This window comes from Miniopterus schreibersii (genome assembly GCF_964146895.1).
Source record: "Miniopterus schreibersii genome assembly, chromosome: 6".
In the NCBI taxonomy this organism is placed as follows: domain Eukaryota; kingdom Metazoa; phylum Chordata; class Mammalia; order Chiroptera; family Miniopteridae; genus Miniopterus; species Miniopterus schreibersii.
The window spans coordinates 84,056,268-84,188,832 of NC_138107.1; the positions used below are offsets into that span (position 1 = coordinate 84,056,268).

The window sequence follows — 132,565 nt, forward strand, 5'->3', positions numbered from 1 at the left end:
TCTCTAAAAGACACCCAATAGCAAAGACCTTCAAAATAAAATGAATTACTGGTAGAGCTCAGGAGACACATTAGTAGTAAATCAATGTCCTATCCTCTAAAAGTTTTTTTTAAAAAAATCAAAATTGATCATGACATTGAAGATGTTCAACTCCAGTGTCACGGGCCTCACTTTTTCATTTCACATTTCTAGCTCATGTAAACATTCATGGAGGATTTTTTATTCTCGATTTTGTTCCAACATCATTGCCTAAACGTAGAATCTCTGATGAGTAAGCACCTACCCCGAGTTTACTCCTAACAATCCCACGTTCCCTTTTCACCCTTAACGTTGAAGTTGCGTAATGTGTTCATTGTATTCCTTGCCTAACCAAATAGAAACATTTTTAAACTAGAAAGTTTGTTCTTCATCAATACTTTTAAAATATATATATATATATATATATATATATCTTTTTTATTGATTTCAAAGAGAGGAAGGGAGAGGGAGAGAGAGAGAGAGAAACATCAATGATGAGAGAGTCATTGATCGGCTGCCTCCTGCCGGCCCCCGACTGGGGATCGAGCCCGCAACGCGGGCATGTGCCCCGACCGGGAATCGAACCTCGATCTCCTGGATCCTAGGTTGACTCTCAACTGCTGAGCCACACCCGTCCGGGCCTTCATAAACACTTTCATTAGGGACCAATGTTGTAAGTCACATTTTTAAAAAGTTTGCCTAGGCAAAATTTTTACCAGATGATCCATTTATGTAGCGCAATATATCCGTTTCCTATACTTTCCTGGCTAAAGCATCCCTTGAAGGAGATTAGGTCTGGGAAGGAATCAAGGTATTTGAATTTACAAGAGCCAGGTGTTGATTATTACTAAGAAAAAAGCAAAAGCAAAGTAAGCTGGCGTGCCCAAGGAGTATTTCACTAAGAAAGTCAGCAACGAGCCAAACGAACAGAGTAGAAAGGATTCAGAGAGATTTGAGAGCGGGAAGAAGGCTGTGTGTGTGTGTGCACGTGCATGTGTGTGTTTAAGAGCATGCTAAATGATGTGTTTGTCTGAGGCCAGAGAACTCATTTTAGAAATAGCAAGAATTAAAATTAATACAAGACTTTATTCAGGCCGAGAAAATTCTCACTTTGTAGACAATGCAAAGATTAGAGCTGAGGGATGACACTATAAAATCAGCCTTTTAGCAATATTCATCCAGCAGAGGCCTTTAGGATAAATGCGTGAGGAAAGCCAGGCGACCTAGCCTACTCATGTATTCATTTGCTTAGCAAGTAGGCGCTGAGTGCCCAGACGATGTGAAATGCCCTCGGAAGTGGGAAGCCTGCACAGCTGTAAAACCAACAGCCAGGAGGTCTAGAACCCTAGTCCTGGGAGTTATCCGTGTTGAATCTTTTTTGGTCACTTACATTTCTTCTTGTAGCCTGCCTTCATTTAGGACTATCCTAACAGCTTGCAGTTCTGTATTTATGCTAATTTGCCTAGCTATTTGGAGTTACTGCATTTGCAATTAAAATGTTCTATGCAATTGTTAGAAAACTACTCTGTAACTGAGATGAAAAACAATTTTGTTCCATGCAAAATATATTTAAAAGCCTCTGGGAGAGAAAAAAAGACTAAAACCCTATCGGTGGGTGGGTAGCTAGATCTTGAAATGTAGAAGATGGTTAAGGAAACTGGTTTAATGTTAATATGTTTATCAGAACAGAACGGAAGCAATCTATAGACATAATAATGAATACTGAAAAGTTTATTCTTGCGCTAGCTGGTTTGGCTCAGTGGTTAGAGCACCGGCCCTTGGACTGAAGGGTCCCCGGTTCTATTCCAGCCAGGGGCACGTCCCTCGGTTGCAAGCTCCATCCCCAGCCTTGGTTGGGACTCATGCAGGAGGCAACCAATCTATGTGTCACTTTCACATCAATGTTTCTCTCTCTCTCTCTCCCCTTTCTACTCTCTCTGAAGAGCAATGGAAAAAAATATCCTCAGGTGAGGAGTGAAAAAAAAAGTTTATTCTTGTATTATGATTTACTAATTATTGTATTATTTGTTCGTATGAAAACTTGGGACTTGAATGTTTAAATTCAGTTGCTCTTTAGTATTCAAGGTATGGCAGAACAATTACATGACCAAGATGTGGCAGACGGTGACGTCTGGCTGACTCATTTTCATTCCCAGCACGCTTTCTCCCTTGCTGCCTGACCAACAGGGGCTGGTAAATCCCAGTGCTTGTTTATAAGCTTTGTACAGCTAGGAGGGGCTGTTACCCACAGGTCTGGTCAGTGAGATGTGCACAAAAGTCGGCTGAGAGTGTTTCTGGGGAATTTTTCTCCAAATTTCATGTGTGCTGCAAAAGAATTTTTGTTTTTTGGTTGGTTGGTTGGTTATGTAGCCATTTGTGTGAGTTTATTAATAATGTTACTTACAACATCTGTATTTTTACTTATTTTTAGTATGCATAGAAGAGAAGTTTTATATCTGTCTCTTCCAAGTTCCTTTGTAGTTGTCCTAACGTTTACTCTCTGAAAAATTTTAGGATTTTTATATTTACTTATATTCTTATGTTCTGAAGTTGAGTGTGACTGTATCTAGGTGTGGGTCTTTCTAAAATTCTTCCTATTCAGCCTCAGGGAGTCCTTTTAATCTGAAGACTTGAATTTAATTCTAGAAGTTTTCTTCTATTCTTTCTTTGACAATGCTTTCTCCATTTTGTTGAGACTTCAATTAGTGGCATATGTTGGTTCTCCTGGGTTGTCTTTCTCTCCTATTTTCTGCTTTATAATTTTAGATTCTCTTTTCCGCCCCTTCTATATCAATGGCCTTCCTACTCACAGTTTGTTTGTGGCCCAGCAGCCCTGGCCTCACCTGGGAGCTCGTTAGGAATGTAGAACTTCGGGCCTTACCTCAAAACAACTGAATTAGAATTTTCATTAATAAGATCCCCAGGTGATTCTTGTGCACATTAAAGTTTGAAAGGTATTGTGGGAATTTTTTTCCAACTTTATCTCTCAGTTCTATTGAAATATTTTTGTTGTGGCATTTATATGACTAGTTTATAGTAGCCCTTTCTTATACTGTTTCATTTTTGAAGTTTTATAATGTATAAAATATTTTCTTTTTTTAAAAAAAAAAGATTGATTTTAGGGAGAGAGTGGAAGGGAGAGAAAGAGAGAGAAACATCACTATTGTTCCACTTATTTATGCATTCATTGGTTGACTCCTGTATGTGCTTGACCAGGAATCAAAGCCCTAACCTTGGTATATCAGGATGACTCTAACCAACTGAGCTGCCTGGCCGGGACCTACAATATTTTCTTAAAACTAATTTTATTTTAAACCCTCTTCTGTTTCTTAAATTATCTGTTGACTCTGGGATTTTTTCTTTGCATGTGTATCTTAGTTTAGCTCTTTCATGTTGCTCGTCCCCCCACCCCCACCACCAATACATATATTAATCCTTAATAGTTCCTTTCTATTTAAGAATAAAGAAGTGATAAATTTTTTCATGTAGTTGAAATGAATTTTTCCTGCTCCTGCCTGATAACCTCTTTTCCTAAATGGGGAGTTGTTACATGTTATACGGACATGTTAATGGTGATGCTGAATTTCATCATTAGCAGCCATGGATTCAAGCCCAGTACTCACCTTGGAAAACTTAGGCCTTCAAACTGTTAAATTCTCTTAGGAATCAGGCTTTCTTCTCATTTGTGGTGCAGCCTCGGGTGAGGTAAGAAAGTTGGGAGTGGCCCTGGCCCGTCTGGCTCAGTTGTTCTGTGGACCGAAGGGTCCCGGGTTTGATTCCCAGTCAAGGGCACTCACCTGGGTTGCAGGTTCCCTGCCCGTCGGGGTGCATGCAGGAGGCAGGCAATCAATGTGTCCCTCTCACATTGGTGTTTCTCTCTCTCTCTAGAAGTTGATGGAGAAAATGTCCTCAGTTGAGGAGTAAAAAAAAAAGAAACTTGGGAATGGACTAACCCAACTCCTCTATTTCTCAGCCTGTTTTCACTCCCACGCTCTGATTTTAGATTCCAGATGGTCTCCCAACTGCACTGCTACCCTATTGAACTGCAGTTTGAGTTCCATCTTATCCGTCAACACACATCTGTCCCACTTTGTCTTCCAGAATTTGAAATATCTTATCGGCTGATAAATCCCCTTGTTACCCACCCTGTTTATGTTGCCTTTTCTTTTTATAGGGGAGTCACAGAAGGGAAGTGAGGCAAGTTCACGTGCTCTGCTTGGTTCGTTCTCTGGAGCCAGAGGCGTCTAAAGCATGTTTGTGGTGCCGTATCAAAAGCATGAAAAAGTGCGGGCCTTAACCGTAGCCTTAGAGCTAAGATTCCCACCATGGAGTTGTACTTACAGAGGATTTATGATGGGAATACTATAGCATTTGGACGGAATGCAACTGCGTGGCAGGATGCTTTTGTAGACGAGACGACGTAATGTGGCTGGATTTGTATTCAACAGAGTCAACAGAAAAGACTGAAACTGCTCTTTGGTGTCAAGTCGGGAAAGGGCTTTAAAGCTGAAGAGTAGTCTCCTTAATAACCAGAATTTTTTATAGCTATTGACATCATGACATTGAGAGTGTGCTGATTAAAAAGTCTTCCAATGAGGTAAACATAGAAAATGAATAGACTGGACAGAATCAGGACTAAAAATAAATAAATAAAAGGTAGTAGATTGGAATGATGGGCCTAATCTAAGAGAACAAAGTTTAATGTAGACAAGAGTAATGCTTGGTCCAAGAAAGCAAGCACACGGGAGGATAGCCTAAGAGCAACAGATGTGATGTGACATCGGAGCTAAAAATAGCCAATGGAATTTTAAGTTATCCAAACAGAAGTACAGTAGAGGCCTTAATAGGTCTGGTGCTCCCTGAGCTGGGCGGCCCTTACTTGTCGCATAGTGTTCAGCGTGGAGAGCGCAGATCTGAAGACCATGGTTTGGCTGGTGAGGTGATCCTATGACGACCGACTAGAAGTATAGTTGTTTGTGTCAAGTAGAAAACATGGTAGGTTTTTTTAAAAGATTTTTTTGAAAGATTACACAGCGCAAGAGGAGTCAGACCTACGCAGTGTGGCTCCGGGATACAGGCCCGAGCACATGCTGGCTCAGTGTGAGATGCAGCTTACTAGCAAACAGAGCTGAAACAAATCGGGTAATAAACTGGACTTCCCATCACTGGTATCGCAAAAGCCGAAACCGAATGACCACCTGCCAGATTTCACATGGGGCTAAGCACTGGCGTATGCTTACATTCTTTCAACTCTGAACGTTTATCAAATATGGGTGAGGGAGGACATGTAGGTTCGATGCTTCATTAAGTTAGAAATGAAAAAAGTCAGCTTAGCTATTTCTGGGCAATTTATCAGTGCTCTACAAGCCATGGCCTTGTTTTCAGCACAACCTGGATATGTCCTATAGCCTTATATATTTATATCTATTCTATAGCTATATATCAAATGTACAGGTGTATAGCTATGGAATAGATATACTTTGTATCTTTAAATGCTCTTCTTGTTTGTAGCTTAACTGTTACTTTGTTGATAGCATGTGATTTGTTTCTACTAATATAAATAATGCATCAATGAGCAAATTTAAAGATAATACTTTTAGTAGAAGATTCCATTCTATCCTCAACAAATGTGTGTGTGTATATATATATATAAAATATCATATATACATGTATGTATAGTACACACAGGCACTAGGAAACACAGGTATCAACATGGATGAATCATAATAATGAAAAATTGAAAAATACATGATTCCACTTACATGAAGTTCAAAACATTGCAAAAGCAACAGTAAATTATATAGGCACACATACATATATAACAAATCTGTAGGAAAAAAGCAAGAGACTAATAAATATTGCCTTAGTGGGGTGGTTGCTTGGTGGCTCCAGGGGACGTGTTTGGGATGCAGAGCGACGGGTCTGTGATGCGCCTGAACGGGAAGCGGGAGGCAGAGGAGACCAGCAGCAGGCCCGGGGCTGCTATCCTTAGAGAGGCCTCCAAGCTCAGCCCTTGGCTGGTGTCTGCGAGCTTGGGTTGCATCCTGGGAGGGTTCCACCGCTGCCTGATAAGACTGGCTCGCTGGGCCTAAACTGTCTGGACAGCGTGGTTTGTGCCAAACACCTGCTTTCCTTCCGGAAGCCTTGACTTTCCGCTCGCGCCAGGCAAAGGGAGCCCGTGTCCAGGCCCGCGAAACCCTGGGCGCCGCGCCCGAGGGAGCTTCCGAGAGGCAACATTTCCTAGTGCGGGTGCTGTCACAGCCCCCTGCGGGGAGAATTAGCACGGCCCCTGGGCTCCCGAGGGAGGGAACTCTTGGGAGCCTGCCCCTGGCTTCCTTGTGCCTTTTCCCTTTGCCGGTTCTGCTTTGTGTCATTTCTGTAATAAATCATACTGTGAATGTGACTATTTTCTGAGTTGGTGAGTCCTCCAGTTCTTATGAATCCCTATCAGAGTGAACTGCACAGGTACTCATTTTAAAATATTTATATCATTCATATATCATAAATATTGTGTATATTTATCAGTTAACTAAAAAGAACACAAAAGGAAAAATGAATATGAGTCATCCAAATAAAAACAAGATGCTGCTGATGTAGAAAGCATTCCAGTAACATGACATAGCACAGCAATGTCTAGAATCAAACCACAGAACACTGCACTCAAGCAACTGAAATTATGCACAGGGGGGTCGGAGGGAACGGTGAAACAGAAGAGGCGCTCAGAAGCGGCCGTGGCTGTGACCTCATGACGTGGTCTTCTCCGTTGCCCCAGCCCCCTCCAGGTAGGCTCCTCCTCGCTGTTGTCTATGGGGTGCTGTCAGGGTTGAGAACTTCCCCCTGCCCAGTGAATCCTCCTTTTTTTCTGTTGCCATTATTGAAGAGACTAAGAAGTACCTTGGCACCTTTGTTGAAAATGAATAAACAATATATGTGTGGGGATATCTATCATCTATCGTCTATCTATCTACCATCCACCTATATTCCCGGATTTTCTAGTCTCTTCTATTGACATATAAATTTATTTACACTCCAAAATTGCATTGCCTTGAAGCTGTAGCTTTACAATACTTTTAAAAATAAGGTAGTATATGTAAGTCCTTCCAATTTTGTTCAAAATTGTTTTAGGTATTCTAAATCCCTTTAATCTTCATATAAAATTTGGAATGGGCCTGTTTATTTTCTAAGGGGAAAGAAACCCTGCATATAAAAAAATTTTCATTGAATATACATATATGCACAACTCAAGGAGACGGACAATGGTGGGGAGAGAGGGACTGGGGAGTGGGGGTGGGATGGGGTGGAGTGGGTCATTGGGGGAAAAAAGGACATCTGTAATATTTTAAATAAAAATAAAATTTAAAAAAAGAAAAAAGAAAAAGAAAAAAATTTTTCATTGAGCCTTTCAGTCACTTTGAGAATTGACATCTTAACCATATTGTCTTCCCTTCATCAATGTGTTTATCACTCTTGGTTGGATTATAATTCAATACAAACAAAAACAAATACCATATCATCTCTCTTCTATTTGGAATAAAAAACAAACAAGCAAACACAAAACAAACTCACAGATACAGAGAACGGGCTGCTGGTTGCCAGCGGTAAGGGTTGGGGATTGGGAGAAATGGGTGAGGGAGGTCAAAGGGTCAAAAGAGAAAAGTAACACAAATAAAACAGGGCTTTTTGAACCCTGGGAAACATATGAGCACTAATATAGGCAACATTATAACTATTTATAATGTTACAAATAGTGCACAAGGAGTAATTCACTGCAGTATCCACTTGGTTCATTACTTAGGGTTCTTGCTAAGGTGGTTTACCTTCTTTGTGACTCATTTTCATAATCTGTAAAGGGGTGATAAGACATTTAATTTTCTTGGCTGTTTGCTGTATGCTAGAAACACTGTTTGTTGTTATTGTTGTTTTACATGTTAACAGGTACGAATTGGTACCATACTTATGGAAAATAATTGCTATATTTCTTTCGTTTTCTTTCTTTTTTTGATGAAAGACTTTAATTCTTCAAGAATCTGAAAACAGACCACTTAGTAGAGACAAAGTAAGGAGAGGATTGGGGTTGAAAGAAAGGAAGACAGAATCAACACAGGGAGGGAAGGGTAAGGAATTCTGTGGAACGTCCAAATTCTCTCCATTAAGAAAGGAGCAGACTGAGATCCATACAGGGAGTTGGCAGGAGCTGTGTTTGTTTTCTCTCCCCCGTGATAGGTTTCTGCTGAGGGGTTGCTGCTAGGTCCCACTTGCTCCCGTCCCTTTGGCCTGAGTTTATTTTCTAAATCAAATCAAATCTAGCTTGATCCCCACTTGTCAGGGTTTGAGGGGGGAAAAAAAGTGCTCTTAGTATCTCAATAATTTTTTTTCATGCCTGTCTCCTAGAACAAAATAAATACCTAACAGTTCTATTATTACGTGGTTCCATCCAAATAACTTAATAAGTACTTGTGTCCTAACAACTTAGTATCAGTTGGAAAAAAAAAAAACATAATAACTTGAAGGGAAACATTTTTTTCACTCTCAAATGGCATAATTACTTACCACCCAATGTGTGTGCCTTTGGGGCATTGCACAACTTCCCAGCTCTTGCAATCAGATTGGGCGAGTCCACCCTTATTCCCTGTTCCACCCTGATTTTCACAGTTACTTCCTTTTTATCCCAGCAACTTCACAAACCCAGCCTCACAAAGGCACAACCTGATAGAAAGGAATGCAGTACTGTCTAATGCTGAAACTGAATTCTCTTGAGCTCGTAGGCCCTCTGGTGTGCCAAGCATCGACGTCTCCTGTGTCCACCCTCCGACACCCTGCTGAGCTTGTTGCTGTGTCCAGGGCACCTTGGTGCATCGTCTAGGACTCACGGCCATAATCCCTCGTCCTCTCTAATTCTTATTTTACATTTCTGCTCTCTGTACAGTAAACCTCTTGGAAAAAGTTGTTTATAAATCCCTCCCCATCCCATTGCCCCTGCCCCTACGCTGAAGCTGTTCTCACCACAGTCACCAATGAAACCTATTTACTAAATCTAATGGAAACACCTAAGACTTCCAACTACCTAATTTTAGGGCAACAGTTGATACTTTTTTTTTTTTTTTAAATAAATCTTTATTGATTTCAGAGAGAGGAAGGGAGAGGGAGAGAGAGAGATATATAGAAACATCAATGATGAGAGTCATTGATCGGCTGCTTAGGCCGCAACCAGGGCATGTGCCCTGACCGGGAATTGAACCCCGATCGCCTGGATCCTAGGTCGATGCTCAACCACTGAGCCACGCCCAGCCGGGCAACAGTTGATCCTTTTGACTGCCATCTCCTTAGCATGCTTTTCTTGTAAAAACTTCACACTTGGCCCTTCTCTCATTGCTGTTGCTACTTTTCCTTTTAAAGTCACTGTTGCCATGACTTATTCACCGTTGCACGTCCACTAGAATGGTGGAAATACAAAAGTAAGAAGGCAGGAAACACTGGGCAGTCTGTAGGAGCCGAAAGAAAATCCTAGGGAAGCCATAGAGACATAATGCATGCATCTGGGGGGAATGGCCTGAGTCACTGATGGACATAAAAGGCTAACTCAGACACTAAGCAATGAGTAAGGCCAGTGCGGTGGGGAGGACCTAATGTCCAGTGAGCACCGTGTCTCTTAAGGCAGAAATAACATTAGTCTTCTCCTCCACGGGCTTGCCTCTAAAACTCTTTCAGGTGCCAAGCTATTTGAATGGCAAGAAAATTCTACAGGTTCTCCCACTTATTACTACACTGCAGGACTCAGGTTAGCTCTAGGAAATGGAAGTCCCTCCGACAGTCTCTTCCCTGGGCCTTCAAGTCTCCCTGGGCCCAGCCCGAAAGAGAAAACCCACTTTCTCCTTCTGCCAAAGCTCAGTCCCAACTCCAGGTCAGTTTATTAGCTTTGTCAACAGTGAAGAACATTTCACGTGACCACGCTGAGCAGCAAAACATGCTTCATTCGCGGAATGAAACTGCGAACTTACTTTTTAAACAAAAAGTGTTTCCCTGCTGTGTCTCCCTCTCCAATGAAGAGCAATTCACTATCTAAAAGGGATCCAAATCTCTTCCCCCCCAAATGAAAATGGTTGGCAGCTTTCCCCACTACTTTTAGCTTGCAAGCTTTAACAAATATTGGGGGCCCGGTCTCAGAGTGTTATATATGTACCACCTGTGTTAGTTTGCTAGGGCTGTCATAACAGAGCGCTCCAGGCCGGCAGCTTCCACAACAGGAATGCATGTCCTCAGGTTCGGGAGGCGAGGTCCAGTTCCTCGGGGCTCTCTCCTTGGCCTGTAGATGGCTGCCTTTCCCTTGTATCTTCATATGGGTCCTTCTTTTGTGTGTGTGTGTGTCCTAATCTCCTCTTCTTATAGGGACACCAGTCATATTGGATTAGATCCCATCCTAATGAATTCATTTTTTTGAATTGTCTCTAAGTTTAAAGACTTTATCTCCAGATGAGAGCCCAGCATTCCTGACTTTGGGTTCCAGGAGAAAAACCTAATGGTGAATTCTTTTATGCTTCCACTAGCTCAAATGGGTTTGCTGTGCTGGAACTAGGGGTCCTAATTAATATATACATACATATACAATAGATACAGGTAGTGACATGTTCACATTGTGGAGGTGCGTACTTGCGCATGAACTCTTCATGTTACCGGTGCTCTGGCCTCCGGCCTCTGAGCCCCTCTAACCTTTGTCTACTTCTCACCTTGCTTCATTTCTCACCTTGCCAGCACAGAGGCCGTCCTCTGCTTTTCCTCTTTGCCTTTCCCTGATCAAAGTATGCCCTCTGCTATCTTTCTTGGTGTGGAAGCTTTATTAAATCAAGTTGAGTAACATGTTAATACCTGATTTTATTCTTTAGCTTGAATTGCATGTGAATCTCCGAGGCCTGAGTAATTCCATCAACACTCATTAATGAATGACTGAATAATCTCTCATCCGCCAGAGCGGTGAATGCGGAGAACCTGGTATGGGTAGAACTGGGGTGGGGTGGACTTGTGTAAGCCCCAGCACACTGCCTTAGGTGGAGGGATCAGGGCAGACCTCTCACAGGAGGGCGACAGGATGAGTCAGCCATGAAAAGAACTGTCAACAGCACCCGCCGAGGGAAGAGGCACGGGCTGGCATCCTCCCGGCAGGGAAACAGTGCTGTCCAGGAACCTAGGAGGTCATGAGGCCGGGATGAACACGGTCATTCGGCCGGGGAAGGCAGTGTGAGCTGAGGTGACTGGGCCGTGGTCAGAGGTTATGATCATATCTGAAGTGCAAAGCGAAAGTTTGACAGAGATTTAAGCAAGGGAGTAACCTGATCTGATTTGTATCTAAAACAAACCTCAAAACACTCTGGCTACAAGTCTGGAGAATGAACTAGTCACAAACCACTTACTGACAAGATGAGATAGGTTCTGAGAAACGCATTAGGATATTTTGTGGTTGTGGGAACATCGTGGAGGTACTTACACAAACCTGGACGCTTTAGCCTACTACACGTCTAGGCTCCATGAGGCTAAATCAAGCACAAGTGAAATGATTCATTCAACATGTGGTAAACAGGAGACGTATGAAGCTGCTGCTGGCAGAACAGGGCACACTATTTTACAGCAATTTTTCTTTTTATAAGTAGAAAGAGCACACCCTAAAATAATGATAGAAAAATATAGCCTAGTAAATACACAAGCCAGTAACATGGTCTTTTATTACCAAGTATTACTTACTGTACATAATTGTATGCGCTCTAGTTTTATATGACGGGCTGGGTGGTGGGTTTGTTTACACCGGCATCACCATACACACATGGGTGACTCACTGTGCTACAAGGTTAAATTGGGCTATGATGTCACCAGGCGATGGGGATTTTTCAGCTCCACTACAATCTTATGGGGCTGCTGCGTTACAAGCTCTCCTTCCTTGACCAGTCGTTGTGTGGGTCTTGACTCTATAGGCAGACAAGCAGGGGACCCGTTAGGAAGCTGCTGCGATTCTCGGCAAAATATCCTAAGGGCTTGGCCTGTGAGGATTGGGGGCAGATGGAGATGGAGACCTCGGTGACAGCCTTTGAGATGTGAAGGCAGAATTACAAGCTCTTACTGATGAAGTTACCCCTTAAGTAGCCAGTCGCTGTTATTAAAGCTGTCAATGATGTAGGCTCGACCCTAAAATGTGAAGAGGCCCGTGTTTCTTAGTTTCATGGGGCCCAGGGATCCAGCTCTTACCAAAGGAACTGGATTGCAAGAATCCTGCAAGGACACAGCCAGCCTCACCCGCCTTGGGGTGAACCCAGCACTCCTGAGTGCTGAGGCGCCCTCTCAGCAAGAGGGCAGTGGGGTTTGGGTTCAATGATGCACCCCTAACTTTTCACTGTAAATAAATGCTCACTGTTAACTTGGCATTCGTTATTTTACGTCGCACAAAGTGAGGGGCGCATTGTGCTAGCAGCTTTTCCCGTGGCATCTGCGACTATTGCATTCGCCCTCCTACTCCAAACACCCTAGGGCAACACGCCTTTAGAGTAACTCACCTCCCGCAAAAGATGGGCTTCCTTTCCCCTGTGCAAACCTCGTGCGCCCGAGGGCGCGCTTCCCCGTGCGCACCCCGCACCGCCCCCTCGATCCGAGGCTTTTGTTCCCAACCTTTCCTCCCCGCGCTATGAAAACGCTGGGGCGCCTCGTTACCAAACAAACGAACGGCTCGGAGCTTCGCCTTCGTCGGCTAACCTTGAGGCCACCGTCCGCCCAAGTTCTGAAGTCAGCTAAACCCAGCCTCCCGTGGGAAGGGGCCAACCCACGTGGAAACAACAAAAACGTGACAGTGTTGTTTCCTAAACTTGCAGCTTTGCGGGGACGTTTGGCATATTTCGAGCAATGCTTTTTGCACCGCCTTTTGCACGGCCCCAGGGCGGGCGGAGGCGCGGCTCGGGGTGGCCGCGCTCGCGCCCGCGTCCGCCGGGCGCCGGAGGGAGCCCAGCGCGGGCGCTCCCAGGGCCGGAGCTGCCGGGCCTCCGGGCGGCGACGCTCTGGCCGGGACTCCTCGATGGTTTCCGCGCGGCCGCCGGAGCCGCGCGGCCCAGTCGCCAGGGGGCGCGCTGGCGGGCGCCGCGGCTCTCGGAGCTACGCTGCCGGACTCGTTTCCGCCATATTGGATGCCGCAGCCGCTGCTGCCAGCGCTTCCTCCTCCGTCTTCGCCGTGCGCGCCTGGTTCCCGCGGCCCGAGCGGCGGGGAGGTGAAACAGGAGCCCGTCGGAGGAAGAGGAGGAAGGGGGTGGAGAGCGGAGGGGACGGGGCTCCCGGGGGGAAGACCGAGACGGAGCGGGGCGGAGAAGAGAAGGTGCCGCGGCCCAGCCCCTCCCCCGCCCGCCCGCCGCGACCCGCCCAGGCAGCGCCTGTGTCCCCAGAACGGCGCTCCGCCCGCCCCAGCGGCCATGCCCGCGCCGCGCTGCCCCTGAGGGAGCCCGCCCCCGCCAGCGCTTGCCCTTCTCCTGCGGCGCCGGGGTCGCGGCGGCCCGCTCTCCCGCCGGCGCCCCTGCTCGCGGCGGCGCCGCCGCCTCCGTCTCGCTCTCCCCACCCAGTGCAGTGGCCGCCGCCTCTTCCGCCGCCGGGCTCCGGGCCTCCGCGCCGACAACATGGAGGCCGTGAAAACCTTCAATAGCGAGGTTGGTATTGCAGTCTAGCCTCCGCTTCTTGCCCGCGCGCTCCCCCGCCCGGGGCGAGGCCGGGGTGGGCCCGGGCCTGCGAGGCTTTTCGGGAAGGGGCGAGCGGCGGCCTAGCTGGGGCCCCGTGGGGGGAGGGGTATTTCTCCACCCCGGCGCCCCTCCCCCGGGCCCGGGGGGAGGGCTGGGGGAGGGCCGTCCCCGGGCGGAGGGAGGTGCCGGCGTCTCCGGCGCCCCGTGAGTGGCTGCGGGTGTGGAGGCGAGGCCCCCGGCGGGCCCTCCCCCGAGCCTCCGGGCTCGTCTCTCGGGGTCAGTTCCTCTGAGGCCTGGCCCTCCCACCCCTCTCCTGGGCCCGTAGGGTTTTGAACTGGACACTGGACATCACTGTCCAGACCTCCCCGGGGCCCGTAATGAGGCGGCCTCCGAGTGGGGGCATTGCAGGGAGAGCGCTTGCAGGGCTGCTGGTCTCTGATCACAGCGCACGTCGCGTGTGCAGTCGAGATATTGTTGGCTGGGTCACCTGCCAGCTAGGAACTTAGGCTAAGAGGTGGTTGGTCGGGAGGCGAGGTAATTCTGTGATTTCTTCTGTTCTTACCCCCGCCCGCCACCGCCCCCCCCCCCCCCCCCCCGTCATCTCGACATAAAGACGAATGGTAGGAAGAGGTGTGTGCGTGGAGACAGGGAAGGTGCCCGAGAGGATTTCCCATCGGCTCATTCACATGTCAGGGCTAACACTAGATTTTTACAAAGCAGGCGCCCAGTTTTCACTGTTTAGTTGATTTGCGAGCCAGCTTTTGATATCGTGTATTTTAAAAAGGGATAAAACTCCGACTCAAATAGACGTTAATGCAAACATTCAGTAAACGTAACAAGTGAGTGCCTACACAACCAGAATTATCCTTAACCTGTATGCCTTACAAAATAACATTTTAATGTGATGTTAACTAAATTTGCATGAATTTTATGAACTTTTGATGTGAAAGTGCTAATAATAATCTCTTCAATAGTATGATTACAAAGTCTTATTTACCTCCTAAAATACTAGACCCGCCACGACAATACCAAGAGGACAATGCTTTAAAAAGCTAATTTACAATTTTGTTTCTTTCCTTTTATTCATGTTTTTTTTTTCACACCCCCCCCCCCGTTGGCATTTGGGAAGCTTAGCAAGGAGGCTAAAAGTTAAATAACTCTTGTGAATTGGACTCTCCATGTGAGTAGATAGCAGTGAAAGAGTAAATGAAAACAAGCATTTTTTTTTTTTTTTTTGTAAAGGATTTTTTTTTCTTTTTAAAAAAATCATTCCTTGATAAATAACTAGAGCAATAGACTTGAGAATCTTTTTCATTTTATTTATGGATTTATAGCTGATAATTTGGGGCAAATTATAAAATTTGGTTCCACCCCCACAGCACTCTATAGTGCTTAAAACCTAGAATAGTAAATATCTAATGATACTATGTTCTAATTTGTTAATAGTTTCACATCTGTGCAGAAAACCTCCCCGCCCCCAGCTCTATATAGTCTTTTTGATTTGCTACATAGAGTGCTACAGCACTAATACAATGTTAAGCTTTTTTATTTAAAAAAAATCCATTATCCCACTGCAATTATTTGATTTAACCAACTCCACTCCTTTTTGATGGGTGTCTCTCTTGTTTGTCTAGGGGGTTCTTAACAGGTATACTCTGAAAAACGGGACCCCTTATTTAGTAGATAGAAACAAGCACGCTGTGGTTGGTCACAGTAGAACACAGTGGAGTACAAATGTTACAGTTTTGTCATTTTAATATTGACATTAAGTATCAGGGGCCTAACACTGACATGGCTTTCACCTCTTCTAATCTTTACCGGAACAAGTAAGTAGTATTCCTATTTTAGTGTATGTAGCACTCACCCCTCTCCCCCTGTGGGTTTCAGATAATTTTTAAAAATCTTTTAACTCCCTTATTTCCTAATATGCTCAGATTTCACCATGTTTGAAAGTGGGGTTAGCTTAAAAGTAGTAGCAATACAGTCACCAACAGGCTGAGGAAGGAAAATACATTTGAAGATTCACAAGAAGAATATGCTTAAAAAAACCTATTTTTGGTTTAAACAAAAAATACATAATCTTGATAGTTGTTTTTTTCTGATTTTGAATATAGTTTCTGTGAATGTGATGCTTGCTGATGTAGAATTTTGTTGCAAGTAAGCATATAGCGGAAATAGTTCAGTAATAAGTATTTTCCATTAAATCGTGTTGCAAAGTGCAAAAATAAAAAAATCTAAGTCATAGGATTAGGAGAAAAGGTTGGTTTAGGTTTACTTAGTGAATTTGGTTTTTAAAGGCATTTGTCCTTGGGCTGAGCCCTTCAGCGCCTTCTCTGCTACATTTAAAGGTATCTTTGAAGCACTGAATTGTGAAGGAATTCCATTTGCTTTATCAGGCACCAAAAACTAGCCCTAAACATAATTATTGCTTACCAGTGAGATATTTTGATACTTAAAATGTGTAAAATACAAAATGCTTAGCTTTTATGGCTTGCTACCTCTCAGGTTTTTCAAGGCTGCCCCCTTCCCCAATTGGTTTGAAAACAAGATCATGCCAGAAGTTTTAGTTAAGAATATAGATTTTATAGCCCTCGCTGGTGTGGCTCAGTTGGTTGGAGCCTCATCGGTGCATCAAAGGGTCATCACGTGTTTGATTCCAGGTCAGGGCACATATCCAGGTTTCCGGTTTGATCCCCAGTCCTGGCAGTTATGGGAGGCAGCTGATCGATGTTTTTCTCACTCCTTCCCCCTCCCCCTCTCCCTCCCTCTCCCTCCTTCTCCCCCTTTCTCTCCCCCTCTCCCTCTATCTCTCTTCCTCTCCCCTCCTCTCTCTCTCAAAAAACAAAAACAAAAACAAAGTCAATTAAAAAAAGAATATAGGTTTTTAATCTGCAAACAGCTGATGTTTCAGTCTGAAAATCCCTGATCTTATGCACAATATGTATGAGTCAGGATTGTCATGCCCTCCCCCCAATAATTTCTCAAAGGCTTCTGTAGCCTCCCCACCCGTGTCTTCAAAATTCCTGTCATAAGATCCTTCATGCGGTAAATTCCTCTTAATTATCATGAGTTAAATGAGATTTAGGCTTAGGAATTGATATTTAGGTGCCCACTGTGCTAGTTTTGTGGGAAAACTTTAATTTCTATGTGTCATTGTGATGAGATAGTTAATTCCATCACCACTAATGTCAATTTGGAAATGAAAGAAAATGTAAAACTTCCTGAGTCAGTGTTTGAGCAGTTAACTCTAGAATTGTTGTCATTACAAGATACTGTGATTGTTGCTGCTCTAAGATAGTGGCCCTTGCTTATTATGGTTTAGTCTTCTCACCTCAGCGGAAAGGGTCTCATTGGTCCTCTTACATCCGTGGACTGCTTTAGTACCACAGTTGATTACTTGATTGCAGCAGTTTTGTGAGAGCAATATATCTATACTCTGTCCTTAAGGATGCCTTTGTGTGGAGGTTCATTTGGCAGGGTTTGCTTTTGAAAAGAGGGAAAAGAGAATAGCAATGCATGACCCTTTGTTTAGAAAGTTATAACTTAGAGGGCGCATTTCCGTAACATAGGAACTCCTCTAATACATGGAACATAGACTATGTTAAGCATTGGTTATGCTTAGATAAGAAAGTGAGTGGTGGTGGTGGATTTTGCTTTTATGTATTGGATATTTTTAATATTTAAGGACTTTAAGAACACAGCCCCAATTCCATTATTATACTTCCAAAAATTAATAAATCTTTAGCATAATCAAATACCAGTCAGTGATCAATTTACTTTTAGGTTCTTTGTGTAGCTAGTTGTATTACTGTGGTGGTTTCCCCCCACGACATTCTCTTGCTGCTCTCAGTAGGCTGCATGGGGAGATCCGGGACCAGATATGTAGGCATGGATGTGTCAGGAAAGTTAGAGCAATTCAGTTTTTGGATTTGCCTTGGTTCATCAATTCTGAGAGGATTCTAGTACCGTCCATCATATTCAGGATACCTCAGTGCTTTGTGTTTTTGTCCTTAGGATCCTTTTGTTAGTCAGATAACTTACTGTTTAAACTGTTCCAGGATGCAGACTTTCCAGGGTCGTCATAACACCGTCTGTGCCATGCCTTTCACATCAAAAGTGAAGACCCATCTCCGTTTTACTCTATTTCCAATTTTGTATCAAGAATGTTCATTTGCTTAACTATAGGACTTTTTACACTCTTTCCGCCAATGTTTAGGCGCAGACATGGGTTGATAGAAAACAGTGGGAAAGGTAGAATAAGGAATAAAACGTGAAATTTTAAAATTTGTGTATTTTCCCTTTGTTTATGGTTCAGGAAAGGGAATTTATGTGAAGCAGCTATAAATCTTTCATCTTCATCTACTAGGGAATGTTTCTCCTTTTTCTTTCCTATTTTAACTTTCCAGTGGGAGTTTTGGATAATTGTATCAATCAGGCCATCTTTCTTGTTTCTTCCACCCTGTGAAAATTCCTTAAAGATGTAGCATACTAAGTGTTATAAAGGAAGGAAGCCTTCATTAATGGTTTAAATCAGGGTTGCTCTACCTCAGCACTGTTGATGTTTTGGGCTGGATACTTGTTGCCAGGAGCTGTCCTGTGCATTGTAGGGTTGTTAAGCAGCAGCCCTGGCTTCTACCCAATATTGTGACAATCAGAGATGTCTCCAGGCATTACCAGATGTCACTTGGAGGGCAAAATTGATCATGGTTGAGAATCACTGATTTAGCTCCCCTGTTAAACAGCCTTAAAGCACATTGTACTTTCCCTTCGAGTGATTACTACAGTTTTAAGTAATTAGTATTTGTCTTTCCCATCAGACTGTAAGTTCCATGAGGACAGTGACCATATATTATTGCTTCATATCCTTGGTACATAGCACAGTGCCTTAATACACAGTATACACTAAATACAGATTTCTTGAATGAATGGATGGATGACATACTAGGTAGATGAGTGACCCTGGACCAAGCGTAGTTAACACTTCTGGACATTTTGTTTTCTCCTCTGTAAAATAAATGACCAATTTGAGATTATATTTAGATTTCCTGTTGGAAGATTCTTAGACTATAAAATTAATATTTTGAAGGACTTAGTATATATAAACATTATTTTGAAGGTCATTTTATGGCACTGTAGGAGTATAGGAGATTAGATGGAAAATTTTAAATAAAAACTGATGTGTTTATAATTTCTTACTAAGGGGGAGAGTCATGAGGGGACTTGGCTTAGAATGAGTCATTATATTACTACTTGTACATGGAATTTCAGATATTTCTTTCTAGGGCCAGTTTTGCTGATATTGGACAACTTCTAACTCATAATGGTGTGAGAGAATGTAATCAACCTTGACCTTGAACACTGGCTGAGCTCCTAAGCTCTTAAATGAACTCATTTATTCTGGTTTTGTTTTCTCAACATCTTTCTCTACTCCTCTCTCTCAGGATTGTGCCTCTACTCCTGCTTGTACAGACTGCTTTTCCAGCAGCATGGACACAAGAAGCATAGTAAGATGATTATAACCCACGTAAGGCAGGCCCTTTGGAAAATATTAGGTTTAAATTGGTATTGAAATGGTGTCTTGATTATATGGGCAGTACTTGGGAAGCAGAATAAAGCTCATCACTTAGAATATATTAGTGACTTAAAGAGAACGTGCAGGGAATAAGTTGAATTTCTTCACACAAAAAATAGGTTAAGTGAAATAGAAGTTATTTGCTTAATAGTGAGCATAAATCATATATACTCTGGTTGCATTTACTTGCATTCTGCTCCACATAATTTTACTGCATGTTTTGTAAAAGAAATACAGTATTACCTATTTAATATGAGTAAATTGCAATTTGGTGGTTGGAAATAAAATACATCTTATATTTTGAGGAAGTTCTTCAAACTATAAGATGACAAATCATTTACAGATATGCTGTAGGAATGGAGAAACAAACCACAAATTTTTGATTTTTTAATTATAGAAGAGCAGATTTTGGTAGAGGTGCTGTTGTGAGAAGTAAATGCTGGTCAATGTTTCTTGTAGCCTGTGTTTCTTACCTAAGTTAATGCTATCTCAAGTGTGATTGCAAACATGATACATTTGCTCTAATTTTGATTTTATGCATTTATTTTGTCCTAATTCTTCTTTATGAGAGTTTCTGATAACACCGTATTTTAAACTCAGGGAAGGGTATGTAAATGTGTTACAGTATCTGCTGTAGGTCAAGAGATATCTTACAAACTTTGACATTATTTAGTCAGAATGGGTAATACTGATTATTCATGTTTTTAAAAGACAGTACAGCTACTCAGTTAATGTATGCCAAGTTTGTTTTTAAATAATCCTGCAACTTAATATAGGTTGACTTGAAAGACCTGGGATTTAATTTTTTTTGTTCATTTGTTCATTGATTTAACCAATGTTTAATGGATGCTTACCGTGTACCACACATTTTCCTGTCTGCTGGGATAGTGATAAAACAAATGAAAAGCTTACCCTATTGGAGCTTATGTTCTTATAATCCTTTGTGTGCAGTGACCTTGCTGCAGAGCTTGTGAGGCTGGGTAGGCATTACTGACTGGTTGGTTCTTTGCTAGGGATTGCTTTGTCTGGGACATCTCTCTTCAGGCTCAGGTCTGCCTGATCTGTTCTCAACATTTTCCCTACAGAGTCCACATTGCTCATCTATTCAAAATAGAGATCGAGAAAGCAGACTTATTTAAACAATATGATACTATGTTTTCAACAATGGTCTAACGTATTTAAAAATAGATTTGGTATTTTGGAATAACTCTTATAAAACATAGCCAATAAGGATGTTTTCTTTTATCAGTGAGATATTAATTAGTCTCCACATGCAAATGATTAAAAAAATGCTTTCTTAAGTGGTGACCAAACCTTCATGAATTTAGAAGAATAAATTGATATTTTGATTTTTAAAACAAACTTTCCCTTGATTTAAGTACACATGAAAGAGTTTGGCATGTGCACCTTCCCCCCTCCCCCCTCTCCCCTCTCCCCTCTCCCCTCTCCCCTCTCCCCTCTCCCCCTTCCCTGTTCTCTCTCATAAACACTTTCTGAATTTGACTTGATTCTTCAGGGCTCATTTGAGTAGCTCGTAAGTGAAGGATGGAACAGTTTGGATGATGTATTGTACTGTGCAGAACCTGGGAACTGTTATGAAAATCTTTTTGTACTGGGTCACAGTACAGTGGTACCTTGGTTTTCGAATGTACTCCATTCCGGAAGATGGTTCGAGCTCTGAAATGTTTGAAAACCAAGGGATCAACAGCCAACAGCTGGGCCTCAGGATCTTGTGCTCCAGCGGAAGCAGTGTGGCATGTTCGACTTCCAAGGCGTGTTCGAAAACTGAAGCATTTGCTTCTGAGTTTATGGCCTTTGTAAACTGAAATGTTCATCAACGGAGACGTTTGAAAACCGAGGTACCACTGTATCTAAAAGGTTGACCAGTACAGTACACCTGAAACAAATACAATGTTATATGTCACTTATGTCTTAATTTTTAAAAAAGGTTGACCAAATTGTAGTTAATAGCTTTCTTTAATTTAGAAATGTTTTGGCACTGTAAGGTTTTAGGGCAAAAAAGAACAGATACAGGTATTTGAATTTATTGAAATATTTGAAATTATATGGGTAAAAAGAATGTTGAATAAGTTAAAATTTTTGCAAACCAAAACATCTGATATAGCAAGTGTCTAGTTTCTGTAACAGCTGCTCGCTGTGATAAAAAATAACCTGGCTTACGTATTTTTGAAGTACTTTTTATTTATCAAACATTGTTAAAAGTGAGCCACTGTAACATATAGAGCTTTATAGTCTGCTCCTCTTTTCCCCAACCATCATTATACTTCAGTGAGTCTTTAGGGCAACCTTGTGAGAAAAGTAGGATAATTTGTTCCCCTTTTTACAAATGAAACTGAGGCCCACCATTGTGGTTTTACCCAGGAAATGCAGCTTTGTGAGTATTTGAGCTCAGACTAGAGGGGCCCACGTCTCAAACTCTGGTTGAGATGTTTTTCTTACCCTTCTGTGTAACTGAGAACCATCACTTGGTTTTCCACAATTCCTTTCTTTAAAAAAAATATATATTTCAGAGAGAGGAAGGGAGAGGGAGAGAGAGAGAAACATCATGATGAGAGAGTCATTGGTTGGCTGCCTCCGGCACGCCCCCAACTAGGGATCGAGCCCACAGCCCGGGCAGGCTCCCTCGCTGGGACTCAGCCGTGCCATTGCCTGGATCTAGGTCTACGCTCAGCTGCTGAGCCACGCCCGGCAGGGCCTCAGTTCCTTTTTACTGGCAGTGTCCAAATACAAGTTAACTTCATTGCTTCTCAGTTTTTAAACTTTATTTTTACAACTTCAGATTTACAGGAAAGTTGCAGCAATGATACACTAACTTTAATCCTTTTTATTAGCTTCAGCATGATAACCACTTACACTCTGGTCACAAAATTTTTCCCCTTAACATTCTTTAAATCAAATAACAATGCAAAAATTCAGAGGTTTAGATGGAGAAAAAAAATCTTAGATCTGTTTCTAATAGCACAGGTTCAGTTCATAGATGGAAGAAAGTATGTATTGAAAAGCTCTCGTTCTCTTGTGGGCCCTTCATTCATAAGAGTCAGTAGGCCTTTTCTGTAGAGGACCGGATAGTAAATATTTTAGGTTTTGTGGGCCATTTAAGGTCTTTTTTGCATATTTTTGTCAGTTTTTCACAATTTTTTTAAAACACGAAAACCATTTTTGGCTTGAGGGCCTCCAGAAATAGGGCGTGGGTCATACTTGGCTGGCCCCTGCTGCAAACTTTGAAACCTGAGAACTCGAGTTTATAGCACTCTACTTATAAATCAGAATTAAAATGGAGAAGGAAGTTATATTCTTTGTAGGCCTTATAAGGCTTATTTTAACATTAGAAACAAAACAAAAAGGCTGCATTGATTGGTTGCCTCCCGAATGTTCCCTCAATGCGCTGGGGATCGAACCTGCAACCCAGGTACGTGCCCTTGACTGGGAATCGAACCCAGGACCCTTTGGTGCACAGGCTGACACTAATCCCTGAGCAACATTGGCAGGGCCAAAAAGTTTTTTAATGCAGTAGCAATTAGTGATTGGGAAGAATGCTAGGAAGTATTTGCTGGTTGAGTTTGTCTATGCGTATTTGCCACCTGTCGTGCACTGTATCCTGTGGAGTGGCTGACAGTACTAATTAGATACCTGCCTGCTTCTCCGCAGACAGCGAGTACTCTAGTAGGGGTGGGGTTGGCCGTGGATTACCACAGAGTTAGGAGGTAGTGTGATGAGTGTTGTCATACAGAGAGTAGTGGTGTAGCCGTTGTACCTGCTGGGTGTATACTCTGTGTGCATCGTGTGAAGGAGGAGACGTGTGTAAGGCAAAGGAGGAAGGTCACTTTCAAGCAGATGCCAGCTTTGGGGAGGGGACAGGGTTGGGAGGAGTGACAGAATTAGGCAAGGACTTTCTGATGGGAGGGTCTTTGTGCACTATGTGTAAGACCTCATTTCTAATCAGAACTGAGTAGAGATTCTGTATGGTTTTAAATAAAAGCACAAGTTTTAAATTTGTGTTTTAGAAAGGTGATTAGTATCTTTGTAGAGCAGTATAGAGCAGTGGAGGGGTGAGGTTGGGGGGAGAAGGAAGGTTAGTGTAGAGATGAGGGGTCAGCAGGAATAGTAATGGGGAGGAGGGAGGAATGCAAGAGAAATGCAGTAGTAATAGCTGGACGTGAGGAAGAAGAGGGTGGCGCCGGGGCTTGGCTAGGTGACCGGGTAGATAAAGTGGTGTAGCACCAGTTACTGAGATGGGCAGGTCAGGAGCAGCAAAAAAAACTTGAGGAGAAAGAATTTGGTGGGTTGGGTTGGATGGGGGATAATTTTTTCCCCTAGAATAAAAGAAAGATCTTAAGTATGGAAGGGGAGTTAAACTTGCCCATATCTCAACCACCCAGAGACACTCTTTGTTGAGTACAGTAGTAGTTTTGTGCCTCTTGAAGATGTGGTATCTGCGGGACATTAAGGTGGGGCTACCCAGCTGGATATAGAGGTCAGGCACCTGGGAAAATAGGCGGGAGATGAAGATTTAGGAGAGGGCACAGTTGTCTAGGGAGGGAATGTAGAGGAAGAAGAGAGGGAAGCTTAGGGTAAAATCTTGTAGACTTTTGTGTCTTCCTCAGTTTTCCCCCCCAGAAATCTTTGGCCCCTTTTCCCTATCATTGTGTTTGTGAATACAAGGACATTTAAAAGTAACCCCACGAATATGCTTGCTTTAAATTCTGCTTATGCAACCAGATGTTCTTGTGTGTAATTAAAATTTAAGTAGTAAATTGAATGATCTATGAGTAAAAGTAAATATTTAAATTTTGTTTAATGAGATTTTAGTAGAATTTTTTAACATTAAGCCTGCTCATATCATTCAGCATTTTATTAGCTCCTCATAGTCACATAATGCTTTACCTTAAATCTGTCTACAGTAACCGTTTTATTGTGAACATGGAATTGTGAATTTAAAGGCTATGTTATTAGAAATAGAACCCATGTTTATTTGAGAAATTCCAGCTAATATGGTTTGTGAGGATTTGTCATGAAGAGGATTTATAAACTAATTATTCTTCCTTTTGTTCTTATTTGATCATTTCACAGTTAACTAGTGTTTCTAAAATTAAGAGGAGGTAAATTTCACATCTTTTCATTTTGATGTTTACAAAAGACATAGGAAAGAACTGAAATTAAATGAGGATTAATTGTTCGGATCCCAGGGAAAATTTAACAAAGTCATTTTTATATGTGTGTGTGTGTATGTATATATTTTGTTTTCTCATGGAGAATCATTTCTGTTCCCTTTTATTTTAGAATAGGGTAGCTAAATACCATTATAGTCATGTTATGCATTGTAGCTATAGACATAACTTGTTTGTGGTTCTGAGGCTGGGTTTCCTTGTTTATTTCCATGCTTAAACTTGCTTCCCAGAAGTTACAGATTTTAGACTTGAAAGACTTGTGATAGTATATCATTGAACAGACTCATTTTATGGATCAAGAATCAAGTTTCTGATAAAATGTGTAGAATCACAGCTTATCAGAGGCATGTATTTAGCGGTCAAATTAGAAGAAACTTCTGCTATGTGTCTCAGTTGAGTCTCATTTTCATTTTCTCCATATGGATTTTTTGGAATGAAATTTTGGTAGTTTTTGTGTGCTGGAGGTGGAGGAGGAGTGAGATTTGGTGATTTGTAGTGGATTATTATCATTTCATCCTGATACTGGCCAGGATAAGAAACTACATTACTGCCACTCTTGTTCATAAAATAGGTTGCCATAGGACAACGTGTATTCCTTGGCAGAGAGGTATTGTACAGTAACATCTACTTAGCCAGCAGTTTTCTAGCAACTCACTAAAAACAGCTTTTGAATACAAAGCTCATGTACCTTGATCTTTTTTGTAGGAACACAGTTACTTTATAAGCCTGTATCCTAAGCACATTTCTAATATTCACATTGTAATAATGGTGCCTACTTTATAACTACATCCTTTAGATTTTCAGATTACTGTTTTGAAGGCTACTGGTACAGGTATATTAAAGCATGACAAGGCTACAAAATTGATGTGGTTACTGTCAAAGTAAGATGTGATAGATTACAGTTGGCAAGAAAAAGGATAGTTTTATCTTTTAAATAATGGAATTAGACAAGATAAGCTCTAGGATCTCTTAAATGTTGACCCTAATGAACAGGTTTTCCAATTTTTCTTAGCTTTAGTTTCTTCATTTTAAAGATAGGGATAATGATGCCTTCCCTGACTACCACTCAGATTTAATTTAAATATTTAAAATACTGGCTGGTTTTAAAATATTTTTAAAAATTGGTTTGAATATATAAAATTATAAAATAATCTCATGAAGTATTTGGAAAGTTAAAGAATAGTAGTTCTAATATTCTTAGTTTTCAAAAATGTATTTTTTCTAAAATAGTTTTTTTAGAGAAAACTAATGAATGCGAAGGAAAGGTAGCTTTTAAAAAAAGGCTGCAACTGGGAACTTTTGGTGTCATTGTGAATATCTCTTGTTGCCCTGGAAAATATCTCCATATTATAGCATACTTTAATACTGGATAAAAGTTATGGAGATTATAAAGAGTATAAAGAGCTAGACTATGTTCAGCATATTTTCCAAGTTGGAGAAATAGTTGTACAAAACTTTTGAGCAGCAGAAAGTAACAAAATACAAACATCATGTATTTTGTACCAGTAATATTACTGGTTGACATTTATAAGGGTTTCATTGTTCTACTAAGTCCAGCAAGACTTTTTAAAAATCAATTTTAAACACTTATGAAGAGGATAATTTTGCTCCAAAATACACATTTAAAGTATCTGTTTCAAATACATGCATATACATATCTGTGTTATTTGTATATACATAGTTGCATATAGAAATGCTTGATGGCAGCCTTACCAGCCTTTTAACCCTGCTTGCTGCTTATGAGAGCAGTACGTGGGGAGGGTGCAGCGAATGAGAGCTTTTAATATTTAGAATTTTTCACAGTCAGCATTTATTACCGTACTACTTTTGTTATATTTCCCCCAAACCCGAAATACCATGTGTCTTAGCTTTTGGGAGAAGGATGGTGTTGGCCTCTTTTAATATTATTTGAATTAAATCCTTTAGAGAAAGTGAGTTTCCTTGTTAAAGGTTGGAAGACTGTGAAACTTGGTTGAGGATTGCTTAAAACTTATATTTAAGTGGAATTCATTTAGCTGTGACTTGATTAGTAGATATATTAAGCTTCATAATCTGATGTCTTTTGCTTATAGTTTTCTTGGTTATTAGTTAGGTTGATGCTATTAAATGGTCTATCATCTTAGTGGCTCAGTTGTGTCTGTTTATGTTTAGTCTGTTTATGTTTAGTGGGTTGCTAGCTAGTGGACTTTTCTTTATTTTTGGAAAATGTGTGCCTTGGTAGCCAGAAGAACTGGGCTTGAGACATGGATTTGTAGCTAATTACCAATTTGAATTAAGTCACTTAGCCTAAGTTTATATACCTATAAAATGAGAATAATATTAATCTTATTGGGCCATTCTGAAGGAAAAGTGATGTAGCATTTGTGAATAGTGCTTAATAATTGACGTAGTGCCATAGGGATGAAAAATAGTATTTATTATTGCTATGATGTGTCTCTTTTTAGCCTTTGTATGTGTTGCTCTTATTTCTGAAATGATTTTACCCTAAGGCCTAGTAGGCTCTTCTTGTTCTACTTGTATTCTCTCTGATATTTGGTCTTTAGTATTTTTTTCTATGTCTCTTAAACTAGTGTCTCTTCAGAAATGACTTGTACTTAGTTTTTTCTTTTCTGGGATTCAGTCTCATGTCTTCTAGGTATTTTGTATACATGTGCTCATGAAATAGGATTCCAATTGTCTTGTCTTTCTTCCGCAAACTTCTTTTAGACTTTCTTTTTATGTCAGTAGAAAATCATGTCCCCCAACACTCACACTTGAAAACTTGGAGTTTTCTTGGGTACCTCTCTATTGTCTATATCTTTTCAGTCACAAAATTCAATACATTATTTTTTAAAAATATGTTTTGCATCCTTCCTTTCCTTTTTATTCTCAATATTAAATAATAAAAATAGTTCTCATCACTCTCCCTTGGTTTAAATATGTTTATCACATACATTGTGTATATGCAGCACTGTTAAACTGGGAGGCTTACCATATGCAAAGCTCTGCACTGTGTACCCCCATCTGTGTGTCCTGTTTTGGGGACTCTGACAGCATTCTGTTGAGATTCTGTTGCTTTCCCACTCAGAAATAGCCACTTCTCCGATCCTTTTTGAGAATTACTGTTCTTAAAGAGATTTCCTGATGAGTATGTTACAGATTTACATAGTGTGGAAGTAGAATCACAGCTGTAACAGTAATGCTTTCTTTTTCCAGTCAGTCCATTTTACTTCCATTCTCTTTATTACGCCTTTTCCCTGTTGTTTCCAACTAGATGTACATTTCGTTTTTCTGAATATCTTCCCCCAGGAGCATTTTTAATTTTGGCACTAAATTATGACGTGTTCTTGTTTTCATGAGGCAAAATCTTAAAGTCCTCATGGATCCCCCACTGTTTAAATACCACTTCAGTATAGTATTCCTGTTAAATGCCCTGTGGGAATGTGTGGGGAGAAAAGCAAAGATGCTAACTGATAGTTAAAGTAAATTGTTTTCCCATACATCAGTTTTTTTAATATACACACTTCAAATCAGTGTCTCCATAAAATTACCTGTGGTGGCATTTTGGGCACCTTTGGGATCAGTAGTGAATTGTCAAAGCTGAGAATGGTAGTTCTCATAATGCTGAGACTACTCTCTCACAATAGTGGTATGTTTATGGCTGTCCCCTTCCACTTCAGGAGATTGTTAGATATTTGAGGTGTCATTTTTTGTTTTCTGAAGGGCTTAATTTGTGCATATGTACAATAGTTAGTCAAAGAATGTTAGTTTGTTACGTCACCGCTTAGCTTTGACCTATTAATCAGTTGAATTTGACTCTGTATTTTCCAATTTTTCATTTGTTTTTAGTTAATTTTGCCTTGATGATAAAACTTTATTTATCGGATTAAGAATATTGTGAGTGTTTACAATTGATTAACTGTCAAAGTAAATTTGAAAATAGTATTCAAGGGTGATTATTATACAACATTATAAATGGAATTGGGGATTATTTTGGAGTGAGACGTTCTGCTGCTTGAAGTAGTTCTTTATTTCTGTGAATATTGGCATAGGATTTATAGATTTGCAAAGATTACTAAAAGTTCAGGGGAAGAAAATAAGAAATATATATCATTACCTATGGCTTTGGAATTCTAATTCTTGGAGAAAAATTGATTTATTACATTGAAATGAATTTAGATATCAAGAGATTGGCTAAATTTATTTTGCTAGCTTATTTTTGGTTACCTGATTACCTTTGGAGCCCAGTAAACTACTTTATCAAGGTTAAAGCAGCCTGTGTTTGAGCACCTACTATGTCCAAGGAACAGTTTTGTGGAGGGTATGAAAAAACTGACGTAAGGTCATTGTTTTCCAGAGTGGATGGGTGGGTGGGTGGAAGGAGAAGTAGGCTAAACAGAAAATAAATTTTAAGCAAAATAATTTTACATCGTGATTAGATTGCTATGAAGGTAATAAGCAGGGTGAATAAGTTGCAGGAGGAGGGTCTATATGTGAAGCACAAATATATATACACCTACTTAAATACACACACACACACCCATCCCCTATTGGTGGCAGGATATGATTTCAGGTGTGAACATTAATCCCCTTTCCCATTCTTCTGATTACAGCAGGAATAAATCTTCAGTTTCATACCACTGTGTCTTTTGCATCTCTAGGTATCTACTAACATTCTTTAAAAAAAAACAAAGATTGCACTTTAGATGCAGGCTTTGGCGAGCACAATTGTCCAGAGAGAATTTAATCATGTTGTATTCTCCTTGTAATTAATTTTAGTATCACTTTCTACTGACTGGTTAGAGCAGTGTCTCAAGATTTTATTTTTTACCACAACCCACAATAAGAATAGTTTGTGTCATGAGCTAATAGTCACATATATAAATATTGTAACAGGAACAACACTTTCGCCCAAGATTAGTGTCCTTTTTTATTTTCTGTTCTGTTCTACTTTACTTTAATTGGGCTAGAATTACCTTAAGAAAGTTCTCATCTAGTGGGTTAGATTATGGTTTGAAGAAAAGTAAAAGACCATTCTAGGTGGAAAGAATAGCATGAAATAGAAAAGGTGTATGGTAGCTCTTTTGTTCTTTTTAATTTTATGGAAGTTGTCTATGCCTGAAAAATTTTATGCAGTTGTTATAACGTTTTTCTGAATATTTTTCATGTTCTTAGTTTTGCATTTAATTTTTACATATATAAAGTTGTAATTACTGCAGATATTTCATATTTGTCATGTAACATATTAAACATTTTCTTTTTTGTACATTAATAATTTTATCTCTTACTATACCTTAAAAAAATCTCTCTGGACTTTTTTCTTAAAAAAACTGTCATATAGTAAATAATGTAAGAGTAATCATGATTATCGCCATTTACTTAAAATATGTAAAGTCAGTAGTAAAATTTTTATACTTCTTGTGGTTAGCAATCTGCTAAATTTTTTGTCCATATACTGTTATTTTTTTAGTTCTAAAATTTCCATAGTTTTTCTTTGTCTGCTGAAAACTAATTTGCATCTATTTCAAGAGTTTTACCCATTTCCCTTACCGAGGATGGTTAGAACTTTAAGGTCCGAGAATTCCAACATCAGTGTTATCTTGAGGTTGACATTTGTTATCTTTTCCCTAGAAGCAGTATGGACAGATTTTCCTGGGGGTGGGTGGGTGGGTGTGTGTGTGTGTGTGTGTGTGTGTGTGTGTGTGAAGCAGGTTTGGCTTGTCTACTGGATATTTTTAGTATTGTGGAACTTCATTAAGTCCTCTGAAGGATGTTGATGTTTGTTTAGCAGGCATTCAGCTTGGTAAGGTTCAAGATGCAAGTTCTGTCTTGCCTTTTTGTGGTTGTTCCAATGTCATTTCAATTTTCAAAGCATTTATTTTGCTATTTAGATGTACCCAGCACACGTGCCGCTCAGGAATTTATCCCAAGGCATTGGGTTTACACAGGTTTTAGTTCTCAGAGCCTTTGCTGGGCTTCTTTGGGTCTGTTTCATGAAGGCACCATTCTGGAGATGAGCCCAGGATTTAAATTTGTTCATGCACAGACTTAGGGGAGCTTCTCCAGCTCTCTCTGGGTTCCCCCATACTGTGTCCAGATCCCAGGGCTTCCTTTTCCATGTTCCTCTGGCCAAAAAGTCTGGTTTCTCTCCAGGTTTAGCCTTCAGAGTGCAGTGGCAAGAGAGAAGAAAGGAAAAAAAGGCAGATTCAGGGTCCCTTTTCCTGGTTCCTCTTTTGGGAGATGGCTCTTTTCTTGGGGTTTTAGGTGCTGGTGTGGCAACAGTGGCTGCCCTCTAGTGCTTCCAAGGGCCAGGGGAGAAAAGGGAGAGTGGGGAATGAAGGAGAGCCCCCTTCCCCAAAGCATAGATGAGTCCCTTTGGCTAGACAAAGGGGGTTTCCCCTGGTGGTTTTGCTTCTAGTATTGGCCAAACTGATTCTGCCAGCTCTGGGATCAAAGCCCAGAGATAATACAGGAACACAAAACACTATGAAATTTACCTTAACGCCCCCACACAGCCCCCTCCCCTGCTGTCAGTCATTATTCAAGTTTGACTCTTGTCTCCAGTTGGCTTGCTGTTTTACTTTTCAGAAGCCTCAGGTAATTGGTTTTTGTAGTCTGGCATTATAGTTGTAATCAGTGTGTGAGAGAGGCTGTAGTTGGCTTACTCCATCTTGGCTCATTGTAACTCATATGTAATTTTCTTAAAGAGTACTTTTTAACCCCCTTTATTCCAAGGATTTGGAAAAGATATAAATTTGTGCATTGAATTAAAGGACCATGCAAATAAGTTTTTGTGGCCTAAATTTAGTTTTTTAAATGGTGTTTTTTGGGGGGAGTGGAGGAGGGGGAGTTGATTATAGTTTTTCTTTGTTATTAACAGTTTTAAACTATAACTTAGATTCTAAAATAAATAGCTTCCTTTATAACAATATTAAAAACTGTAATATTAACCTTAGACACCTGCCATGCTTGAGAAATAGGATATTCTGCTTAATAATAGAAAAGATTAATTATTTATGTGAAAATGCTTATAGCCCACAGGAAAGGATAATTGGTTATAAAGCATATAAACATTTAATTTGTCATAATCTTGTTAGCACTTATATATATCTCTTTCTCAAATTATGGCCTTATTTTTTTTCTTTTTTTTTTAAACTAGAGGATTTCTTTTTCTTCCCTCAAAGCTTAGTATATAGATTTGATCTTACTAGACAGATGTTTGCTTACTTCAGATTTATAATTTTAAGGAAATAGACATAGTTTCCTCTCATGTACTTGTAGTTTTAAAAAAGGGATTCTGGATTTGAGATTCTGAGGAAGATGTACAATTTTGTGCTCTCTTCACCAAATAACCTTGCTTATTACCTTCATTGTGCACTTAACTACATACTCTACAAACTGTGTCTGTTTGTTTATTAGAATATCTACTGTCTCCAGAAGCACCCCATATGTTCCATGAGGACAGAGACCTTGTCTGCCTATTCTATTGGGTCTGTAGTGCTGGCACTAATGGGTATATTTGGAATGAGTGGTGAATTGTTCGGCTATAGATAATTTGCATTTTCTATCATTTGTGCTTTGTTATTTTTTCCAATTTTTCTGTACTAGAGTATTTTTATAATGAGAAAAAAGTATAAGTTTTTTTCAAAAAAGACAGTTATTTCTATGTTCATTCATTCACTGGTTTGTAGGCATTATAACATTTCAGATTTTATGTGCTTTGGTGTTGCAATTACATATGGTCTATTTTTTTTTTCAAATATACATTTGAAACTTTGTTCTAAAGTTTTCATACTAACACAACACATTACTTAAGCTGTGCCTTTGTTCAGAGCCTGATTGGGGGGCCATCCTTGCAGAATATCTGTAACATATTCTTTTGGCCTTTGCTCTTTAAAAAATTCTGATTGCTCCAGAATATTGCTACTTCAGTAGTACTTCAGTAGAAGTAAACACACTTTTAGAGTTTTATTTCAAACATTTTTTACAAAGAAATTTACTTTAAAAACCTCAGGCGGAAGTCACTATTGGTCTCATTGTTTTAGAGTATGCTTTTCTTAATGTTGAATCTGGTACAGTTAATTCTAATGTTATTTTCTGGTTACATTTTATGTCAAAGGCATCTGATTTTGTATGTTATTTTGTTACCTGCTTATATTGTCTAATATTTTATGTTGTATCTCATATCAAAAATAATATGGAAGATGGTGTTCTATGAGAAAGGAGAATTTGTATGTTAGGAAAAGTGAGAACTTTTGGATATAGAGAATACCCAGTTTTTGACTTGTTGAAGTAAAATTTGTAATAAGGTGTATTGGTTCTCAGGTATTAAAATTGGTAAATAATGTACTCTTTTAAAAGTTAAATTTATTGGGGTAACATTGGTTAATAACAGTTTTCAGGTGCACAACATTATAATTTGATATTGCATACTTGATTGTGTGCTCTCCATCCTATGACCATCTACTTGACCCTTTACCCTTCCCCTCCATCCCCTTTGTCTCTGGTCACCACCATTCTGTTGTCTGCATGAGTTTTTGTTGTTAGTTTGTTTCTTTTTGTTTGATACTCCACATGGGAGTGACCTCATGCAGTGTTGTCCTTTTCCGCTGACTGACTTTGCTTAGCATAACACTATCAGGACCCACCCATGGTATTGCAAGTGGCAATTGTTTTTAATGTTTTTTATGGCCAAACTATTCCATTGTGTAGATATACCATCCAGTCATCTGTTGAACGTGTAGGTTGTTTCCATGTCTTGGCTATTTTAACTTGTATTGTAATGAACATAGGGCTGCTGCATGTATCTTTATGAATAAGTGTTTTGTTTTAATATTTTTTGGGTAAATATGCTCTTTAAAATTACTTTATCTGTGAAACTAGTCTGATTTCTTATTTCTGTATGCAAAATACTGAACTTCTATTTTTTAATTTTTTAGTTACTTATGAAAAAGCAGAGAAATGTTTTATCTTAAAAATTCAATTTCTACTTTGAGTTATAAAAATAATTTTCACAAAAATACGAAAGTTTAGAAATCTATATAGTCAGGTTTGAAAGTGAAAAATCAGTCACAACTTTGTTCTGTATTTTCTGTTGCTGTGTAATACATCGCCACAGACTTAGCTTGTGGCTTAAAACACCATATATTTATTTCACCATTTTGGTGGGTCAGGACCCAGACAGTGGTTAGCTGGTTCCTCTGCTGATGGTCTCACCAGGCAGCAGAGAGTAAACCTAGGTAGTACTCTCATTTAAGACATGGGTTCCTCTTCCAAGCTCATTTAGGTTGTTTGCTGAATATAGTTCCTTGCTGTTGCAGGTCTGAGATCTCTAGTTTGTTGGCTGTGGGTAGGGGTTCCTCTCAGTTCCTAGCAGCCACCCTCAGGTTGTAGTAGCCATGTGAGTCTCCCAAATGAGTCCTCACATAGCAGTGGGAGAGCGTATTTTCTGGTGCCTCTTCTTAAAAGGAAACTATTCCACACCCAGCCGGGCGTGGCTCAGCGGTTTCGCGTTGACCTAGGATCCAGGTGATTGGGGTTCGATTCCCAGTCAGGGCAGATGCCTGGGTTGCGGGCTTGATCAGTGACTCTCTCATCATTGATGTTTCTCTCTCTCTCTTCCTCTCCTTTCCTCTCTCTGAAATCAGTAAGGATATATTAAAAAAAAAAAAAAAAAAAAAAGACACTAGTCCTGTGGATTTCTAAGTCTTACGACTTCATTTAACCTTAATTACCTCCATAAAGGCCTTGTTTCCAAATATAGTCACATTAGGGGTTGGGACTTCCAACATATGACTTTTGTTGGGGAGAGAGATATTGTGGAGGGCCACTGTTGGCAAGTGCAGTTAGAACAAGATTGTATTAAAATATTATAGTTATATTTTTCAAGGTAACATATGCATGGAACATATAAAATTTAAAAAGTGTTTTCATTGATTCTTTTTTTTTAGAGAGAGGGGAAGGGAGGGGGAGAGAGAGAGATGTGAGAGCGAAACATCCATTAGCTACCTTCTCCATGCCCCCTACAGGGGAGTGAGCCCACAACCTGGGCACGTGCCTTGATGGGAAATCAAACTGGCAACCTTTCCTTGCACAGGACAACGCCTGTCCAACTGAACCATACCAGCTGGGGCTGCATGTAAAATTTTCTTAAGTACAAAAGATGTTTTTATTGGAAGTTCTTCCTTCTCACTGTTTGCTGGATCCCCTAAAGAGAATAGTGTTTCAGTTCTTAACACTTCAGTTATTCAGATGATTGCCTTCATATTACTAAGCAGTGTTTTTATGCCACTGTTTCCTGAATGGTCAGTTTTAGACGTTATTTATTGACTTTCTGCAAGAATAGATGAAGCATTAGTTCTCTTGTGCTGATCATGTCCTCTGTAGTCCCTTGATTTTGAGTGGTGGGCATTGGAATTTTGAAGGACAGATTATTTTTTTCTTCGGTTACATCTTTTTTGTGTACTGTGGCTTGAGTACTCCTCGTTTCATCAGTCCACATTTCCATTTTCTGGAAATTTGTGACATCTTTTCTGCTGATTTTTCTCCCCTCCCCATTCTGCTTTTCATTGTGAGTTGTTACTCCTCCTAAGTTTTTTATTGTCCTCTCAGTAGGAAGAAGACAAGACAAATGTCTGTAGTCAGCATGCTGTCTTGAATTGAAAGTGTCAAGATTGTATTGGTTCCAGGAACTTTTGTGATTTCTGATTTTCTGATTTCTTTGGAGATTTGAGGGATCCTAACTAGTACCCTCAAGCCCCTAAAAAACCATAGTTGAAAAAATGGATTGAGTTGATTATTGTTTCAGTTATTTTAGGTTCACACTTAAGGTTAATTCCATTGGTCATAGAACCAACAACTTTGTAGGTATAAGATTAGTCTGTAAATTAGCAAGGTTTTACCCAAATTTGATGGTTCTTTAGGGCATGTCAGATATTAAGTTCTTTGTTGGGCTCATCTAAGGTGATAATGGTTTTTATTTAATAGTGCTCAAATTGGAAAAGGCACTGGTTTTTGAACTGAAGAGTGCTTGAAGTAACAAGCAATAGAGCACAACATTTTGTTAAGTTGGGGTAATGAGCCTTATTCAGTGTGTAGATGAGGGAGGGCATGAATGTGCTTTCCAAGGACATGACCTTGCAGTGTTTATCCCCCCTAAATAGTGCACATTCGTAGAATTGAGAAATATTGTCCAAATTCAGGGGTTGGCCTGCTTTTGTAAAACCGTTCTGTTGGAATGCGCCCTGCCTATTTGCATGGATTGTCTGTGGCAGCTTTCTTGCTTTGGGGGCTGAGCTAAGTAGTGTGATAATGGTCATGTGGCCTGCAAAGCTGAAATATTTGCTGTGCTGATGTGATTAGCAATCAACCAGCATGTAAGGTATCTCAGTCTAGGTGAAAGAGTCCTCAGACCTTGATTTGATTTGAAGTTGTTTTTCAGATATAAAAATATGTACTTGATGTGGTGCCTACAAATGATAGTATAGAAAATTTAAAATATTACTAATTCAAAGAGCATGTTCCCTGTACCTGAGGGGAGGGGAGTTGAAACATAAATAATGAATTAATTAAACCCAGGCTATTGTTTACTACCTTTACATTAAATTAATAAGTCTTTAGTAGCCAAAGGAAGGGGCAGGTCAAAACTGGGACTTCATTTCAATCACCGGGTCAGATGGATAGAGTTTGTATAAGGAAAGAATTGTTCATGTGGTATTAGATAACATTAGAACATGGCACCAGAGGGGAAAAGCTTGAATTTGGAAAGCAGAGTGTAGAAACAGCAGGCATCAGTAGCCCTAGAGAAGTTAAAATAGTCTAAACTGAGGGAATAATTTGATGGAACAAACTAGCAAGAACAGCAGCCACTTTAGACTTTGGAAAACATGGTAGTAGAGAGTCAGACTCCAAGGAATAGATGGTGAGGTTAAAACCTATATATGAGAACACTGGGTATGCAGAGAGCCCAGGAAGCGCCATGGTCTCCTGACTCAAACATAGAGATGAGAATCATCAGGCTAAGGAAAAGAAAGGCCCCAGAATCAACTTGTATTCTTCCCCAACACCTTCCATTGTAAAACCGTTGTGTGTTTTCTGTCCTGGACCAAATTTTGAGAATACAAGAATTACATTCGCAATTTTTTGTGGCAGGCTGATAGGCAGGGTTCCCCCCCCCTCCCAAATGTATACATACTAACAGCTGATAGCTCAAATGATGTTTCTTCTTTTCAGGTTTAACCTAATGGAATTATTACAATTATTCAGAGTGTATATACATTTTTGGGGGAGGCACCCTGTGTTTGACTAGAATGAGGATTTAAAATACTGAATGGTTATAGTGACATTCATAAAAATTCTCAAGTCTTTGATGGAGGCAGGTCCTAGATGGTTGAGTTTGATGCAGCGGTAGAATATATAGAACACTTAAATTTGGAGTTGGAAAAAAATAGATGGAAAACTAGCTGTCTCTGAGGTCATGTGCTAGGTTCACACTAGTTCATTAAATGTGTTAATTTATACTCCACCTACTTCAAAAAGAACTTTGAAGCATCCTAGCAAAGTTCATCACTGTTGAAAATAGATTTTATTTTGTTATACAACAAAACTAGTTAAATACAGCAGAGAAGTAGAGACTAATAGATATTTGAGGTGTGTGTTCATACTAGTAAGCCTCAGCAAGGTCCCTAGAACTCAACACACGGGAAGGGGGAACCTATCAATCATCCTTTTTCAATAAATAAACACAAGGGAATTAGCTGAGTCATTCTTCCGTTTCTGAATTCAAAGAAAATATATTTTGTGCAGTCTTACATAAGGGATGTTTTGGTAGAGGTAATTATTTAACAGGTTGGTAGTCCTAGGGGAAATTTTCATCAGTCTTTATAAGTTAAGACTTCCTGTAATTCTAGTACAGGATTTTGCTGAGGAATTAGATGAAATGATCTATTCCTGTTTCCTGATGATCAGATTTAATAAAGAAATGAGATTTTAGAGAATCTAGAGAAATAGTTGGAAGAATTATTATTCAGTGATCCTTTGAAAAGTACTAAATTACTCAGTATTTCTTTTGAGCAGTACCTTAAATTTCTGCAGTAGATGCATTTTTGAAAGGAGTTCTCAGATGGGAACTGACTTTTTAGACTGTTGAAAATGTTTGACAAGTCTAAATTATATTTCCCTACCTCATCCCACCACGCCCTGCCTTTCTCACTGGCCCCCCCCCCCCCAAAAACAAACAAACATGCAAAGCTTTGGTCTGCTAGAGTATGGACTAATAATGCTTGATTGCAGCTTCAGGGCCTACCAAATAAAATGAAAAGTAATGCATTGTCAACCATAGGTAGAACTCGATACATTTTCATTGCTTTAGTAATATAAATTACTGTAGAAAGGACCTTCAGGTAGCTTAGTAAGTGTTCAATGGATCTTTAATGTTACTCATTTAAATGGAGAGGACCAAAGAGGAGGCTTTTAGTTCTAATAATGTTAATAACCTTGTTGGGTTATTTTGTCGTGTTCTAAAGGGTTATATGTAGCGTTTCTGTGAAACGAGCATTGTTTTTATTTTGTTAATGAGAAAACTAAGCTTCAGAGGTTTAGCAACTTGTAGTAAAATGACTTAGTTGGAATTCATACCCAAGGTCTTTCTGTGTAAAGCTTGTGCAGTGCTATGTCTTGTATGTATTTGTTCATTTTAATTTATTATTAATAAAAATCTGTTTTCTACTGGACACAGAGGATACAGTTTGAAGCAAAGGAAATAAATTTGAACAGAGTCAGGGTTTCATTCCTAGAGCATACTCTCCGTAGGAGAGGGCAGTGATGGGTCTCAGATGGCGGCAGCCTGGGCCTGCCAAGAAATTCTCTGCTTTACATGACTTGCTGTAAGCACTACAGAATATGTTGATGTTTTTCTGCACCTGGTGAATAGACTGGCATAGCGGTAGAAATTAAGGCTACAAATACATTAAAGTTCCCTTGACAGAGGTATCTTCTTAAAGGATCTGATGATATCCTAACCCTGGGTGGGCATTATTATTAACAGATGGGCACCTTTATGGGGACTTAATGTGCTTCTCCCAGGATTGATTTCAGCTTGGACAGCTTTTGGTGTACAGTTAACCCCTTATTAACTGCATTAAGGAACTTACATCCTTTGTCTTTTATTAATACTCAGGTATTAAGTAATCATACAAGTAAATGCCAGATTACTGCAGTGAGTGCTTCAAAGATGACTATCAATAGAATGAGCACTTGGGAGGAGGTTTTGATTGGGTTGGGGAGGGTAGGGAAGGCTTTCCTCACTAGGCGATGCTTTAAGACGGACGAGTGTGTACATTAGCTAGTGGGAGGCCCTGTGTAGAGTATTACAAACAGGATAAAACAAACCCATTTTAAAGGCTCTGTGTTAGGAAACTGAAAAAGATCCTTGTGCCTGGAGCAAAGGGCTACGGAGGGAATCGGGGTGAGATGAATCTGGGAAGGTGGGGAGGAGTTAGGTTTTTGTTTCTCCAAAGATTGGGAAGTCGTTGCTCTTCTTAAGGGGCAGAGAGAGTGGGTGGTGAGTATTAATCACCTAATCAGATTAGGTTTTGTGAAGATAGACATGCCACAAACACATCCATTTAGGCATTCTCTGTATGAGAGATGAAAGTAATTTGACTGTGGTTGTGGTTGTGGTTGGAGGAAAGGAAACAAATACGGGGAAAACTGGGTAAATGAATAGAATGCAGCGATGAATTTCTAGTTGATTAACCAACAAACTCGGTTTACATTGCTTTTATCGTCTGTACAAGTTGTTTTTGCTGTGTTGTAATGGCCAAAGGTTAGTTTCCAGACTTGTACATAGTATTGTGCAGCATTATTTAAATCTTAGCATCACTGAGTGCAATGCAAATTTCAATCACTGTTCATTTAAGCTTAGTTATTTCTCTGTTAACTAATTCCTCACTTGTCTCTGTTTTCTAAGTAGTATTATCCTTTGCTTAAAATGGAAATTTCAAAACAAAAGTGTTTCTTTTTGGAGGGAGGAGATTATTGCTAAACATTCTATCCCTTGATTTCTAAAAAGTTTTATTGAGATATAATTAACATACCATATAGTTAACCAATTTAAAGTGTATAAGTCAGTGGTTTTTAGTATGGTTGTACAACCATCACCACATTCAATGTTGGAATATTTTCATTACCCCTAAAAGAAACACAGTACTCATTAGTACTCACCCCTTATTTTTCCCCACCTGCTCCCCCCTTCTCAGCCCGTTGTAGAAAATCACCAATAGATTTGTCTTTTCTGGACATTTCATATAAATACAATCCTATAATTTTTTAATATGTTTTTTTTAAAACTGAGCATAGTATTTTTAAAATTCATCTATTTTATAGCATGTACTCCATTGTTTTTTTTCATGGCTAGTATTTCATTGAATGGTTATAATGCATTTTGTTTATTCTGTTTTCATCAGTTGATGGACATTGGGTGGTTTTCACTTTTTAAATGAGTTTTTTTAATGAATAATGTTGAGGTGACCATTTGTGTACAAGTTTTTATGTGAGCATATATTTTAAACTCTCCTAGGTATATGTAGCTGGGAGTGGAATTTCTGGCCATATTATATATTACTGTGTTTCATTTTTTAAGAAACTGCCCAGCTGTCTTCCAAAGCTGTTAATACCATTTTGCATTCTCACTAGCAGGGTATAAGGGTCCCGGTTGCTCCACATTCTTACTAACGCTTATCATTTTCTGTGTTTTTGACTATAAGCAAGTATGATGTAATACCTCACTGTGGTTTTGATTTGCATTTCCCAGATGGCTAATAATGTTGAACTTGATTTTTCAAAGAAAGGCAGTACTTTGATTTCATTGAGAATATAACATTGGAAATGTTTGGCAATTTCATGTAATTGCTTAGAGACAGTTAGTTTTACTGAATTTAAAATTTGTTGGTTGCTCTGGTTGGTGCGGCTCAGTTGGTTGGAGCGTCGTCCTGTCCCGTAAACCAAAAAGGCTGTGGGTTCGATTCCCATTCAGGGCATGTACCTAGGTTTGTATTTGAACCCTGGTGTGGGCTTGCGTGGCAAGGCACCTGATGGATGTTTCTCTCGCACGTCGATGTTTCCCTCTCTCTCCCTTCTCCTCTCTCTAAAATCAAAAAGCACGTCCTTGGGCGAGGATTACAATTTGTTGTTATTTTCTTTATCAGCTGTATTCCCTGAATGACTACAAACCACCAATTTCTAAAGCAAAGATGACCCAAATTACTAAGGCAGCCATCAAAGCTATTAAGGTGAGTAATAAATTTTATTCTTGTTTTTAAAAAGAAATTAGTACACTAATATTTTGGAGCTGGGATAATTTTTACAGATTATATATGTTCTTCCTCCTTACAGAGTTAATACATATTCATGGGGAAAAACACAAAAATGAAAATCTATCACTGTAAACTCTCCCACCTAGAGATAAACACAACATTTTGATAAATGTTCTTCCACAAACTTTGAAGCAATCGTTTTTTTTTTTTACTTTTCTTAGGCAGGTAAGATTTTAGATATAGACACATTTTGGAGAATGTGTTAACACTTATTTGGCACTGACTTTACAGAATCTTGAAATCTTGAATTTAGTAAAATTTTTCTATTAGTAGAAGTTTTCTAAAAAAATTTATTGATTTTTTTCTTATTTATTGTATTATAGATTTGAAAATGAGCCATTATGGAAAATATTTGAGCCTCATTGTACAGAGGACATTTGGACTGTGGGAAGAGGCCACAGACATTTAGCTATTGCTCTGATAACAGTGGTTTTGAACATACTGACTCATGGATACTTCTGAAAATCTCAGAAACAGATTGGACCCTCTCTAGAGAAGTATACATATGCACAAAATTTCTTGGCTTTGAGGACCTTTTGAAGCTCAGCCATAGACATCTCTCCAAGAGGTTCCTGTCCCCAAAGCTAAGATTCCCTGCTTAGTAGGGCTGTTAAAATTGAGAATGAGTGCTTATTTCTAACTAGGTAGGTATTAACCTATGGATATTTGGTGATATATTTTCTTACTCTGAATAAGAACATCAGCCATAACCTGAAGCACCAGGTTATATTAATTTATTTTCATAAATTATCTTTGAATAACAGCATTATCAATTAGATTTAACAAATTCCTATTTACAGAGAATTGCCACTAGGAGAAAATTTGTATAATTAGATGATTTTTCAGTGTTCTAATGGCCAAATCTTAGTTTTCAGACTGAAATCTGTAGTTAATATCGTACAGCGTTATGGTTAATATCCCTGTATTTATATACTGAAAATCGAAGGAGGGATGAGGACAGTTGCCAGTGAACATATTTAAACCAGAGCATTCTTCAAAGAAGTGATTTTTCAGAGTATCTGTGATGGGCTTAGTATAGAATGTTTAGTCTCTTGTGCTTTCTTTATCTGTGATATTCTACATTGTGATCTGATTTTTATGGTCGTGATCCTGAGTGTGCTCAAACATGTATATTATCATCATTTTTATTCTGTGAAAATTAGTAATTGGTGCATTTTACATAACTTGTTTAGCAGAATACTTTTTGATTAGAAGACTCTGTAAGGCATAGGTATTAACATTATTTCCATTTTTTTAGATATTTGAAGGTCTAAGAGAAATTAAGTAATTTGCAATTGTTAGAATAAATCTAGGTTTCTTTCAATCAAGAGTCTAAATATTATGGTACACTGTACTATTTTTTATTATTACTGTTTTAATTCTTTTTAATTTTGGAAAAAATTCAACAGATGTGAAATATTATTTTCTATACACGTGTACTTTCGTTTGGCTGGATCATTTGAGTTTCACATTTCATTTATAATAATACTTAATCTCTAAATACTTAAATTTGAATCTCCTAAGAATAAAGACATTTTCTAAGTAATCACAACACGCTGTGCAAGAAATTTTACTGTAATATACTTTTATCTAATATACAGTCCACACTTATATTTACTAGTTGTCTCAACATTCACTTTAGTAGTAGCTATCCCCTGCACCTCTGCTCTTCAGGATTCAGCCAAGATCACACATTACATTTATTTGTCCAGTTACCCAGCCTTTTTGTTTTTTTTTGTCATTGATATTTTTGAAGAGTTCAGACTAACTGTTTTGCATACTGTATTATTTTAAAACTGCATTTAGTACATATATAAATTGAAATTTGAGCTGTTTTGAAATCAGATTTAAATAAAGTGTTTAATATTGAGGTGTAAGTGGTTTTTTTGTTTGTTTTTTTTTTGAAATCAGCATTTAGAGGATGGTTATTTTCATGGGTGCTTGTTAACATTGAACAGTCAACAAAACCTCACAGATAAGTATTGTGGAAGAAGGCTCATGTGAATTAATAATCTTTGAATTAAAGTTTAGTAAGCAATTTACTCTGAATTATGTAGAGTACATAAAGTAATGAGACAGAAGAAGCACTCACTGTTAAGATGTTTTCTAGAATTATTACTTAATATTACTTAGTAATTATTTAATATTTTATATATTGATTTTAAATGTTTAGGTACTTAACAGTGAGTAGTAGTTGTCTTAGCTTTTTTTACTTAAACTGTTGCATAAACTGTTCTAGTGGGGAAATTTTAGCCACGCTTAAACTTATTGTAGATTTTGATTTGTTGAATATGAGTAATGAGGTATTCCTTTACTTTTGAGTTTATATAAATACTGAATTTTATGATGCAGTTCATTGAATGTTCTTGTCTGTTCAGCCTAATGGGATATACCTTAAAAGCATAATTTGTGAGATCAGAAGTATAAGCAGAAGCACAATTCAAGTTAGTTCTTTTAACACAAATATGTTAATTATGAAGTTGCCGTTGAGGTATTAAAATTTATTAAGCACACCCAGGCCACGTGTGGCTCAGCAGTTGAGCATGGACCTAGGATTCAGGAGATTGTGGCTCGATTCCTGGTCAGGGCACATGCCCGGGTTGCGGGCTTGATCCCCAGTTTGGGGCATGCAGGAGGCAGCCGATGAATGACTCATTATTGATGTTTCTTTCTTTCTCCCTCTCTCCCTTCCTCCCCTCTCCCCCCCCCCTCTCTCTCTCTCCCCCCTTCCTCTCTCCAAAATCAATAAAGATATATTTAAAATAAATAAAATAAAATTTATTAAGCATAAATTCTAGATGTTTTTTGTTTGATCTATAATTTCCATTTTTTAATTTTCAGGTTTATTCATGTGTTGGTTATAAAACTTAAATCTAAGTTTTCTCATAATCGATAATAACGCATTACTAATTTTTAATCTGCGTGCTCACTTCACTTCTGATTCATTCTGGCTGATCGGGTGGAACCTTGCACATCTAATTTTATGTACTTGCAGTTTCATTGTCCAGGAGATGCAGAGGAGATAAGTTGAAAACCACTCCCCTGCATACCTTTATTAATGCTATTTGCTGACAGTTATTTGATTTTTCTAGTACTACCCTAATTTAGCTGAAAAAAATACTATAGAAAATCCTTTCCTTCCATGAAAATAAAGAAATATATATCTGCTAGTGTGCTCATCACAAATGTTTTGCTGTCATCTTTACTCGTTGTGAAAATATGCTTTCATAAAGACTTGACAATTCTGTGTATCTGTGGTAACATAAGACACTTCGAATATACTGGCCATATGCTTACTTCAGAAATTCCTTACTAGACATCATAGGTAGTTGCAAAGGTGAGTTACATGAATGGTTGTCTCAACATTCATGTTTAATATTCATTGTTTTGATAGACCTTTGAAACTGTATTAAATCCTATGTTTAGCAGGAAAATCTTAATCTAAGCAAACATGTTTTAAAACCATGCTTTCTTTTTCTTTTTTAGTTCTATAAACATGTGGTACAGAGTGTTGAGAAATTCATTCAGAAAGTAAGTATATAATTTTTCATATATACGCTAAATGTATTATAATTATAGATTAATGCCTTGTGCTCTTATTTAAATCAAATACCGACGTTTAGGTTGTTTTAATGGACTGATCAAAAGTGATTGAATTTGTTTTATTTTCTAGTTAAGAAGTGAAATGAAAGTGCTTTTTAGATAATTCTAGAAACAGTTTTCAGGTAGATGTTTTTGTTCATTTGCATTCCCATGGAGAACATCTGTTCCTTGGGGGGAAAAATGGCGTCAGTATGACTGGTTTTTAATGAAATTATAAATTCATTGCCTTTATAGCCTTTAAAGAAATTCTCATTTGTCATTTTAATCTGAATGCTTAGAGGGCAGCTCTCCTTTTAGGTAAGGTGCGAATAAAATTCTTGCCTACCAGTCACTTCTCTGCTGGTGCAGCTTGTCTCATCCATTAGGATATTATACATCTCAACATGTTGATATGTAGATCTGAAGTTCCATTTTCCAGGGTAAGCAGAGGGGGATGAAGTTGAAAGCCACTGTCTTTCGCATATTTAATAATGCCTTTTGTAGCCTGGGTCTGAGGTGACGAGATTATATAGTTTTTGCCTTCTTTGTGATCAGTGCACTGTTGGTGTCACAGTTTGGGGCAGGAGTACATAAGACTTAAAACATAAAATGATATGATAGGAAATCTGTACTGTAATTGAACTTGTTTTCTTCTCTGTCCATGTTCACTTGCCTAATTAGAAGTAGAAGCAGTTCTGAGCATCAGAGGTATATGGCATTAGGATTCAGCAAGCTTGCAGTCAATGACTTTCTTGAACAAATACAGGAAAAAGGGTGCATGGATCAGAGTGAGATTACTGTCACTAAACTAGCTAGATAACCTTGAGTAAATCAGTTAACCTTTATGGGAGTCAGTTTTTGAGAGTATGATCCAACTGACCTAGAGGATCTTTTGTCAGAAATCCAACTCATGATGGTATTCAGATAACAATTTGGATAATGTCAGAATGAAAATCACACAAATATGTTTAAAGGTGCATTCTCTCAATCTGATAGTGCCTTCCTCCCCACAAAAGGGTAGAAATACTGTAACACAAGAAATTGGAAATTACTTGTAATTTGAAGATTGTATTGTGTAGCTGAAAATTTAATATGACTTAGATTTTTAAAAAAATTGTTCAAAGAGTGAGAAGTAACCTCATGACATTGGAAAATCTTAAGAATTCTCATGTTTCGATACTGAAAGAACTTGAGGAATTGAAAAAGCATTTCAGGTTTTTCTTTTCTCAGATGTATTATTTTTGCCTGGCGGTAGGTATTTCTTTGAATATGTGGTAGTCAAAGGAAAGTAGCCTCGGCTAGATATATGAACTGAAAGACAAATATGCTAGGTTTTGGGGGAACTTGAGGGAAAACTATTTCAGACTTCAAAAAATGACACCTTTCAAACAGAGCACATATTTCCCAACCTTTAGGTGGGTTAAACCTAAAACTTTAATATCCAAACACCAACATTGTTGTCCTTCATAAAATACTTCAGATCCTTAACAGCCAGAATCTTGCAGTAGGTGCTTGTGAATTGGTGCTAAAGTTCTCTTTGTTTCTTCACTTAATAAAGATGTTAAAGACTAGGTTCTTAAAAAGGGGTTGAAGGAACATATGAAATACCACCTTATTTTTTTGTTGTGTGTGTGTGTGTTTTGTGGAGTGAAATCACTCGTTCTGCCATTTAAAAGTCCCCATGGAAATGTGTGTTTGTGTTGAGGTGGCTGAACTTCCTTTTCTCACTGGTACTTGAGTTTCCAAGAAGAACTTTTCAAGAACACAATTTTGATTTGGTGCCATATATGATTTCCAGGAAATTACTTTGGGTGAAACACTTACCTAATTAGATACAAAAGTTGAACCTGCTTTTTGCAGCCATAATTCCATTTTAATCAACAGTATGTTTGGGAAGCGTGTTTTATTATGCTTTGGATATGAAAACATTAAAAGCAGTGAACTTGTTAGTAAAAGGATTCTTTATTGTGCTTACCTAACTAGACAGGCTAGAAAAGCTATGTTCTTCAATTTGGGTAATGGATAAGAAGGTTGAGAAACAGTTATCCTCGGAAAACTAAAAAATGTTTTTGTAGGATAGATTGTTGGAATCATAACGGGAGTGTCATCTTTCTTACAGGTGTGGTATTTGAGAAAAGTTTTGAAACTTTGAGCTCAGTATATTTAGAATGTTATAATTTGGTGTTTGTTCCTACGTTAGTACAGAAACCCTTTTGTTAAATTATTTAAACCCCGATGCCCCTTGGCAATGCTTTATCCAGAGCCCTCCTCTCCTGGATTTGCTTCTTCCTTCCATGTGGCTTTGCAAAGTCATTAAGCGTAATTTTTAATTGTAGCAATACCTAATTCATTCTTTTGTTTTTTGTTGTTCAAGACAGTTATGCAGTCCTATTTTGGAACTTAGGTGATTGGCAGTTGAACTGAGTGTGTAGAGTAGCCCAAATAGATTCTTTAAAATGCCATTCCAGACAAAGATGGCATGGAATAGTAAACGTCTCACTATTCATCACCTCAAATGAACAGTGTTCTTGTGTTCTGTAGGATTTGTGATGATTAGTCTGTCAGGAATTTTACCTTCTCACTTCCTTCCCTTTCTACTATTCTTTTTCCATCAGTGTAAACCAGAATACAAGGTACCTGGACTTTATGTTATTGACTCCATTGTACGACAATCTCGACATCAGTTTGGTCAAGAAAAGGATGTGTTTGCACCCAGATTTAGTAATAACATCATTAGTACTTTCCAGAATTTATATCGTTGCCCTGGAGATGACAAGGTATGCCTTTTTTTTTAGTAGATAACATTACCCTTTTGGTCTTAATGAGACTCTTTAGATTATCTTAATTTGTGATTTTCTGTTATCCTTCACTCTTAGTTAATTCCTAATTTGAATATTTAGTTATTACACTAGCCATGTTCCTTTTTGTTCTTAGAATCTTAAGTGGAAAGTTGTAGTTGATTTTGCTACTTTTTGATTTATCGAAACAATTGGTGCTAAAGAAACTTGCTATCGTAAGCTTTTGGAATTATACTAAAAGTTTATTCACATGCACAACCAATTCAGAATTTTGATTATTTGACCTCATTTACTGATTTAGTGTCTGTGAAAAACAGATTTGGGAAGCAATCAGTAGAAAATAACTAGCTGCGTATCAGAATTCTTTTGTAATGGTAGAGTTTTATTGGTGCTGGAAACCACACTGCTAGGTTTGCTTGATCTGAATGAGTAAATATTCTGTGCCACATTAAAAAGGCATTAAACCCAGAGGGAGAACAGCAAGGGGTTGGTTATCTTCATATGTGCTCAAAGATACTGGAAGGTTACTTATTTGGGGTATTGATTTTGGAAATTTAGTGTGTTCTTCTAACAGGGTTGATTGCAATATTGATTATGTAGGAAAAGATAAGAATGATGAAGATTAATGGTTGCTTTAAAGAAGAACCACAAAACTTCAAAGCTCACCAGAAATCTTTTACCCTGTGTTAAGTACAGAAGATTAGGTAGTTTTTATTTTTAGTAATTACAGTCTTTAATCAAGGAAAGTATCTTGTTATAATGGATATATTTGGAGATATTATTGTATCAATTTTTGTAAACTATTCTTGGATATGCCTCTTGACAAAATTTTTTAGAAATAATTTACTTGGGTACTTTGATAATTCTATGCAGGCAGAAAGAATACTTCTAATTTTAAGTGACCTCTCATTAGTGATTCTTAAAATAGACACCTTAGAATCCCACCTAAAATAACTCAGTTAAAATTTTATTATGTGTACATTTTTGGAAGTTAAATACTTTTAGACATTTCACTAGTTTAGATTTGGATTTCTATCATTTACAATAAACAACAAATCAGTGTTGGATTTGTGGATTCATAATAATAATGTTTCTCAGTTATAATAGAGTATAAGATACAGAGTTGTTTCAATCATAGTAGGAAAGATTACATTGATACTGTAATCTCAATTATAAATTTGAGGCATTGTTTGTATGTAGGTAGATACATAGAATGATACTTTTCAGAGACTGGCTAATTTTGAATTACAGGATGAGTGTCTTGCGAACTGGAAGGTTTTTTTCTGTAAAGCAAAAAACTGTAAGGTACTTTCTAAGTGCTCACATCATAGAAAGGAGAGTCAAATCAGAAGGTATGAAGCATTCTTTGTGTAATTTTCTATGCTTCATTTGAAATACAAAAGTTTTCTTATTAATCTAGTTTGGACATAGTTTGAAATTCATCACTATAATATTATAAGGGATTTAAAGATGAACCAGATCTTTATTCTTAAGGTTGCTTCTTTTACTATTACGGATTATATACATTTAACAGAAGTCTCTTTTTAATACTTAAGCTCAGCCTGTCATTTAAATTATTTTCCTTGTCGAGTAAGTAACGTTACAGTAGTAACTAATACTTAGTGCCGAACAGTTGTGAAAGAATGTAAATTTGGTTAAATTCTTGTTTGAGGAAGTAACCTCCCCTATCCTTAGATAGTTTTAAAATGAAAATTTTAAAAAGTCACATCTGCTAAGGACTTTGTCTTGATTTTACTTAATTGTTTAAAAGATAAAGTTAAAATCAACTATAAATATAACTTTAGTACTGACGTGAATCCTGACCTGCCACAGTAGCCTAACACAGTTCTCCAGCCAGCCATACCGTGATCTCAGGAGACTTCACATGGAAGCTGAAACCTAGTTGTTCCTGCCTTCTGCTAAATACAGCTTTCGTTTACCTTGTATATCTGTCAGAATGAACCTGTGTGGGGTTTTTTCCAGGTGAGTTAAGGTTACCAAATGCAAAATTATAGAAGCAGTTTCAGGGATGGAAAGTCCTGTAGTAATTATTTTAATCCGTTCTTCCCACCCACTACCCAAATAGTCTATTAATTGTGCTAAGGTTTGAAAGCAAAAAATAAAAGTGTTATTTTTCTTTTTTCTTCTAGAGTAAAATAGTGAGAGTATTGAATTTATGGCAGAAGAACAATGTATTTAAGAGTGAGATTATTCAGCCTCTTTTGGATATGGCAGCAGGGATTCCTCCTCCAGTTGTCACACCTGTTCTGGCCAGTACTACCGCTGCTATGAGCAATACCCCGGGTATGTTGCTTTGACAGAGACTTGTTTTCCACATATTGTACCCATACTTTTCAGGTGATAATTCATATGTAAAATAATGATTTTACAGTGCAAGAGAATTTGTCTAGCATTAGGTAATTGGAAAAAAAATAATTTGAAGGAAAAATAAAATCAGAAATTATATTTGTATATAATTCATTTCCAAAAATTAGGGAGCTGAATATTTTTAGTCCCTAGATACATAAATATAAAAAACTTTGGGAAATTGGTGTGTCAGTTAGGTTTTCTTCTGATTTAACTGCCTATAATCTTTTAAACTTGCATGCAAATCAACTTGATATTCACAGTATACTAGAGAAACTTAATATTATAAGAAACCATGAAAAAATTATTTAATGGAGCCAAGAATACTTCAGTAATCATCTCAAAATTGTTTCTTGAGGTATTTCATTGACATCTATACTTTTTTATCATCATCCAAGAATTACATTTGTTAACATTTTGGTATATATTTAGATTTGTGTGTGTGTGTGTGTGTGTATTTTTGAACAAAAATAGTTTTATATATACTAGTTTATAATTTTTTATCACAGAAGGCATTTTGAATATTTTCTTATGTAATTGAACTTTCAGCTGTAGCAAGATTTTTATTTTTTTTTACATGTGTTTTAATTGATTTTAGAGAGAGAGGAAGAGGGCTAGAGAGAGAGAAACTGAGAGAAACCTTGATTGGCTGTCTCCTGCACGCCCCCTGCTGGGGAATCAAGCTGAAAACCCAGGCATGTGCCCTGACCAGGAATCAAACTGGTGACCTCTTGGTTCATGGGTCAGTGCTCAACCACTGAGCAACACTAGTCAGGCTATAGTAAGATTTTTAATGACTGCTAAGTATTGCAGGCTCCTTTGAAGTAGTTAATTGAAGACAAGTATGGACGATCCTTTTGGTACTTTAACCTATCTAATTTTGTAATGGTTTTTCAAAATGGAGACAATAAAATAAAAACATATAAATTTGTATGTATTTTATTGAAGTAACAGCACATTTTCCTACCTTTTCAAGTTTTATTTATTTACTTACATATTTATTGGGGTGGGTGTGATGTCTTTTTTAAAGGAACTCCTGTGACACCTGTTACTCCCGCCAATGTCGTCCAAGGTTTACCTGATCCATGGGTATCCCAGATAGCAAATACAGATACACTTACAGCTGTAGCTCAGATCTTACAAAGTCCTCAAGGACAGCAGGTGAGCAGCTTTTTTATGTTGACTGATACAGAACTAATTCTTCCCTAATGGATTGTTTCATAATGTACCACCTAAAGAGCATGTCTTTTCCTCAGTACTTACCATCTTTTGTTACGTTGTATAACTTATTTTGTTTATTACCTGTCTTCCCACTGAAATGTATGCTATACAAGGGCAAAAGGATTTTTGTCTGTTTTGTTCTCTGCTGTATGTCCAGTTTCTAGGTTCTAGCAGGTGTTTAAAGTCTTTTAGTAGAATGAATAATGGATATTGGGTATGCAAAAGGTGTTTTAGAGTTGAGTTGTCTGGAGGATAAGGTGGCCTGTGCCTGTACGTTACTAGTGACAAAGTTGAAGTGGTAGACTTCACTGTGGGGCCTGGGTTTTACTTATACATAAGTGGTGGGCTGAGAAGTGAGCAGTGGGGAATTTCCAGAGGTTTTTATGTGGAAGTCACAGTACTTTAATGGGTGGGAGAAGAGAGGTGGCCCGGAGATGGGAGCCTCTTTATTTTGGTACCCTATAACAGAAGGGATAATGAATGTGAAAAACGGTCGGGCGATAGGCTCTAAAGGGACAGTCTCAGAAAAAGGTGGGGGCTGTTCTAAGAGAGTTATAAAAATACAAAAACCAATTCAGTTATACTCATAGTTTGGACCCAATTTCTATATTGTTGGGACAGTTGGGAAACTGAATTGATAGTACATAAAATTACTGAGTTATTAATTTTATTTTGTGATACATTTTGAAAATAATTCATAAAGTAAATGTTTCCATTTTTTAAAATATTTATGAAAAGAAATACTTTTGGCAGGAGACGGGATTTTCCAGGAAAAATAGTACATAGAGTGTCAAGAAGACATAGTAATTGATAGAATATGAAGTTCAGAGTAGAGGAAAAAGTAGGATCTTGCAGTGGTTTGAACCTGGGTGACTGGAAAAATAACAGTGCTATTGGGGAAAATGGGGTCAAAACGGTCAGTTAAAACATGTAAGGACAGATAAGGCATTTCCTTCCTCCTCACTCACCCCCTTTCCTCTCCCTCCTTCCTCACTGTCCCCTCGATGCCCTTCCCCCTCTCTTTCTTCCTCTCCCTCCCTCCATTCTGTCTGTCCTATAGCTTCCACAGTGCAGAAACTCAAGTATCATGTATTTTTAATTATTTTCTTTGGTATTATATTAGCAGTTTGTGGCAAATGTTTATTTGATAGCTAATGTTGCTATTTTAGATAGGCATGAAATTATTTGACTTTATGTCATTTTGAGTAGCGGTTGCTATTTTTATTTTTATTTTATTCTAAACTGATAATTTTCAGATTTAACTTGGCTTTACATCTTGATTAGAAAAGTATTAATTACTTCTAGGATTGAGAAGTACAGAGAGTTTACTTAACTATGAAATATCTTCAGGATCTTGCTATTTCTTTTTTTTAAGAGGGTGGGTGAAAAGGGGGATGAGGGTTACTTTCAACTCTTGTTGCACTGTTCACCTTTATTTTCCTTAGTTTTGGACTCTGCTCCAAGGGACAGATTTCTCTGCTTTCCAGCTTTGAGGAAACATTTTATCAGATGACAGATCTGAGAGGCAGTAAAGGCAGTTGTAGCCAGTGCTTGTCCTTGAACAGAGATTAAATAGTTGAAGAAGGGATGAAAAGCTTAGTGAAAACATCAGCCTGCTTGTGATGAGTTCGTTATCTGGTTATCATTGAATGAATTCTTTGTTTTGTTTAAAATTTTCTGATTTTCCAGAAGGAAGACAAATTTATTAAGGGATATATCTGGCATACAAAAGCTATTTTTTTAAAAATGCTCTTGTTTTGAGTTAGTTTATATTTTTTCTTGATCTCTAATGACTAGAACGAATTTTATTGACTATAAGTTTTAGATGGACATTTTCGTAGATAAAACCCAGCACCTGTTTATATTAATTTTCCTTTTTTTCCCCTTCCAGTTTCAGCAGTTAATACAAACTTTACAGATACAGCAGCAGAAGCCCCAGCCTTCCATTCTGCAGGCCCTGGATGCGGGTCTTGTTGTTCAGTTGCAGGCTCTGACTGCACAGCTTACAGCTGCAGCTGCAGCAGCCAACACCCTCAATCCCTTAGAACAGGGAGTGTCTTTTAACAAGGTAGAAATTAAGATCTCAAGTTTGTTCTGTGTGAATTACGGGATTTTATATACTCTCTTGTGGGTTCTAATTGCATTTTATCATAGAACTATCTCAATAGCCACTGTACAATACGTTACCAGTTTTACAAAAGGCTCAGATTTCTGAAAGAAATTAAGTACTTTCATAATTCTGCTTGAAACATTTAGAATATTTTCCTTTGCACAAAGATAAAGAGATTTATAGACCAGTAAAATTGTGAATTTAGCATTGAGGCAAATGGTTATTTTCTGAACTATTAAATTTCTGTTTTGGATGTTACAAATATATTCATTATAGTGTTCTATAATTTTAACCTGCTAAAATTAAAACTGTTCAGTGTGTAAGTTCAAAGAACAACTTTTCTACAACTTGTCACTATATTATTTTGATAAATTGAGGTCTAACTATAGTGTTTTTAAAGTTGAAAATCTTTCACCTATAGTTTATTGTGTGGTATCCTCAGTATTATTAATTATGGGAATATTAAAATACTTTTGAAGTGTGACCCATACTACTTTTGTTTTTGCTGCTGTTATTTTTAATAGGAAATATTGATTTATTGAGTTATTAGATTTTTTTAGCTAGCAGCTTCCAAATGTAATTTAGTCTGACTCTAAATAGCTAGCCCACATAAGATCCTTTAAATTGATCATTTAGAAAACAGTGGAGCATTCTAAGAAAACTGTGCTAGAAATAGATCATTGATTATAGCCCTAGGTATTTTATCAAGCTTTAAGCCACTTAATTTTAATCCTAATTTTTTCTTCTGTAGAGTAATTAGTATTTATCCTGTGTGTCATGATTTGTTCTGATACATAAGGCAACGTATGTCAGAGTATTTTAAAGAAAAGATCCACTCAAAATGTTTCATTATAGTATAACTTACAAGGATATGAAACAGTTTCATATTAACTGTTGAGTGATACAGATAAATTAGTGGGATGTCATTGACCTTTAAGTAAAATAGCATTTCTAACAAATTTGTGAGAAACACTTTTTAATCTGTCTCTTTCCCCCCCCCCTTGCCTGCCCTGCCCCCCAGAAGTTGATGGATAGGTTTGATTTTGGGGAAGATTCTGAGCATAGTGAAGAACCCAAAAAAGAAAATCCAACGTCTCAACTGTAAGAATCATTATGTTTTTCTTTATAACCATAGATTTTTTTAATGTTATTTTTGGAAACATTGGATGGGATGTTGCAGTCTGAACTACTAGGTATACTTTGAGTAAGTTAGGCTGCTATTTCAGGCTTTGTGCTCTGACATGACAGAGGATGATAGGGTTGCTTTTTTGTTGCCTCACTATATTATTTTGACTCATATCTTTGCAAATAATTAGCTATATCAAAAGTCTTTATGAGAATGTTGATAAGTGTTGATAAATCTAGTTGTGATATTTTCTACATCTGTCTTAGGCTTTAAGTTATTTAACTCATTTGTAAGAATATTTGAAATAATAGGAAAGAAGCTTGCTTCTAGTGCCAGTGGCCACTTCTGATAAGTATATTAAATTCTGGGAGTATATGACACTAACCAGAAGTAAGGATTAGGGTTGTAGGGATTTTGTTTTTTATTTTTTTAAATTTTTATTATTATTTTTTAAAATATATCTTTATTGATTTCAGAGAGAGGAAGGAGAGAGAGAGAGAGATAGAAACATTAATGATGAGAGAGTCATTGATCAGCTGCCTCCTGCATGTCCCTGACTGGGGATCGAGCCCGCAACCTGGGCATGTGCCCTGACCGGGAATCGAACCCCGATCGCCTGGATCCTAGGTCGATGCTCAACTGGTGAGCCATGCCAAGCTGGGCGGGATTTTGTTTTTTAAAGAAATTATTGTATGTTTTTATTTAGGTCAGCCCCCGTCCTCCTTCCCCCAACAGTTCTGCAGAGCCCTAAGTTTTGTGAATGTTCTTGAAAGCAACACTGGGAAGACAGTCTTGGGTGTGATTTGGAAGGTGGGAGAATGGAAGGGGGATGACGAATGGGCAGAGCCTACGGGAATCTTGTTTCAGACAAGTTATTAGTTTTATATATTGGGATAATATATTTAAATATTTATATAATATAAAATACAAATATGTTCTTTGATAAAGGGATTCTACTTGAAAAAATTAAAAACTAATGTTTTAGATTATGAATTGTGAAGTTAGAAGCATTCGAAATTATGTAGATGAGTTTCCTGAACACTGTAAGAATCATCTCTCTCTAATAGCCCTGACTACAGGGTATTTATCCAGTGTGGCAGTGCCTTCCATTGTGAGAACTTCAGTGATTGCTATTGTTGTATGTTGTTTTGTTACTGAATCCTGTTTTGATTTGCCTTCTGCATGCTCTTCCCCTTTACTTTCTGAAGCAAGGAAACGTGTTCGCTCCATTATCTTTTGAGACATAGCCCTTCAGTGTCTGAAGATAGGTACATTCTTCTCCTTAGCTTACTGGCTCTCGACGACATGCTCTTTTTCCAACTGTTTCAGCACTCCTCACTATCCTGATTGCCCCCTTTGGGATGCCCTCTTTTTTGTTCCTTTTACCTTGTGGCACCCAGAATTCCAGGTGTGGATCTCCCAGAGTATAGTGAAAGTATTTCCTCTTATCTAAACATTGTTTCTGTTAACATACCTAATAATGTGAATGCTTTTCTGAAAAGCAGATTAATTTTATGGTCAGTTATAATTGTAGATTTCATATGTACTGATAGAACATTTCCCCACTGTTTCATAGTTAGAGAACTTAAAGTGACAATGTTGAAATATTTTTAAACAGTTTTTAGAAATTTTACTGAGCTTTTCTTAAAATGTTCTATTGTAAAAAGTACTAATTTATATAACAGCGTGAGGTAGTAAGATCAGATCTTTATCAGAGTATCTGACGTCATCAATCGAAACACTATTGAAGAGTATATTTCTGTTTAAACATACTGATATTCTGAGGTATTCCATTTTCTTTGTTAATATTCAAAAAGTCAACATCGTAGTAGAACATGTTTCATTTGGCATGGGGGGTAAGGCTGAATACTCAGTTATTTTTATATTCTCTTTACTGGGTTTTAAAATACATGTCTACCTGTTTTTCTTTTCCTTTTAGTTCTCATGTTTCAGAATCTGTGAACAACTCCATTTTTCATCAGATAGCAGAGCAGCTACAGCAGCAAAACCTTGACCATCTCAGGCAGCAACTCCTGGAACAGCAGCAGCCTCAAAAGGTTTGTAACTCCATCTTGTGGCCTTTAGAGTTACTGCTGTCTGCATTCTATAAATTGGTGTTTAAGTATGGTGATTTTCCTTCAGCTATTACTAGGATGATTACTATTTTTAGGATCTTAACGATATTTTCTGTAATCAAAATGTACTCTAGCAACTTCTGAAAGTACTTGCACCTTATGAATGGATTGCAAACATGGTAGACATTAATTTCAGTATACTGGGAGTGGGGAACAGAAGACAGGTGCTTCAGTACTACAGCTCAGTTCCTCTCCACTCTACCAGCTCCCTGTCAGGCAAGGTAATGATGATTTTGCTGTTGTTGATGGTGGTGGTGACAGAATAGATTGCTATCTTTACTTAGGCTATTAACATGTGGCAGGAACTTCATTAGGGTGATTACATTTAATGCTGATGGGATAGGCCTTTCGACTCCCACTTTATACCTTAGGAAATTGAAGTTCAGTGAAATGAAACATCTAATCTTTCTAATATTCAAAACTTTTTGGTGAAAATGAATTTAATAAATCACAAACATTTTAAAATAAGCATTGTTAGACAAATGATATACACAGAGGTGAACAGAAAAGCAAGACCTCAAGTAACCTCTTTAATGGAGCACATACATTCTTGTGGACATAGGCAGAATTCTAGTTTCTGTAACAGGTACAGTTGAAGGACTAGAAATATGGAAGAGGGGAAGAGTTACTTCAGATCAAAATGGGGCTAATCCTTAGACACTACTGGGGCCTGAACTTGTCCTTTTAATGCAAATAGTAAATGTGAAATGAATGTTAATGATATTTGCTGGAATTATGAAAATGAAATTCCATACCTTATTTTGAAGAAATCTGATAGAAGTGTTTGGAGTAGGTGCAGCGTTTATGTCAAACAAATACATATCTGCCTGAGATTTCAAGAACTTGAAGATAGAGCCCAATGAAGAACATTTGGATCACAAGTTGTAATTCAAGGAAAAGAAACAGGTTGTCAGTGATATAATGAAATCACAGAGCTGTTACAGAGGCAAGAAGTAGTAGTGATGGAAGAGTTTATCCAAGCAACATATTTGTTCATCTATCTATGTGATACTTTTGAATTGCCTTCGTTCTAGTTTTATTTCACAGGATTTAGTAGAAGCAGTAAAATCAAGGTAGTACTCTTGACCAGCTTGTAATTAACACCAAGGTATTGAAGTCAAAGGTGCAAACTAATACGAACTTACGAGAGTGATTCTGTCTTAAGAATCTCACCCCTTGCCCCTTCCTCCCTTGGCTTAGTTAATTGCTCTATACATTATCTCCGTAATTTTAGAAGATAAAGTAATACCCCTTTGAAAGGAGTAGATGTTCTTAAAAGCTTTGTTGTTCGGAAATGAGAGATGAAGCAAAGGGAGTGGTGAAGAAAAACAACTTTCCTAATGCATAAGGTAGATACTGTTTAAAACAAATTTAGAATCTGAAAGTATATAAACAGTGTAGCAAACTGAATAAATTGTGTAATTGGCTCTACCAATTCAGTTGCTTTACTGTATTTAAGATAGGGTGAAATAAGCAGGAACATTAAGCATTTTTATATACCAGTAAGCTCAGTAAGGCTGTCTAAAAGTTGCTACAGTGTCATAGAGAAAAGGCTAGGATTACTAGTGCCACTCTAAACATTGTAGCCTTGCCATTATATATCATTCATGATATAATCCCTTTATTAATTTGTGATAGTTTGCATTTTCCACAATTTAAAATTTATTTGAAGACGTACTTGATTTTATTATTCTATTCTAATATTATAGTCTTTCCCCCCTTTTATGATGTTCTATGCTTTTAAGTAAACTTGGATTTATACAAAAGTGTAAGTTTAGATCAATTATAAAAGATTAAACATGGAATTTTTTAATATATTGGGCTCTTTTTAAAAAATTGTTGTGTTTGTGTGTTTAAATTTTCATTTGTAATATTGACTACTTCTCAGTGTTTGTGTATTTATGACCGTTCTCAATAGGCAACGCCTCAGGACAGTCAGGAAGGAACATTTGGATCAGAGCATTCCGCCTCACCCTCACAAGGGAGCAGTCAGCAGCATTTCCTTGAGCCAGAAGCAAATTTGGATGATTCCATAGATATTCAGCAACAGGTAAACAGTAAATGCTTTTCTGGGTCATGAATTTATAAGTTAATTAGAGGAAAATATTATAAAAGATGGTAATTTTTATTTTAGGTAGAATATTACTTATTTTGTGTAAAACAATAGTGATGTCCTACATGTTTTTTCTCCCCACCTAAGCTCTGCAGTCTAAGCATTTTACTATTAGACATAAATTCTACTGTGGGGAAAATTTTGTAAGGCAGAATTGTCCACATGTACTGAATCTAAACTAGGCATTTTGTTTGTTTGCTCTTCTTTCGACTTTTAAGGACATGGATATAGATGAAGGGCAGGATGGAGTGGAAGAGGAGATCTTTGAACAAGAAGCAAAGAAAGTGGCTGTTCGCTCGAGATCGAGAACACATTCACGCTCTCGTTCAAGGTTCTACATAATACTTAAAAATAATTGGGTGTAAACTTTTGAAATGTTGGCTTTAGTTCATTACATCAAGATGAAAAGAAGTGCTTTTCTTAGAAAAACATCTTATATTGTCTCAGAAAGAAATAATTTAGAATTTGAAAAAACGAAAATACTTTGTTCTGTTTTTAATTGGATATATTTGTGGCCATTTATTTGAATAATATACATGAAACGCAGCCATTTCATGAGACCTTGAGTTTGGATTATATCTGATTATAGTTAATAATATTTTGATGACATCCAGCTTTTAGGATATTGATGCCTCAGAACAACAGTTAAATCAGGCTGTAGAGCAGGGGTGGGGAACTTTTGGCCCATGGGCTGTATACTGCTGTGAAATCATTTGGTCTGGCCCTGGCAAGGCCTCACCAGAGAGAAGCAGTTCCAGCCATCACATTAGGGATGAGTTAATTAAATGTTTGACGAAATATAGCAGGCTAATTTTTAAGTAGATCATTTTGTAAGACCCATGAATGATGTTATAAATAGCCAAATGGCCCTTGGCAGAAAAAAGGTTGCCCACCCCTGCTGTAGAAGAAGTGTTAAAAGTTCTGTTGTCTTTCTCGAATTCCATTTCATCTCACAATACCAAAAATGATCATAAAAATAACACTACAAAAATTCTTTTTATAAACAGTAAGCATAATATCAAACTATTATAAAATATCCTGTAAATGTTTTTTTGGTGAGCTTTTCAACATGGCACATTAATGTACATGCTCATTCAAATTTGAGTTGAAGATGCCTTATCTTGACCTGGTAAATTTTTATGTAGCATTCGTACATTGTTTTTACTATAAATGATATTAAAACCGAAAGTCACTAGTCTTTAACATTTTTTATACCCTGTTTTCTGTACATGAAAACCTGAACAATATATGCTAGAAGAGGGAACAGTCTCTTTGATCACTTTTTCAGTCATTTCTTGTTTGTTTCATGAAGTTATGTGTATTTACGTTTCCTAAATGAGAGGCTGTCCTTTCAGCTTTCTCTAAATCCACCTCATGTCACTGAATTACCTGGCTAAATAGTGCTGAAAACTTTGCTCTAGCAAAGCAGCCTCTTCATTGGTCTTGAGGCGCCTCCTTAATAAGTGTGTGGAGAAGTTGAAAGATTTTAAGCAGAATTATAAGGTGGCCTGATGCTCTGTTGGAAACATTCTTTGATTCCTAATTTTAAGAATGTAACATCCACGTCACCTAAAGGATCTTTTTATTTTCTTATTTTTTCATACCTGTTTGTGACTCTGACAAATGAATTGGCAACACTAAAAGAAAGTGAGGCCCTTACTAGGACCTCTTCTCCTGTTGTTCACGGTGTGACTAACGACCGGACTCCGTGAGAACTAAGTGAAAACAAGTCTTGTGACTTGTGTGGACCTATGTAGTACACAGATTTAGAAAATGCATGTTTGTTACTTGACTATACTTAACTGTTTTAAAGAGGTAGACAAATATAAGACATGTTTCTCTTAAAAGAAACTTGATAGAATAACATTGTCATTTGTAGTAAAATAAAATTTTTTTTAGATCACCAAGAAAACGGAGATCTAGGTCCCGGTCTGGATCTCGAAAGCGTAAACACAGAAAGCGGTCACGCTCGCGCTCAAGAGAAAGAAAGAGGAAGTCATCACGCTCATACTCCAGTGAAAGGAGAGCTAGAGAAAGGGAGAAGGAGCGGCAGAAGAAGGGGCTGCCTCCTATTAGGTCTAAAACATTAAGTGGTAAGTGACAGGCACACTTCGACAAACTTCGGTGTCTACAGGTCTGAGAAAATAGTTATCTGCTACAGAGCCTATAGATCTTTCTTTAAGACTGAGAATTTGAAAAGTGGTTTGGTAAATGAATAATTTTATCCTTGGTTTTTGTAATGTAATAGGGGAGAAAAGGAAAGGGAAGAGCAGTTTCCACTCAAATACTAAGGTCATTGGGAGTTGATTGATTGATTTTAATGCAAGTTACAAAATATAAGACTTGACTAATGATACATAAAGTGGGCAGGCATAGGTTGACTTGGCATAGATGGGAACAGATACCTAGGATTTTAGTTGATTTTAAATAGAACAGATGAAAATTTCAACATGTATTTTAAATTTGTTGTCTTAAATTTTAATTTTACTGTAGTAAAGCTTTCTCCTCAGCTCCTTGAAAAAAGTAACCGTCTCTGTAATTACGTCTTGACAGTGTGCAGTACTACTCTCTGGGTTGGTCAGGTGGACAAGAAGGCTACACAGCAGGATTTAACCAACCTATTCGAAGAGTTTGGACAAATTGAATCCATTAATGTAAGTATCAGTTGTTGAACAATAGTTTAAGGTTAAAAAAAGAATAGGGTTTTCACTCATACAAAGAGTCATTTTATTATTTTATTTTATATTTTATTATATTTTCAAAGAATCACTTTAGTCCCTAATTAGCCCAATTGTATCTGCCCTTACGGATCTTTACAAGGATTGTTGGACTTTCATCGTTTCTGTGTACATTGTTCTGCTGTTTATCACCTTAATAATTTTCAAAGTGGTATTCTGACAAAAATTCTCTAGGGTTTTACAGCAATGTGACACTTGATTCCTAAAGACATTGAATATTTGAGTTAGCAGGAGGTAGTGTGATCTAGTTTAATTTCTTCTTATAAAAAAGAAAATGAGCCCCACAGAGTTGTAATCAGCTGCACGTGAGCACATAGTGGTGTGGAGACACAGCTGGACTTGGGGTTCTGGTCTCTTGCCAGCCTCTTCTCTCCTTCCTTTTCCCTCAGTTTCTTCCTCTCAAAGCCAACCTTAGATGAAAAAGCCTGTGTGGCCAGGGCATCTCCAGTCACTTGAGCTGAACTCTTTCACTCCTCCACTTGATTCTTCCAGTGGTTTTGCCCCGCCCAGTTTCCTCTTCCATGAAGAGCTGTTGTTGTTTTTTTCCGTGGAGCCAGATCTAAGGAAGGAAATGTTTTATATTTAAGGACACCTATGATTTTAATAAAACCCTATGATTTTATTTGCTGTTGTTATACTACGTCTATTGGACCTTTCATCATTATTTACTGGGAAATTGGCTGATTTTCCTTTCTAGTGTTAGATTCCAATATTCCGTATATGCCCAAACTTAACTTTTCTGTATTAATAATAGTATTCTTCATTTGAATTGAATTTGATCATTTAATATTTTACTCTCAAGTATGTAGGATCTAATTGGAGCCTTTCAAGAAGCTGGTTAAGTAATTCAAATATCTTTATTTTACCAGTGAAGAAATTAAGTGATTTGCCTGAGTTACATAGATAATAAATTGGTGATTGGTTGTAGGTGATTAGTTGAGTGTTTCAACTTAGTTATTTCAAATTTCTCTTTCTACATCATGAGAGTGCTGTAGCCTTTTTAAATTTCACCTGTCAAAACTACCATTCAGAATCCATGATCATATAATCTCTAGTTGTTTTTTTCTGATTTTCCCCTATCCTTAACTGGTGGTTCTCAGCCCTAGCTGCGTATCAGAAATGTGTTGACCTTTGAAAAAATAGGGTGCCCATGACTAGTATTTTTTAGAATCTTATCAAAGTACTACAAAGCCTGGTGTCAGTGCTCTGAACAGATCCTGAATCCAAGTAGCATTTTGGGCTTCACCTGCTCTTTGGCATTTACAGTCTTTCTTACACTACAGCCATTGGCACTAGTTTGCCTTGTCCCCATCCTTTCCTTGTATTACCTTTTAAAAGCACAGTATTGAGATCACCGTGAGATGAAGCCTGGGCTAGTCTTCTGGAGGTTACGAGACTCATGGAGGGCGGGACAAGCTGTGTAGCTGAGGGCCCTGGAACCCACCAGTCTGCCAACCAACCCCACTCAAATGAGAGCTCCAGCTGACCCCCCCTGCTGACCACAGGATGAACCAGCTGGCCCAGGAGAACTGCCCACTTGAACTGTAGAATTGTAATTGAAATAAAGTGGGCCAAGATTCCAGTGAGAGAATGAAGAATCTTAGATAATAAACATGAGCTTCATGGAAAAACGCATCATGTCCACTTGATGCCAGGGAGAGCAACTGGACCCTCTGCCTTGGTGTGTCTTCCTATAATGAGCCCAGAAAAAAGTTTACTTCTAAGGAGCCTTCCTTAACTACCGTAATGGCTGGGGACCCTTCCTCCTCTGGAATCCACTAGATTCATCGTCTTTACACTTTACTTTGCACATCAAGTACCAGCTGGGACTTGCCCAGTGGCTTTATGTGTACCTTTTGTCTTTCCCAGACTGGAACCTGCAGGAAGTCAGGGCCCTGTCGTCTTTTATTTGTGTTTCCCACAGTGTCAAGAACAAGGCTTTGCATATCGTAGAGACAAAATAAATATTTGTGGATCTACTTTATTGTGCATATAAATAATAAAATATTTTACGTAAACAGAAAAAAAGCATAGTACTTACAAATAATGGGCACTAAGTTATTTTGTGAACTGAAGTATACTAGTGATAAAATCCAGGATTTGAAAAATTGATGTAAGATTTAGAGGAGTTTGAGGACTGAGAAAAGTCTGTTAGATTTAGCATTTAGTAGGTCATTAGAGAGTTTGAAGAAAATATTTTCAGCGGGTTGTTAACGGAGTTGGTTCTACATCATAAGAGTTGAAGTACGTAAGGGGTTAGGTAGACTTCTCTTTTGAAAGGTTTGGTATTAAAGTGACAGTAGCTTGAAGTGTTAGCAAGACCCAGGGAAAGATTTTTATTTTGACAATAGAGCTTAAGAGATATTGAAGAAGAATAAAGTAATAGAATGCCTTTTGAGTTCTTAAGAAGAAACTGAACTGCTCTGTGTATTTTTCTGAATTAATACATTAAGGATAATTTTATGATCCCCGGTAGTCTGTTGAATAGTTAAATGCTTTGTAAGTAAAACTCTCAGATCCCTCCTTACACTGAGGCTATTTCCCTATTCATTTTAAGACCCATTTCCAGAAGTACTTGGCCAAAATTAAGTTTTATAAAATTCAAAAGCTTTAGTTTTATCATTTATTGTAGTTTATAAATTTTGTATTAAGGATATTTACCCAAAACAAATAGTCTTCACACATTACTCAGTATAATTTGGAAAAATTGAAATAATAATGTGAAAAAGTTGTATGCCTTCAAATATGTTGGCCATACAATATTATTTTCCTTTTATCTGGTGGTATTATATTCATGTTTGTGTATTTTAAAAATAGTTCTTTATTGTGTATTAGAAAAACTTGAATTGATATGATCATTTAAGATTTCACGTACATCGTGGCTTAGAGTGAGACCCAAATAGGCTTTGAAATTTTTTTTTAAACTAATTAGTTGTACATGAATTGAAGCAATAAACAGCTGGAGGAAGAAAAGGGAAATGATTAAGTATTTGTCAGTAGCCAATGTTCTGTTTCATTAAAACCATAGAATGCCAGAATGAATTGCCCTCCTTATACCCCTACTAAAGAAAACTTTTTTTTTTTTTTAATAGATGATTCCTCCCAGGGGCTGTGCTTATGTCTGCATGGTTCATCGACAAGATGCATTTCGGGCTCTTCAGAAACTTAGTTCTGGATCATATAAAATTGGGTCCAAGGTCATTAAGGTGAGATTGGGGGAGGAACACATGCTTTTGTTGTATTGGATTACTAGAATGTTCCTGTATTTAATTCATCTTTTTAAAATGTTAATGGGCAAACCATGACAGAAATTTATTATTTCAGTATTTCTGAGGTACAGAATTAGATATAGGTAAAATAATACCAAAACTTCAGTCATGAACAGCCAGTTCACCATTTTATGAGTAGACCTTTTCATTTATACAAGTTTGTCTTCCCTTTACTTCTTCCTGGTTCTTCCTATTCATGCCCCTTAATTATATATTATTATTTTCTCCTTTTTAACTTCTTGTCTTAAACAACCCAGGCCCTTGTGAATGGTTTATTTTTATTTTTGTTTTCCTCTTAGTCTTTAAACTATTTATTGTCTATTTTTCCAATTTTACTTATGACTAATTTACACTTCATTTCTTCTAGTAGTATTTGGAGATAATTTATTCCATCAGTTTCTACAACTGAATTAAAAACATTAACATAACTGATTTCAAGGGAGTTAATGTGCCCATACTTTGTCATTTTATGGCAGAGAGTTTCCCTGTAAATTCGTGTCACTGGTCTCTTTTCTGGAGTACCAAGGTTTTGTTTAAATTATAATAACTATTCTGATTATCGGTAATGTAGCTTGACATCTTTTATATTGTTTTAAAGTTACAGTAAGAAGTGGATATAAACACCATCACTATCTAATGCAGGTTTTATTTTACAAACAAAAACAGAACATAGAGAAATTTTCATGGCTACTGTTCTTTCAGTATTGATGCTGTGCGTGTCCAACTGATTTTGAAAACTAGTTGTACTTACATTGTCTACATGTTTTTGAATGTTTTTACAGTATTTCTAAGCTTTCTTTTTCCTTTCCTCTCATTCCTGATAGATTGCTTGGGCTTTAAACAAAGGTGTAAAAACAGAATACAAACAATTCTGGGATGTGGATCTTGGAGTTACATATATACCATGGGAAAAAGTTAAAGTGGATGACTTGGAAGGTTTTGCAGAGGGAGGCATGATTGATCAGGAAACTGTAAATACTGGTAAGAACCGTAAGGGTAGTTTTATTTTTAAAAAAGTACACTTAAAAGTTTGTAATTGATAAGAGTTTTTCATGACAGGGTGAGTTTATTCTATTTCCTGGCTTCTTCCCCTTCTCAAAAGAAAAAATATGAAACACTCCTGTGTTCAGTGTGTATGTTTGATGGGTTCTATTTCCTTTAAAAATATATCTTTATTGATTTCATAGAGAGGAAAGGAGAGGGAGAGAGAGACAGAAACATCAACGATGAGAGAGTCATTGATCGAGCCCGCAACCCGGGCATGTGCCCCGACCGGGAATCGAACCCCGATTGCCTGGATCCTAGGTTGACGCTCAACCGCTGAGCCACGCCCGGCCGGGCTGATAGGTTCTATTTCATAAGTGTCAGAGTGTAGTGTTTTAGAAGTTTATCAGTGTAACATTTTTTATGTATGTCTTGAACAAAATTTTAACTTTTTGAGAGAGTTATATATTGTATATATGGAGGCTTTTTTAAACTAAATATTTCAATTCCTTGAGTTTAAATGGGAACTGGAGACTTCAGAAGCTTCTTTGAAAAACTTCCCAGATTATTTTTATTAGCATCCATGTTGAGAATGGCAGTAATAGAATCTTAGTTTAGAGAGCTGTGGTTCATATTCATGTAAAATGAGAATGCTTATAACCAAATGATCTTTAGGCTTACTCTTTTAAAAACGTGTCTTTTTTTATTTTTAAAAATGATTAGCAATTATAACCAGTAAGAAATCACAAAAGAATTGAAATATGATATATATATGTTATTACTTCACATCTGTTTAGCATAATTAGCTAATTTTTAGAATATTTTTGTTCTCGGGCCAAAGCATATATTCAGACTCTTTTTTCAGTTGTTTTCTTCTTGTCAGTTTCTCCTTTTATTTCTTGATGGATGTTCCTCTAGAACATTTATTCATTTATTAAATATTTTAGTTCTTGCTGTGTGCCAGGCATAATTTTAGTAACTGGGATTACAGCAGTAAGACAGACAGACAGACAAAAATCTTTACTTTCATGCAATGCACCTTGTAGTATAGGGGCTGACAGCCTATTATAGCCCTGGGCCACATCTTGCCGACAGCCTATTCTGTGAATAAAAGTTTTATTGAAACAGCCATGATCACTTGTGTTTATCTATTTTATATGGCTTTCTTTTTTTCAACAGCAGTTGAGTAGTTGCAACAGAGAACATATGGCCCACAAAGTCTAAACTACTTTAGTATAGGAAAAGTTTGCCATCCATGCTTTGGTGGAGAGAAATAAATCACGAATAAAAGAGATAAACTGTACAGTATTTTTCTGTTTCTAAGTTTTTAGAAGAAAAATCAAAGAAAGGGGATAGGCAGTTTGGGTGTGGAGCTAATGCAGTTTTAATTGGTTGAAGAAGGTCTAACAGAGTGGGTGATATTTGAAGGGGTGAGATGTACAGCTCTGGGGAAAGAGCATTTTATATAGAGGAACAGCAAGTGCAAAGTCTATTCAGAAATCATGAGACCCGTATGGCTTGAGCAAAGTGAGTGAGGAGTGCATAGTAGGAGATGAAGTCAGAGAGATAACGAGGGGTGATGTCATGTAAAGTCTTATCAGTCATTATAATGACTTTGATCCTTACTTTGAGGGAGGTGGAGAACTGTTGGAGGAGCCATTTGATTTCCTTTGTTCTATTTTTGCATAGCTGTATTTTCAGTAAGATATTTTTGTATTAGTACTTGTTGGTCTTCTCTTGTGAGAAAATAGAGAATAAGGTTGGTTCCTCTTACGTCGTACAGCCTTTGCGATACATACCTATTACATCTCTTCTAAGTGTTCTCTAGACCAGATGTTTTAGTGTCTTTCATTTGTGTCTTGTGTCATGCTACTTTGGACTCCTTTGTGTCCTAATCAGATTTATCTGGGCAAAACCTAGATTGGCACCAATAGCAGTGGACACATCTTAAAAATAGATGTGCCCAGATAGGTGAAGGACTTAGACAAGCATGAAATAAATGTATACATAGACATAAAATGAAAAGTTGCATTTATCTAGAGGAAATCACTTCCAAATATTTTGTTTAGAGTGGGAAACTGTGAAAAGCTCAGAACCTGTTAAAGAGACGGTCCAGACAACTCAGAGCCCACCTCCAGTTGAAAAGGAGACAGTGGTCACAACCCAGGCAGAGGTTTTTCCTCCACCTGTTGCTATGTTACAGGTTAGTGCTGGGTATTTTTGTTGTTGAATGTGTTGTTTTACATTTCTGTTTTTACTCATGTATTTACTTTATAAAACTGGGAGGAAATTGTCCAAAATGGAATAAATATGAGTTTAATCAAATTTTTTTTGAAAAAAAATTTTTAGAAATGGTCTAATTCATACTTAAATATTTACTTATTGAACAGATAATTACTGATTGCCTACTCTGTGACATTTACTGTTTTAGGCACCTGAGGTTGGGATACATCAGGGAAAAAAACCCAAACACAAATCCTTGCCCTTATAGAGCTTTTGTTCTCAAAAAGGGAGACAGAAAATATAAAATAAATAAGTTTATGAGATACTATGGAAGGGAATAGGTAGTATAAGGCTGATCAGCCTGGGTAGGTGCTACAATCTTAAATAACATGGTCAGGGTAGACTTAATTGAGAATGAGACATTTGAGCAACAACTGAAGTTCCAGAGGGAACTAACCATTTTGCTATCCAAGGAAGAGGCTCCAGGCCAGGAGCATGTTCAGTGTGTTTCAGGACTAGCAAGTGGGCACAAGACTAGTAGAAAGCAGACCTCTAGAAGGACTTTGTTTTTCAATCTGGGATGTGGAAACTTTGGAGGATTTTGAAGGAAGAAGTGACTTGATCCGGCTTCAAGTTTTAAAGGATTGCACTGGCTACTATTTTAAGAATAGACTATTGAACATTAATAAAAGCAGCAGACCAGTAAAAAGACAGTTGGAGCAATCCGGATTAGAGATGATGATGGCTTAGACTAGACTGATAGCAGTGGAGGGAATGAGAAGTGGTCAGATACTCACTGTATTTTGATGGTATGACCAATGGGACCTCATAGCATGGTTGGATTTGAGTTGTAAGAAAGAGCAGAGGCTACGTTTTTGGTCTGAGAAACTGAAAAGATGGAGCTACTATTATCTGAGAGTGGGAAAGACTGTGGAAAGTTATTCTGGGAAGGACGATTGGAAGTTCAGTTCTGTGCAATGAAGTATCTTTCAGACAACGAAGTTAAGGTGTTAAATAGACCATTGATATAGGAATTTTAGAAGAGAGATACAGCCATAGTGCAGATAAATATTTGGGAATTATTGTACCTGGGATGAGTACAAGGTATTTATGCTAGGAGTAGAAAATAAATTTATGAGACATTGTAGTCATTTTAAAGCTGTTACTGACATGCTTCCTAGTGGTAGGTTGTATAACAGAGCTAGGTACTGTAAACTTAGTGGGAGATGGCAATTTAAAATTGAGCCTGATACTCACTTTTCAAGTTGGTGCCCATTACTTGACATCACTTGAATGTAAGATCGGTTTCACAATTTCCACGTATACAATCTGTTGAAAAAATAGTGCCTTGCTTTTACCCCAAGTATGCTTACTTCCGAGTATACGAAAAGGAAAGAAACAAAGCAGCTTAATATAATGGTATTTGTTACCTTCCTAAACAAGAAATAGAAATAATTTACCTGTAGATGTTGCAAGATGTAATCATTGCAGATGGATAAAATGATTTATGGACGTTTTATTTTCTATCCACAAAGATTCCAGTAGCACCAGCTGTGCCTACAGTTAGTTTAGTCCCACCAGCATTTCCCGTGTCGATGCCAGTTCCTCCTCCTGGATTCAGTCCAATCCCTCCACCTCCTTTTCTGCGGGCAAGTTTTAACCCTTCACAACCACCTCCTGGTAAGGAATTTTTGTCTTATTAATGGAACTCTATTTAGAATATCACTTTAACTGTTCTTTTTCCAGGTTAAAACGATATAGAGCAGTGATTTTCAAGCATTAGCATATGTTGGAATCACTTGGAGGGTGTGTTACAGCAGAGATTGCTGGGCTGGCCTCTTTTTCCTTTCAGGGACTGAGAGGGGACAGGACATTGAAAGTTGCCAGAGGACTGCACTTGAAAAAGCATTGACAGAGAAGAAATGGGATCCTTTAAAATCATTGAAATGCTCTTAAAATAACTTAAAATTTATGTTGAAATTTTTATATATTAGTTCTCTATAGTTAACCATTCATCAGAAAACGTGCATTAAATTGTATAGATTGTCTCTCCTAAAAATCATTAGGATTTCCATTTGACATTAGAAATAATATCTTAAATTGCTAATTGAATCTGTAATACATTTTTGACCTAATTGTTGATACTACAAACGTTCTTGAATCAGTGTTTCTAGGTAGAAACTATAGATTACTTAAATAACACATATCAAATATAAATAATTGCTTATGTAGGATTATTTGCCTATTATAAGAAACAAAGTACTATACTTTGATTTTTGTAATTTAAGTTCTTAGCCATTGAATAGAGTTCCTAACAAATATCAACAAGGCCAAAAAGTGAATTCATTTTCTGAGAATGTTTGTAATTTATTTGTCTTGTAACATAAAATTTTAAAATTACAGTTGAATACATAATTTGAAATTGATGCAGATTTTAATAAGAATTTTATTTCTGTATATTTTGAATATTTGAAAATTACTTTGTGATTTGAAAATTAAAATCTTTTCAGAAGATATTTTAAAATTATTATTTCAAAAACCATACTATGTAGACTTTTATAAAGTCATTGTCCAGCATTCATTTGTTGAAAATTACATATCTTTATTTTTTCTTCTTTTTAGCCACTGTTTTCTAATTGAATTTAATGGTAGCTTGGTATTTTAAAAATGCAAGGAAATAGGTTTATAGTTTGATCATTTAATATTGAAAATCATCAAACAGCCAGTATTAAATTGAATATTTATTTCAGTGCTCAAAACATAGTATAGTGACATCCAAGGTTAATGAAAATATCTGACCTAGTGGGTAAACAGCATATATATCAAAGAAATACAATAGCACCTTCTGCAGATGACATTATTGCATATAATGTTATCAGCAGCTTGAAATGCAGTGTTTAACTCCCCAGGTAGTCAGTCACCATGCTAACATATAAACAGGTGACCTGGCTTGTATTAATCTTTAATTTTATAGCATTGTGGAGAGTGCCACAGGACTTCAACAAATGAGTAAATAAATGAGGATTGCTCATGATGAGGATCTCTGTGCATTACTTAGCTTACTCTATACTTTTCTAAGGACCAAATAAGGTAGTATATATAAAAGTAATTTTTAAAATGGAAAATAGATTCACAAATATGAGGTTGTAGTAATGAAAGATTTATTTAAGAATGTAGAATTTCATTTTTAGTTATTGAAATCTTTGATTTAAAAGAAGTAGCTTTTCGTGTGCTATTTTATTTTGGGCCTTTTTCCCCCATGTAGGTTTCATGCCACCTCCAGTTCCACCACCTGTTGTACCACCGCCTACTATTCCACCAGTAGTGCCAACACGTGAGTTTTCAATTTTAGAATTTTCATAATTCACGGTAGTGTTAATGTGTCGTTTCTCATTCTTGTGAATTTATTGTTTTTTTATTATTATTAAAGTTTTCAGATGTGCATTTGTTTTTTGTTAAATGATTTCTAAAAAATTAACATTATATAACAGTCCACGTTCAGATTGGCTTTCTTGTATCAAAATGTCTTTATAATCGGTTTATTTTAGTTAAAATTCAAAGAAGGGTCTCCATAATCATATTTGTGTGTGTATTAAATATCTTAATCTAGAGTCGTACTGCCCAGACCTTCCTTTCCTTTTTAATTTTTCATATTTTTGATTCATTGAAGAAACAGTCACTTCTATATGCAAGATTCCAAATAATAGATTTGGTTTTTTGCTTCTTTGTGGTATTAAATTTGTTCCTCTATCTCCTTGAATTTCCTGTAAATAGGAAGTTTTTAGCACCAAAGGCTTGCTTCGATTTCACTTCAACTTTTTTGGCAAGAATCCTTAAAGTTGAGGTGCTGTAGACCTGATATTGCATCACATCAGGAGCCACGCAGTGCCTTTCTTTCCCACTTTAAATGATGTTGAGATGTATCAGAGAATTTAGGTAGGGGAACCTGGTGATCAAAAAAGTTTCCCGTCAAGTTTGCATCTTAACTGGTTTCATCCATTGTTTATTATTACTTAAATCTACTTTCATTCGTATCCAAGTGGTCTTTTGAATTTTATAATTCCTTGCATATTTCTTAATTAGAATTTTTCTGTAAAGAAAAAGTTTTTCTTATCAATCAATAGTATCTAGTTACCTTGACATACAGTTGTGCAGGTAGATGGTAAATTCTTTCCTGTAAATGCCATTTTTCAGAGTAATGAGTTCTGTAGTATTTCTGGAGATATTCAGTGGCTGAAGCTGGAGAGGGTTTCTTTTCTTTCTCCCCCTCTTCCTTTCCCTTTCCCTCCAGTTCTTTCTCCTCATTTTCTTTAGTGTTTATGGACACTTGCTTCCAAGCAGTTGCATTCACTTTTCTCTTTGCATTTTAATTTGTTCCATCTTTGACAGTGAGAGACTGTTCGTGTTGCCTCTGTATCTTTTGAGATGACTACATCAGTTTCTGAGAGCGTCTTAGTTTTGGGGCCCAGTGTTGACCGAGTGGACTTTAATTGTGAAGAGAACGTATATGGTAGAGAACTTCCCTTTTGATAATATCCATTTTCCTTATGTTTTTAAACTCTTAACACTCCTTTAGTGTTTAGACAGTATTAGGTTCTTCCTTTTTGTTATTGTTGGTTAATTAGGAAGAATTGTTTATTCTTTCTGAAAATTAGAAGGTGTTCAGAATCCATTTCTGAATTCACTATTTACAGAGACTCAGCCTAGAGCTGACCTTCTAATGATTTCTTACTCATTTTGGAAAGTCCAGGATAAAAATAATGGAGAAAGAGAAACACCAGTGTTCCAGACACTCTCCTATTTGCTCACCTGATCTAACTTAAATAATTTAATTCTCATAATTTTCATACATGGTCCCAGGTGATTTTTTCCCTGTTTTACAGCTCTCTTATGTGCGGACAGTTTGTCCAAATAATTTAGAGCTAAATGTGAGGATAGTACAGTTCCTAAAATCCCCAAGTAAAAGATTTAACGGTGTTATGATATAAATTGGACTAAAAATTCTTAATTTAATTATGATTTTATATTCCTCTAAGTTATGTTTTTTAACATATAAATGATATATACACTTGGGCTTTTCTATGCATTCTTCTATTTTATTTTTTAATTTTATTCATTTTTTTAATCCTTACCCAAGGATATGCTTTTCAGAGAGAGTGGAAGGGAGGAGGGGGGGAGAGAGAAACATTGATGTGAGAGAGAGACATCGATTGGTTGTCTCCCGCATGCGCCCTGACCAGGGCCGGGGATCGAGCCTGCAACTGAGGTATGTGCCCTTGGCCAAAATTGAACCCGGGACCCTTTAGTCTGAGGGCCAACACTCTAACCATTGACTCAAACCAGCTAGGGTTCTACGCATTCTTTTAAATGGAATGTTTATACTTTTTTATTTGTAGTCCACTTTATCTCCTCTCATCTGATGAGCTCCTAACCTCCTTTGACAAAAAGTTGTGAATATAAGAATCCTATTCCATTGTACTTTCAAGGGGATTGGGCAGATATTCATTCTCATACATATTTGTCAGTCTGGCACTAATCATTTCTTTATATTCAGATACGTACATACTGGAATCCTTGGGAAAATTATGATTCTTTTTGTATTGCTGGGATTTCCTTAAGTTACTGGGCCTTATTTTAAAAATGTTATTAAACATTTTTGTGCAAATGTTATTAAACATTTTTGTGCAAATATTTCTAAAAAAATTTTTATAAAAAAAATAAAGTTATCCTCTTCATGGTGACTCATTTGTCATATTGAGCATCAGTTATTACATAACTTGGTAGGTTATTACAGAGATGCTATGCAATGAAGCACTCAAGCTGCCAAAAGTTAGTTTTCATTACAAATAAAATAGAGGGACCAGAAGAGAATTCCTATAAGGCAGGTTGTTTCATTCAATGTTGTTTGGCTACTATGTTTATAAGATGCCTTAGGAACTTAACTCTTGTTTATATCAACTAGCCTATGGTAAAATTGATTTTGTTAGAACATTTTAAAGTCACAGAACCTATGGACAACCGTAAGTGAGGACTCACTGTGTCATGTTAATTGAGCAGTCTTACCAAACAATTGAGAGAAGTTAGGAAGTCACTTAAAACTTTGGCAAGGTCATTATTATTCATGGTTAATATTTTAACTTAGCACATGAATGATGAGATGATTAAGTCTGAAATATAGTCTCTCACTCTTTAAACAGCTTTGGTACAGCCGCCATTATCCATGACTCCAGAAACTGTGAAAGAGGTTGGATTTGGTAGCCTTGTTCTACCCGGTGGTTCTGTTGCCAGCAGTCTTGCTACTTCCACTCTGCCAGCTGGAAATGTTTTTAATCCTCCCCCTAAACAAGCAGAGCCTGAAGAAAAAGTACCTCACCTTATAGAACACCAGATTTCTTCTGGTGAAAGCACCAGACCAGGTAAACTGAAATAAGAACTCCCAGAAACACACAGTTAAATCATAAGCACTGCTTCTCTATAGTAGTGTTTAATTCTGAGGTGCCAAGTATTTGTAACCAGTTTAATGCACAAATGTTGAAATGTTAGTTTTTAAAAAGAGGTCACTGTCCTCTAAAATTTCTATTAAAAACAAGTTTGGCATTCTGTTCAGGATAGTAGAGATTTTGACACCTTTCCATTGAGACCTGTCTCCCTCTTTTTTCTTTTCTTACTGGTACTGTGAAATTGCACAAAATATGAATACTTACAAAACAATAAAAATGAAGTACTGCGCATAAATAACTTCTAACAGGTATTATCTAGCCAGTTCTAGAGATAAATATGGTGTTTTGAGAGCAAAGCTGTGTGGGGTTTTTTTGTGGTTTTTTTTTTGGCACCACTGTTTGTACATTAAGAATTGTTGTTTAAAGGTGGAGAATCAGTATAAAACCTGGCATTTTTGTCAACTTAAAGATTGTGTTTTAATATATTAAATTCACTGGAAATGGTATTAATTTTAGCTATAATTTTTACTTCGTATTTAGTATACTTTGGATTTTAGAGGAAACAAGTCGCTGATTAACTATAAGCTAACTGCTGGAAAGTATAGCATTACTTTCCTTTTCATGCCAGAATAATTTTTGTTTTTGTCTCCCTCTTTCCATTTTAGTGATTCCAAATGATATTCCAAGTAGCTCTGCAATTTTAGGAGGACAGCCACCAAATGTGACAAGCAATTCTGGAATTCTTGGAGTTCAAAGACCAAATGCATCAAGTAATTCTGAAATTCTTGGAGTCCGGCCCTCTAACATTTCCAGTGGTTCTGGGATTATTGGAGCCCAGCCACCAAATATTCTAAATAACTCTGGAATTTTGGGAATACAGCCACCAAGTGTTTCGAGTAATTCTGGACTTTTGGGAGTGCTACCTCCCAATATCCCTAACAATTCTGGACTTATAGGAGTACAGCCACCAAATGTTCCAAATACATCTGGACTTTTGGGAACACAGCCACCAGCTGGGCCTCAAAACTTACCCCCTTTAAATCTCTCTAATCAAAGGATGCCTGTAATGCCAATGTTAGACCTTCGTCCAGGACTAATACCACAGACACCTGGACCAAGATTTCCTTTGCTACAGCCTGGAATTCCACCCCAACGAGGAATCCCTCCTCCATCAATACTTGATTCAGCTCTTCATCCACCGCCTCGTGGTCCTTTTCCTCCAGGAGATATTTTTAGTCAGCCAGAAAGACCTTTTCTAATTCCTGGAAGGCAAAGTATAGACAATATTACTAATCCAGAAAAAAGGATACCACTTGGGAATGATAACATTCAACAGGAAGGAGATAGAGATTACCGGTTTCCGCCTATAGAAACCAGGGAAAGCATGAGTAGACCTCCCCCAGTGGATGTTAGGGATGTGGTTGGACGGCCTGTAGATCCAAGAGAAGGTCCTGGAAGGCCTCCATTAGATGGTCGGGATCATTTTGGAAGACCTCCTGTAGATATTAGAGAGAATCTTGTGAGGCCAGGTATGGATCATCTTGGTCGAAGAGACCACTTTGGCTTTAATCCAGAGAAGCCGTGGGGGCATAGAGATTTTGATGAAAGAGAGCATCGGGTTCTACCTGTCTTTGCTGGTCCAAAAGGCTTACACGAAGAAAGAGGTAGATTTCGGCCTGGAAACTATCGATTTGATCCTAGAAGTGGTCCTTGGAACAGAGGATTTGGACAAGAAGTTCACAGAGATTTTGATGACCGCAGAAGACACTGGGAGAGGCAGAGGGATAGGGATGACAGAGATTTTGATTTCTGCAGAGAAATTAATGGAAATCGTCTTGGACGAGATAGAATTCAAAACACTTGGGTCCCCCCTCCTCATGCTCGGGTTTTTGATTTCTTTGAAGGGGCCACTTCTCAACGAAAAGGGGATAATGTGCCTCAGGTTAATGGTGAAAATGCTGAGAGACATGCTCCACCACCCCCCTTACCAGTACAGAGTGATCCCGAACTTTATGAAAAACTGACATCTTCAAGTGAAATAAACAAGGAGAAGAGTGACACAGTTGCTGATGTAGAAAGTGAACCAGTGGTAGAAAACACAGAAACTGAGGGGACATAATCATCACTCAGTAGGTAAAAAGATACCTTTTGTAAAGTTGTCATCTCTGTAATAGATTAATGGCTGACTGGACCATAGGTGTTCACTTTTGTCTGCCAGAATTAAGTTAACCTGATGTTCATGTTCACTTTTCTCTTAAAATAATTGTACAACTGACTTGTATAGACATTGTTCTTAATATGAACATGGTAGGTAAACATTTTTTATTTTTCTGATAAAATATAAATGTTGCCCCCAGATTCTTTTAACTTCAAGGAAATGAATAACAGCTTGTCAGAGACTTCCTATGGAAGAAAGGATTTTTTAGATACTACCATTAGGTTGGCTATGGTAATAGATATATTTCAGAATAGCAAGCCGTGGTATATCTTATCCATATCTTTAGGCTGCTGCAGAATTTTAAGATAATAGACAAAGCTGTGATATTTTATGCAAAGACTGGCTCTAGGTATTTGAGGAGCACAATACAGAGATTTTAAAAAGTGATTTTGTAAAATCTACACTATGGTCTCTGTTTCTCCAAAGTAAGTGTTTGTGATTTGTTCCTCATACTGCAGTGAGTAAAAAGAAAACAGAAAACAACAACATAAATATGAAAGTACGTTTCAATGTTGAGTGAATTTTGTTTTTAGATGCCAATAAAACTTATTTGTTTGATAACAGTGTTCTAGGAATTGTATTTTTTTAACCTACAAATTCTTAAAACCCTGAATCATTAGCAGCATGTGCTTAGTTGCAAAAGTTTCCTATTATTAACAACAACAATGAAGAACTGTGTGGTGGAACAAGCATGTACTCTAATATAAAAATCATGCAGTCTCATTAGTTTGTATGTAAAATCTGTGTATATTTATTGTGTAAATCATGTAGGTTATTTTGTTTCTCTGTATGTCTGTATTCATGCACATACAGAGAAAAACAGAAGTTGATAGTTTAGATAATAAAATATTTTTTAAAATGATAGAATTAGAGAAATTTGGCTACTTGACATTGCTCATAGTTAACAGCTCTTAGCCTTTATGAAGGGAAAATAAGAAATACTGTAAAGAATACATTGGACATTTGGTAATTTTTTAAAAATATAGTTAAGCATGAAGCCAAATTTAGCATGGACCCAGATTTCATGTAAATGCTTGCATTGCTTTGTGGCACACCGTATTGACCATTCTGTAGAGGTAGTGCTAGTACTAAAGTACTGGCTGGTCACTTGCCTGAAGTGAGTATCTTAATGGCACAAAATGTATAGTGGTGTTGATGGATTTAAAAACACTAATTTGTATACCAGGAACAAAGTGTCCATCATGTGTTTTGTAGGCTCTGGGTAACACTGTGCAGATTAATCTCCAAGGTAAACTGAGTAGCAGAAGAATTTGGTCTTGGTTTTCTGTTATTTATTTTTTGTTTTAATACTCATTCATTTGCTGTTTGTGTCTCCTTTGGATTTTACGTTTATATACACATATATATAGAACCATTGGTGTTTTTTCATTTCTAATGATGGCTTTCGTTTGGTCCTGTGAATAGTCCTTTAGTGTCCTGTGCATTTTCAACAGTTCATCATTTGCTGTATTTATCTAGAATTCCTAAGTTAGGTTTGTCAACAAACCGCCCTTCTCCCCCACCTCCCCATCATAAGATCTTGCCAGCTATTTAAAATTGGATGTTTTTGCTTACCTTATCTGATGATCTAGAGAGCTATAGAGTTTTAAGATTCCTGGCCAAAAATAAAGTCTTTTCTTCTTACAGGTTCTGAAATAGAAATAGTACATTATTTAATTTGTTATTTGGAAAAGTGAGTGAGGAGGAAGTCGGTGTTTATTTTTAAGGTAATTCAGTTCAATAATTTGAGTTGATTTCGGATCTTTTCCTTAGGGTAATGGGAAAAACTGTGACAATGGTACAAAGTTTATGTTTGGAAAAGATCTGCCTTGTCTTCAAGGAAATTATATTCCTGGGATGTCTCTCAGACTCCTTCAGTTGCATTTACTATTATTAAAACTAAGTGACATTCACTTGGATTAGGTAATAGGAAAGAACGTGAGGCTTTTCAGTGACTTTAATCCCAGGCTTTTTAATCACTGTTGGGCCTTTATGTGCAAACTTAAAAACAAACTGTGTGCAGGTATTGCACTGGCTGAAAGATTGTGGTGGTGCAAATTTCCTAGTCAGTTGTCAATACAGAATCTAGAAGCCCGTCTTGGAAATGTGTGATGCTTCTGACATAGCGGGGGAAAAATTATGTGTACTTATTCTCTCGTTGACCTTGTTTTGTTGTGTAGTATTTAAGTGAAAGGATTTTAGTCATTCTCATACTGAATTTTCAAAATTGATATTTACGTTCACCATTTTTTAAGACGATGGACAGAAGAGTTACTTTTCTTTGATAAGTTTGACATAGGACCTATCACATTTTTGATGCTTTGATCACAGTGCTGTCACTAGAACACTGGCAACTAGAAATATGCAAGGAGTAAGTAGCCTAACCACTTTAATAAAATGATTTGAAGTGCTACAGGCAGTATCTACATTAGATACCAAATCATAGTGTTTTGGTATGTGATTTGTTAGAGAATGATACGACTTTCTGAAATACCAGTAGACTTCAGTGTTAATAGACATTAATATTTAAGTTGCTTTTATGTCTTTAAACGTTTCATTAAACATTGGTTTCTGTTCTTAGCATAAATGCATATACTGTACTTTGATCATTTATATTGTAGATAGAAACTTATTTTACAGCAAAGTAGTCTTTACCTGCAGCATATTATTGGTGGAATGTTCCTTTATTCTAATTTTATATTGATACATAGGGTGGACAAATACTTAGAAAGCATAGGAAGATGGAATAGTATAAAATTATTTGCTTAAAACTCTGGAAATTATATGATAATTAATTGGTAAAATTTGTTACATAAGTTACTACATTCTTACCAGAGTCGTTTCTTTTGTCCTGTTAATTGCTTCATTAAATTTATTGGCTGTTTTTTATTCGTATAAAAGATTATAGTTTATGGAGATACACATTTAGGGTTGTTTGGGGCATGGGACAATTGTGTTACATTTAAAAAGAAAAAGCTCTTTTAATTGGAAAAAGTATTTTTTTTTTTTTTTTTTTTTTAATCATCAGATCTAAGGTGCCATTGACTGTATGAAGCACCATTTGGAATTTAAAAACATTGCTTCCAATATGACATGCCAGTGGTTATAAAACCCATCCTTAATTCAGAAATGTCAAAATATAAAAAGTCTCTTAGGGTCAAAGATAAATGGTATTCATTATTGAACTTTAACATGTATTTTAGATGGGCACAACCTTTCATGAAAAAGAAAAATTTAATATTCAATTAAAATTTTATTATACCTTATGTGCCTTCATCATCATTACTTTATTTGGTGCTATGTTAATAAAATGTTTTAAGGGCTTTTAACTCTTTCAAAGAAAGAAAACATTTTTCTTTTTGAATATTTTACATAACATAGAAGAGAAAAGCAGTATATATTTTTAAGATAAGCAAAATAAAAACTACGTTATTGTAAGTAATCAAATACTGCAGTGTGGCAGGGAATTATAAATGTTTTAATTGATACTGTGGTGTTATATAAAACATCTTTTAAATTTCAACTTAAGTTGATTTATATTTTCCACTTTTGAAGAAAAAATCAGGTTACTATAGTTTATAATAGGAAATTTTAAAGCAAGGTACCTTGATCCAGCAAAACTTTCTGGAGCTAGAATTTAAAATTAGTGGCCCACATATTTTTCTTTTGGGGTTTGGGGGGCATACTTCAAATAGGGGCATGCGTATTGGAAGCAATTTGAAGTACACTGTTTCTATGATTTTCAGGCAGGAAATGTATAATAAATAGAATCACCTGTGGAGCTCTTTGAAAATTTGGGGGTTTGCGGGGGGTCACCACAAACTTAACTAGTGCAGAATTTCCTGGGGCAGTACATATTTACACACACACACACCCCTACCTTCCTGGGTGTTGTGTGTGTGTGTGTGTGTATATATATATATATATATTTAAACCGCCACAGACCACCACTTTAGCTATATTAAAATATGTAAACATTTAATATACCATATACTTGAGATTCTTAAAGTATTTTAAAAAGTAAAATACTTGAGTGTTACACAATTATTTTTGGTGTTTCACTAAAGTAGATAATTGTGGCAACTGGTGTTGGAGGCTGAATAAAAATTAGAGAAGTCCATTATCACAGATGTTTTAAACTCAAGCATTAATTTTAAAATGATTTGTAACAGGAAAGGATAGAAGGAAGCATATGAGATTGTTTTGTAGGAAGAATTTTTGACTCAAGTGAAACTTTGTTTAGGATACCTCAAAGAAAAATTTACTTGATATCACGTAATTAAATGCTTTGATCATAGAAAGAGCCGTTTGGGACAAAGCAGCAAGCATTAACTTTATCAGGGACTGCAAGTAGTGTTCCTAGTGGGACTGCTGCAGTATGGGTTGCACATCAAAAACGAATGAAATCAATATTGTATTTTGGCATGAGCTTTGCTCAGACATTTTCTTCCCCTCTACTTAATTCTCTGTCTCAGAGGACTCTTCATCCTGTGTGCACACCTAGAGTTACTCTGTCTTGTTGTAATCAAGCTACAGAACAAATTTCCTAAGTAATTTGTGAAATACATATAGTATATCAAGGAGTAGAATCATGCTAATGGGCTGACTTTATATTGTATGAGAAGTGTGGGACAGGAGGATGGCCTGTAATGAAGGAAGCTGAGAGAGTGCCTATGCACCGAGCTCAGTGTGTGGTAGGGAGGGAACTTGGAACTTGTGACTTTGAGCCCTGAGAACTAGATGAGCTGAATGAGCATAGTACACTTGCATAGCAATGGTAGATACGGGACACTGGGCTGACCTGTGTTGTACCTCCCCCCCCCCCAATCAACTCGCCCTGCCTTGGGCAGCTGTCACTGTTTTGTCTTGTTTTTTTTTCTTCCCTTCTCAGAATCTTCAAATCCTTCTCGTCATAGCACTGCAGCCTCCTTTTTGACCCATCATTCCAGGCAAGAACTATCAGCTGGGATTTGTCTGTGTTGAAAGCAGTTTGCCTACCCCTTGGCTTGATGATTTCTAAGGTCATTTCCAGCATTTAAATACCTTGTGTCTATGAAATAAGTTTCTCTTCTGTAAAAGACCAGTTGAAGAAGCAGAAGGAACAGAGGGAAAGACTAACAACATTGAAATGCTTTTTAGGAGAGCACAGGTGTTGCTGCCTTTGGGTTTTCAAAACTGGCTTTAACATTTGCTAAATGTATATGTCTTTGAACAAAATCACTACACCTATAAGCTCATTTCTTAATAGCTAATCTGCAAGGTTATACTTTATTATTATTGATATTAATATTTAATGGACATGTATTATGTGACAAGAGCTAGAATAATTTTATTACCTGCATAATATAATCCTCATGACAATCCTGTGAGGTAGCTATTTTAATACCTATTTTACTAAGGAGAAACCTAAGTCACAAATGACTTCCCAAGGTCTCATAACTTGTAAATATTTGAGCAAAGATTGAAACCCAGATCTATTAAAGTAAAAAATTAGTCTGTACCACCTAATACAGGGCGCATAATAAAGTGCCAGACACACATCACAGAGGCTCACCAGTTCTTTTTCTTCTCTTTAGAAGAGGTAATTTGTGCAGAAAAACAAACTTGAGCAACCCCACCAGCCTTACTCTTATAGCGTAACGCTGCAGTTAAACACTAAACTTGAGTTGTGTGTTCATGGTTACAAGTGTACATGGGGCTGTCGTCTTTTGCTGTAAACTATTACTGCAGTTTCATTTTCTTAGATTCTGTGTTCAGGATTTGTTTTTTCTTAAGGTTATACCATGGCATAATATAACTCACTATTTTTTTAAGGTGTTTTTGTTGATTTGGGGTGGGGGGGGCGCGACATCAGTTTGGTGCTCCATTTATTTATGCATCTTTCATCGATTGCTGCTTGTATGCGCCCTGACCAGGGATCAGACCCACAACCTTGGTGTTCTGGGACAGTGCTCTGACCAGCTGAGCTCCTTGGCCAGGGCATAACTCGCTATTTTGGAGGCAGGTTGCATTGATTTTAAATAAGATTTCTTTTTGAAAACACCTTTTTCCACAAATTAAATGAAATTTCAAAACATTTCATCCTTTAAAGTGACCTAACGCATGTAAAGTAGTTGGTGCTTGGCTGCTGATTTACGTTTTAGATGTGGCTTTGACAGCTCCTGTCTGAAATTTGGCATTTATACACTGTATGGGTAGCCAAAACTTAGTCCCTGTTTTTCTTGTGTATAAAACTCCTATATTAAGAATACTCTGTGACTTGAATTAAATGAGATATGAAAGTTACACACAGTAAACAGTCAGTGTTAGTCTTTAGTCACCACTTTATTCAGAGTTTGGAGACTAGCCTTTGTGGTGGTGGCGACGGCGGTGGTTAATTTGCAGTTGTTTTACTTTATTAGAATATATAACCTGATTCCGGGTTTTCTTTCTTTTCGAGTCCTTCTGTTGAGCTCACTGAACTTAGGTTTGTGTAAGGTTCGATTCACCGCATGTCATGGTGTTGCCCTTTCATCACCTTTTCCAGAGTCTTTGGACATATGACTCTAGACGTTGTGTCCATATTACTGCCTAATCCACACATCAGGGGAACATGCTTATCATGTTTGTGAGTTATATTTCTATTTCTACTAATCTTGCCAAAGGTAGCTCTTATTTTTCTTATGTTGTGCTTATTACATGAAATAAAATGTTCTTGTATTTAAACAATCTTTTTTAATAACATGACTCTTGTGTTTATTACTGAGCTCGGGTCAGTTTACACATTAGTAAGACTAGTAAAATCAGAAGACTTGTATTAAATAAATAACCTTTGAAAGTATAACAGGAAACTCTTGTTTAAAAATCGATCTTTCCTTCTGTGGTGATGGATATTACTTAGAGCCTTTTCATTAGGGGAGGGCAGCACTTTGTATCTCAGGATGTTCTGAAAAACATCACATCTTGAATCACTGTGGTCATACCCAGGGTAAGGATTTAGAGGTTTCTAAGTACTAAAGCCATTAGGACTTCATTTAGGACTGTGTGCTCTTTTTAAAGGATAAAATATATTTAATACATATTTTTAAAAAGTTTTTAAATTTTTTTTTTTTTTTTTTTCTGAGAGACGAAGGGAGAGGGACAGAGAGAGAAACATCCATGATGAGAGAGTCATTGATTGGCTGCCTCCTGAATGCCCTTTGCTGGGGATCAAGCCCGAACCCCCGGCATGTGCCCTGACTGGGAATCGAACTGAGATCTCGTGGATCCCAGGTTGATGCTCAACCACTGAGCTACACTGGCCAGGCAATTTAATATTATTTTAATTACAGCCCTCTGGTTTCATCGTATTACTTTCTGAATTGTTAGATGGTTTATGACCACAGGTTAAAATGCAGTCTCATTACAGGAGAGAGGGTTTGGGGGTGGAGCGACTTAATACTTTCAACTTCTGAGTTGTATACTTTCTATATAATTTATATTCAGAAATACACTGACAGGATTTGTTATTCCTTCTATACAAATAAAGAAACAAACTTGAAGTCCGTGGTCACATAGCTTTTGGTTCATATAGGTGTTTGAACCCAGGTTTTGCTGACTTCAAAGCTATGCTCTACCTTAAAGGTTGGGATGATTAGTTTCCTAGGGCTACTATATAAACACCAAAAATCGGGTTGCTTAAAACAACTGAAACTCATTCTCTTGAAGTTCCAAGGGCTAGAAGTCTGAAATCAAGGTGTTGGCAGGGCCATGCTTTCTGTTAAGGCTCTAGAGGAGAATTCTTCTAGCAGTTCTCAGCAACCTGTGGTGTTCCCTGGCTTCTAGATGGATCACTGCCGTCATCACATGGCCATCCTCCATCATGTGTTTCCATCATCTCCCTTCTGTTTGTGTCTGTGTCTAAATTTCCTCTTATAAGGACACCAGTTATATTTGATTAGCAGTTCACCCCACTTCAGTATAACCTCATCCTAATTACACCTGCAATGTCCGTATTTCCAAATAAGGCCACATTCCGAGGTACTGGGAGGTAGGGCTTCAACATATTTTTGGAGGACACAGTTCATAACAACCTGTGACCTTAAGTTCTATAACTAAGATCTAAGTAAATAGACCTTTTATATTTGAAAACACACGGGGAAGGTAGTTCATTTCAGAGTGACAAAACATCTTTATAGAATTCCATTTTCAAATTTAGATATTACAATAATCAAATTTGAATCCCTAATACAAGTATTGCAAACTGTTACATACAGTAGCACTGCCTAACTTCTCAGATGAATTAATAATGCCCATACTTACATGTTTCTTAAGTAATACTTGAACTAAAGGAATTTTCAAACAAAACCCGATATTATTATTACATAGCAAAGAATATATTTACTGTGAGTTATCCTTGCATTAAAAAAATTAATGCTGACTTTTAAAAAGTGGAAGTCTTTTTAGACCTCATTGCATACAGCTAACCTGAAAATGTGCAACGTGTCTTTCCATTTCATTTCTATTGTTTGTCTTTTAAAAATAGTATTAGCATCTTGTTTTGTCTACCCATTAAAATTCCCTCTTGAGTAAGTGATATGACTGTCACTTTGCCATTTCAGTGGTTTATTAGAAGTATGTTTTTTATTTACCAAATAAATTACTAGTTCACAACTTATCTAGTAGTATAACCTTAATACATTTCTCTGTTTTATAGAATTAGCTAGCAATATCTTTATTTGATCAAGTATAAAACAGCTTTGCATCTGACAGAAATTCAAGTTACATGGCTGTATAAGTCTTTACTAAGTAGGTGTTCTCACAAGGCCCTGTATATCTTTTACAGAAAATTGAATGGAGAATTTTTATTTTTATTTGAAGAGTACCAAGGCACGCACTTAGAGCACTGCCTGGCATGTAGTCCTACATAGGTTTCACTTGTTACAATTGTCAGCAGTGGGTAATAGAGAGTTTGGGGACATGCAAATCAGTGTTGTATATTAAGTGCAAATACTGCAGGGATTATTTGTACATATGTGAATATTACAACCCAAACTGGAGAGGGGAAAGAATGGAGTTGTGTCGCTCTTGGAGCTTTATAGGTCTTCTAAAGCTTTTCTCCTCGAGTGCATCAACTGTTTGAGCTATAGTTGTGTTTCTGGTCCTATTACACACATTTAAGCACAACTGTCAGATTCATTAGACTAGTGGCAAGCATCCTGCTGGCCCAAGTGCTTGCCTGTCATGGAGAGAGGGCTGTGATCTAATTTCAGGAAGAACAAATAGAAAGCTTCCTTTGTTAATTGTCTATGTCCAGATAGTAGCAATTTGGTTGTTAAAAATATTCCTGATTTTCTTACATAGTTTAGTAGGATCTCAAGTTTTCAGAGTAGATTTCGCACCCCATGGGACTTTTAAAAAGGCTGATAGGATATACACTTTACCCATGAGTATATTCATGCTAAAAAAAGTTGTTAATCACCAAAATAAACTACTTTCGTAAATGTGTCTCAAGCCACTATATGCGAAACCACATTTAGAAAAATTATTTAAACATATTTTTATTAGACCTTCCTATGTGATACTGAGTTTGCGAAGCATATTCAGAGCCATTTTATCCCAAAGTAAGCCTGTCAAATAAAATTTGAGATTTCAAGAAATTATTTGGGGGAGAGAAGTGAAGTTGCTCGACTACTGGTGATTCTGAAATATCTAGTTACTTGTAGCCAGTTTAGGAACACATAATAGGGATACTTGTTCCATTGGAAAACACAAAGTGCTCCAATAACCATAGTTACCTGTACTTTCAAATGTAAAGCAGTAATTTAATTTCTTATCAGATTTAAAAAGTAACAGCTAGATTCTTTAGTGGATAATGTAAAATTCAACTACTACCTTGATAGAGAAAGCTTAATGTGGAAGGAGGGCTGTCTTAAACTGTGTTAAAACTTGGATCTTTCTTTGACACATTGGTTATTTTAAATTTATTTGTGGGACTTAAATGGAGAAATCTAAGTGCTTGGTATACCTGCCCCTAAACTCACAATTCAGAGCCTTTGTTTTCATTTAAGCCGTGTGCTTATAGTTTCCCTCATGACTTGTATATTCTGGGCAAGTAAAATCAGTAGTCCACATTTTAAGCAATGGCAGACTAAGGTTTATTTCTAAACTAATACCAGTTTTCAGAGGGTCAATAAAGGCTTCCCCTCACCCCAAAGCAATTCCACTAAACGAATGGTAAAAGTAGGGAATGTGGGAATGTTCACGGATGAACAAATTCTGATGGAGTGCGCCCGTGAGAAACTGGGCCTAAGACCCTAGCCTTGCATCTCATGAGCCCTGACGATGTGATTGTTGCTCTAGCTGTCCCAAAGTTGTGGACAAGGGGATGGCCTGGATTCTCTTCTACACCACTAAACATCAGATGAAAATGATTTTAAGAGGTTGTAGAATAGCATAACCAGGTCTTAAAAACAGTCACGGTATGTTGGTTCAGAGAACGGAGTGAGGCTGACACTTTGTGGTCAGTCCTTTCAGGTGTAATTTTCCCAAAGGAGCTCTTTACTACTTTTCCCTGAGCTCTTAGCGGTTTAGTTCTTCATTCCTTTTTGTAGTGCTAGGTGGTTGGTCTAGTGGGAAAAGAAAGTGGTTATAGAGCAGTCCTTTTTTTGGGTTTCTTGTCAAATTACCTACTCAGGCACATTAAACAGAGCACCTGTTCTGGCTGGGAGTGGTTAAGCCAGGTCGATTTTTCATGTAAATATTTTTTCAGTTGCTCAGTAGTGATCTGACTTCACTCTTGTTTCTCTCTCAGCTGTTTACATTTTGAATTTAACTAAATTAAACTGTTTCAAAATAGTTTCTAATCTAATTCACTTAATTGGAAATACATATAGTATGTATGTGTGTGCATATGCGCACACATATATCAGAGACCTTCCTGAAGAACCTTCAGCAAATCTTGTAGATTTTCTTTTGACCTTTTTATGATGGCACTTAACTGTTCGCGGGAATTAGACAGCTTAAAACCAGTATTTTTCCCCCCTCTATTTGAGTCTCATATCTGCTTACCAGACTTGTACTTGGTAATTAGATCTTTAAAGCCTGATATTTTCTCATCAGGGCCAATGCAATCTTCACTAGAAAAATGACTCCTCTAAACACTCTAATAAACAGAAATTAACACACAGCATATACACAGTACTAAATGCATTCCCAAGAGCATGAGAGTGGGCAAGAGAGCTGCCTATAATTTTTTAAAAATATGTTTTTATTGATTTTAGAGAGAGGAAGGGAGAGGGAAAGAGAGAAAGAAACATCAATGATGAGAGAGTCATTGATCAGCTGCCTCCTGCATGCACCCCACTAGGGATTGAGCCCACAACCTGGGCATCAAACTGTGATCTCCTGGTTCATAGGCCGGCATTCAACCACTGAGGCATGCCAGCCGGGCCCGCCTATACTTTTTATTTTATTTTAATTTTTAAAAAAATATCTTTATTGATTTCAGAGAGAGGAAAGGAGAGGGAGAGAGAGAGATAGAAACGTCAGTGATGAGAGAGTCACTGATTGGCTGCCTAGCCCGCAACCCGGGCATGTGTCCCGACCAGGAATCGAACCCTGATCACCTGGATCCCAGGTCGACGCTCAACCGCTGAGCCATGCCTGGCCGGGCGCGCCTATAATTTTTAAAGCAGTAATGTTTCTGATAGTTGGCTAACAAAAAGTACTAGCTTTGAATAATTTCAAGTCATTGCTTCATCTGATTAATTATAGCCTAGCAGCACTCTTTACAGTTACTATCCATTGCTCTTAATGTAATAGCATCAGTACCATGGGTCACTTTGTGGATTTGCTTCAGCTACTTTCTCTAAACCAGCTAGGTCCAAAGCTGCCAAAAGTTAATTGAGGCTGAACAAGACTTCAGAGAGGAGCCAGATGTGCAACCTTGGCTGAGAGGTGCAGTGGGCAGGCATGTGCCCCTTGTTGACCCTTGACCACCTTATAGTCAGTGTTCAAATAAGACGAAACCTTCTGTTTCTCCTTTTGTGACTTTTTAAAAAGGCTATTTTTTGGGCATACTCTTGGATGTTCTAATTTGTGAAACGCAACTCTAAACTCCTTATCAAACTGTTCATTTCAGAGTAACATACTTTGTTCCACTGAGCCAGTGTGCATAGGATTGATTCATTGGAATGAAAATAGTATATTGGACTCACCGTGTATTAAGAGTACATAGTATTTGAAATCCCAGATTTGGCATGATGATATAAAACAAAAAAACAGGACTTTTATCTGATTTTGGAATTTAGCCTAGGAAGGAAAGTCTCTTGGGTGCTCCTGCTCAGATATACACCCTTGGGCCCGCCCTCTTTATTATGACAGCTTATCCTAGTAAATGAGAGTTAGTAGCGTTCTCAATGCCTCTGTGACCCTCATTATCCCTACACCCCTCTGCTCTCTGAGCATAATACAATGTGGAATTTACCTCTGTAACAACTGCTGAGACCCTAGTACCTGCTTCTGACTTCCCCATATCTTCCTGATCTTACAGCTTTCATCTAATTAAAAATCTCTGAAGCCCTAGGAGAGGGAGTCACATGTTATAGGGCTTGTTTTCTCTACAACTTGCACAACGGAAAGAACCTCGAGCCTGAGGAAAGTCAGCATTGTAATACCCGTCAGTAATGCAATTTGTTACCTTGTGCTGGAGCACTCTGGTTTTTCTCTAGAGCAAGGTGTAAAAATGGGAAGATGTACCACCGGTTTCCTCCCTCCCCCAAGAGACACACACTTTACCTCCACAGCTATGACAGGTACCATTAATCTACCCCAGACTCTCCTGCTAAGCCCCAAACTTCCCACGTTTCTCCAGGCAGCCACTTGCTGGTCACGGCTGTTAGCATTAGATATGAAACCTCTTCACCTAGAGCTGGAAGGATTTTATCACTGAAAAGTGCATGTCTTTCTTTGACATTTGCTCCAGTGTTGTCCTGTTTGCATGTACAGTTTCTTAGTTCTTAAGGTAATGCTGTGCAGTGTTACTCTCCATGGCTTAACACTGTGCTGATGTTCTGTCTTTGCCTTCACTTGCCTTAAGATGCAGTCACATAATTCAACCTACCCAAGTGTCTGTTTCTGAATTCTTGCATTTTTCAGAATAGCAAGATAAAATTATTTTATGGACGTCATAATTATATTTTGACCTAATTTTAAGCTCTCTATAAAGGGGAAAGGAATCCTAATGAAGATGTTAAATGGAATAATTATTTCTTTTGCCATTTGTTTTAGGTTCACTTTAACCTTATCAATAAACTTGTTTTAAATCATTATTAGAAACATACTAAGTCATGATGACCTTTGAACCCAGTTAATTTTTGTTTCAGATGAATAAAATAAAATTTTATTTTAAAAAAATGTTAAGGGGACTATTGTTTGTATTGAATTAAGGAAACAATTGAAAATAACTCAGAAAAAGAGAATGGAATTAGAACTAGTATACTTGTATTACTAACCAAAGAAAATAAAACAAGAAGCCATTGTAATGATGGTTTAAGAAAAGGGCAAGCCTGCCGGCGTGGCTCAGCAGTTGAGCATCAACCTAAGATCCAGGATATTGAGGTTTGATTCCTAGTCACCTTGACCCCCAGTGAGGGACATGCAGGAGGCAGCCAATCAGTGACTCTCTCATCATTGAGGTTTCTCTCCCTCCTCTTTCTCTCTCTGAAATCAACAAAGACATATTTAAAAGGAAAAAAAGAAAGAAAAGAGTAAGCATTGTTTAACATCTAAATAAACCAAGAAGTCTTTTTGAAATGAAAAAGTGGAGCTTTATGTCATGCTTTCATGTTTTTGAAATCTAAGTATGCTAGAATAATAAATTTTAAGATTAAGGGTGATCATGGAAACCAGTGCATACTGAGTACCCTCAAAGATTGTAGACGTTTTGTATCTATCAAGAAAAATAAAAATTTCAGAAGTATGTCCACTTTAGAATTTGACTGAACCCGGAACTTTGAAGTGTTCAGTAAAATCTGATTTGCTTTTAATGTTGGCTTTGAAGTCATTTGATTTAGTTACTTGCAGCAATAGATAACAGTTGTTTTTCTGTCAGTAGCTTAAGATATGAGCCTGGTATTGAAATCCTTAATTTGCTAACTATAATTGAATTATTTATGTCTAGACTGTCCTTTAACTATCCTTAGATTCTCTGTCTCATTTCTTACACCTTTCAGCATGTTTCCAAATCGTGCAATTTTTATCTCCTTTGGGAGGAACAGAGACATAACCTAACAGCTTTAGAGATAATCCCCACTGCTGTATGAACATGTATTCCTTCGGTAGATTTCTTTACTCACTTGGATATAGGCCTAGGTATTGTTTTATAGTCAGGTTTTGGGTAAAGTGCATGGGCTTTTTCTAATGTGTTATCAGATTATATCAGAGGCCTCAAGTGTATGGGTCAAGTTGCAGTTGGAGACACATTTGAATGATGCCATTGTTCATGTTGGTCTTTAGAATACGGAATTTCAGCTTAATTTTGTTTGTCCTTTGATCATTACATATAGTAGATCTGAAAGTGAATCCAACTTGAATTTTCTTTCTTTGGCAGAGGATTGGTGACATATCCAAAGCACTCCACCGTTCAGTATTCAGAACACCTTCAGGTGGTTGTAGACCCTACAGTTCTGTTTAGCAAGTGAGACTAACCATATATAATGAGATAACCAACATTGTGGCTTCTCTCTAATGGAAAAAGAGCCCTACTCTTGAGCATATGCTTATTCTGAGGTTTATTTAGCACAGATGGGAATCTTTGCCTGTTATATCTGGGATTATTGCTTTAGCATATTTTAGATAATTGTATTGAGATGCATTTGCTCTCTTGAGGAAGATATTGCAAATCCAGTTCTGTTAGCTGCACACAAAGGTGCTTCAGTAAGCGTATGGATCCAGAAAAGAGAAATATTTCTGGGGCTAAGTTTCATATTTTTGTAATAGATACTTTTGGGAGGTTTTAAAGTGAGATACATTTCTTTGCAGACCACTTTCCTTGGTAATAACGTTGACAAACACTAGGAGTGTTACTGTACACCTGCTCTCTTTTCACTCGAATGGGGGCCACTGCCTAAAGTGCGCTGTCAGCAAGAACAGTTTGCACATTTTGGGGAAATTATAAGATTGATAAAACATAAACCGGATCTTCAGGATGTAAAGATTGTATTTAGAAGGTAAAATTTAAGTGAGATAGCTACTTTCGCCCTCTGCCCAGTCACTCTGGCAGTATGCTGTAATTAAGCTCTCGACACAGATGAATATTCCTTTTTTTCTCTACACTGAGCACAGTATTGTGAACTAATACCCAGCAGCAGATTAAAGTTAATGTAACAGTTTTTCAAAGGTTTGCCTAGTTATGAGATGATTTCATTTTTATGTCTTAAAAATCATTAATATTGGTCGTAGTGGATAGGATTTGGGACAAAGTATGGAAACCTTACTCTTAAAAACTTTGTAAAATTATGATTTAGTTATACGTTCAGGGAGAGGGAATCAAATTCAGTTTTTACCCCTAAATTTTTGTTCTTGTAAGCAAGAACACGGTTCTTCTAAGAGTGAGGACACTTTTCAAGTTGATGAGATGTGAGGCGCCTCTGGCTGAAACTGGCAAGGTCGAAGTAAGGTGACGTGGTTTGATTGGTTAGGTTGAGGCCAGGTTCCACAGACTCACTCTAGCAGCAGGAGCTAAGAAGTTTGCATTCATCCGGTAGGCAGTGGGGAGCCATTAGTATAGGCTCTCAAACTGAAAAGTGATTTGATGACTTGCTGTTTAAGGAGTGATTAATGTGGTAGCTTTATGAAGGATGGGTGAATGGGGGGGGGCTAATGGGTTTACCCTTGTGTGTGTAGCTTACACTTGCATAAGTGTGGTCCTTCCCTGTTTTTCACTTTTTCCTCTCATGTCTCTCTTCATTGCTCCCATTCTCATAACAGATGCTGGACAAGTAGCTATTACTCACTGAGTTACTGATTTTAGAAATAATCTCTTTTAAAAAAACTCATTTTAATAAGTGTTTTTTGTAAACAGATTTCCTTGTTGGATTTTTATTAGAGGTTAACGATGAAATGGCAGAAAATTCACACTTTTGGACGGGGCACACCACCCAGTGGAACTACACTATGGAAGGGACCACCTGTAAAGATATCTCACTTTTTAGGACAGTGTTTTTCAAAGTGTGCACCAGGTGTAACCTGAGTTAGAATGCCCAAAGGTTTTGTTTGAAATGTAGACTGAGCCCCTCCCCAAACCTAGTGGAGCTAAAAGTTTTGGGAGAAGGTGTGAGACTTACATCTTTAACCAGCGAATCCAGGTCATTTATATGCACACTACACTTGGAGAACCTGATTAAAGAGTTATAATTTTCTATGGAGTTATTCTAGCAATTATCCTAGATTTAATTTCCTGTATATTAGGTTCTTCCTTAGTGGGACATTTCCAGTAGATCATCTTATATGTGACATCTTGTTCTCAGGTGGAAACCGAAAGAACATTAATGTGGTGGTGTGTTGGTCCAGCTTTTCGCTTTGCTTACAGTGCAGTAGATTTCTTGTTGTGTGGTAAAACATGCAGTCCCCCTCTGAAGGGCTGAATGCTGTCAGGACAAGCAGCCCAGCCTGTTGTTTGTGTTTCATCTATCAAATCTCTTTAAATCAGATTCCTTTTGTATAATAATGTCAGTGTTACCAATGTCTGGAGTTGAATGATTCCTGTCCTACCTGCTGGACTGCTTATTTCAAATCCCTTGAAATTATTAGGCTCCTCCTTAAAGAATGATGTAATGGCCATTAAACCTGTATTTTTTAATTCTAATAACTAGCCCGCCTTTTAAAAAAACAAAAATTGAAACGAGTTCCAGAATGATGTCTGTTTTGGGAGGGCGAAAGGAATTTTCTAAGTAGAATTTCCTTCTTGCTGGGTAAAAACGCAAACACTTGGCTTTTTGTTGCACCTGCTGCCCTTTAGCTTCCTTGATCCTTGGTCAGTGTTACCATTTTATTACCTACTTGACTGAGAATTAACAGATAAGTGGCTTTCTTTATATTCGTTTTAGGTGTAGTTAGGAGTGGAACTCAGAAGTTTATTCCCCATGACTCTGACATACATAGCACGTTCCTTTAAACCCCGGAGCTGTATTTGTTTCTAAGAAGATACATAGAAGCAGCAATAATGCACTTTGCATTTTAGGTGGATTAGTTATCCGCCTAAGGTGCAAATGTGCATTATATCTTCTTTCCTAAGAAAAGGCCTTTTAACAAGGCAGATTTGTTCCTGACTTCCCCCTTTTTTCTGTATATCCCCTGGGTTAATTTTTAATTTGAATTGTTTTCTATTAGCCTAAAAATGTAGGTTTTTAAAAAGGCAGGAAAAAGGATTTTGTGGTTAACGGTGTTTCGCGACTCCATCATAGTGTAGACTCATGCATCAAACTAGATAGTATAGTTAGTTTGATGTGGACTTGTACAGTCGTTTAGTTTGCAACCTAGTTGTGTATTTAAATGAGGAATAAGTGGCAGCTAGTTAAGGTGGGTGCTAGAGCCTCTCCATGAAAGGCCGAATCAGTGAGTTTCCAAGTAGAAAAAATAGGATTTTGAAATTCCAATTAGCTGTCAAAAACCAAAATGCTCACAGCCCAGCATTACTACAAGTTTTAAAAAGTCATTAGCCATAGCAAAAATTAGTATTGTTTTTCTAGTGATCAGTTCCCCAAAGATTATTTGATTTTCAAGTCTACTGTAAGGTTGCATTGTGCTGTTATTAAAATAGAAGAGCTGGAGTCTCTGCTCTGAAGCTCAGAAAAGATGTCGGCATTTTCCTTTGGTCATAGTAGCATGAAAGCTTTTAGTTGGATATAAAACGTTTTGAGTCCTTAAAGGATAAATCTTCATGTCGTCAGGATTGTCAGTTCATTTTACAATTTATGTGGTGCTAGATGCTCCCTTATACTGTAATTTTTAATTTAATGTTTTTTTAATATTTAATTTTAAAGGTCTTAGTTTGGAGAGTTACTAACATTTCTCATATTTTGTAATCTCCAACAGAGTTTTGCCACTGCCAGATGATTTAGCTGGTGCAGAATTTTTACTCTGATGAGTACTCATGAGGGGCAGATTATTTTCTAATATTTTGATAATCAGCTCTACAGTCATTTGTTGAAGATGAGAAATGTTACTGTTAGTCTTCTAAATGGCAAATTCTTGAAAGTGGAAAGGAATTGATTAATAAGTATAGCCACAGAAACATCTGTATTGTAAAATTCTTCTCATTGCTGATAAAGTTGATTTTTCTTTTTTTTTAAGGTAAATCAGAACTTAACGAAAGGTCTGTTTTTGCATTCTTTACATACATAGGTTTTCATATAAATTGTATGTGCACGCACACACATACTCTGGGAATGTACATAGGTTTTCATATAAATTGTATGTGCACGCACACACATACTCTGGGAATGTAATCTATAAAATACATTGTCAGCATTAGGTGATACTGTAAAATGAATGGAGTTTACCTTTTCCTAGCTTTCTTTTCTGCTTTCCTCTGTCCATATTTCCCCTGACACCTTTCAGGAATTTAAAAATAAGTTACACCCCCCCTCCCCCAATGCACACCTGCCTGCACTATCACTGTCACATGCATATTTTATCCAGAGCAGATCTGACCTTAACTGAACGGATGACTGATAAATGATCATGTGTCCAAACTTGAGTTTTTGCTGTTCCATCCCAGACCTCCTTTCACCCTCTGTCTTCCCACTCAGAGAGGTGGTGAGCGTTTAAGTCATTTTTTAGCCGCAGCTCCCGTTTGTTTTCTTCCTTCTGATTGCTTTATTCAGCTAATCTACCTAGACTAGATATTAGATTAAAATTTGTGAAATTTCATGCTAGATCACATAGTTGCTTTTGCTGTTCTTATTTTTTTTAATTTTAAGAAAGACTTTGGAAAAAGAGAAAAGGAGCTGTCAATGATATCGTTAAAATTTGATCTATATGTCAAAGCAGTGTTACATGATTACGAATTCTGGTTTTCAAAGCTGTTTTACAGCCCTCTGTCCCGGTAGAGAATTCTGTCCTAAGCCCAGTTTGTCGTCTGACTCATCTTGAGGACCTGTGCATGTCGTGCATGCTCTGTTACCACATTGTTTCTGCTTTTGAGATGTGTGCAGCCAAAGCTTCTGAAACAGGTGAAGGAGAATGCAGTGTTCCCCAAAGCTAACTCTGGGAGTGCAAACGCTGGGAGAAAGGCATTGAAGAAAGCAAAAAGAGATCAGAAAATTGGTAAGGATAACTGTGGAAATAGAAAACATTCCCACACTGAGCAGCTCTCGTGTAAATTGTCAAAATACTCACTTGACCAAAAAAAAGTTAGGCACATTCTCTGTCCTGTTTACTTTTTTGTGAAAATCTCTCACACTGACCTCATAATGCCCATTTTCTTTTTGCTTTCCACAGAACTTGTTCTATCTTTCAAAATACTATTTATCTTGTGATTATTTTTCTTTTCTTTTTAAAATAATACATGCTCATGAAAAAGTTCAGCAAGTACCAAAGGGTATAAAGTAAAAAATGCAAAACTAGCCAGCCAGCCGTTCTTGCAGAGACTGCACCGTTGCCAGCCCCACGCGTGCTTCTCGACGCTTCGGGGCCCGGGAGCACAGCGTCCTTCCCAAGGCCGCGCGCTCCGCCCTGTCCGGGCGGCTGCCGCCCTGTCGCTGGCTGCCTTGTACCGAGGAGCCCTCCGTTCCCTGTTCCCCTCCTGCACCCAGCCCTGCCAGGGTTCAGTGATGCTGTTGCTTTTTCGGACATGTGATTTAAGAGTACTGCCGAGGCTTCAGTGGTGACAGAGTTTCTGGACTTAAGGTGTGTGATCGTAAAGCCATGCCTTTTCTTGGGGAATTAGCGTTAACCTTTCTGAAGCTCTCTGAGCCCTGAAGCCTGGTCCCGGAGGCTGGGAGGAGGCGGATGAGGCCAGGGGCGAGGCTGCAGGGACTCGCCCTGGGCTTCCGCTTAGTGGGCCCTGGGAAAGCTCGGAGCGGGCAGCCTGAGCCCAGGGCACCTTCGTCCCTGTGACTGCTTGGCGAGGAGGGCTACGCGGTGGGCGCGCCTGACCAGCTGCTAATCTGGACAGGCCTTGGGACAGAAGCATGATCGGCTCATCCCATCCCCCGAGAGCAGGCCCTTCAAGTGGCTACAGGTGGTGGTGGTTGGGGCAGGAGTATGGAGTTGTACAAAAATCTTATAACTGTGTTTTAAGGGTAAGTTATTTAAAATGTGACCTTATATGTATAGCAGTCCTGTTTTTCCTACTAGCTGCTAATCCTTAGGAGCAAGGATAGTGCCTTACTCACCTTCTTATCCCTCATCACGCCTTACACGTAGTATAATGAATGTTGGCTGACAAGTTAATAAATAGAAATAATGAAGAAATATTTTACAGAAGCATTTAAATCCTAGTTATCAAAGTTAAATAGAAATATCTTCATTTGTCCTAATCCATTACTTATTGAAGCAGTAAAGAATATTTCTTGAAAAACAGCTCTACATTTAATCTGTGTATATCCTGTCCAAAAAACTAGCTTACTCACCAATCTGCAACAATTTTTTTATTTTGAATGATTAAAAAGAAAGAATATAAGCAAAATAAGAGAAGCTATATTTCCCCCCCAGTTGGAATGAAATCTTGTTTTGAGCATTATTCAGTGAAAAGTGTCATTTTGAGTTCTTTCCTACTTTGTTTTATTTTTTTTAATACATCTTTATTGATTTCAGAGAGAGGAAAGGAGAGGGAGAGAGAGAGATAGAAACATCAATGATGAGAGAGTCATTGATCGAGCCCGCAACCCGGGCATGTGCCCTGACTGGGAATCGAACCCCAATCGCCTGGATCCTAGGTCGATGCTCAACCGCTGAGCCATGCCCGCCCGGGCCCTACTTTATTTTTTGCAATGGAAAGTTACGGAAATCAAGTTTCAAGGAAATTGTTTCAGCCTACAAGAATTTAAAAAAATTCATGTTGGTTTTAAAAAATTGGTACTTTGAACTCATGTACAGTATTTCAGTCATAATTGCATGTGTGTGACTTAGGAAGCACATGAAGGCTCAAGGCAAGTATTACTTGACATTTTTTCCACATGGAAGTAAAATTTGCCCATTGGAAGTTTTTATAAACTTAATAAACCTATCTACAACTAATTTAATTTCTAATAACTTTTGAGAGTTAAAAGAAAAAAAACACCTCAAAGCTTTTAGTATTACTTTGAAAATAAGGAAGCAAAATGTTTATAAAGAAAGCTGGGCCACGTAATATTTGACAAGTGACTTTCAAAGCATTTTAGAATTTTAAATATGTAATTCTTGTTCTGTAATTGGTGCCTTTGGTAACTTTGGTATATTAGAGCTATTTCCAAAGAGGTTATTTTTTTTTTTTAATGGCTTTGATGCCACGACATGTGCTCTGTTCTCACTTTCACCAGCTGGATTAAAAGTACTATTTAGTTCTTTCTTTTTTATGACATTACAAATCTGGTCTGTTTTAATTGGAATGTTTAATAACAGTAGAATAGGGATTTTTTTTTAATTAAAATTTTGAAAAGATTCCGAAAGAATAAATAACATTAGTGGAGCCTCCGAAAATTTGCTTACAGAGAAAATTGCATTTCAGGACTCTATGTTTGTACCAGTAGAGGGCACTGTGTACCTATGAAAGGAGACCCAGTGCTGTTGTCTGGCAATAGGCTGGTTGTCCTATAACTAGTATTCATCATTGGTATTTCTAGGAATTTAACCACATTCCTTCCCATCCCCAAGGTCACTTGCCTGTCATCATCTAAGAGATAGTCACTTGTTTTTATTCATAATTGGAGCGCATCCTGGTAATGTTCAATGGAGTCCTGGCACACCGTCTTATACTATATTTAGGCTCATGAGTTAAAGCACCAGAAATTATGATTTCACAAAAAAGTCATAGAATCCCAGAGCGTGAAGGAACTTTAACATTCATTAGATTCAGCATCTATTATTTTTAACATTTAATTTGCTAATCCAAAATAGTCTCAGAGGAATTATTTTCCTAACAGTCATCTGCTAATTAATAGATGGAATTTTACTTACAAAGACTTCCTGTATCTTTACACCACTATAGTGCTCATATTATAGTGTGTCATTCTTAGAGTGTATCAACAAAATATTTCACAGGAGAATATTGTTTTAGGAGGTTATCTCCACAGATGTGCCTGCTGATATTAACATTGGAGTATTCGAGAGCTAAACAAATGCTCATTTGTTATAAAACTGTAATGGTACCCTTACCAGATAGAGCAAACCTGTAAATCTCCAGCTTTGTATAATGATTCAAGTTACTTTTAAAGTGGATGTAAAAGGTAACAGGAATGCTGTGAAAAGTACAGCCAGGTGGGAATCAGGGAACACTTTTGTCTCCCAGTGTGACTGGGCCTCCATTGTGTGGATGCTTTTACAGGTTCCCTCAGTGCTGACTCAGTCCCCGGTGGTTAACACGGGTCCTGCGGGGAGGTGCCCGGGTTTGAATCCCAGCTCCGCCCCTTACTAGTTCTGAGGTTATCTTACAGTTACTCTCTTCACCTCAGTTTCCTCATCTGAAACACGGGATTGATAAAGCAACTGTAACATGCAGTAATTAAGTTCACGGACATAAAGCACTTAGAATAGTACCTAGAATGTAGTAAATAAAAATTGTCAAGCTGCTGTTATCATACACCGTCAGTTTTTCTTTGTGGAACCCATGCTGGCATATGGTAGCTGAATTCTTAGCCCTTTACTGCGTTCTGGACTGCTCCCTGCACATTAAAATAGAGTTTCTTCTGTGTTTTCTCTAATTAACCTTCAGTTAATAATCTCAGTAACAAGGACCTAGGTGTGTGTATAATTTTTAATGACTTAAGCTTTTTTCATTTTTTTTCTTTAAAGTTCTCATATTAATTCAATGAGTTTCTACCTTTTGATCCACTATTTTGCTCTGGAGTTTTTCCTGTGGAGAATATACTCACATTTTAGTTTCTGTTTTAATGACTCATGTTGACACTGTTTTTTGCATTTAAATGTCCTACTTTCAGTGAAAATCACAAGTTTTTTTTAAGCAAAATTTCTCTAAGGTTCAAATTTGTTAGTGTTTTATATTGAAAATCTATTATGTCATTTACAAGGCATTTGTATTCAATCCAGTTAAAATATTTAAAACAGTTATCTGGTCATTTATACAAAAGGTTTCTCTATTAAACTTTCAAATTCTGTATAATAAAAATTTATTACCCACATACCAGTTCTGCGTGAGGGAAACCAACATGTGGCATGTAACTCTAAAGACACATTTTTTAAAGGTATGGATTTGGTCTTGAAAGGTGAGACCAGTGAATACTTTACATTTTTATTTTCACTATATACTTTTAAACTCTATGCCCCTCAGCAATTATCCACATAGTCATTGCCTCATGGTAGGTGGGATAAACCAATTATAATGAGACACTTGGGTTCCAGTTTGCCACAGCCTATTACAGGTATATGAACTGGGGCCGGAGTGGGGGCGAGTATTAACCAAGTGTGTTATCTAATAAACATCTGGCATTTCTTAAGGGAAGGGCAGGAGGGATTCCGTAGAATCGGTAGAGACCCTAACCTAGAATGTCTTCTCCATTGACTTAGGAGCCATGTATTTCTTAGGCAAAGGGTGTTAATTAAAATGCTGACTGAGATAGTCCCTAGAAGAATATACCTATGAATACCCAGGTACCTGCACTCAGACTTTTAGTCATGCTTGTAGATGCCGCCCCCTCCCCCCCAAATAAAAACCCAGCCTGGTACAGACCATCACTTAGTACGCGTACCAGCTGTTTCTCACATGCAACTGCATTTCAACCATTCCATAAGTCAGCCCGCAGAGGAGCAGGCAGGCCTTTCTGTACCTTTCTCCCAGCTGCATTTGCATCTCTTATATGTAATGAATTCAGAATGTTGAATTGATTTAATTTATCCAGATGGCCTAGTGGCTAGGAGACGGGGAACTTCCACCGGAATGTATTACCATCTATTTCATAAGTCGTAAGTTACATGTTTTGGTTTTTTTAAGATAAAAGTAATCATTACTTTTCAATGTTTCCCATGCATTTTACAAGTTTAGTAAATAAGACTTGGAGTTGAAACATAAGTTTCCTAACTTATTTTAGTTTTCCAGAATGACATTGTGTTAAGATAGGTTTCTTCAGTAATCTTTTACATAGACTCAGGAAATGACCAGGATCACTTTCCAATATTTGTTTTTTTTTCATTATACCGTCTTTCTTCTGCCCAGATCTAGTCTCTGTAAAATTTTAGCTAAAGGGTTTTAAATTGGGGCATTAGGATAATGTAGGGTGAAGACCGTAACTTTGGAGCCAGACTTCTGTGTCTGTGACGTTGGGCATTGACTCAGTTGGTCTGTCTGTTCATCCATTTAAAAGGGTTTACAACAGCCCTAAATAGTGCAACAAGACATTTAGAATAGGCCTGGCACAGGTGAGCACTTCATTCATCATTGTCTAGATTCTAGACTTTAAGACTGTAGACATTAGGAGTACCAGTCCTTCTTGTTAATACTCATTCTTAAGAGAAAGCGTCTTAGAAAGTATATGGAAATGTAGGGCATACCTTTAGGTTTAAAGTCTCCCTCTCTTTTTAGCAATACTTGACTTCTGGAAAAACATACATTTTATAAGACCTGTGTATGAAAATGTGCTGGTTATGGGATGAAGCTAACAAAAGCTACAGCCCCTGCCATCTTATTTGTTCAAAAATAGCATTATTGTGCATAAACATGTAAGAAAGTATAGAGAGTAAAAGGGCAGCCCTTCAAGAAGTAACCCAGCAGCCAGGGCCGGATGGAATAGTAACAACATTGTCCCAGAGTGTCATGGTGCCTAGTTCATGCCCCCTCTTCCCTCTACCTGGAAGGGCCGAGGTGGACAAGTGTCTGTGGAGGTGGGGGAGGGATGCCTGGTGCAGCTGGAAGCCAGCGTGGCCCTCAAAGAACTGGGTCTAGTGAGGGTGGTGACTGGGAAGTAATGAGTGAACCAGCTCCACGCCCCCCAGATCAGGAGCCAGCGGCTGTGAGCCTGAGTCTGGAGGTACAGATTCTGTTGAAGATTCGTGAATGAATTCGCCTTGGGACTTAATGACGTTATGGGTCATAGATCAAAGAAAACGAGCCAGAAGGCACTTGAGGAATTATCTAGTCCATGAATAAGAACTTGGTGTGTCCAACTGGGGAGAGGAAGGGGGAATTGGAAACGCTCGTTTAACATGCTTTGTTTCATAACGCAAATTAAACTTCAGAGCCTCTCGGTTGACTGGGAGGATGTGGAATCCCAGCATGTGCAGTGGACTGTAAGGGCCTAGGTTGGCTGCCGTGGTGAGATGGTGACAGCTCATCTCTGCCACGGCTTCATCTAAAACGCAGGAGCGCAGACTGTGCGTCATATGATGTCAAAGTCAAAATTCCTTGGAAGTTTGGGGAAACTAAAAAAAACACTTGTAAATGAATGGTGCTGTTTGTTGCCCTGCTAGAAACCACATTCTTAAGTCTCTGGGAATTGAAGATAGAACCGAATCCCCCCAGGCTCCCTTTAAGTGAATTAAGTGAGGAGAAAGGAAGCCATAGAAACTTGTTGCCAAGTTTTGCAAACAAAAATACAGGACACCCAATTGAATGTGAATTTCAGATAAACAATGATTTTTAAAATAGAAGTATGTCTGAAATTCAAACGTAACTGGGCATCCTGTATTTTATCTGCATCCCTGATTAACTAGGAGCCTAGGTCCTCAGGAGAGCCAAGGCTGGCTGATGGCTCGATGTCCTCGAATGTGCAGGGCTTTCACCAGCGGCCTCGGTCTCCTTGGGCTTTTCTAGAAGTGATGTGTCTGTCTCTCCTTCCTCCTCATGTCCAGAATAGGGCAGCGTTGGAGCGGGCACTTCCAGGGCGTCACTGAGCATTGCGCGGTGGGCACTGTTACCGTAGAATACTAGTAATGATTATTCTGTATTGAGAACTTGATATACTATGCAAGTTGTTTATTCCGTGAGAAAAGGCACTATGATTTTACTTCACAGGTGAAACAAGCAATTTAGCCCAGTTATGCAGATAATATGGGCAAAAGGCGGGTTCTAACCCAAGGGCATCTGATGATAAATCCTGTGTTCTTAGCACCCTCTCTGTGGTTTGGATCGACGTTTGTCGCCAGCTCCATGAAGGAAAGTTACGGAGAGCTTATCTTTTTCTTCGCTGTCTGTGATGTGACACTCACTTGAGAGCCGGGCACTGGGCGCTCAAATCTATGCTCTGTCACTTTTCACATGTAGAGTTTGTTCACGTAGTTTGCCTAAAATAAAATTTTGTCGTGCTAGTTAAAATAATGCGCTTTGATCCCTTCAGAAACACTTAGGTTCTCTCATCACGTTTGTGGAGCTCAGCGTGAGAAAAGGAGTTCATCCGGGGCATTACATGTAACAGTGGAGGGAAAGGCACGTGGGCTGCAGAATCCTGTCTGTCCTTGCTCAGTGTTCATCTGTTCACTAGACACGGCTTTTAAAATGAGTCATATCGAGTTAAAGAATGGAAATGTCTTGCTAAAAAATACTTTATCAAACATACTACGTTTAAGGTTATTTGACGATCGCTGTCCATCTGATTTCACTTCTGCCATGTTCTTACCTACAAAGGTTTTAGAAAGATGACGTTTTGGTTGACTGTGAGATGTGGAATATTTTTATTCAAAACCGTCAGTATAAGTTTGACAGACAAAAGGAATGTCATGTTCTACTCACTTGTATGATCAGTACCTACCCGGTGAGTTTTAAGTCTAGAAAGTGTTGTTTTCCTAGTGATGAGAGTATGTAAGTTTTGGCTCAGTTGAACGTGTAGGGAGATTTTAATTACAGAAATGTGGGACTCACGTGCACCCTGACCCGTTTTCACCACGGGGGCCCACGTCCCTGGGGGAGTTTTCTCTCTGCTCCTCCGATAGAAGCCCCCGAGAGCTGCCTTGCTCTGTGTCCCGCGCGGCCTTGTCTTCGCTGTCTTTCTCCTTTTGTGAGCTGCATTTGGCAGCTGCATGTGACATTTGGGAAATTGTTTTCAAAATTGTATTTGGGTTTTTCAGTAGCCGATTTAAATATGTAAGAAGACCACATTAAAAAAATTTTTTTTTAAGTTGAAGACATACGTGTTCCCTACCTTTTAAATAAGGGATCGAGTTGGTGAGTAATGACCAGAGGGTCCAGTTTTGTTGAGTATTTTGATAGCATTTTGCGCTAAGGGACCTGGGAAGTATCCAAATGCCATTCAGTACAATACTTCAGTATAAACTCAAACTATAACCATGAATAGCTGTAAATTTGAATTCTTGTTAAGAAATTAAAGTGAAGCCTAGCCAGCGCGGCTTAGCAGTTGAGCATCAACCTATGGTCCAGAAGATCGGGGTTCGATTTCCGGCCAGGGCACATGTCCGGGGTGCAGGCTAGATGTTTGTCTCTCTCCACCCCTTCCTTTCTCTGAAATCAATAAAGACATATTTAAAAAAAGAAAAAAAATTAAAGTTAAGATATGTGCAGTATTTGATATCATTTTTGCAGAACTCATTTGTGGATTCTTAGGTAGAATTATGTGAAGTAGTAATAAGTCATTTATGACAGAAATGATCAGGAGAGTGATTTTGCAAACGAATGATAGTAGAGCAGGTGTAGAAATTCCACCCCACGTGTATCTCAGTAATTCAGTCATAGTGTTTGTCATGTTCAGAGGTATTTGCTCTGAATTACTTTGCTACACAATTCCTACCCATCGATCATTATAGACTCCCTTATCGTTTTGGGAAACTTCCGGAGCTGACTTTTCTCAGTTGGGTTGTTGATGTCCATGAGCCTGGTCTGCACTTGAGCACTCACTGCTATTATTATTTTCTTTAGCTGTTTCTTTCAAAGCATCCCATACACTATAAACTTAAAAACCTCATTAAATAACATTTTAGGAGGCACTCTACTCCCCCCAGGTGCCTGCTCGCAGGGCGTGTCTGCAGGAACCCTCTGCTGGTGCCAAGCCACAGCTGCCCCGATGGGGGGGATCACCGTGCTACCCAGGGGTGTGAGGGACCTGGCCTGCAGGGAGGAGCTGTGAAATATTCAGGAGAGATCAATGGGTGATAGGGAAAATGGACATCTGACATTATGTATTAAGGGAAAAGAGCTTGGTTTTTACTTTGGAAGATGATAAACACTGTAGCAAACTTAATTTTTCCCTAAAGTGTCACTTCTGACCTCCAGTAACCCTGTCTGGAAGCAATCGCGTTTCCCCCCTTAAGTCACAGCTCTAGACTGCAGTTATTTGGGTGTATATTTCACTTTTCACGTTATGTCCGCCTCATGGGGTGTGTGTATGTTATGTATGTTCCTGTCTGAGGAGCAAGCAGAAGGCATCTTGTCTGTGTTGGATTTGATGGTCCTTCAAGAATCGAAATGGCAATTGGGTGTGGGTTGCATTTCGACTTGTCTCCCTGTCCAGACGTCCGTGATCACCAAGCTGGCGGCTAGTGGTCACCATCACTGTCCAGGGCAGCTTGGCTGCACACCCTCTGCGGGAAAACACTTGGCAGCAAGCAGTTTATAAAAGACGTGTTTTTGGAAAGCTCTTGAACATTCCTTATATTCCCCAAGGAAATTCTGTTTAAAATTACCACTCTTCCTTTTACTTAGCTGAAAATACTCATCGCATATCATCCCGAGTGCTCAGTTAGGTGGAACGTTTCTGTGCATCGGCCGTATTTATGAAGTGTAAACGTGCTCCTCCCTTTACAAGAAAAACACTCGCTGGAAAGGGAACACCGGGAGGACTGTTCGTGGTTGTGTTTGGGGTAGGAAATTCTCTCCCTCCCCTTTTTTTTTACTGGTCTTGCACCTCCCTCATGGAATGCAGAAACAGGGCCAGTGGAGCAGGGAGCCGGGTATACAGCTGGAGGTGAGAGCACAGGGTAAAGGGCAGGTGATGGTGGGTGGGCCCAGCAGAGGAAAGCAGTTAGGTGACGCTGGGGCAGATGCTGCTGGAAGACGCTTAGTAACTCCTAGTCGCCCTCTCGACAGGCGAGGACAGAGTGGTGGAGAGCTGACCACAGGGCGTGAGATTAGGTGGTCACTGGGCGGCCTTGCTAGTAGAACATGAGCGCACAGTGCAATAGAGCCTCGGTACTAAGGGACTGAGGACAGTGGGGCACAGGCGATGGATTGGGTTTAAGGCTCGTTGGCAGATTTGTACATGGCCGTATTGTCTTTATATCCTTCTACAGGAGAAGAGCCACTCGGGAAGGAGGGGGTGGTGAGGTGACGGGGAATTCTCAGCACTCTGCCTGCTTTCCAACTAATAGTATTTTAGCCACAATCCCTCTAGTTTGGGGCAAGGAAGTAGTGTCTGATTTTAATGAATAGTTTCCTAGCGATCAAAGGTGGGAAGTGGCATTCTTCATGGCAGATGTCACACCCAGTGGCTTGGACAGAGTGAAAAGAGCATGGGAAGGTTGGAGTTCAGTTCCTGGCTCTGACACCTGCCTTGTACTGTTCTCACCCCTGAGCCTGTTTCTCATACTGAAGGCTGCTGTCTTGCAAAAATGTGTGGATAACAGGTGACCTGTTCCGGAGACAGTGCTAGCATATGATGTGTTAATGCTCTATCAGTGACATCACCTGTGGTGAGACCATTGTCAGCAGAATTGTGAACCGTAGCAGCACGTCAGCGTGAGGCCTCTGCTTGGTGTAGTCAGTGTGACAAGGACAGAGCAGCCTTGGCAGGAGAGTGATTTCTTTTGTCATGGCAGCCTGAATAGTCTTTGGATATCCATTCAGCAAATGGATATTGAGTCCCCACCACATGTTTCAGTAGATACTAGTTACACTGGAGTGGTGAAAATACATTCCAACCTAGAGTTTTAGAAAAGTGAAATTGACCTAATGTCCGTTGGTACTGGTTTGGACGGTGTTAGACAACTTTAACACCACCAGCCCTGGTAAAAATGATTATAGTTTTTAACTGCCTACATATATCCGGCTTCCCACAGTAGCAGGTTAGCACTCTGAGAGCTGTAAACCTCAGACTACTGACTGTCCCAGAGACCAAATGACCAGCTACCTACCCCTGCTCCCCACCTAACTTTCCCTGCACTGTCCGTGGTGGCCCGTGTGGGACCTGCCTGGGCCCGCATGTGAAAAACATGCTTCACTTCCTGTGTTTTCTTTCCAAGAGGCTAATGCACACACCGCTCCTCATTCCCTCTCTGTCACTGCTTGTACCTGTGCTGATTTTGGTCATAGTCTTGTGTGTGTTCGTTCACCTATCTCTTTAACTGTCTGCTTTGTTCTCTCATTTCCATTCAAGGAAAGTAAAGAACTCCTGCCCAGCCTTCTGTGATCCCCGAAATAGTTACTGGGTGCTGGTACATGACGCTGCGCTGGGTTTATAGTTGACAGGTTGAATAAGGCATTAGATCCGTATCGATAAAGCTTATAGTCTCATAGTGTTGACGATTTATAAACCAAGAGCTGTAGGATGAGGCAGGAAGTGCCAGAGCATGAGACCTTTTCTTCCATTCTTTTAGTTTTCAAGTGAAAAAAAAAAAGTATTAGTCTAGCCGTTCAGATTTCCCACGATATTATTTGAAATAGTACAAAAAGGGGAAAGTCTTAACTATAAAGAATGAGCATGTGTTGGTCATCAGTTTGGCTTTAGGCTTTGTTTATTTGTTCACCCAACAGATGATTGAGTGGCCAGGCACTGTGTTGGGTGCTAGAGAAATGGCACGCTGTCACCCGTTTAGAAGCTCCAAGTGTAATAGTAGCGGAAGGCAGGAAAGCATGGAAACTGAGCGTATGCCCGGTGTTGCATGTGACTCCATGGGATCCAGGTCTGGCGGCCGAGAGGGACTCAACTGAGAGGCTGCAGAAGGAGGTTAGTCTCATGATTTCTGAAGATGGCAGGGGGTGTGGTTTTACAGGCAGATGGCTGGGGGGTGGGGAGAATTGCAAGCCTAAGAAAACCAAATGAACCTCTTTGGGACAGTGAACCTTTATAAAGCCTGATTCCAAGTTTGCTAAGAGCAAAACACAAAGGAACGTGCATTTTTTTGAGGAAAGGAATGATTAAATGGAGCGTGATGGTGGTTTTGAATGTTCTTAGGGCGGTTTAACAGGTTTTTATCCGTTAGGATCCAGAAGATTAAAGAGTCTCAGGCTTTTTTAGGAAGTCAAACAAAACATTTTAAAAGACATTTTGCTTATTAACCTGGATATAAAAGATTTATAAAAGGCAAAGACTATGATGATGCTTCATGTAACTGAATCCCAGAAATTCCTGGCTTTTGTTCTGAAATCTTGAAAGGAAAATTCTCTGGGACATTAATGGGAAGACAGCTTGCCATCGCCAAATTGTTGGTCTTTGGCAGAAACTCAAAGCTGCTAACAGACACACCCTACCGAGTTTTAGATTATGGGATCATTTCAGCCAGCTGCCACGCTGTTGATCTCTGTAGCTTTTAAAACCATGAGCTGTGTGAGTAAATGTACATAATTGTCCAACTGAGCAACGGCTCCTCTTTGTCCTATAGGCTGTAAGCATCGGTCTCCCAAACAGACCTGCCTTGACTAGAATTAAGCCATTTAAAGTAACTCAGGAGCTTATCTAAAAACAACTTCAGTTAAATTCAGTGTTTAAGAAAGAGTTTAGGTTGCAGCCCTTGACTGTGTCATTGACTCATTGGCCCTTGGGTAGGTTGGTTGGTGTGCCTGTGAGATGTCCAGGTTCCTTGAAGATCACGCGTTCAGGTTTGTACAGTGCTCATACAATCGATGTAAGTTGTTAGAATATGTTTAGGAACACTCCCCAAGCATTCACCTTAGTTAATGAATATACTAAGGCATATGGGCCCAGGTCCACACTATGCCCATATACTATATTAATCATATTCGTGCCCATGTAGAAGTTGTATAGGTTGGGGAGGGAAACCCAAGGCCTTCAGGAGCTAGACTCCACTCTGGACACTTCTGCCAGTCAACTCAAAGCGAGAGCACAGGGGACTTCAGCAGAGACTCCCTGGACTGAGCTGGTGGAGGGAAAGGAGACCTGAGTGTCTGCAGGCCTGCGCACCCCCAGCCCACGCAGGCCCACTGGGTGCCTCTTTAAGAGATAAACAAATGTATCTCTCTTATTTCTATAATAAAACTCCAATTATGAGGCCTCTAGTTTGTAAAACTTCCCTTTTGTAATTTTTAAAATTTTTGCTAAATGTTGTTAAAGAAGAAATAGTACCCATCCCACTGTGTAGATAAAATTGGGTCTCTAAATATGCAGATTCTATTCTTGTTTCTATTTTTAAAACCATACAATGAATGCATACTGTAGGAAAAAAGTGTAAGATGTAGGTATGAAAAAGTAAAATGGCCTATAACCCTTAATCTAGGTGTTTTTTTTTAATTTCAAAAAATATAGAAATCTGTTTTCCATATAGACTCAAACACTGCAAAGAGAACACTTTTTCACTTGAAACTAATATAATGCCATATGTATGGATCAAACTTAAAAATGTAGTTAGAAAAATGAGTAATATGTGTTAACACTCTCTTTAAAAAGAGAGGAAGAAAGAAACGTAGAACTTTCTAGAGTGTGTAAGACAGTGTAGGGAGAAGGAGGCCTCTGGGTTCTGGAGTCGCCCAGAGCCTTGCTTTTCCGGGGTCTGCCACTTTCTCACGGTGGCTTCGGGCTGCGGGCTCACTTCATCTCCTAGGCTCTCTGCTCGATGGGGAGCAGGAAGCCCGTGTGTCCAGGTGCCCGTGGGATCTCAGGGCAGGGACACCGCGTGAAGTAAGCGGTGGCCATTTCCGTGGACGTGCGTGATACTGGCCTCGATCACCTGTGGCCAATGTACTGCTCATGCGACAGATTTCAAAAGGGTCTGAGAGAGCTTCAGTGGAAGCAGTTTAAGAAAGGGAAGTAGACACACGAGGGCCAAGAAACTCAGCAACGTAACGCTGCTGGTGGGGGCCAGGCCGCACCGGCCGTCACCGTGGGAAACGCTCCTCTGAGGGCCCGGCTGGAAGGACCCCCCCGGAGAGGGGGCGCGTAATCCGGGGGGGTGAGACCGTGGAGAACAGGCTGAGGTGAGGCCCGTGTAAAACACTGAGGACGGCAGGCGTCGTTTATGGAAAAGGGGGAAGGGGGCGGCCTGCTGGGGGCTTGGCGCTTTCTGTTCATAGAGCAGAGACTCCCCATCAGAGGGATGAAAGCTAAGAGAGGTGAGGAGGCTGAGGGGGGTCCTCGCTGCCCTCAGAGGGGCCCTGGTCCTGAAAACTGCATCCCTGGGAACCAGAACAACGTACAAACCTCAAAATCCAGGACCTGTGGCGAGCAGGACAGGTTCCCTTGCTTAAGCGAAGAAACAGGCAGTTTCCTAGCACTGCAGCCAGTGAACTTGCCGGCATTCCCAGCATGGTGCTGAAAAGATGGCATTGAAAGATTTGTCAGCTCTCAGAATGGACTCTGCCCCAGTGGGACTGGCGTGGGTTCGCTGAGAATATTCCCCCCAGAAATGAGGAGTGCAGCTTTTAGAGAGGGCCGTTGGATTGGTGAATGAAACGTGTTGCAGATGCTGTACGCCAGGATTTCAGTAAGGTGTTTGAGAAAGGAGCTACAGATTTCTTCATGAGAAATACATGTGATGGGTGATGTTCATTTGTGACCCTCCCCCGACTCCTCTTTTTCTCCCACCCAAGAAAACATATTGAATGTAATGATAGTGACTGTTATTTCTTACTTAAAACGATTTGCAGATTTGAACTTTATTGTTGTTACTAAATCTAAATCTAAGAAATGACTTGAGACACCTGTCACCTGACGACAGATTGACTTTGAGGTTGAGGATGGAGTGGGTTAGGGTTTAGCACTAAAAAGTGAGGATCGCGGATTTTATTTCACTTCAGAGATGTGTTGCTTTCTTTGCAAGACAAGAAAATGTTTTGGACCCAAGAGGACTTTTCTAAAGACAGAGCTGGCCCTGGCTGGTGTGGCTTAGTTGGTTGGAGTGGTATCCTGTACACAGGAAGGTCATGGGTTTGATTTTCAGTCAGGGTACATACCCAGGTTTCGGGTTAGATCCCTGCTCGGGTGCATGTGAGAAGCAACCGATTGAAGTTTCCCCCTCTCTGTCTCTCTCTCTCTCTAAAATAAATAAAAACATACCCTCGGGTGAGGATTTAAAATAAAAAGTGAGATGGAGCTGGCTGAGTAAAGCTCACCTCCAGTAGAAAAACACCCCCACACTGGGTATCACTAGTGGTATGCTGACAGTTTCAGTTTTACATGTAACAAAGCCAAACTGGAATCCATCTAACTCCACTGACGGCCATTTAAATCACTACAAGGAAAAGCTTTTTGGCCCACCTGGCATGGCTCAGCGGTTGAGCATCGACCTATGACCCAAGAGATCGCGGCTCGATTCCCGGTCAGGGCACATGCCCATTTCACAGTTGAGGAAACTCACAGTCAGCTTACCCAAGGATCACGCACTTTAAATAAAGAGCCAGATCAGATGCTCACTCAGCCAGTGTGCTGAACTGCCCCTCCAGGGGTGAGCCCTCGGGAGGCTTCCACCAGACCCTGGGACCTGCGCCTTCCCCACCCGCTCAGTGAGATTCAGCCCCTGCGAAACAGCTCCGTCCACTGTGGTCCAGGAGTCTGTCCTGTTGGACCATTCAGAAGTTGTGTTCTGTCTGGATCATGCGTGCTAAGTGGCACAGTTTTTTCAGGATTTATTATCTGAAACATTTGAATTGAATGAGGGACATTACAGTGCATTACAGGACAAGACAGCAGATCATCTAGATTTTCTATCTTTGTGAGCCCACGGGCAAGTGTGAAACCTCCAAGCCTCAGTGTTTAATGTTTAAAATGAGAACTTTGTGCTCTGTCACTCCTAAGGTCTGTTTTAGCACTAACTCGACCCTTCCTTCGACTCTGTTGGAATGAACTGGCTTCTTTGGGGAATCTCAAAGGTTGCATGCACAGTCCATGTGTGGTCAGGAAGCAGAACATGGTCTCAGTTTCTCAGAGGAACCTGGGTACCCCCCTCCATCATAGAAATAAACTTCCCTAATGGGAAGTAATTGCCTTTATTTAATTACCCTTACACTTGGTACTTGGAAAGACCTGGCTTCACAGGGATGCAATCGAACAGGATGTCGCTTGACACATCCTGAGTAGGTTTTTAACTACAGAACAGTAAACATTTAGCAAGTGATGTTGGGACATGTGTGCACACACTGGTCTATGCGGATGTGCACCAGCCTTCCTGCTCCCACACGGCCAACCTGACCTTGAGGACCAGCTGGATAAGGGGGGTTGGGGTCTAGCACCATGAGTGACCCTGGTGCTTTCCTTTTGCCTGGCAGGGCCGGTGGCTGAGGCTCGGATCTGAGAGTGCTTGGGAGGCCTAGGTGTTCTGGGTGGAGCCCGGTCACCTCCACATTTGGCCCACTGGTGGTTCACCCGGTGGCATTAGTACTGGAACACGTCACCCCTGGGTAGGTTTTTCGTCTGCTGGCTTTATAATCACAGGTCCTCCTCTTGTGGCCAATCCCAGCCGGTCAGCTTTGCTCTGAGTACTGGCAGCTCCGACGGGAGTTTCACTGGGGGAAGAAACGAAGGAGGTTAATTAATTAAAAAGGGGCCCCAGCCTCTCTAATTCTGTCTCTCTAGGTGTTCTCCCTGCCTTTTCTCTCACCTGTAATTTAGAGGTGATCTTCAGGCTGTGGGCCGTTTCTAACCTGCTGGTAGGCCATTTGGAGATCAGAACACGTTCACTTAATTAAGGTGGAAAACTCGAACCAGACCACAGAGGCCTTTAATTTGTTAACTTAATTTCTGTTTCTCCGTGCGGTGGGCCCCGCTGGTTCTTTCTGCAAGGAGGCGCTCTCTGTTGGTCCTCACTCCCACTTCTTCCGCGACCCGCGTAACCGATGTAGAAACGGGGCCACTACCTCCAGACCTGGGTTTGTGTGCGCAAGAGAGGCTGTGGCTGCTGTGAAAGCAGCTCGGCCTCCCCTGCAGTCCTGGTCCCTGCCGTCCCATCAGCGGCTCCTTCGCAAGGCTGTTTGTGTAGAGTAGGTGAGATGTGTGTCAGCCACCTGGAACCGGAGCCCCACTGAGTTACAGCTGTGTAAGGAGCGCCTATCTCCACGTTGCCTTAATCGTGCCCATTTTCTAAAAGAGTAACTATAACCGCATTTCACAGCTGACAGTTGCAGCAAATACAACATATGGCAGCTTAAGCTGCAGAAACTGGTTCTAGAACTTTTAGTTACCTCCAGGTATTCCTTCCACCTCCAGGCACTGCTGCGTCTCAGTTCTTTAAAAATTTTTTTAAAGTCTTTATTCTTTGTGCCATGTTGTCATTGAAAAGTGGGGTTTCTGGCCTCCTACTTTTCATTTATTATGAAATTACAGCAGTGTTACCGGGGGTCGTGGGGCACACTGGTACCTGGTAACAAAGACTGGTCCGCAAATGAGCAAGAATGCATTTCTTCACAAGCTCTCCAGCTCCTTAAGGAGGTTGGAATGCGCCACGTGTCTGGAGTGGCAGCACAGTGGCCGATCTCTCTGAAGCAGTGGGGTTCTTCCCTGGCACTTAGAGGTGACACTTCCGCCCAGGGTTCGGGCACGCACCACAGCGGTGTCCACAGTGGGAGGAGCAGGGAGGCGAGTTCCAGCTCTGCCATTTCCTGAGGACACTGGGCAGGGCACTCCTCTGAACCTCAGCTGCCTCGTGCAGATGGTTCTGTCTTACAGGGTGTTCATTATAAGGTAATTGTAGTAACAAAGCTAGGTAGAAGAGCTGGATCATAGTAATAAGTACTGAATTCATCCATATCAGTCACTCGCTAGAGACAGCTTGTCGAGAAGCAGGAGCGCTGGCCTGGGAATCGAAGGACCTGGGTCTCCTTCCCGCTCAATGCCTCGTTGACTCGCGTACCCATGTGACGCGGGGCAGGTCGCTGAAGCCCTCACCTCTTGGCTGGCTCGTGTGTAGGCTGGGTCCCCCTTCATAAGGACCAGAGAGTTCATACATGTCAATGGGCTTTGAAAACTAAAACACTCCAAGTCTAAGCTGTGCGGCCAGCATGTCCACATTCTGTACTGTTTGCACGAGACCTTGGTGTTTACTTGGAATGTCCACCTTCACTCATGTTACATCCACTTACAGCCTCCCCATCAGGATACACTGACGTATCCAGGAAACCACAGACACAGAGATGCTGGTCAGAATTCCTAACAAATTTCCCTTACTTTTTGTTTACTTCAGGCTCATTTGTCAAGACAGAAATATTTATTTCTCTTACTTGGCAACAAAGAAACGCAAAATTTAGTCTGCACTGGTACATATAGGCATGTTAATAGTGCATTCTTGTGTCCCCCTCACCCCACAATTTGAGCAAATTTGTGTCTTTTTCCTTTTGTTCCCCATTGTGGCCTCCCTGCCTTCTACCACACAAATGCTGATTTGCTCTGGACAACAGCCCTATCCGGTTACAACCTGGCAAATGTTGCCCAGATTTCAGAAAACGGCTCTGTAACCTGAGTTAAAGCCATTGAGCCAAACGACTGAGCTTCTTTGTTGTTTCCTGTTTTGAGTCACTTTTAAGTCAGTGTTTGAAGGATAAACTCACTGGATAAACTCATTAGCAAGACACTTAGAATAATTTAAACTAATAGATGGTATCTTGGTGCCAGTTTTGTTCTTTGTGGACCGGTGACGCATTTCACAGAGTTGTGTTTTATCTCCCCCTTGCGCCAAAACCACCATAGAAAGGTGAAAAAATTATTCAGCATTTTTCTTGTCACACGTGACAGCCAGGATGCCTTCAGAAATATATACTATAGCCCTGGCTGGTTTGGTTCAGTGGTTAGAGCGTCAGCCTGCAGACTGAAGGGTCCCAGGTTCAATTCCGGCCAAGGGCACGTACCTTAGTTGCAGGCTCAATCCCCGGCCCTGGTCAGTGCGAGAGCAGGAGGCAACCAATCAATGTGTGTGTCTCACATCGATCTTTCTCTCTCTCTCTCCCCCCTCCCCCTTCCACTGTCTCTGAAAAGCAATGGACAAAATATCCTCAGGTGAGGATTAAAAAAATAAAAAAATAAATAATATAGTACTATACAATAGTATGATCTGATATATCCTAACACAAATAATAAATAGTTATTGGGAGATTATGTAAGTCTTACCAGCCACAGAGGCATAAAGATAAAAATCAAAATTGCTAAATACAGTTTTTCAATTACTGAAGTTTATTATTATGCTACTAATGAGAGCTAATTGCCCAAATTTTGCAAATATTGTGCCTTCAGCAACTGTGAAAGTCACATTAAACTTTCCAGCCCCAAGCTGTTGTCATTTAACCAGATAAGGCGAAGTAGTTTGGCATATGGCAGAAGCTTTAGTTTTAGGGTCAGACCTCCCGTGTCTAGCCCCAACCTGTGCTTACCAGATGTATGTCTTGGTAAAGTTACTTGACATAATTACTTAAACTAGTCCAACTAGTTGAACTTTATGACTGCGTAGCATTTTCTCACACACTGCTTCTATGCTGTTGTGTTTACTCATGTGTTTTTCAGGTTTCATATAATTCATAATTTACGAAAACAAGCAAGTACCCCAAAAAATGGCACATAATTAGATCTTCAAACAGTAAAAGATGTAGAAATCCGTATTTTCAGAATTGTATGTCCATATAACTCCATTACATCATTTAAGAAGATTTTAGTTGACTTCAGGTGTTAACAGATATTTTGAGACATTCTTGGAGGTTCAGCTGGTTCCAAACATGAATCTGAACTAGGACCTTAGGCAGCCTGAGTGTGGGCTTTCTAAATGGAACCATTGCCAGCCGTGCTCTGTGAGGAGCTGTGAAGGCAGAACCTGTTGATGTGGTTGGATGGCCTCCCCTGTAGACCTCATCCATCGAAGTCCTCTTAGCCAGTGAGGTCTGGTGATGCTGCTAGTTACCGGTGGAATCATGTCTGGAGCGTGGGTGGTCTGACGTCCAGGACAGGGGTCTCTCTGAGCAATTCCAGCATGAGGAGAGACGAGCACTGGAAGAAGACTTGGCATTGTAGAGCACAGAAATCCATCAGACGTGAAACATTTGCTGTTGTATTGACGCCATCTCTTCTGTAGGAATTTTCTTGGGGAAAAAGAAAAAGAAAAAACAACTAGGAAAGGTGATTCCATTGACCAGTGATGACCAGTTATTGTTCCTTTTGTCAACAGGCAAGATGAACGAAGTTCTGGCAGCTTCCCGTGCCCAGGCCTTGTAGAGATAAGTGAGACGAGCGTCAGAGTTCTAACGTGCACCACGCTGGACCTTGTTTAAGGAGCCTTAGGAGGAGCCCGCCATTACCGTTGAGAAGGCTCTGTGCGCTCAGGCCTTGTTTCTGCTTGAATCCAGAGGTTGCGAGCATGCCTCCCCGTATTACCTGTTGGAGCAGGTTTAATTTTATAAATCTGAAACACAAACTCTATGAGTTTCTAGTTCATAAGTGTTCTTGTTGAGGATCCCCTCGGATGAACATACCGTGTCTGTAAGCGATACGCACTTCCACTGGACCAGAGTTGACGCAGCACGAGTGACAGCTGACTCCATCTGCATCGTCATCCAGTATCGGCGATGGAAGGGACAGTTTGCAGGGAGACCCCTCGAGGAAAGAAAGTCCCATTGTGTTGGAGCCACAGATCACTAGAACCGTAGCTTTAGTATACCAAGGCTGTTTTCCTGAATGCAACATGTGTAGACTGTAGTTCTTGGTGGTGGCTTAATCGATTATTATCAGTCATCTCCTTGGACAGTCTCAAACGCTGAAAGTCTTAAGCTTTCATTGAAAAAAAAAAAAAAAATGCAGCTCTGAAAAAATCCAGGGTTCGATGCAGTGCTCTGGGTATTTCACTCCAGCTTTCGTGTCCTAGTATCACCAGTGGCAGGTACCCAGGTGGTAGATGAGAAACCTAGTGGGAGAGGAGGACAGCGACAGGAAATGGGCATATTACATTGTATTGTAAACATACTTTATAAGTACATTTCTTATTAGCTGCTTCTTCAGGCAGAGATGATAAAATTTCTCCCCAAGTATCCAGACCAGGATTTGTGTTTTGGAAATTACCAGTGTTCACAGTACCTGCAGGGGGGGAAACACCAAAACAAAAACTCAAGTATGAGCACTCCTTATACCTAAAAGAATGTTTTTGTCATTCTTGTCTTTGTTTTGGCTCTGTCACCAATTAAAGTGCTTGGAACGCTGGAGTCTGTGTTCTCTTGGAACTTAATCGATGAGAACCTACCACTTTCACAGTGCGCTGTCACGTTGGACATTCATAATAAAAACAAAGCAATTTTGATCGTTAGTCGTTTGCTTTGCTTTGTAGCTTATTGCGCCTTTTGTGGTTCATTTTTGCCTAGCAACCGAGAAATGTGTATCGCCATGTACCCGGTCACAGAGATGCGTACACAGTCCAGGCCTTTCAGTCTCTCGCATTGAATTGCTGTCGATTTATCTATATTTCAACAGCCACCCTTCGTTATTGGTTGAAAGGCTGAGGTATTTTTTAATGCCGTGGTCTTTTTCATTATGCGTTCTATGACATGGATTAAAGATAATTTTTAAAGATTATACCTTAGCTATCTTTTGTTTTTAACCCTTACCCAAGGATATGTTTATTGATTTAGGGAGAGAAAGAAACATTGATGTGAGAGGGAAACAATGATCGGTTGTCTCCTGTACACACCCAGACTGGCGATCGAACCCGAAACCTAGGTATGTGCCCTGACCCAGAATTGAACCCCCAACCTTTTGGTGTACCGGGCAACCCTCCAACCGAGACACCCAGCCGGGGCAAGCTATCTTCAGTTTCTGATTATACTATATTTTCTGTTAAGTAGATTATAATTCATTTAGATTATAATGTGTTCTGTTATGTAAGTAGAAAATTGGAGAAGGCTGTGGGTAATACAGCCCTAGCTGTAGACTTTTCGATGGCATCTTGTTCGTTTGACTGCCCAGTGCGGCCTAGTGTGTGTGTGTGTGTGCGCGTGCTCCACATGGTAGTAAGAAGTAAAAAAACCTGCAAAGAAATCCAAGCACGCACACCCCTGGAGGAAACTGAGGCCTTGTTGGCACTTTTACCCCATTGATGTAGAAATGGGAAAAGATCCCTTTCTTTCTAGTCTTTTGTAACTAAACTGGCAGTTGGCAGGTTTACAGACCCGCCACTCATTGAGTCCCCCCTCCCGCCCCTCCTGCCTCACCCCCCAGCAAGGAACAGCCTGGGCATTCTGGTGCATATGCGAGCAAATGGTTTTGGAACTCTTAAATTAGGGAAAAAATAAACAGGAGGTTCTGGGTTCCTTCGAGTGGTGGGGTGGGAGGAAGAAGAGTGAAATAGTGAATAAACATAACAGTAGCATCGTTCCTTCAGGCTGAGTTCGCATGCGGCCTTACCCTCAGCCCCAGGCGCCTAACGACCCGTGTACAGCCGGGGCCCATCTGCTGGAAGAGTACCTTTAAAAATCCCAGGGCGCCGTAATAGGGCAGGGGTTGCCGCCTCTGTCCCCGGGTGAGTTCCCTGTCCCCAGGCCTCCACCGCCCCCTCCCCAGCCTCTGGACCAGCTCTCTGAGGCCCGAGTATTTAACATCCACACTCCATCCCTGAGGCACAGGAGAGCTTTCCAAGGTCACTGGTCTCTGGGGACTCACAGCACGCCGATGGTTTTAAAAACAGCCTTAGGTGACTTTCACACACCAGCACTATTGGACATTTACACACTTAGAAAGAATCCTTGATGTGGGTGGTTTGGTTTTGTAAGTAGATGCCGGCCTCTCACTTTGAATTCTAATACCGAGACCTCATTCAAATGAGGTGGGTGGGCTTAAGCCATTTCTTTGTGGTTAATAAATTCATCAGAGAGGGGATAAAAGCAACAACCCCAAGCATCTGTTTCAGAATGGTCTCCGAGTAGGAACTGCACATGGACGGTCGCTTTCATCCCCGGCGGTTTGAGTAGTAAATGATTTAGGAACAGGAGCAGTTAGGAAAGTGGTCAGGCCGATGCCTTAGGAGAAAGCGTCTTTCCCTCGTTACTAATAATCCCTCTAAATGCACTGTGTCTGGGTTCCATTCCTGGAGTCGGGGAATATTCCGCACTATCGTGGCTGCCATCGAGTCACCTCATCTTATGGCTGGGTTTTCCCTCCCGGGACTGCTCACCAGGAGAGGGGCCCGGCCCGGCGTTCAGACTGTCGTGTCTATTGTTTATAGATACTGCACCGTTTAGTATCTGAGAAATGCTATGTTTACTTCTCTTGTCTCTTCTAAGGCACACACGTCTTTCAAAACAATTTTTAAAATAGCATAGAAAAAAGACTCTACCCTTGGGCTGCGAGGAAATGAAATGAAGCTCATTTTCACACATTCTTGTGCTATTACAAAAATAAATGTTTTTAATCCCAAAATAGACAAAGAGATCAAATGGCTATTGTTACAGACAGTTTAAGAAAGATTTTGGACTAGAAAAATGTATATGTACATTTTATTATCTAAACTTATATATGGGCTCAAGTACCATTCTCAGATATATTTTCTAGAAGAGATACCATTCATACAGTTCATGCAAATTTTAAAATCCACCAGAGAATCCATAGTCCTAGAAATAAACGTGGCCTTCAGGCAGCTGAGACAGCAGCTGGCACAGTTGGGAAGGAACCTGAGCACCTTTTACAGTTTTGCCTGGGTTGCCATGGCTCAGGAGAAGACCATGATCGGGTAGCAGCAATTGCTATTCAAAAGGCTTTTTAAAAATTGTATATCACCTCCAAGGACCTTGCGAGAGGAGTTGCACTGATACCTAGAAGTCCCCGCACACAATGTCAAGCGGGCTAAGGGCCACAGCAGACACCCACTGGGCGCTTCCCGCGTCGTTCCCACCCTCATCACTGCCAGGGAAGGGAGAAAAGCTAACGAGAAAGGAACGCGTTTTTGCCAGAAGTGTCCACGCCACCCGGAGCTGTTATTTTGCCCGCAATCCATGGGGCCGGAGGTCCTGGCAGTGACCAGAATCCCCCTAGGTTACGGAGCAGCAAGGCTTCCAGAGATGAGGCCTGGCTGGAGACCCCCGCCAAGGGGAGACCGCCCGGGCTCTGCACTCAGAGCTGGGAGCTGCCTCCTCCCCGAGCACTGTCCCCAGCCCGCAGGTCCAGGTCCTCGCCTGTGCGCAGCAGGCCTGGCCACAGCCAAGCCCCGTCTCCTTCAGCCCCAAGTCTGGCTGTTGATGAGAACGTTGCACATTTCTCTTCAGACACCAGCGTCCTTTCATCCAACACGTGCCCGTTTCCTGTGCTGAGATCAGAGGCGGGCCGTGCGTTAAACTTAGGCCTGTGAGCGTCACTGGGACCCGCGCGACAGGAAGGAACCCAGGTGTGCGCCGTACGGGAGACGAGGTGAGCACACGGGGCTCGCAGAGGCCGTCACAGACCACTCGTTTCCCTGAAAGGGACCGGTTCCCTATTAGCTCAACTTCCCGCTAGAGACAAGAAAACCGTCCTTACACAGTTCATCTTCTTGCTGTTTTCTGGCCAGTGACAAGTTCGTTGTTTGTTTGGTTTTGAGAATCTAGGGATTGTGTTCACTCCCATTAGTGGGCCACTCCTGCTCAGATTGTCCTGTTCTAAGGACTTGGCCGGATTTCTGTGGCCTCGGAGCCGCGCTCGCTGGGTTGGGGACCCGCAGAAACCTCCTCCAGTTGGGCATTCCTCGCAGAGCTCCGAAACGGGACCCTCTTTTTCCAAACCTCTGAACTGCAGCAAGAGAACAGGGGCCACCGCCCATGGGTCCTGCTGCCACTAAGCTCAACCTGAGCCGTGACGAGTTTCACCGGTCGGTGGGTGGGAGGAAAGTCTCAGGCTCCTGCCCAGCCTGACGACTGTGGCTTCACAACCTTTGGGAAATTAGAAATAGGACACGAGAGCTATTTCTACCATTAAGGCACTAGAATTCGAAGTTTCTTGAGAGATCTCGCCTATTAAAAAAAAAAAAAAGAGGTATGTTTAATGGAACAAGAACAGACTCCACCTTGAGGGCAGGCGGACAACGTAGGGAGCTCTCAGCCCACATTTCCTGAAGCGAGTTACTGAGCCCCGTGGAGCCCTGGTCTCCCCGTCTCTGGAGTGGAGATAATCAGGCGGCGGTCTGCTCATCTGTGGGGTGAGAATACCGTTTACGTTACGTGATGAGTGACGGCGCGGGCAGTCGTGGCCGCCGTCCTTTATCTCCGGGGTGAAATAGAGCTGAATGCGTTCCAAAGCAGGGAAACGCACCTCAGGTGGCTGTGACGTCAGCTCCCGGAGAGTGAACACTGGTCTGGCGACCGCCGGGCTCCTGGCCGCATGGGGCGCCTCTTGTCCTCTCGCCGACCACCCCGCTGTCCCCCTCTCGCTCGCCGTGGGCGGGCCTGAGACAGCCCTGTACCCCGAGACGAGGCTGTCGTGTTCATCTGTTTTCCCAGGGTGGGTGGGTCTGCCCGGGCCTTTGCCAGCAGGATCCGCTTGGCAGATCGATCTGAGAAAAACTGGGAAGTGGCCGCTTTGAAAGGCCAGCTCGACCCCGTGAGTTTGCTGGACACAGTTGACGAGGGCACCTTGTCACCGTCCAGGCACAGCCCCAAGGACGGCCGTGGAGGGAAGCCACAGGGTGGGGCAGTCACGGGCTGCTGGGTCCTCAGCGCCTTAGACTCTGACGCCTGATTTTAATATAATAAGTCTGTCTTCTCCAATGTTCTTAAATTTATCTGTTGTTTTGCATTCATCTCAAATAAACAAAAATTAACCTCATCAAGGAAAAGAACCGTGAACACAATGTCTGTTGGATGGAGGTGACACCTGCGGGCAGTCTTGGGGAAGAGAGAAAGTCTGCCTTGTTTTGCCCCCGGTAGCCCTGGGGGGTCTTTGTGGAGGGACAGGAGGGAAGGGTGGGTGTGACATCCTCAGGAGCGTGGGGCTGACGGCCCGCACCACCCCGACCCCGGCTTCCTGCCCGGAGCAGGCCGGGTGAAGGCCGCACCGGAGCGCACCGAAAGGAGTCTGGACGGAGGCCGAGATTCTATGTGAACCGCTCCGGCCGGCCCTGCGTGTGGTAAAACCTAGAAAATGCCTTTGAGGAGCCTTTGTTTCTTCACACACCTGCTGGCCTGGCCTGAGGCCATGGTCCTCTTGGGTCGGATGCTTGAGGAGTCGTGCACGGAAGGAAACAGTGTTTTCACAGAGGGTTTCCTCGTTTGGGCCGTTTCTTCGCGGCGCTCGCGACGTTGGGCGCAGAGGTGACCTTGGCAGGAAAGAGGCCGCGCGTCCACGTGGGGACGGAGGGGAGGAGGGGGCGCGGGCTGCTCCGGGGGCCCTGGTTACTGAGACTGCAGAGGCTCCAGGCGCGCGTTCCTCCAGGCCCTCGTCTGCGTGTTGCGGTGCGAGCTCCCCACGCAGTCAGCCTCCTTCCGTCGCGGTGCTTGGCCCGCTCTTCTTACGTTTGAACCCAGCCTGGCGTCCCCATTCCGGTCTCCGGCGGCCTGCTCCCGAGCGCGCGATGGCACATAGTGCCGACCAGGCCCGGGTGACTCAGAGATCGAGTCCGCCTCCGTTGTGGGGACACGGACCCTTCCTGCGGACGGCGGACGGCCCTGGTCAGTGCCCATGGCCGCTGTCGTCGTCCCCATGCCCTGCGCCAGTGCCGGCGCTCTCCCTTTACAGCGCTCTCCTGGGCCACCTGCACGTCCCGAGAGGCAGGTGACCGAGGCGACACGTCCTCTACGCAGCGACCCGGGAGGCGGCAGCGAGACGTGTCTGCTCGGCACGTAGTCAGGGACGGGAGCCCGACCCCCGGGCCGTCAGCCCCGGGCTCCTGGGCGCCCTGCGTTCGTCAGGGGGCACCAAATGTGCTCGTGTCCCGTGGTGCCGCAGGGTCCAGAATGCCGGCCCCCCTCCGACGTGTAATCGGGACTCTAAGGCCGTCAAAGCGCTGGTGAGGCACAGACCCTGCCGACCGCTTCTAGCGGGAAAGCCGAGACGTAGCGGAGGTTCGGTGCAGTCACCCTGTCGTCCGGCTCGGGTCCTGCGCCCAGAGCGCTCTCTTGTTCACTGAGCTGGGCTGGGGGGGACGCGGTCGAGAGCAGCGAAGGGGATTCCTGTGCGGGGGCCGCAGCCGGTGTGCTGGACAAAGCTGGTAGCACAGCGCCGGGCGGCGTGGTCACTCGGAACGTGGCTCTGTCCCTTCATCCGGGTCTGGCCCATCCCCTGCAGGAGCCAGGACAGGACAGAGCTGAGGGGGGCGGGCGAGGCCTGCAGGGCAAGGCTGGGGGACCCGGGCCGTCTGTCCTCCCGGGGCCACCCAGGGGAAAGCAGGAAGCGCTGGAAGGAGGGAGTGGGCTCCCATCCCTGAAAACACGCGGCGTGGGCGGGCCCGGGGGCTCCTGCGACCTCAGGGCTCAAGGCAGGGCCTGGAAGCGTCTAGGTCCCTGCCTCCCGCCTGCCGCAGCTCCAGCAGCCTTGGGCCCCAGTGCCCAGCTGGCTCCGGATCCCCTCGGGCGTTAGCGGGCCGTGGAGGAGAGGGTCCCCTCGGCCCCAGGGGCCTCCGCTGTGTCCATCGCTCGCGCTCCCTCACTGCCCCGTGCTGACCGGCTTGGCCGGTCCACTCCGACACACCGTGAGAACGCAGCGTTGGGGTGCAAGAAGCGACGGAGAACTGGGGGGGGGAGGTAATTGTTTTCTGTGATCCCAATTCTTTCTGTACCAAAATATACACTCAGTTTTTAAAAACTTGCTTTTTAAAACCTTTGAATCGAAAGGGGACCTTGATCTGAAATTGTAACTCTTGAATTCAGTGTCCACTGACTTTAAACAGCTGTCTGACCCGAGTGAGCTGGGCGGAGCCAGGGGTCACCAGGAAACACTAACATCAGTCATCGGCGGTGCCTGTCTTCTTATCAGAAACTGGGCTCATTACGCTGACCAGTCGCATAGGATGTGAGCTGCGATTATTGACAGTCATTGTCGTTAAAAAACAGGACTTGAGGTTTCTTTGCGGGTGTTTCGACTGCCAAGCACACGCACAGTCTTGTCCCTTCTCCGGACACCGCGGGCGTGTCCACAGGCTTCGCTGGTGGCCCCCTCGGCTCACGGTGGCCCCGCGGTCCCAGAAACAAAGGCCGGCGCTGGGAACTTTAGTCACGTGTTTCTGATTTAAAAGCTCCCCGCTATCACCTGCCCTTTTAAGTTTTCCACGTAGAGCGTAATCAAGATTGGAAAAGGTGTCGCGGTGAGGCCGCTGGGAGAGGCGATGTGTGGCTTCTGTGGCACCTCCAGGCCTTCCCAGGCCTCGCCCGGTCCCTGGAGGAAGGTGGGAAAGCACAGCCCATCCCTGTCACAGCCCTTCCTCCTCAGGAGGGGACGCCCAGCCTGCCCCTGGGTCCACGCGTCACTCCCCCGCTTCCCCCACACTCCTCGCAGTCTCTCACCTTTTTCTTTTTTAAAAATATATTTTTATTAATTTTTAGAGAAAGAGGGAGGGAGAGGGAGAGAGATAGAAACATCAGTGATGAGAGTCATTGACCGGCTGCCTCCTGCACGCCCCCCGCTGGGGATCGAGCCCGCAACCCGGGCCTGTGCCCTGCCCGGGAATCGAACCGTGACCTCTTGGTACATAGGTCGGTGCTCGACCACTGAGCCACGCTGGCCGGGCACAGTCTCTCACCTTTAAAGGCTGGGGAGCCAGGCTGGGCGGGAGGGGCCTGCTCTGTAGTGAGGGAGGTCAGGGGAGCTGCTCCCCGACGTGGGGCGTCTAGACCCTTCCGGAAGGCTCTGCACAACCTCCACGCACACCCGTTCCCCAAGGAAACGTGTGTCAGGCCACTGTGGATGGTCAGCAGGGCGACCCTGAAAGAGTTTTCACTGAAGCCGTGCCCGGGGTAAGGGGCGTTTCCTGATGTTCTCACAGAGCTCAGCTCACCTTTTCCCATCCACCTACCCTTCACGGCAAAGGGGGAAAACCCAGTCCCCACCTGGGGCCAAGGGCACAGCACCGGTCAGGGGTATTGAAATATCGACGACAAAACTCCTGTTTGATCATAAAAACATGTGCAAACTTGGCACTCTGTGCCAACCTCTAGGTTTGTTTCCGTGCACAAATCGTGGTTTATGTATCAAACTACTTAGCTGTGCGAGGCCTCCTCCCCCCAGTCCTTAAATAAACGGGGCTCCAGAGGATGCTGAGCGTTGGCCCTAAGGCTCCGTGTGCCGGACGTCCCCACTGAGCGCTTGTTGAGCGCGGCCCTGAGCCCTCTCTGGGGCTGCTTGCAAAGCCGTTTCCGCGCCGTCCACCAGGCCGTCCAGACCCCTGCCTCCCCCGCCTTGTCACTCCGTGTCCACCTTACCCCTGTGTCAGTCCTCCTGGTGGGTGCTTCCCTACTGGGTGTTTCCCCAGCACCCACTGTGTAACCTCTGAGGAACTGAGGTCGTTCTCTTTCTGTCTCCTTCCTCCTCACCTTCCCAAAGCTCTTCACTCTTACAGACCCTCCTGCCAGTCGTCCAGCTTTGCCGGCTCCCGGGACACGTGGGCAGAGGTGGCGTGTAAACCAAACAGTAAACAAAGACAAACTGGAGACTCAGAGCCGACAAAGACGTTCCCAGCAGTATCGCAGGGCGGCTAGGTCTACGAAGGGTTCCCAGGGCCCCTCCCGGGGCCAGGCGGGGGGGGGGGGGCTGCACCCCCCCACAGGCCCCAGGTGGAAGGCCTTCCCTCCACAGCGCCAGCGCTGCCAGGAAGGCGGCCTCCGTGGGCCCGCGTGTGTGGTAGAGCCCTGGAAATCAGGCGGGTGTTTGACTGACTCCACTGACCGACTGTGCTTGCTCAGGTGTCACCACCTTAAAGAAGTTCCCGTCGTCATTGTTTTCATTGAGCCGGTGATGTCTCATCAAATGGGGGTGGAAAAACCTCGAAAAAAATTTTCTTTGTAGCTAACGTGGAAAGTGCAATAACGAAGCACCCTGGTGATCATTTTTTAAATGGTGTCTCGCCCTTTATCTAAGGTCTTATACGTATCAATAAGAGGAGCACTTCCTGTGGACTGGGCCCTGCTGCTTCATTCTCTTCGCACCCTCTGAGGTGAATTCTCTCATCGCCCCCATTTTGCAGATGGCTTAAGGGGACTGAAAAACTTCCCCGGGGTCACACCGCTGCAAAGGGGCAGAGTCAACATCCAAACCCTGCCCCTCTGACCCCTGACTCAGCCGTCCGTCTCCCTCTAGACCAGCGCGACATGCCCGTGCCCACACCCGCCACCTCTCTGCAGAAAGCTCGCCTTCCTTCCAGATAAGAAACAGTATCTAAAACTAAGGACTCAGGCAGAACCCTGGACCCACCCTTATCTTTCTGGCTGTTAGTGTTTCCAGCTTTTGTTATTTTGTATTTAGGGAGTGCCTTTAGTGAGACATTGTTTCTTTTTCTGCTAGACGTCATCTTGTCTTTGAGGAGTTAGAATTATTCCTAAGAAGATATATTTACGCCCATAATTTAGCCAGCATGCCTTCTGGATTCACTGTTTTTCTTTCTTTTTATTTTTTTGGCTCCTGAAGCTGGAGCTGCTACAACCAGTTCATACCAATGCAATTCTCAGCGTCTTTATAAAGGCTTCCTCCAGAGGGCGCGCCTTGCAAGTCTTCGATTGGTTCCGTTCTCTCAAGCCTGAAACTTGGTTTTAAAGCGTATTTTCAAAGAATGGGCTGCAGTCCTCCAGGAGTAGAGAGGGGCTCCTGGAGGAGGCATGAAGAAACCAAACAGAGGTTCAGGAATTTGAATTCTTAGGATGGCGACCATGAAGATTCAGGGACTTAGATTCTGTGAAAATTACCATAAAGAGAACTTAAAGAAAAACTTGTCTCACTCTTGTAGTATGTAGAATCATAGTATTAGAAGCTGCTTAAGAAGACAGGGAGGATTGTCTTTCCCTCTTGATAAAGGCTTTGGGGGGAGGATGGGGGGCAGGATTTTCAGCCTCCTCAGTAACTGATCCCGTAGTTTTATGTACTGATGCAATGTTCCCAGGCAGGGGATGTTTGTTCTTTATGAAGTCATATTAGCTCTTCTGAAGAAAATGCAGAGAGGCGCAGTGGAAAAGGCAGAAGGGAGATGAGAATAGAATTCTAAAAAATATTTAATTATTCCAGGTAAAGCTAAGAGAGGAGCAGAGGAATAAAAAAATAAACAGAAAAACACACACAACAAAACCCAAGAAAACACCCAGATGGGACAAATAGAAAACAAAATCAGAATAGCAGACTCATATCAAACAACATCAATCATTAACATTAAATATAAATGAACTAAATACTTCAGTTTAAAGGCAGAGATTGTCAGACTAGAGAAAGAGAGAGACCCAAAGGATAGGCTGCCTTTAACTATAAATAGAGGTAGGTCGACGGAGTCAAGATGTCGTACAAACAGTGCGCTTTAGAAAGCTGGAGCGGCCGTATTAACGCGAGATAAAATAGACTTCAGGGATAAAAGGGGCAGCTCTCCGGGAACACGTTCGTACCAACCATAGATCTGTATGTGCCTAGTAACAGAGCCCAAAAGACATGAAGCAAATATCGACAGAGTTTAAGGGAGTAAATAGGCAAATCTGCAGTCAGAGTTGGAGAATTTAACATCCCTCTGTTGGTAATTGATAAAAGGAGACAAAAAGGCATTTCTAGTCCTGGCCAGTGTTCTCAGTGGTTAGAGCATCAGCCTGCGCACCGAAGGGCCTCGGGTTCGATTCTTGGACGAGGGCACATACCTGGGTTGCAGGTTCCACCCCCAGCCCCGGTTGGGGCGGCTGGGGGAGGCAGCCAATCGATGTCTCTCTCACATCTATATATTTCTCTCTCTCTGTCCCTCTCTCTCTTTCTCTCTCTGTCCCCCGCTTCCTCCTTCACTCCTTCCCTTCCACTCTCTCTAGAAATCAATGGAAAAAAATATCCTCGGGTAGGGATTAACAACGACAGCAAAGGCCTTTCCATTCATCTAGACTGGCCGTCCACCAGGGGCTGAGCCGGTGTCAGCCAGCGCGTGCTGTGCTCACGGCAGGTTTCCGTTTAATTTTCCTGGCTAACGAAGAAGCAGCTGTCTCGGCATCCTCGGTTACCTGAAGGATGCCTTGGGATTGATTGTATTATAATTGCTGAGAGTGAACCTGAGGTCTTTTCCTTGGCAAGGGAGCTACAGAGGATTCCCCCCTCACTCGCACGCTCGAGGATCAGCCCCGCAGTCTAGACGGGATGCGTTCCCAGGGAACAGAGTGAATCGCTTCTGCCCAAATAAGGGGAGGCCCCTTTCCCCAAGGAGCATTTTGTAACCACGGGGACACCGGCCGTCCGTCGGGGAAGCAGCTCCTTCAAGGGCCCTTGTGCTCCAAGTTTGATTGTGCCGATGAGCCCTTGAGCGGGAGATGGGAGTTTTACCCACACAGCTAAGTGACACTTAAAATCAAAGGCCCCCTTTTATCTTTCAGCCACTCGCTTCAAGACCAAATTGTGTTGTGCTGAGAACCGCTTAATAGGATTATCGCAGCACGGGGCGGCCCTGCTCTCTGGGCTCCTCTCGCCCGGTCACTTACCGATTCCCAGCCTGACCATCTCCTGAGAGGGGAATTCTTCTGTTTCAGTTTTCCCAGCCTGCAGAAATAATGGATTCAAACATTTGGATACTGTGTCAGGAGAATACAGGGTACTCGTGTTGGTCACAGCATCTTATTTTTCTGTATCAGTTAAGATGAGTGTGGTTGTGGAGACTGGACCCTCTGGGCGGGTCTGAAAGCCATTCCGATTTCGAAGCTAAGAGCATGAAAGACGAGCTTTTCACTACGAAACCTCTTAGCTCCATTGAAGCCGTGTCCTCTTATTTCCTGAATTAAGACGCGCTAGGAACCAGATCTGCGGTTATCCAACTCTATGTAATAGGTGGCGTGGGGCAGACGGGCTCACGTTGACCCAAGAAGCCAAATGAGACGGGCACGTGTTCGGTGGCTGGGGGGACGTACCCACGATGGGATGATTATATTTTGTGAGGCCAGGGAGAGAAGTTCTAAAACGTATAGAATAAATAGGGAGCTGGTTTCCAACAAGCTTCTATCTGCAGACGGTGACTCGCGTCACATAAGATCCCACCCAGAGCAGGAGAAAGTCAGGAAAACATCAGGGGCTGGTGCGTGGAGAGGAGATAAGGCTGAGCGCTCAGGCCGGCCTGTGAATCACTCGGCCCTCAGACGCTCGGGCTCCCGGGTCGGTTCCTTTATTTTTAGAATCAAGATTGTGATAATTACAGAGTTTGTTTCTTTTGTACAGCCCGTTTTACGTCTACTGTTCTTTCCATCTGGTTTCCTCTGATAGGTTAGTAACTCTACCCGATACCAAAGAAAGCCTTTGTGTGCCCCTTAAATCCCCGCCGGCCCCAGCGGCAGGTCCCCGGTGGAATACGGTGTTTTCTGTTTTGTCAGAACATGAAAGAAGGACTTTTCACTCCAGGCCCCTGAAAGGCCCAACCGTTCCGCCCCCCCCCCCCCCCCCCGATTACTGCTTAGCAATCAATGCGGGGTGGGGGTGGGGGGCTTGTGATATCATTTCACAAATCACCCAATAAATCCTCTGGATTGGTTACGTCTCTTCTAATGATTTAATTATGTTCTTCAAAGGGGAGGAAGGCATTTGGAGCCCATCTATGTATACACAGGGGTCTGCAAAAATAGGTTTGCAGTTGTAATGCAGATAAATAATATGATAATTACTAATAATGCAAGAATGAACTCTTTTGTGCTGGCCCCGTAGCTCAGGTGCTTAGAGCATCGTCCCCATACGCCAAGGTCGCGGGTTCGATCCCTGGTCGGGGCCCACAGAGGCATCAACCAGTGATGCATAAATACGTGGAGCTCTCTCGCGGGCACTCTCGCCTTCTCTCCCTTTCTAAAAAAAAGAAAACCAGTAATAGAAAAAAATAAACTGTGTCCTGTACTCACAGCTGTAAATCTACTTTTTCCGCCCTCCCCCCCCCCCCCCCCCACCGTATAATAGAGGGAAACTTTTTTCCTACTTTTCCCTTCAAATTGTTTAACAAGTCAGTAATCATGGCATTTTCGTGGAAAAAAGCATAGGACCAATACCCTCTGGATTGCAAAGCTCCTTTTTCTTTTTCTTATTTTTCTTTTTTAAGCTTCAAATGAAAGTCCCTTTGAAAAGAAGTTTGGGATTTGACCGTCGTGGGACATCGAGCTGAAAGCGGTGGTGCCCTGCGTGGCTCTGTCCCCCGAGTGAGGGTGGGTGGCCTGGTTCTTCTTTGAGGATATGTCTCATTGATGTAATTCTAAAACAATCCCAAACCCACAGATTAAGAACATGTGTTTCTCCATGTCACATGTTGAGAGAGACTTCAGCTCATTCTGAAATCTATATTGAAGAATGTCTTAAAGCAAAACTGCAGCTTCCCGGCTCTGTTAGCTGCAGGTGATACGGAGCCTGAGAACGGTGACCGGGGTCGGACCCGAGGCCCGTCCAGCCTGCATCCCTCCCCTGACCAGGGCCTCGGATCTTTGTTGTCTGCAGGGAAGGCAGGCGGCGGGGGAGCAGGGGACGAGGTGGAGATGTGTGGCTTCCCTGTCCTCTCGGCCTCAGCGTGTCAGGAATGCTCCTCAGCCCTGGACCCGCGGGCATGACCTCTGGTCTTCGACCTCCTGGGGCTTCGTTTCATATTTTATTATCTACTGCGGTGCAGCACTTCCTCGCTTTGTCCTAAAACTGCCCCTTTAAGCTTCCAGGAGCGCCCTCCGCCTTCAGGGCTGGGGTGCAAGGATCCCATTGGCATTTTCTCCCTTCGCTTGCGCTCGACCCTGGGGCTTTGATGGTATCTGCTCCGCCTTTGCCTGTCAGGACAGAGAAAGCGCGTTCGGGTTCAGAAAATGGGAAGCTTTCACGGGAGCCTTCCCCCGGGAGCAGGTGGCTCCTGAGTCGGGGCGCAGCGGTGGTCACCGCGGAGAGACGCGGGCAGGCCGCGGTGCCGGCCCACAAAGGGTTAGGCCTCGCGGACGGCGTCAGCAGGAGGGAAAAGCAGAACCGATCCAAAGCACATAAGGCGCACTCCAAAGTAAGCCAGGCTCGCCCCTCGTGATGGATCGCTGCCCACACGCCAGATTCCGCAGCGGCCCGTTGTATACATATGGTAAAACTTACCGTGCCGCTCAGCGTCTGCGGCAATATGATTTTAATTACGTGCAGATTGGGTCCTGGAAGGGAGCGCTGGAATTGAACAGAGTCGAGCTGAACACAGGCCCCTTTATAAATGGCCTGGCTGAGGCTGGGACGCGTGCAGATGACCGCCGGGGCCGCGAGAGGCGCGCGTGGCTTTGGGGAACTTGGGGGGGCGGGACAGGACTCATCTTCAACGGGGATCCCAGTTTCTCTGGAAGGGAGAGGACATGGAAACGGTGACCGAACTTGCGCTCAGCCTCGCCCGCGCGCCTTCCCTCCCGCCCGGCCCTGCGCGGGTCGCCCCTGGAAGGCCAAGTTGCTCGCCGGGCAAACGCTGTGTGGTTCGGAAGGCGGCGGGTTGACAGTGAGGCTGGTGACGGGCAGTTTTGAAACATTGTTTTTCTTTCTAACTAGACTTTCTGAAGTTAGTTTTACATAATGAATTCGAAAGCGGTGCCCTTTGCTCCATCCCAGAAGGGAAACGGGTGCATTTTGCTCCCCGCCGGCCGGGCCGCGCGGGCTCGGGGGCTTGCTTTCCTCAGACGTGAACAGCGTGGCCTTGGTTTTCTTCATGACTTCCCAGAACGGCTCTGCGCCCTGGGTGCCCTTCGGTGAGCACGCGGACGCCAGCTTTCTCTTTTGTGCGGCGGAGATAACGCCCGCTGCCCCCTGCACGGAGGTTTGCCTGCAGGCGTCAGGGGTTAAACCCCGCGGGACCGCGCGGGCCCTGCCGGCAGGGCTGCTGTGACCTCCCGGAGGACAGGGGGTGCAGCTCCTGTAACGAGGACTTGCAGTGACACCCGGTTGTCTGGAGCCTGTCCTGAGATCGCATCAGATCATTTCAGGGATCGGACGGACAGGCCGTAATCAGTGCCTTGGTGGGGGATGGGAGGGCCAGGAGCTGGACTGAAGGAGCAGGCTGCCCGGTGGATCGGCCCGGACGGCTCTTCCCCAGGGTCTGCGGAAAAGGAGGCAGAGTGATGGGAACCCCCGGGGCCGTGGGGGGTTAGGGGCGAGCTACAGGATCCCAGTGGTGGGCGGGAAACCACGCTCTCACCTCTGATGCCCGCGACGGGGTCACCGGCAGGGATTTCCACCTGCTCTCAGCCCCTGTGCCGATCTGGGCGGCGGCCACCGCGGTGGTAAATATCTGTCCGCATCACTCCGTCTCTTTGTGACTGTTTATGAATATTCACGTACAGACGCTACTCTGCACAGATACACACTTTTTGGCTCAGTTATTTTTTGGGGGTTAGTCACCAGTTTTAACCTGGAGGGAGATCTGGGCTAATTAACTGACTTAGTCGCTTCCCTCTGGGGGCCGGGCTTTCCCTTGCTGAGCTCTTCGCGCCGCGTTTAGTGTCTCACCCAGTTGGGTGCTGCCCTCGAGGTGGCAGGAAGCACAGGCGTCCGAATGTGAACCGGCAGCGGTTATAAGCCCTAAACAATGCCCTGGGGCGTCAGCGAAGGCCTCACGGGAGTGCGGCTACCCGGCAAGCTCTTGACGAGGGCGTTCCTAACGCCGGAGGTGAGGACACGCGGGCGTGGAGAACCTGGCGCGCTCTCGGAGAGCGAAAAATCCGACATGGCTGGAGCGCAGGGCACACGGGCGCGTGGGAACCCACCGGGTGCGAGACTGCCGCCCTGGGTTGGGGCCAGACTGCAGTCGCCAGGGTCGGTTACGGTCACTGGTTGGCGTGTCCGTGTCTCCTGCCAGAGTGTCTGCACACCGAGGCCCGGGCATGGGTTTACTGACTTTCTTCACTCTCCCGAATCCCCCGTGGTTTTAGGAAGACCAAGTGGGTTTCCGTTGAGCGAGGCACGAGTGGATGTTGGTTGGTTGTGGGAGTCACTGTAGCCCAGACTGACGAGCTGGTCGGGCTGTGCGCCGGTCACACTCCACAGCGATCTGCTTCAACTTTCTCTGGGAATGTGGCGCCATTAAAGGTTCTGAATCAGAGGCGTGATATGCACTTACCTGTGTCTGAGGAAGTAATTCTGGCTATAATGTG

At 40.5% G+C, this 132,565-nt stretch overlaps 1 protein-coding gene across 1 annotated transcript; it reads left to right on the forward strand.

The window, feature by feature from the left end:
• Positions 1-13,131: 13,131 nt before the first annotated feature.
• On the forward strand, positions 13,132-116,645 carry SCAF8 (SR-related CTD associated factor 8). The gene is given in 24 exon segments (XM_081139622.1): positions 13,132-13,244; positions 13,247-13,525; positions 13,528-13,630; positions 13,633-13,685; positions 40,661-40,744; positions 44,315-44,359; positions 47,026-47,187; positions 49,359-49,512; positions 50,606-50,736; positions 52,688-52,864; positions 53,928-54,007; positions 55,972-56,089; positions 58,086-58,217; positions 58,499-58,611; positions 60,180-60,373; positions 60,834-60,934; positions 64,111-64,224; positions 65,112-65,268; positions 67,341-67,474; positions 69,030-69,174; positions 70,760-70,828; positions 73,692-73,910; positions 74,600-76,067; positions 115,519-116,645. Coding segments are annotated over 23 exon segments (4,287 nt in total). The 5' UTR covers positions 13,132-13,175; the 3' UTR covers positions 76,054-76,067; positions 115,519-116,645.
• Positions 116,646-132,565: the final 15,920 nt, after the last annotated feature.